This window comes from Nicotiana tabacum, chromosome 9, assembly GCF_000715075.1.
Source record: "Nicotiana tabacum cultivar K326 chromosome 9, ASM71507v2, whole genome shotgun sequence".
NCBI lineage: Eukaryota > Viridiplantae > Streptophyta > Magnoliopsida > Solanales > Solanaceae > Nicotiana > Nicotiana tabacum.
This window is the reverse complement of record NC_134088.1, coordinates 51,171,357-51,315,535: the sequence shown is the minus strand read 5'-3', so window position 1 is coordinate 51,315,535 and position 144,179 is coordinate 51,171,357. Positions and strand designations below refer to the sequence as shown.

The 144,179-nt window shown below is 38.4% G+C and overlaps 2 protein-coding genes across 2 annotated transcripts; one reads left to right on the top strand and one right to left on the bottom strand.

Moving 5' to 3' along the window:
• The first annotated feature begins 26,463 nt into the window (after nt 1–26,463).
• Nucleotides 26,464–111,241, top strand: LOC107786396 (protein fluG). Its single transcript, XM_075221677.1, has 18 exons — nt 26,464–26,642; nt 28,771–29,022; nt 55,688–55,752; nt 55,854–55,969; nt 56,043–56,148; nt 56,307–56,463; nt 56,628–56,723; nt 57,688–57,736; nt 60,921–61,195; nt 74,665–74,837; nt 85,065–85,185; nt 85,255–85,307; nt 85,428–85,557; nt 109,363–109,508; nt 109,738–109,962; nt 110,025–110,257; nt 110,559–110,713; nt 111,038–111,241. The coding sequence occupies exons 1-18, from the start codon at nt 26,487–26,489 to the stop codon at nt 111,101–111,103; spliced, it is 2,574 nt and encodes an 857-aa protein (XP_075077778.1). The 5' UTR covers nt 26,464–26,486; the 3' UTR covers nt 111,104–111,241.
• Nucleotides 111,242–134,560: 23,319 nt separating this feature from the next.
• Nucleotides 134,561–135,639, bottom strand: LOC142163895 (uncharacterized). Its single transcript, XM_075221048.1, has 2 exons — nt 134,962–135,639; nt 134,561–134,869 (listed from the first exon to the last, which is right to left on the bottom strand). The coding sequence occupies exons 1-2, from the start codon at nt 135,637–135,639 to the stop codon at nt 134,561–134,563; spliced, it is 987 nt and encodes a 328-aa protein (XP_075077149.1).
• Between the last annotated feature and the right edge of the window lie 8,540 nt (nt 135,640–144,179).

Here is a 144,179-nt window from a genome sequence, read left to right as displayed (position 1 = left end):
AAGAGGCCATCAGGTATCCTTGATGATGTACTAGTGTAGGTTGGAAAGTTTGTGTTTCAAGCAGATTTTGTCATTCTGGACTGCAGGGTTGACGAGGAGATTCCCATAATTTTGGGAAGACCATTCTTGGCCACTGGGAGAGCTCTAATTGATTGTGAAACTGGAGAGCTAAAAATGAGATAGAACGATGAAGAGATAACGTTCAATGTGCAGAAGTCTATGCGGCGACCAAGTGAATTTGCTAATTACTCTCTGATAGAAGCTGTGGATGTAATTTTGGAGGAGTAAGATGAGGCTCTGAACACTAAAGACCCCCTAGCAGCCTGTCTTATGAACTTAGAAGAAGTAAATGGAGAGTACTTTGCAGAGTGGGTGCTGGCTCTTGAAGGCCAAGGGTTCTGGAAAAGAGAGCTCGAATTTGAATCTTTGCACTTAGAAGAAAGAAAGACCCCTCCAGCTAAGCCATCGATCGAAGAGCCACCATAGTTGGAACTAAAACCGCTACCACCTCACCTCAGATATGCTTTCTTAGGACCTAACTCGACTTTACCTGTTATTATCTCATCTAGTTTGTTAGATGCGCAGGCAGAACAGCTTTTACAGGTATTAATAGAGTGCAAAACTACAATTAGGTGGACCATTGCAGACATTAAGGGTATCAGCCTGGCCTACTGTATGCATAAAATTTTACTGAAAGATGGTCACAAACCTTCCAGAGAACATCAAAGAAGGTTGAACCCCAACATGAAAGAAGTCGTGAAAAAGGAGGTGATAAAGTGGTTAGATGCAGGAATCATTTACCCCATCTCCGATAGCAACTGGGTTAGCCCAGTTCAATGTGTGCCAAAGAAAGGTGGAATGACTATTGTGCAAAACGAGAACAACGAGCTGATCTCAACAAGAACAGTCACGGGATAGCGAATTTGTATGGACTACAGAAGATTGAACAAGGCCACCCGAAAAGACCATTTTCCCTTGTCGTTCATTGATCAGATGTTAGATAGATTGGCTGGGAGGTCCCACTTCTGCTTTCTAGATGGATACTCGGGGTATAATCATATCTCTATTACCCTAGAAGATAGAGAGAAAACGTCATTCACCTGTCCATATGGCGTCAACACTATCCGAAAATTGTCATTCGGCCTATGCAATGCATCCGCCACATTTCAAAGGTGCATGATGTCCATCTTTACAAGTATGGTAGAAGACATAATGGAAGTCTTCATGGATGATTTTTCAGTGGTGGGAGACTCGTTCGATGATTGCCTTAAGAATCTGAAAAGAGTGCTGAAAAGATGTATGGAGATTAATCTGGTGCTCAACTGGGAAAAGTACCATTTCATGGTACAAGAAGGTATAGTCTTAGGGCACCTAGTGTCAAGTAAGGGCATTGATGTGGATCGTGCAAAGGTTTATGTGATAGAAAAGTTACCACCACCCACTTCCGTCAAAACAATAAGAAGTTTCCTTGGCCACGTCGGTTTCTACAGACAGTTTATAAAAGATTTCTCCAAAATTGCTAACCCCTTGTGTAAACTGCTTGAAGAAGATCACCATTTTGTATTTTCTGATGACTGCAAGGTAGCGTTTGAGGAGTTAAAGAAGAAACTTGTGACTGCACCAATCATAGTGGCCCCCGACTGGGGGCAACCTTTCGAGCTAATGTGCGATGCAAGCGACTATGTTGTGGGAGCAGTTCTTGGGCAACAAAAAAATAAAGATAAAGTCATGCATCTAATCTACTATGCAAGTAGAACCTTGAGCGGCGCCCAACTGAATTACACAATGATAGAGAAAGAGATGTTGGCTGTGGTGTTCGCATTTGATAAATTAAGGTCATGCCTGATAGGCTCAAAGGTAATTATTTACACTCACCATGCTGCCCTCGGGTACCTAATTAAGAAAAAGAAGTCAAAGCCGCGCCTAATTCGATGGGTGCTATTGCTACAAGAGTTCGACTTGGAAATCCGAGACCGAAAGGGAACAGAAAACCAAGTTGCTGATCATTTGTCCAGGCTTAAAGGAGCGAAAAAGAACATTGAGGTGGAGGAGATCATGGAGACATTCCTAGATGAACAACTCTTAGAAACGAGCCTTGAGGCTACACCATGGTATGCAGATATTGCAAATTACTTGGGAAGCAGTATTGTTCCCTATGACTTATCGTCTGTGCAAAAGAAAAAGTTTATTCGTGACTGTCGCATGTATTTCTGGGATGAACCATATTTGTTCAGGATTTGTCTTGATAACATGATCCGGAGATGCATTCTCGAGATAGATCAATCTTCTGTTTTGCAGGCATGTCATGTTTCACCGTATGGAGGACATTTTGGAGGTGTAAGGACAGCGGCTAAAGTGTTGGAGTCAGGTTTTTATTGGCCGACATTGTTTAAAGATGCACACTTCTGGGTGAAAAGTTGTAATAAGTGCCAACGGACGGGGAATATTTCTCGTCGTCATGAGATGCCCATGAACCCAATTCAAGATGTGGAAGTATTCGATGTATGGGGAATCGACTTTATGGGGCCATTTGTCAGCTCATATAATAATAAGTACATACTTGTAGCAGTGGACTATGTCTCGAAATGGGTAGAAGTCGTGGCACTTCCAACAAATGATGCAAAGGCAGTTATTGGTTTCTTGAGAAAGAACATCTTCACCCGATTTGGCACTCCAAGAGCTATCATCAGTGATGGGGGCACCCATTCTGCAACCGAGCCTTTGCAAAGTTGTTGGAGAAATATTGCGTTCGCCATAAAGTTGCTACTCCGTATCACCCACAAACAAGTGGGCAAGTCGATGTGTCAAACAGAGAAATCAAGAGTGTTTTGACCAAAACTGTAAGTGCTACTCGAACTGATTGGGCGAAAAAATTGGATGATGCGATGGGCTTACCGCACTGCATTCAAAACTCCGATTGGTATGTCGCCGTATAAACTGGTATTTGGAAAGGCATGTCACTTGCCGGTGGAGTTAGAGCATAAAGCCTTCTGGGCATTACGACAATTAAATATGGACTTGGAGGCCACTGGAACTAGTAGAGTCATAGAGCTGCATGAACTTGACGAGTTCCGTTACCATGCTTTTGAGAGTACAAGGCTATATAAGGAAAGAATGAAACTGGTGCACGACAAAAACATTCTTGAGCGAAATTTTAAGCCGGGAGACGTGGTATTATTATTCAATTCGAGATTGAGGTTGTTTCCGGGCAAATTGAAGTCAAGATGGTCAGGACCATTTTGTGTGCTATAGATTCATCCCACCGGAGCCGTAGAGATTGCTTCAGAAGATGGTTCTCGCAAGTGCAGAGTCAATGGTCACAGCTTGAAACATTATTTGGGCATGGATGAGACAAAAGTATTATCGGTGACTCATTTGCTAGAGCCAACAATGTTGAGTGAGCCTTAAGTCGATTGTCTGCGTCGTGCCACGACGTAAAATCAGGCGCTTCATGAGAGGCAACCCATTGTAATGTTGTATTCGTCATGTTGTGACATTAACTAAGGCGCTCATTGGGAGGCAATCCAATTCGTAGTTGATTTTTAGCGTAATTAAAAATTTTCTTTTCGTTGTAGGAACTAACATGTTTGCAGGCAATTTTAGCGGATCGTGCACTAAACCTCGCGTCGCAAGGTCCCCAGCGAGCTAGGTCAGGAGGAAAGCCTCCCGTCGCCAGCGTTATTTCTTGCATGGGAGCTCGCCTCGCATGGGTTACAGCGAGGTGAAACACACGTACTGTCTCACGTCGCGCGCCCCGCAGCTCGCGTTGGAGCTCGCTTCGCATGGGGTATAGCGCGCCATTAGCCTCGCATCGCCAGGTAAGTATTTTTTCCGGTTTTCTTTTAATCCTTTTGTTTTGTTCCTTTTAAAACCCCTCCCTTAAAACATAAACTAAATGCCTCAAACATCATTCAGAACAATCTCACACACTCACGCCTCAAGAACCCTCCCTTACAAACCCTTTGAAGACAAGCATTCCCTGCTCTCTCTTTCACCTGCAACATCAATTCAAGGGCAATCCTTCCTTTTAAACATCTAAGGTATGATTTCTACCTCCATTCTTTGTCAATTTCGAGTTGGGTGAATGCATGATATTGGATACAAATTTTGGGGTTGTTCTTCATTGTAACAATGTGTTTGTGTGCCCCAACCCCATGAACCCCATAGGAATGGTGTTGTTATTGTGTGAACAAGTGGTAGCACGGAACTCCCAAGCTGATTTGGGAGGGTGAGGCAATCCCTCATCCCTACAAGCACTCCCATGGCACGAGTGCATGCTAAGTGTTTGTCATAATGCCTCAAAGGCTTTCTTTGTCCCCATTAGAGCCCGAGTCTCCGAGATTGTGAGACTAGTGCTATGTAGCCATGCACCACTTTATAATTTTAAGTGTGGGGTGGCTAACTGGTAGCCCGATGCTTTGAAATTAGAGGAAGCACCCATTTGTCATTGCTTGATTCTCATACTAAGAAAAGATGAGGTGAAGTCTGAGTAACCTCAGAAATTATTGAAAATCATGTGTTGAACTCTTAAGTGTGGGGTCGCAAGTTGAACTCTTAAGTGTGGGGTCGCAAGACCATGTTTTGAATTTTGCAATGCATCCTAAACTGATTAATGCTCACTTGTGTAGATACAAACATGCCTCCAAGGAAGGACACTGGTAAAGGCAAGGCCAGATCCACTGCTCCGTCTAGGGCTAAGGCTCCCTCCGCACCTCTACCGAAGAAGAGAAAAGGGGGTGAAGCCACTTCAAGTCAAGTTGAAGGACTGCAAGCAGTGGCAGCTATAGCAGCCACTTGCCCACAATCTCAAGGACATAGGGAGTTTGGACTCAAGAGCATACCTCCACATGTTAAGGACTGGTAAAAATATTGTAGGCCGAGACATATACATCCGGAATCTGCTATTCATGAGCGTCGCCTACAAGCCAAGTACCAAGCAATCTGGAGAGGTATTAATGAGTTGGGGCTGCGTTATGTGTTCAAAAATACTGGGGATTTCAATGTCAATCTGGTTCGAGAATTTTATGCTGGTTTTGATCCAAAGGATCCTGAGCAGGAGGTGCCCATTCGGGGAAGGTTGATAGATTTTTCAGCCTCAGCAATATGCAATTTCTTAGGTGCTCCAGATGCTCCACTTGATCCGCTACCAGATGACTCAAGTGAGAACTAGCAAGAGAATTGATTGAATGCCCTTTGCAAACATGTTGACTCAGTACTTGAGACAGTAAGAGGTGGAGGAGGAGAAAGCTTTCGATCACATCATTGATCAACCCCTACGACTAATGGACATTACAAGTGTTTGGGTTAAGGAGGAGACTGCTATGCCATCAATGATAGGTGCCGAGCGCAATGCTCGCGATGATGGCTTTATGGCCCATTTATATTGGATGATGGACTTGCATCTTCGGATCGGGGGACGGACGGCCACAACAGAGGAGAGGGCCATATTAGGTGAGCGGTTCTCGCTCAATGCTCATGCTCAGCAACTAATTGGGCTTGGTGATGGATACAAACTCCTAGAGGATGAGGATGTCAACACACCTGAGCAGTCCGAGGCCGAGCCGGAGTAGTCAGATGATGATGAGGAGGAGGAGGAGGAAGAAGAAGTAGAAGATGAGGAATGGGCAGCCTTTGAGGATGAAGGCGATGACGAGGCTTGATCGGGGAGTTTTCATACACCCTACTCATTTTTTTCTTGTTTTCTCAGTTTGTGTATGCACTGAGGACATTGCATGAAAAATAAGTGTGGGGTGGTAACTTGTAAATATTAGTCTTGTTTTAGTAATTTGTTTTTTGTTAGTGTCGTCTTAGCCTTTTAAAAAAAAATTTAAAAAATTGGACTCTTCCCGACGACTGATCTCCTAGACAATTTTCTTGAGGGAATTAAGTCTAAAAAAAACCAAAAAGATTTTCTTATAGGTAGTGTAGTAATTCCCCCTTGGTTTTGCTTTGTGCCGCAGTTCTTTTCCAAGGGTTTTAGTTGAACCAGGTGTAGTTAGTTTTAATTTTTAGGAGAAACCATTGGGCTATGAATTGAATTGCAGTGATATCTCTTAACTTTGTTTTGCCTTGAGAATAGTGAGTACTCTGGTTCTGATGCTTAGGATCAATGTTTGACTCTAGTATAAATACCTTAAATCGTAGATTCTTAAATTTTCTTAACTGCTTTAACTAGAGTGTCATGATAAAACCAATCCTGAGTGAGTTATATGCCATGTCTGTGTGAGGTTTGCATGTATTCTGTGCATTGTAGTTGATGTCTAGAACTTGCCCCGTGTGTGCGCGAAGCGAAATAGTAGTCTTGTTCAGTTTGGAAAGTGATATAGGCATTTCTTTATTGAGCCAGATGTATATAGTTTACCCGCCTAAATATCATATGACGTAGTTAACCGCTTTGAGCATGTAATCCTATTTCTTTGGTAACCACATTACAAGCCTTACCCTTTGTTTGAATTGACCATATATTTGAACCTTGTCACCTTTCATGAGCACTTGAATTGTGATGAATTATGTAAAAGTTAAAGTATGGGGTGGTGGTATGGCTTTTGAGTGGAACAAATGGAATTAGGAGAAAGGTGCACCGTTTTGAAAAGAAAACAAATATATCAATAAAAGCCACTTGGATTGAAAGAAAAAGAAAACAATATACATATAGTTGTATTGTATGAAAAATAATTCTTGATGGTGGTGGCTAGTGATATAATTGTGCTTAAAGGAGTATGGGGTAATATACGTTGAAGTAAAGGTGAAGTTTTGATTTGACATAAGTATGGGCTTGAGTGTTAAAGTACATGTATTAAAGTTCTTAAGGGAGGTGTAGTCACTCATATCCAAATGTATCTACCCGACCCGCAACCTACATTACAACCAATTAAAGTCCTACTTGATCCTAGACTGAATGATCTCGATTAGTAGAGTATTACACTACGGGCAAGCCTATGGTGCATCATTTGTGGCATATGAATGTTATTTCTGAGAGCGAGTGAATTCTTCCTATCTTGAGTTCCTACGGTCTTAAAATTTATTGTGTGTGGAACTAATATCTTTTGTTGTGTGAGGGCACGTGATTCATGACGGAAAGGTAATGTCATTGACCTCCATGTTAGATTAAGTAAGTGAATTGTGAATAATGCATGGTATTTGTGAGTCAAATCTTGAGGTGAGGATGTTACACCTTTGTGCTTAGTATATTTTAAATATTCTTGGTGTGCCAAGTTAAGAGAATTGCTTAAAAAGGTCGTGCCTACAAGTGTATTTTTATTGCTCGAGGACGAGCAATGTTTAAGTGTGGGGTATTGATGTGTGGCTATAATTCCATATTTTAGTACATTATTTACCTTATATTTTATGTGCTTTAATGTTAAACTACACTTTATTTGCGTGTAATAGAGTCTATTTTATGTGTAGGTACATTGGAGATGAAAGTAGAGCAAAAGGAATATTTAAAGTCTAAAGCGTGCTCGAAAATAGTTGAAAAGAAGAAAGAAAGAAGTGAGCAGCAGAAACATGAGGAAGCTGGCGAAGCGAGCTATTGAGCTCGCGTTAGAGCTGGCAAGGCGAGCCTTTGAGCTCACGAAGGATGAGGAGAGGTTGAGCTTGCATGGAGGCAGGCGTCGCATGGTCTGGGGCGAGGTTTTACCTCGCGAGGCACGGTCTGAGGTGAGCCTGATCCGAATTTTGAAGGCTTATTTCGTCTCCCTGTTTGACTAGAACTAGGGCTATGTCGTCTAGGTCTTTTCCTACACGTATAAATAGACATTAAACACCATTTTTGAAGAAGTTTTGCAACCGAAGGAAAGAATAGCTCGTGAAACACCCATTGGGGTACATAATCATCGATTTCTACATTCCTTCATCTTTACTTTGTAATTTATTTATGCAAAATACTTGGGAAATTATTACTATGAGTATGAGTAGCTAAACTTCTAATCTAGGGTTTTGATAAAACCTATTGGAGGATGATTTTCCTATTACGTTAATATAGATTTGTCATAGTTTTTCTCTATTAATTCAACTACGTTTATATTGTGGTTGGTTGAAGAACTCTCAATCGACTGTGTCTATTTAGTGTGTATTACTCGAAAGAGAGTGCATATTTAGGTAGTTGTTGAACAACATCACTCCTAACGTATATGAGAGATCAATACAGAGGGTTCAAAGGTGGGATTAGGAAAAACGAAACATTGGTGCGATCTGAGTTAGTCGTAACTTAGTGCCAGCTAGCGTAATTCGGAAGAATATGTCTAGTAAATTGTGGTAGTTACTCGGGAGAGAATTACGACACTCTGAGAGCTCATGATCGGTAGAGAAAACTTAGGCAAATTTATAGGAAACGTAGCGGAAAGAATTCCGACAATAGGGGAAATCAGAACCGTAGACCATTCCAATTCTTGTCTACAACCTGTTCGTAGTTAGTTATTAATTACTGCATTTTCATTACGTGATATTTAGTTAGTAATCATCTAAATTATTATTTAAATATTTCTGAATATTGATTGCGTAAATTTGTGCGAGTCTAGTAGCTGTGCTTAATAGATTAATTCCCTGTGGGATTCGACTCCGGACTTGTTAACAGGAATATATTTGCAACGACTGCTTAATCCTTTTTATAAGGTATAGTTGGGCGTGATTAGCTGCCCACACGGGATCGTATGGTACTTCTACATATAAATACCCAAGTATAGTGGTTTGTCGACATAGTTGGATAAGTATATGACATGGTAACAGGGGCGGATGTAGCATTTCAGCTACGGGTGCAAATGAACCTATAACTTTCGATATCGAGTATGGATTTATATGTAAAAATCTACTAAAATTTTAATAAGTATTAGATTTGAACCCATAATTTTAACAGTACAATGAGTTCAATGCTAAAAATTATAAAAGATGAACTCATTAAATTCAAATCCTGGATCCACCTATACATGGAAAAGAAGCATAATTTGAAAATGCCTTTCGCAGAAGTTAGACTCTCCCGGCCTCGAACTAGTGCATCTTGTTTTAAGGTGTCTGTTTTTGCATTGTAAGCTTAGAACAAGCAGAAAAACAAGGCAACATGGATAAGCATTCTGCGAAAGCACTAATTTTATATAGGACCTTTTTTCAAGGATTCAACAAGAGAAGATAATAAGCTAGTGGTTAGACTCCATTTACGTGGATAGTAGTACTAATGGATTGGAAACTAAAGTTTCAATTCTTCTTAAAAACTTTGAAAAGTAGCATTACCATCGTCCAAAAGAGAAAGTGGACCACATCTTTCTGTTCAATCATAAACTAATAATCTACATAACATTGACTCTGAAGTCTGAAGTGGACCTACTAGTTATTGATAATCCACTTGAAGAGAGAAAGACTTCTGAATAGAGAAGCTCTCTGGCCTTTGTCACATTAATGGTTTTGGAATTCTAGTAGTCTTCCCTGATCTCGACTGCCTTTGACTTGCTTCATGTGTACTGTAGAGTGTGGATTTACTGCCAGAAAACTGCAATTGTAAATCAAAATTGCGTAGCTCATTAGTTTCACTTGGAAGTGCACCAAAACAAGTCAAAACGCATGTATATCAGGGAAAAGTCGTACAGTTTAAGAAGTCTGCAAGACATAAATGTTATTGAAGCTGAGAGTTTGTCTTTGACAATGATGTTTCTCTCTGCAACTGGCAGTTTCAAAGAACCAGAAAAGCAATACCCAATAGGTCCTTTTGGGCCCGGTCATATGTGTTTACCCGTAAAACGGTACAGTTAAATTTGTTACGTGGTTTATAAACAAGTAAATTTATTTGATTCAAAAAATGATAAAGAGACAAGATTAGTATTAACATTAGCAATTGAAATTGAAGAAGATGACAAGCTTGGCTAAAATAACGATAAAGTGCAAATAAAGTTGTTTAATTGAAAGCAAAAGTAATAAAATAAAGCTTTTGTATGCAGAAAGTTTCGTGTCCTTACAATGACTGCCTGCTATTTATAGCTTTGCCTAAGGAAAAAAGATCCTAGGATCAAGCTCTTCTTAAATGATAATAAAAGAGTTATTGATGAATGCGTAACGGCAGACTATGAATGCAAATATTCTTTGCAACGGTTGCTCATTTAATATTAGTAACTATTCCCTCATTGAATACTATCTGATGACAAACCCCTGATCTTCTCCCGTCGACTACGCACCCATCGAGATTTATCTGATATAGATTACATTCGTTGTATCCGGTATTGATTATTAACTGACTTACCCTTTGCCTATCTTCGGTTACATGTGTCATGTTACCATTCCACCATTCGTTATAAACCAATTTTACTCCAGACAGATAGTCCCCCTCCTTTCCGGTGACATATCTTAGTGTTACCGGGAAGTTGGTGAAAATTCCTTTCTTGGCGGGAAAGTTCCTGAACAGTCTCTGACGCTTGAAAGGACGCACGTCTTCTCACATTTAATACCCCAAACACATATTGCCCTACGATTCAGCAATTATTTTTCCGATTTTCGGGGTAATCATGACCACGATTTTCGCCGCTTATAACTTCTCTGCTATTCATCATTTTTACTTCTTCACTTTTACAAATTTCATAAGTCTTTCTTATTCTCTGAATTTTCTTAGAAACCTCTCATAATCTTCAAGTTTCTCAGCAAAAATTTTACTAACCTTTTTTTTCCATGGCTTCTTATACTTCTTTCTCCGGCAACACTAGTCTTTTCTTCGGGGGAGGCCCGAAGAAAAACAAGGACAAGGAGGTCGAAGTCGATTCTGGACCTCCCACTGTTAGCACCATCATACCACATCATCTCAGCACCGCAAATGACTTTATAGAGAAGGCTTCTTCTGGATCTTCACGAACTTCGCCGGTTAGTAGGTATCCCTCCTCCATTCGCCCTTCTAGTATCCTAACTGTGAAGGAGGATTGCAACTGCCCCAATCTTGAAATTCTTGCCACGGATATGATAGAGCAGGTTACTTTCTCCAAGAAGGGATTTATGTATGGCTATACGTATCCCTTTACCTAGGTCCATTCTCTTTGGGGTCGAGTGAAGGGCTCGACCCAATAATTTTGTAGTTTTGCCACCGATATCAGGTCTGCTTAGCACAAGTAGGACCATCTATATGGAGGACGGTGTCTACCTTCGCCAAATATGCACGGAGTTCGGGGAAACCCTAACCCTTGCACACATAATGAACATTTACTCTCCCCAAAAGTTTTCGTGGGGGAATAATAAACTTTAGCAAGAGTGGCCACCACGCTCTCCTCACTAGCGCAGACAATCGCAACGATCATGGATGGATGGAATGATTCATCGTCATTGTTACCAGGAATATCATCCAGGCCACAACTCCAACTTTTCCCGAGTCGTGGAATCGCTTTCGTAAGTTTTTGGTCATTTACTTCCTTGTGAAAAGATTGTTTTCCGCTGTTGCTTATTTTCATATTCTTTTGTTTCAGCTACCCGATGGAAACCACCACAAGTTCAAGACTAGGACTAGTGGGTTCAGAAATATTTTGGAAATCACGACTCCAGAATCCCGCCAGTGGAAGGAAATGTCCCCCAAATACGGGTGGAAGGCCAAGTACCATGGTAAGTCAAAACACCCTTTCTTTTACCCTTGATCGAACATAAAAAATCTTTATTAACAAACTACTAATTAGTTTTGGCCCAATACAGGACTTTTGAGGGGTTCTGTCATTTGCACCGAGGTCGATGCCTTAGTCAATCCCGAGGAGGCCAGAAGGGTATTGGCAGATGCCCTTACCCGGAGCAGAGCTCATGGATCTACCCGAGCCTCCGGTGAGGGAGCCTCCTCTCAGAGTCCCCAGCCCAAGATCAAGAAACCAAAGAGAAGACGCTCCTTCTCGGCTGGGACTCAATAGAAGAAAGCAAGGAAAACGTCATCTGAGACGACCACAGTGGTCCTCGTCGATGAAAGGGAAGCCACTGACGAAGAGGCTTCCTTTCTAAGGAAGAAAGGATCCTCTTTGGCTCAGCCAGATGCTCAGCTGGGGGAGCTTCAAAACCCTACCATAGAAGAAACCCAAGCACGTTAGGGTGAGATGGACCTAGTAGAGAATGATGATTCTCTCTTCCCGTCCCCCATTACTGTTTCCAATCCAAGGAGTTCAGACCCTGGGACTCTTCAGCCTCCGACCACTGGGCAAATAACCATCAACGTTTCTTCTGCCACCGCTGCTTCTTCACCTTCCACACCGATGGGTTCACGCCCATCGACACCAACTGCTCTTTTGCCACCAACAATAACTACATCTCTTCCACCGGTACTATCTGAATAATAAAGGGATACATCTCCTCATCGGTCTCCTGACCACAAAAACTTGGGGCATTATTATTCACCCATTTCCCTAGATCCTCGAGGGAGGAGAAGCGCCACTCTTTTGGTTTTGAAAGAGTGCCATCTTTTATCTAGGCCGGTAGAGCTTGCGAACTATCTGAAGTCGCTGGCTTCCAGGGAGTATCTAATGAACAATGCCATGCATAGCGTGGTGTAGGTACCGTACTAGTTTCCTCGTATCTTATTTTCTACTTACATGTTTCAATGGAAATCCTGACTTTAATGTTCTTTTTTGCATGCCAACTTTCTTTCTTCTGAAGGACTACAAAGGTTGATCCTTGATAAACAAGGACTTGATTCCGAGCGAAATCAACTTTTGGCAGAATGGAACCAGCTCGTCGCGTGCCTCTCAGTGCTGGAGCAAAAGCTACAGAAATGGGCGAGCTCGAGGCTCGGTTGTAGAAGAGCGGGCAAGATAAAATGGCCCGCAGCCAGGAAGCTTCTCAATTACACGAAAAACTTCAAAAGGCTAAGGCTAAGTGGGCTGAGCTTCATGACACTGTACTTGCCGTTGCCAAGCGTGAGTCTTCCTTCGAGGAGAAAATCAATAATTTGAAGGCAGAATTACACTCAAAAACCATATAAACTCAATACAATGAGTTCATCCTAGCCTTTCTCCACCTAGGGCATGGATGTCATTAGACCGATCAAACCCGCTGCTTCTAACGGACACAAATTCATCTTTATGGCCATAGATTACTTCACAAAATAGGTTGAAGCCGCTTCCTATAAAGTTGTGATTAAGAAGGTCATAACAGACTTTGTCAGGGATTGAATTATTTGCCGATTCGGAGTACCTGAATCAATAATTACCGACGATGTTGCCAATCTCAACAGTGATCAGTTAAAATCCATGTGTGAAACATTCAAAATCAAGCACCGGAACTCTACAGCATATAGGCCACAAATGAATGGAGCCGTGGAAGGCGCCAACAAGAATATCAAGAAGATATTAAGGAAGATGGTGGACAACTACAAGCAATGGCACGAGAATCCACCGTTTTCCCTGCTCGGGTACCGCACCACGATCTGCATGTCAACTGGGGCAATCCCTTATTTACTGGTCTATGGTATTAAAGCTGTCATACCCGCCGATGTGGAAATTCCTTTCCTGAGAATCATACAGGAGGCCAAGTTCAGCGATGCAAAATGGATATAGAGATGGTATGAGCAATTGGCTCTCATTAACGGTAAAAGGATGAACGTGGTGTGTCACATTCAACTCTACCAGAATAGAATGGCAAGGGCTTTAAACAAGAAGGTTAGACCAAGGCAATTCATGCCAGGGCAATTAGTGTTGAAGCATATCTTCCCGCATCAGGATGAAGAAAAGGGAAAATTCTCACCTAACTAGCAAGGACTTTACATGGTTCACCGAGTACTGACAGGAGGAGCACTCATACTTGTAGAGATGGACAGAGAAATATGGCCAAAACCTATCAATTCAGACGCCGTCAAGAGATATTATGTTCGAGATTATATTTGCACTTTCTTTTGATGTAACGTGAATTATGCTTGACCTGATTCCCATTTAAGAGGGGATACGTAGGCAGCCTTGTGGGTTCGGTCACATCACAATAAAATCTTCATTCCCCTCTATGGTCAAGAACTGGCACAAGATTTTGAGTTTTCGTGCATCTCATTATGTCAAGGGTTGCCAAAGCATACATTAAACCGGGGCAGAATTTTGAGGGGGTCCTCAAAATTTCGAGTCGCAATGTCTCAAAGCGTGTCACGACTGATGATTCGACCAAACCCTTTATTTTTGTACATTATTTGTTTTAAAGCAATTGCATTATTTACAAATGATTTACCGTAGATCCATATTTTTGAAAAAGCCACATTTCTGTAGTAGCCAGTGGTTACCCAGGGTGACTCGAACAAGGCTTCAAGACAGGAGCAAAGGCGAAATGAGGAATTGAGAGCACGAACCGGCCTCCCCCAAAAACATACATTTTTTCTTTGGATGCAGGCATAATGGACATGACATTAATGAGCTTGTCCACAAATATATAGAGCAACACCACTAGCTTCACACCGATGGAAGTTGCCAAGCCCAAATGTGTCAAGTTAAGAATCACTTTCCTTCCTTATACTTAATCATCGCCTTTCTCCGCATAGGGCTAAGCACTGCCCTCATTTATTTGCATAAGACTAAGCATTATCTCCATTACATTGTGTGAGGCTAAACACTGCCTCCATCATTTGCATAAGGCTAAACATTGCCTTTCTTTGCATGAGACTAAGCATTGTCTCCATTACATTGCATGAGGCTAAGCACTGCCTCCATTTTTGCATAAGGCTAAATGTTGTCTTTCCTTGCATAGGGCTAAGCATTGCTCTCATTACGTTGCATGAGGCTAAGCACTGCCTCCATTATTGCATAAGGCTAAATGCTGCCTTTCTTTGCATAGGGCTATGCATTGCCTCCATTGTTTCATAAGGCTAAGCGTTTCCTTTCTATGCATAGGGCTAAGCATTGTCCTCATTACATCGCATGAGACTAAGCATTGTCGTCATTACATTGCATGAGGCTAAGCACGGGCTCCGTTATTGTATAAGGCTAAATGATGCCCTTCTCTGCATAGGGCTAAGCACTGCCCTTATTAAATCGCATGAGACTAAGCATTGTCTCCATCACTTGCGTAAGGCTAAGCACTGCCTTATCTCGCTCTCGCATACGATTAAGAATCACTTGTTCCCTTTATCAAACGACCGATATCGTCGCATCTTTGCATTTCATGGGCTGAAACATCGCCACATTGTCAGAAGGTGCCATAGTTTGAAGGCATCATCCTCATAGCCCGAAGACATCATGCCATGGCTGGAGGATCTCTTGAAATTGCATATTATTATTCAAAGGCATCATAGTCCAGAGGCACCATCCTCATGGCATGAGGATACCATTTTATAGCATGTGAATCTCTTATCATACGCATCATGGCCCAGGCCGTCATGCTCTAAGGATATCATCCTCATCGTCTGAAACATAACTCTCATGGTCCGAAGGGAATTTACAACTAATTTTCAAACAGAGCAATTCTCGCTCTGGTTTCCGTTCACAATGATCACATCCCTTGATTGACTCAAAAGCAACCGATAATCGATAAAAACTCTTTAATCCATAACCACTCAAATATCTGCCTTGTACATCCATAACGTTCAAATTCGCATTCATAGTCCCACCTGAAATTATCCATTACTTATGACATTATCCTATCCAAGAGAAGATCCTTCTTCAAAATGTATGCCCCTTTTTTATAATAACTCCACCGGCTCAGTTCGTCGTTGGATCCAGAACTACACACTGCCTGATTTTCGTAACACTAGGGATATGTAGGCAACTCAGAAACCAGAGTTCGAGACCCCATTTTTTCCAAAATACCTCATCCTCGCTCATTCGAACAAAATTGGTCATCATTTTTCTTTACCCAACAACTCTTTCATCATTACTGGTAAAGAGGGGCAGCTGTTGATACCTAATTTTGTCCTCATATTTTAAAAGATATGCCATATACTTTTAAAATATCATTTTAAAAGTATTACCCAATTTACAGGGGTTATATAAGTATTTTCTATAAATTTTAAAGCTTTAAAATTGATTTTCTTGAATTTTAATCATTCAAATATTCATTAATTATCCCTTCAAATTATTCTGGGGTGATTTAATCGTCCATATTTCTTATTTGCACCCGCATGCATTTTATAATATTTTATTCTATTTTTACATAATTATATTTGCATCTTTCTACTATTTTTACAATATTTTGCAATAATAACCTATATTCTCATAATAATTATATTTTTATATTATTTATGTCAAATAGCATCTTCATATTTTTATAACTCTGAATTATTGTTTTTCAAATATTTAATGCCTTAAATAATATTTTATTTATTAAATAGCCATTTTTATAATTTATTTTAGGAATTTCGTGTATTTTAAATTATAGCCCAATGTAGGGCTAATATTTTGGACCAATTAAGGTCCAAAAGAACAGGCACATTCCCAATCGACCCCACCCCCCAGAAGCCCAAAACCAAACAACCCAATAGGTCTGCCCCAGTCCACCACCCGTTACACCAGACCTAGCTTATTTAAATCTCCACGTTGATCAAAAATAATCAACGGCTCACAACATTTTTCCCTTCCTCCTTGTATCTCCTCAACCCAAACCTTAGCCCATTCTCGCCCATCCGCTGCTCCCAAATCCTCTCGAACCTTCCCCTCTACTCTGAAGAACCCTAGCCGCTTCCCCCTTTAATTTCTCTCCTAATCCCGTTGATAATGAGATTCCTTTATTATTTAATTACCATATCTATGCTCCTCCGATATTGGCCACGCGTCGGTGGTGTTACTTAGTTCTTGCCATATTTTTGGCAAGAACTACCTTTCAAGAACAGACCTGTTTGACTTCGATTTTGTGAAGATCTGGGTGATATCTCGTCTATATATACTCTACAATGAATGATTCTTGTATCCTTGGTCTGATTTATGGCCGTTGGACCCAACTAGGGTTTGAAATTTCTTTCATCTCTTTTGTTGGATCTGTTATTGATTGCATGCGATCTTTTTCTTCCTTATTTATGTTTATTTGATTGTTTTTCATGTTTGTTCATCCTAATTTGTCACTTTATAAACCCCTCACCAATTCCCCTAAAACCGACCTTAATCACCGATGTTCTCCCTCTTTCCCTTATTCACTCACTCTGTTAAACTCGAATATCTTTTAAAATTATTGGGTTCTTGGCTGACTGGAAGCCAAGGCCATCAAGATTAATTCATTAACCTTCTCCAGTTCAAGCACTGCTCGGAGCACAATTTGAGGCTCTTGTGAATTCTAAAGCACTGTAGATTAGGGGTTTCATTGTTCTCCTTCAATTATTATTACTTCTGAGATTTTAAGTTTCTTGCTCTTTGCTCGTTTTGTTACTGGTTAGTGCTCTCTACCCTCGCAATTTTATTTTCTTTTGTTTGTGTTCATGTTCTGTGCATCTAAGCCATTTAGATTTCTGTGAGCCATTATGATTTTGACACTATGCTACTTATTCAATCTTGTTCGCCTTAATGTCATTCTGTAGTTTTAATGCCTCAACTCTGTTTAAGTCCTAATTATAGAATCATGAATAGTTAAATTAAGTTGATTCCTTCTCTCCCTATATTTGCCTGGTTCGAATGTTTACATTAAACCTGATTGATGTCTGGTATGATTGCTTTGGATTCTTGTGTTAAAACTTCCTAGCAATTAATGCTTGCCCAGAAATTGTTTGAATGTACTCTTCATTATTCATGCTAAGTCATTCATGCACAACTTTCTATTTGCTAATTCTTAAAATGATCATGTCTATGTGAATTCTGAACTTTTGAGACAAACATGTTTCTCTGTTACTTGTGAACCCCAATATTGTACTATCGTTGCATTCTTTACTACAATCTTGTTGCCACAATATTGTTCTACAGTCCCATGCCTACTAATTCTAGGTTTGCTCGAGTTTAATGCCTAGGGTAATCTTTGATGTATATAATTGAACTTTCTATATATGATCAACTTGCATTCTCAAAATTAGGTACTTGCTTGCTAATTAGTTGTTGTGCTGAGTTTGTGATATTGTTGACCCTAAATTTTCTTAATAATCTTTTCTTATTAACACTTCTGTTTGCCATGAACTAACCTACAATTCTTAGTTATGTTTTATGTTGCATTCTTATGTTGAGTTCTTCTTGTGAAGACTGTTGTTGGTATCTGCCCCAAGGGTGCCTCTCGAGCATGTCATTGCTACTTGTTAATCTTCTTAGAATTAATTCATGACCCTGCCTGCTTTGAACTCTCATGCTTAGTTCCTTTGCTTTATGGATTCTTGTTTGCCATATTCCTGCAATTAAATCATGTGTATCCTAAGAAGCTTGTTACTTTGAACTTGTTTGCTAATCTAAAAGCCCCTTGTATGTGCTCATTCTTTGTGATTATAAGGTCCTTGTGTATTGTGCTCTTCTACCTATTAGACATCACCCTTAGTACGATACTTAGAAAATCTTTCTACTAATGATTGTGAGGATAGGAATCCCTGTGTATGTGTCTTTGCCTGAACTCTAAGTCACCTAAATGACATGTTTGAATTTATGTTCCTATGTTCCTGCTGTTTGTTAATGGGTAAGCAAGATAATTATCCTCATATTTGGGCATGCTTGTTGGGTCATATGTGTTGTTGGGTCTGAGCACTAAACTCAGGCGTGCTTAAATCATTCTTGTAAACTTCTAAATTGGGCTTATTGGTCGTACGAGGATTAAGGCTGGTGAAGGCCCAAAAGCATCACTGGGTTATTTTGTATTTGTGTTAGACCAGCAGTTGTTCAATTTAAAGTCTGTAACTGTTCTATTTGGGCTTGTATCATTCCATTTGGACCTGTAATAATTTGTAATAATGAATAATGGGGGAGTTAATGAAAGTAGGGTGATGGGATATTTTAATTCTCGAATGAAAGGTAAGAAAACATGTCTATAGGATCTAAATGCTTCACATGCTCTATTTCTATATGTTGTTAGATAGCATGCCTATAGGATCTCATTTGAGTAATCAAGAACTATTTACATTGATACTAGGGTTGCTTATCGGGCGGATCGGGCAGCTATTTACTCTTAACGGTTCCGCTTATCAGTTATCGACTTTTAAATGTATTAATTCGGTAGACACCCGATAAGATATCGGACGGATTGGTATCGATTTAGCTATTATCGGGCGGTTTATTGGCCTAGTTTTCCTTCCAACCTGTTGTGTCTATATCAACAGCCTGCCCAAGAATCTCATTTTCAGAGGCATACTGGTTATGAGTCCAATCATCGAATATTCTACATTCACCTAAAAGTCTACATTCTTGATAATTTATCTCGTTTTTGTCCAGCAGTACCCAACTGTTGAGCAAATGCCGCCGGCTTATTTTCCATCTCCAGTAACTATCAGCAATTGACAAATTACAACTGAACATTTATAAGCTGAGACACTTGAGCGACAAGCTAGAGTTTGAAATGTATTAAGTGGTTGACAATGAATTAATTTCTGGTGAAGCAAGGCACAAATGCGCACAGAGTATACTAGTACATACACACAAATGCACATAGTATATATCAGTAAGCATTAAGAGACAAAAACGAGCTATCGCCATCATAATTCAATTGCCAGTAAGAGACGAGGTTTCCAAATCAATATTTCATTGATAGGAAAAGAACTGTGGAAGGGATTTTTATTATTTAATATACATATGGATAAAATATATAATCGATATATATATATATATATATATTCTTAACGGGTTAACGGTTTATCCGATAAGAAAATTAAATAATCCGCCCCCAAACCGATAAGCCGTTAATAATAAAATTTTAATTCGTTCACTATCTATTAAACCGATAACCCGATACCAATAAGCCATTAAGCCACTTTTACGGTTCGATTTTCGGTTTCGGTTCGGTTTTGAACAACCCTAATTGATACCTCTTGCAATTATGTGGCTCACCTAGAAAGCATGGCTATAGGACTACTGAAATAAACCTACCTTTAAAACAACTTCATTTCCCAAATCTGATCATCTAAGGAATCATGCATATAAGATTTCAAGGTGTTTAATTAAGATTGTTGCTACTGCTATCCTTATCATACTATTGCCTAAATGATATGCCTATAAGAATAAAATAAAACCAGTGCATGTTCACAATTACTTTGTTTTCCGGATGTTATTACCTAGATATCATGCCTATAGGATTTCGCTATTCATTTAGAAATCATGTATATAGGATCAAAGACGAATAACTATGCATTTTCGAAGATCTCATAGACCATGTCATAAGTCACCTAGAGATCATGCCTATAGGGTTTTAATAAGCCACTTATTAACATCAGCAATCCGTAGGATCTTATGTCAACTCTTGGGTCATCCAATCACATAGAAACCATGCATATAGGTCTTTAACAATTTTAATGTACCTTGACTCCAAATGTGCCTACCTACAGTCGTTCACTGCATAATCTAGATTACTGTTAGCATAAGCCTATAACTGTTTGCGTGCATTTGTGTCTATGTAAGGGGGCCAACTGTTAATTATATGCAGTTTTACTTGTTTTGATTGTGTGCCTAGTTTTTTCATTTATGAGCATCCTAAGTAAAGTCTAGAACCACCAAAGTAGTAGGACCAAAGCCTCCTAGACCATAGGCATGGGACAGGTAAAGCACGCATAGGACGCATTTAGAATTGAACTAGAATGCTTTAGGTAAATAACTTTAAGATAGTAATTGGGTAGAAGGAGATGATAGTCTGTGTCCGCTGAATAATATGAGCAACCCTTACCTTTTAAGGGAGTTGCTAAGTATTATTTATGTTGCACGGGGTGATCCTTTAGGCTAAAAAACTAGGTTGTACTTTGTAATCCTCAAAAGATTATACCAATCACTTATTGATGTATAATCCACTTCTTTCATATGTGCATTCTCTTTTAATGCTTGTTTTACATTGTAATTGGATATTTAGACTCTCAATATTTCTTAAACTTATATGATCACATAGGATGGTTATAAGTCAATAATCCCACATAACGTAAAATTCGATCGGGACCCACAGTTGTGGACCTTGAAGAGTGCCTAACCCATTCTCTTTGAGGTAAGTCGAGCCCTTACTCGATCTTTTGTGACACGGACTAGTTAAAATAGAGTTACTTGCAAATAGGTACCCTAACACACCTTAAAATTGTGAGGTGGCGACTTTTCCCTTTTGACACCCATTTAAAAGAGTTGTCACACGTCAAAACCCGCTTTCGCAAGAAAATGAGGCACGACACCCGTGCTTCCATAGAATGTTCCTCCACCACTACTTCAACTTGTGAGGTGCACCCATGACCATGTTAATATCGGGGACGTTACATTTGATTTCCCTCTAAGAGGTGAAAGGTTTGGTAAGTGTTTACTTTGGATCTTTAGTGTCTTATCTGGATTGGTTTGTCGTTCCACAAAAGGCATATCGTTGGGTGCATAACCTATTGACATCAAGTTGGCTTGCCTAATCGTGAGTCGATACCAAGGATTGACCCACCTAAGGTTTAGGTAGCATGACCTACGTTTGCTAAGAGTAGAGTGTTTCCTAAATTTGGAGTTGGACTGAATGACTGCAAGACGTTATGTCAATTGGCCTGACAAAGTCGTTCTCTGAAACTAGAGAGTTTTGAAAGAAGGTTTGAAGGGGTGTAAAAGAAAACCCTCGCGTGTAATTTTCAATGTGCGATTGTGTACCGCCTAGACTCGAGGGGTTCAAATATCTGATTTTATTCCATGATAACATGCATATAACCAATTACTTAACTATCAAATCACATACAATATTGTTAGCATAAGATTTAGATCAATTAATCATAAAGCTCAGTAGGGTCTAAGGGTAACATCAGTATAGCTACATGGATTACTGAGTGTGTAGAATAGACAGGATATCAGCAATAGACCTATTGACTAAAGTTATTAAAGTAGGTAGGGCAAACATAACATGAACTACTGGGAAATCCATTCATAAGATCAGCACAATGGCACAAGCAGGAAGGTCAAGTTACCCTAGAGGTCTGAAATCTTAACAAACACTAAGGAGAGTTTAAAGATATGGTTCAGTTAACTTAGTTGACATGATAGTGCTCATAGGATTATTGTTTAACTAGCAGGAGATAGTTGTGCAAAATATCAGCACAAAAGTTAACTTAGCTTAATCAAAGAGGCTTAGCAAGGTTAATCATAAGGATATCACTTAATATAGAGTCATTTTTACTAATCGAATCATGAAGGATAGTACTCAATAGCACAGATTTAATGACACTTTAATACGACATAACTTAATTAGAAAATCCCTAATTTATCAGTGCAAAATGACATGTAAAGACAAATACGGCTTTACATTATTATTATCTAACATGAACAATCGGAGAATCAACTAGAAAATCACTGAGAATAAAGAATTACACAATTAATCCAAAGTAAAGAGGGGGTCAGTATATACAGACCTTCTGTAGGGTAGCAAACCAAGTAGAAGTAGTTCAATAGCCGTTTAGGGATCCAAACTCAAGACCAATATAGCAGTTGAACTCAAACGGAGAATGAAAGAGACAGAAAAACAGGAAAATTAGAGAGTATCACTGGACTTAGTGAGAAAACCTTAAACTTTTAACTTTTTTCTCTCTATCTTTGGTGTTTATAATGGTATTCGGTGCGTGTTAGGTATGAACATTGAATGTGTCTTTTATAGTGGCATTCAAGACACTTAGTATTTCGATCAATTAAAAATTAGATAGTGGATGACGAGTAGTAAATGATGATAGCACACGATTAAAACCAGCAAGGAATAGAGGGAAAACAGCGAAGAAACTTACCTGGGCACGAGAATCGATCGTTGAATGAGAAAACCTATCAGACAAAGCTCTAATGTCTAGAGGTCGCTACATTTGACTTCTGGACACGAATAAAAATAATAAAATTTGGACATGCCTGCTCCGATTTGAAAGATGAGGGAAGAACATCACGGATTCCAGTTGCATTTTTTAGGTCTAGGGTTTGATTATTTTCAAATTATAGAGATGAAAAAGGGAAAAGAATCGGCTGGATTCGCGGATGAGAGACAGATTGGATGATTTTTGGGGTTGAATTTGTGACCTTGCACAAATTTGTGCAACATTTTGGTGATTGACGGGGCTGATGGGATGAGAGAAAAGAGAGAGGAAAGGGAAATGAGGGCGGTCGATAGTGTGAGTAAAATAATTAGGGTTTAGGAGTATTTGGTAGGTTTAAAGTGGGTGCATGAAGGGGAGTCGTTGCATCACTGTGATCAACGGCTCTGATATTTTGGAGATAAAAAGGTTTGTTAAGAAAAAAGGATGACCGTTTTATTTCTTTGATCCAACGTCAGAGATAAATCACTGATGAATATTGAAATAAAAGAAAATTTTGGTTTAAACATGGACCTTTGATTATTTGGATCAACGGTCTAGATGAGATGTGCTTCTTATATAAGTGTGGATGAGGGGTGGCGTGGCGTGATGCCATTGTCTTAGAGGAGATGGCATGGATTACCAACATGGGATAGAGAAGGTGGGTATGGACCGGGTCAGGGACGATTGGGCCTATGTATCGGGCTAGATTAGACTTTAAAACATGGCCGCATTGAATTTAATTAATCAATTGCAACCATAGCCTTTTGAGCTTTTAACCCCTTTTAAAATTAACTTAATTAGGCTTAATTAATCATAATTAAATGCAATAAAATATAGTCATCAAATATATTCTTAATTACTGTAGTTAATTAATTATTGATATAATATTTTATTTATTGAATTATGAAACTAATTTTGGTTAATTAAAGTAAATAAGACAATATAATTATAAATTAAAGACTAATTCATTAAATTAATTGTAAAACTTGTTTATTAAAATATAAAGGTTATTTTAATATTTCAAAATAGTAAGAGTAATATAATTTATAAATATTTAATGCCAAATTGCTATTAATTTTAACATTATTTATTATTATTACCTATTATATTTTAAGAAAATATGTATTATAGATTTAAAAATACTTTACCTTTTTTGTTTCTAGTTAATAAGCATAAATAATTTAATTTTAAAATGGAGGGTCAAAATTGATCGTCAACATGTGTTAATAGGAACTAGTCCTAGATTTTAGTTTTGACCATGTGGGCCCCGATTGACTTTTATTGACCTTTTTAGAAATGATTAAAGATTAAAGCTTTATTGTTTGGAATTAATTGTTATGACCTTATTTGACCTTATTAATTATTATTTAGCTAGATTTGAGCGAGTTGGAGGTGAATTCTAAGGAAAAGGCAGCATTAGCGTGTTGAGCTTTTTTCGGAAAGATGTATATAAGTATCTTTGTTAACCTTGACTTGAGGAAATTAGGTTAAAGATAATTTACTTGCTATTTGCTAATGTGTTGGAGGTGATGTATATACTAGGTGACGAGTGCATATGCGTTTGCTATGGTTATGGCATGCTCGGGTAGAAATTAGACTATTCATGCCTTGTCTTGCTTCATGTATTTTTCTCTTACGCTTTAATTGATCATGAGATTACATGATTATTCACCTTCTTGTTAAAGATCATGATAAGTCCTTAAAAATATGTTCGATGTGTTGATATTCAAAACATACTTATCACCCATGTACTATATCATACTTATTCATCTCTCATGCTCATAAATATATGTTCCACCATGCTTGTTGTTGATATTCATATGCTTGGTGAGGACGAGTAATAATTTGCATGATGGGTGTTTTCGTGTGGCGAGGATGAAAGATATTGTACAATGGGTATTTTCGTGCGGCGAGGATGAGCAATATATGCACGATGGGTGTTTTCGTGTGATTTGTCATGTTACTTTGTGCCTATCCATTTTATGCGGTTTGGAGACTTGGATCGTACTACTCATGTATATCATTCCTTCTATGTGGATTCGGCTCTTGGACTTACGCAGGAATTGTGGTAATTGGGAAACATGCTTATGTGTTCTCTTAATTGTTCATTTATGTATATTCATTGTTGTTCTCTTGTATTTCTTCATGTTTATTATTTGCACAGGTTTATAAAGTGAGTCTCTTGTCCTAGCTTCGTGACTAACCCGTCAAGGTTAGGCTTGATACTTACTGAGTACACTGTATCGGTTGTACACATACTATACAATTTTGCACTTCTTGTGCAGATTCAGGTATTGGTACTAGCGGAGTCCCAAGAGGTACTTAGCTATTGACATTGGAGACTTGAGGTAGTATTGTATACCCGTTCGCAAGCCCTTGAAGTCACCTTCCCACTTCCTTCATTACTGTTTATTAGACTCAAACAGTATTGTGTTTATTTCAAACTTTGTATTTAGCATTCTATAGAGCTCATGTACTCAGTAATATCGGCCTTGGGAAGTTGTTTAGATAGTTGCGATGGTTTTAGACTTATTATGTTAATTTTGGAGCTTTAACTCTCTAATTATGATATAATGTTGTTAGATGTTTAATTCTGCTTTTATTATTATTGTTAAGTGGTTGCTTGCCTAGCAAGTGGGGTTAGGCGCCATCATGACTCGTTGGTCGAGATTTTTGGGTCATGAGAAAAAAAATGGCATGCAATATATCATTTCGTTATACAGTACAAATTCGTCTTCTTTGCTAGTTCAACTCTTTCGAACCCAAAATTCAAAAAATTACTTCAAAATCTCTACCAAATTGATTCCAAATTAGGTATAGCCTCCTATTAATATTTTGGCGCACTCCAGCTAGAAGCGGACAAAATAACTACAACTCAACAAACTCAGTATATGCGTTTCAAGCTTCAAGTCCTTCAATGGTGGTCTGATTTTTCTTACAACAAATCTTCGAAAATCAGCATTAACATCACAAAATATACATCAAAGAACAACACCCAACGAAATCCAATAGCAAAATACTTTAATTACAAATGAAAATTCAGATCTAGAATTTTAAACTTATACCCCTATATATAACCTTCTAACGCTTCTTCCGAGTAAATATTACTAATTTTATGCTATTCAAGAATGAAGCTTTTGTTCCTAATTTGGTGCTACTTTAATCATTCCATCTATAAGTACAATATGTTTGTTGTTGGGTTGCACTCTTTTTGTTTGCCAAAAAAGTTTAGCTCATTCCAGAACCAGCAATTTTGGAAAAAGTAATGGGAATTATAAGAAAATTACTTTGTTTTTGGTTGATTAACCAAAAATAGCTTGGAACTATGAACATGGGTTTAGCTGTTTGGCTTTAGGAGTCTTCCATGACTTAAAGGGTTGGGGTTTAGGTAAACGGATAATAATTTTATTGGGGGAGTTATTTTGTGTAACTATTTTAAAAATGAATAAAGAAGGGTAATAAATATGGATTGCATAGGCAAAAATTCACCAGCCCCTGAGTTCAAGCTCCCAAGTTGACGTAGTCGTCACCACAAAAATATATTCATAAAAAAATTCAAAGATCCACAATTAGGGGGAAAGCATCGAAACCATATCCGGGTACTTCGCTAGTTCGTTGCTAACTTCCTCACGAGCACCAATGTCTTTTCAAGTATATAAAATAGTATTCCCATATGGCAAATTTTTCGAAGTGAAGACAGAAAATGGACGCATTCGAAGAGCTGAAAAGAGCAGTGGAGAGAGTAGAAATAGTGGACGCTCATGCCCACAACATTGTGGCGCTGGATTCCACTGTCCCTTTCCTCAGCTGCTTCTCTGGCGACATTTTGTCCGACTCACCTCACACCCTCGACTTCAAGGTACTCTACTTTATCCCATGCCTCCTATTCATTTCCTAACTAGCTTCTACTCTTTTATTCCTTTTCTCACTATCTTAACATGTCTTTAACCGTAATATACATACAAGTTTAGGAGTACTCTTAACGCTGAGAATATGAATAGATTCTAGTTTCATATGTTAATTTGATTTATATACTCCTCCATTATTTAAAATGTCTACTCAATTTAGAGACAATTCAATTAGGAAGTCAAAGAAGATGGAGCATTAGAATTTTAGTTGAAAAGTTGGATTGGTTTCTTAGAAATGGTAACAAATTGAACAGTTGTACGAATTTAATTTCTTGAAAGCTCTTAAAGTTGTATAGAGCAATAATACTTGTAAAATGGTGTCAAGCATTCTAAGATGTTTCGAAATAGAAATAATGCTACTTAAATTGAGTCAGATTGAGTATTATAATATGATGACAGTATATATATATATATATATATATATATATATATATATATAAATGATCAATGGCTACAAGCATGGATACACGGGGAATTATACTCAAGTAGCGATCCAATATATTTCAAGATTTTACAAATATGAGGGAATTTACGTTAATTAGCCTCGGATATTAATTCTATATTAGTTTTTTCCGAAGACTAACAATACTTTCTAATTGAATTATCCCTAAAACAATTAAGAGAAACAAGCTTGGGGGTAGTGTTTATTGCGCACACACTTGGGAATTAAAAATTTGAAGACTTTGGACGAGAAATTCTTAACTCTTTACTCATTTGTTCAATTCCTTGCTTTGTATTGACTATTTAAGTGTGTAGTATTCATTTCAATACTTGAATCTTGTTTATGAGAATATTCATGATTAAAGTTTGGATTAAATATCTTGTTGTGCTTATGTATTGAAAATTTTATTAATATTGAAGTGAGTTATTGTTTCTTTAACTATTCTTGTTCTTTAATGTTTCCAAAGGGATTAGCTAACACTAGGACTCGCCCATTAACTTTGAATTAATCTTAGAAAATGTAATTTGAGGTTGGAAAAGATTAATTAACAAGAACTTGAGGCGTTAACCCTCACTTTATAGATTCTACCTAGCGATAGGATTGAACTACTTGTAACCATATTCGGGTGTACCTAATCTCTTAATTGCTTTAAGAATAATTCAATTAGGAAGTCTTGTTAGTTTTCGGAAGAAGCTAATATAGAATTAGCATCCGAGGCTAATTAACATAAACTCGTTCATATTTGTAAAATCGTGAAATACATTGGTTCGTTACTTGAGTGTTTTACTTGAGTGTAATTCACCATGTATCCATACTTGTAGTCATTGATCAATTTAATTGCTTTCTAGGTTAGTTTACATTTTTGCATTTATTAGATATAACATTTTCTCAAAAACACCTCTTGTATCTATTGTTCTCTGTGGGATTCGACGCCGAAAGAATTACATTAAAGTAACAAGATGAATGTTTAATGAATTAGTGAATTAGTGAAAATTAAGAAATTTTTGTATAAAAGTAGCATAGTTTCTAAAATTTGGGGACGTCCAAAATATAAAGAGTGTCTTATAAATTGGGATGGATAAAATAATTATCTTTATGTGAAAGTGCTTATTTGAGCACGCACGTATATTTAAGGAATTAAATAAAACTTCCATCCTTGCATCCTTTTAGGAGTGTGGTGCTCTGAATTGTTATTTCCCAATGTCAGGTTTTGTCATTTGCTATTCACTTATTTATGTAAGCTTTGCTATATCTTGTCATCATGGATCTAGTTCTTAGACATAATTTTTGTTGGCTTCCTACATCGGTTGGGCATGAGGTTATTGAAATCTTTATTGTATTAGTAATCCACATCTCATAAGCTACCTTTTAGGGTTGAGGTAGGTTCAAGGTCACACGCCAAGCCCGATAACTAGAGCATGAACAACATAATATGATTGCCCAATATTGGGTAAACAAAAAATTGGAATGGGCTTGGATTTGATACAGTGATAAAAAAAAATTAATTTTTGGGCCTAACTCAATCCCAAAACTATCTCATGGGGTGAGGATTGCCCAAAAAACCATATAAAGAGTCCATTCCCAAACCAACAATTAGATTTTGTCATTCTTCTGACAGTATTGTCTGTTTCTTCCAGAGAAGCCTGAATGAAATCTGTGAACTATATGGCTCAAGCTTATCCTTGGATTCTGTTCAAGAATCTCGCGGACGCCTTGGGTTGGCGTCAAGTGCTGCTATTTGCTTCAAAGCTGCAAGAATTGCTGCCTTACTTATTGACGATGGAATTAAGTTGGACAAAACGCTTGACATCAAATGGCACGAAAGTCTTGTACCAACAGTTGGTAGAATACTACAAGTTGAGCATGTAGCTGAAAAGATTCTTGAGCAGGTATTTAAAGTACCGCAAATCAGCCCATGAGATATATATACAATGTGTACATTCTTGACACTGACTAGGCTACCTATTTATACATATTATAAACATACACTTAAATTGGTTATCATCCCCCTCAAGTGATGCACAACTGAAAAAACACGGAGCTTCTCACGTAAAAACAATAATCTTAGAGAAGGCTGAGACTTTGTTGATATATTTGCTAGTTTTCTTGGCAAGGGCTATGGTGAACTTGAAAAGCAAGCTCCTAAAGCTAACATTTTCATAATTTAATAATGTGCTCAGTTTGAGCATGCTAAAACGATTTTGAGCAAGTAACAAGATGCGAGCCTGATTCATTTTCATGAGTCAAGCATATGAATTCTTTTTTAATAACAAGTGGTAGTAAGGCTGCGACTAGTACATCTGCCTGCTTCGGTACCATATTAAAATGTGTGATCATCTAATCTAAAACTTAAGTCATTAGGGTAAGCATATTTTTATTGACTTAATTATATCTTCAACAATTTATAATGAACTAAACAATGTATCTAGATTAGTGTATACATGTATTTTCATTTATTTCTCAATGGGTAAGACCACTAGATTTTCCTCTTCCAGAGTACATGAATAAACTCACTAGATTAATTCTAGACTTCTCAACTAATACTTGCATCGCCTAAGCCAAATACATTTAATTAATAAAGTTGTATTTCACAAAAATTTTCTCCATGATATAAAATTGATCTAATATAGTGGGAACAATATATTTTATATTAGAGAGAGATGGGAGGAAGAGAAAGAGAATCTACCACTGATGCCGCGACAGGAGAATCTGTAGGACTAGAGGAGGAGATGCTGCTTAATAGAAAGGGAATAACAATGTGAGAATATGTATATTTGTATGCACGTACCAACGTACTATGACTAAGCTACGTTATCAGGTAACACTACTAGAAATTCGCTAAAAATCGACCAATATTGATCGGTTATGGCAAATTATCGACCAAAATGCGACCATTACGGTGTGGACAGTGTTTTGATGGTCGGAATGGCTTACCGACCAAAGTTGGTCGGAAATTACCGACCAACTTTGGTCGGTAGATTAAAACGACCATCTGACAAGTTTAATTACTTACCGACCAACTTTGGTCGGAAACATATTTTATTAATTTAATTTTACCGACCAAAGTTGGTTGGTTTAACTAAATTATATTTTTTTATTAATTATTAAAATTATAAAAAAAACCGACCAACTTTGGTCGGTAATTGAAAATATATATTTTTTAAAAATAATTAAAATTAAACATTACCGACCAACTATGGTCGGTAATCTCAACAGTGCAGGCAAAATACCGACCAAAGTTGGTCGGTAATGTTGAATTCTGGGAATTCAATGTTCATTAACCGACCAACTTTGGTCGGTATTTTGGAATAATTTATTTTTTTTATTAAAAACCGACCAACTTTGGTCGGTTTTTCTGGGTTTAATTTTGGCATAAAATGCCTCTTTCTTCTTCTTCACAATATGTGTCTCCTTGAATAGCTCATCATGACTCATTGGACGCCCATACTTCTTTTCCTAAAAATAAATTAATTTAGTTAATAAACAGAATAGATATACTTAGAAAAGTAAAATAATTTAAGCAATTACGTACCAATCTTCTTTTTATTGTCCCTAGGCTGATCGCACCTCCAGTGTGCAAGGAGCCTCCCTTCTCGGATGCGCGAGCTTTCTTTCCTTTTTCGCTCCTCTCTAAGAACTCTGCGGTAAGCCATTGCCTTTGCAAATCATTCTACAAATTCTCAAGTAACCAGCCAGGCCTCTTGTTCTTCTTTCTAGCATCCGAGAAAGCATCCGCCAATCTCTTGTGAGCTTTATGATGAAAATTTGTAGCCACTTCCGCGCTATAGCGGTCTTCCCATACACACTTGCTCTGTATTTCAAAAGTTAAATATTAGATGGAAACATCATAAATATAAATTATTAAACTGTTTAAAAGAACATTTATACCTTAAATTGATTGAAAATTTACTCCTTCAGTGAGAACGGGCAATCAGTCCAAGTCGCATAAGGGCCATCATAAAGCTTTCTGATGGCATTGGTGATTATCCTCGTAGTCTTATTACCCGGCCTGAACCTGCAATTTAATAATAAAAATATATGAATATCTTAGTAAAAATGTTACAAATCAATAGACGCAAAAATAATGAATAACACTTACCCATCACCCTCAGGGACTATGATGATCCTGCCATATCGATCATAATGCACTATCTCGTCATCACCATCCGAAGCATGTGTATCAGAGGCATGTGAAGACGGTGTAGGCGGGTCAGAGCTAATGCCTCGCAGGCGAAGGCCTGCAATAGATGGAGTCGATGATGAAGATGGTTGCGATCCCTGTGACTGCGACAGAGCTAAATGCGACCCAAGTGGATGTGATACCGATGGCTGTGACCCGAGTGGCTATGACCCGAGTGGCTGTGACCCGAGTGGCTGTGACATGGATGGATGCGATCCATGTGGCTGTGATATGTAGGGATGTGATCCATGTGGATGTGATGCAGATGGCTGTGAGGCAGCTGGACTGTATATCGGACGTATAGTCCTATGGCCCTGTGATGGAAGACTGGGTGTCTGAATGAAGGTGTACGGCTCGTGATGCTGTGGCAGCTCAGTATAGCCGTGTGGTGGAGGATAAGACATAGGCATCTCTGAAAAGGATGGACAAGAGGGAGTATTATTTTCTACCCTCCTCTTTCCCTTCCTACCCTTTTCTCGACCCCAAGAACTAGTAGGGTCATTGTTACCTTGACCCTTGCCTGCCATCTGCATAATATAATACACATTTAGATTGAAACATATAAGAAACTAGCTATAAAACGAGAGTGCTTTAAAAAACCAACTTTTTAATCCTCATCGGCGTATTGTTCCTCGTCCGAGAATTCTTCGTCCTCACTTGTTTGAGCTTCATCAGTTGATTCTTCGTCCTCATTTTCTATAATTGTTACTTCATTTATATCAACTTCTTCCAATATGCGTTCAGGATGTTCCAAATCATTTTCTAACTGATCGTCCACTATTTGGTGAATATTGGAAATATCGTTTTGATATGCAACATCTAACACATTCTCGACTTCCACCCTACCTACAGGCTTAGTTTTTATTACAACCCACCAATCTGACTTATTCTGCCGCAATGGATAAGAAGCATAATACACTTGCCTTACGTTATGTGCAATTATGAAAGGATCATAGCGATCATACTCCCTCGTATGATTAACCTCAATTATGTTGTATTGGTTGTGTACTCTTGTACCTCTTATTGGATTTGGGTCAAACCACTCGCATCTAAAGAGTATCAATTTCTTATATGGCCAACCTGTATATTCTAGTTGTAATATTTTTTTGACCACAACATAATAATCAATATCTCCAACTTGGTTGCCATCACCACCTTGAACCCACACCCTGCTGTTGTTGCTATTTTTATTTTTAGAGCAATCCTCTGTATGAAACTTATAACCATTCACTACGTACTTAGACATTGTTGTGACCTGAAGCCCAGGTCCCCAAGATATATCTTTTAAAAATTGATTTACACCATTATTTGGATTATTTACCTACATAGAGTTAAAAAAAATTCATAAGTTAGCACAACTTATGAATCAATTTTTATACATTCACTACATATATATATATATATATATATATATATATATATATATATATATATATATATATATATATATATATATATATATATATATATATACACACACACACACACTTACAAACTGTTTGAACCACGTATCAAATCTCGTATATACAGCATCATAGCCAAATTGACCCACGAAGTGACTGTGACATATCAAATATTTTTAGTAGTTGCATCAATATGTAGTCACAGTAAATTTTACATTTTGATAACTAATAAATCAATACTTACTTGAGAAATGGTACAACTTCGGGACAATTTAGCAACACATGAAGTGTAGCTGACTTGTACTCCATATCACTCAAACTTCTCTTTCTAACATCCTTAGAACATCGGCCTGGTTGATTGAATATGGACATTGGTGGATATAATGGATCATTCACACATTCAACCGTGTGCCTATTGGGCCTATTCCTAGAACATGGCACGTTACTCTCAAAATAATAAGAACAAAAATGTGCAGTTTCCTTTGCAAGATAGGCTTCGCATATAGATCCTTCAATCTTATTCCTCTGCTTAACAAATTATTTGCATTTGCCAATTGTCCTACATAATCTCATGTTAGCCAAGAACATTCAAATAAAATAGAATATTACATCAAACTTATAATATTACCTCTCAAAGGGATACATCCATCTGCATTGAACAGGCCCTCCAAGTCGTGCCTCGTGTACAAGGTATATTGGAAGGTGTTCCATCACATCAAAGAAACCACATGGGAATATTTTTTCCATCTTACTAGAAATTACACGGATGTTCTGGTCCATCCGAAGTAGGTTTTCTTCCCTTAATGTGGTAGAACACAAGTCTTTGAAAAACAAACTAATCTCTGTGATGGATTTCCAGATTCTTTCAGGCAAACCACAAAATGCAATAGGCACTAAGGTCTCCATGAAAACATGGCAGTCATGACTTTTCAAATGGCTCAACTTCCCTACCTCCATATCTACTTTATTTCCAAGATTCGACGCATAACCCGCAGGCATCTTTAATTTCGTAACCCAATCACAAATTTGTCGTCTTTCCTCCAAAGTTAATGTGTAACTTGTTTTGGGCTTGAACACCTTACCATTGTTTGCTGTCTGCAAGTATAATTCAGGCCGCCTGCAATATTCTTGTAAGTCCATTCTAGCCTTCGGGTTATCTTTTGTCTTACCTCTAACATCCATCACTATGTTGAATAAATTATCAAAATAATTCTTCTCAATAGACATGACATCAAGGTTGTGTGGGAGAAGATTATCCTTCCAATAAGGCAACTCCCAAAATATACTCTGTTTCGTCTAATTATGATTAACACCATATTCGGGGAATCTATAAGGTGGAGCCTCAGTAACTTTACTGAAGTTCTGGACCCTCTCCCAAATTTCCTCACCTGAAAGTATCGGAGGTGGAGAATCATATTCCACTTTATTCTTTTTGAATGCATTTTTCATCCTTCTAAACTCATGATCATCAGGCAAGAATTGACGGTGACAATCAAACCATGATTGCTTTCGGCCATGTTTCAAAGTGAACGCTTTACTATTTTCCATGCAGTAAGGACAAGCTAGCTTCCTAGCAGTCATCCACCCAGACAACATTCCATACGCAGGAAAATCATTAATAGTCCACATTAAATTAGCACACAAATTAAAATTCTGCTTGGTTGATATGTCATATGTTTCAACACCATCATACCATAATTGTTTTAGCTCATCAATCAAAGGTTGCAAATATACATCAATCAAACTTTTCGGATTACGTGGACCGAGGATAATACAATTTAAGAATATATATGGACTAGTCATACACAACTCAGGTGGTAGATTATAAGGTGTAAGAAAGACAGGCCAACATGAATATGGTGTCACAGATATAGAAAAAGGCGTGAAGCCATCCGCACACAGACCTAACCGAATGTTCCTTGGTTCACTAGCAAAATCTGGATATGTCCTATCAAAGTGCTTCCAAGCTTCTCCATCTGAAGGATGACACATAACACCAGGTGGTCTTCTATTTTCAAAGTGCCATCTCATATGAGGAGCAGAACTCATCGACGCATATAACCTCTTTAACCTAGGTATAAGAGGTAAATAATGCATCGCCTTGACAGCGACCATATTCCCGCAGGAAAGCCTCTTGAAACGAGGCTTTTCGCAAAATTTACAACTGTCTAAAGTTGCATCATCTTTATAATATAACATGCAACCATCTTCACAACAATCAATTCTCATTGACGAAAGTCCTAACTTAGAAACCAATCTCTTCGCCTTATAGAAATCACCAGGTAAGTTGATATTAGGGTCAACTAGTTCACTCATAAGGTCAATGAAAGAGTCCATGGCTGCTTGAGAAATATTCCAATTAGATTTGATACTTAGTAATCTAACTGCAACAGACAGCTCAGAGTGCGGACTTCCTTCACGTAGTGGACGACTAGCTTCCTCTAACTATTCATAAAAATGTTTTGCGTCATCATTAGGAGTTTGTTCAACATTTTCATTGGGCTCACCCCCAAAAGCATCCGCAACCATATCCTAAATTCTAGAATCAAGATTTGTATTCTCCACCGACCTACTACTTTCACCAACAACCATGTTATGAAATATCCCACGGCTACCATCGATCTCTCCATGATTAGTCCACACAAAGTAATTCTCTATAAACCCCTTCCTATAAAGATGAAGCTTAACTTCCTCCGATTTTTTAAACTTCATACAATCGCACCTGACACAAAGGGCACCTAATTACTCCTTCACTTTGATATGGTGGAAGTGACATTGCATGTCTAATAAAGTCATCAACCCCTTCTACAAAATCCTCCCGCAATCCCCGCCGATTAGGATAATTTCTATTGTACATCCAAGTACGATGTTCCATCTATACAAATAAAACAAGAATAAATTAATTTATTCTACAATTATAAATTAATTATATCTTTTTTAGTTAATTCAAGATAATTATTTTTTTCTAATTACACCAATGTATATCCTAAAAGTTCAATTCATATCCAAAAGGTCCAATTTATATCTTAAAAGTTCAATTCATATCCTAAAAGTTCAATTCACAAGAACAAATCCTAAAAACTAAAATTTCAATTCATATCCTACGAGTTTAAACATAAACTAACTAAACTAAAGAAATTCAACTCATACCCTAAAAGTTCGATTCACAAGAATAAATTAATTTATTCTATAATTATAAATTAATTATATCTTTTTTAGTTTATTCAAGATAATTATTTTTTCCTAATTATACCAATTTATATCCTAAAATTTCAATTCATATCCAAAAGGTCCAATTCATATCTTAAAAGTTCAATTCATATCCTAAAAGTTCAATTCACAAGAACAAATCCTAAAAACTAAAATTTCAATTCATATCCTACGAGTTTAAACATAAACTAACTAAACTAAAGAAATTCAACCCATACCCTAAAAGTTCGATTCACAAGAACAAATTAATTTATTCTACAATTATAAATTAATTATATCTTTTTTAGTTAATTCAAAATAATTATTTTTTCCTAATTACACCAATTTATATCCTAAAAGTTCAATTCATATCCAAAAGGTCCAATTCATATCTTAAAAGTTCAATTCATATCCTAAAAGTTCAATTCACAAGAACAAATCCTAAAAACTAAAATTTCAATTCATATCCTACGAGTTTAAACATAAACTAACTAAACTAAAGAAATTCAACCCATACCCTAAACTAAACTAATTCATAACTAATTGACTAATTAACAAAACTAATTAGTTAATAAAACTAATTAACAAAACTAATTAAAACAAGACCTAAACCCTAATCCTCAATAAAATGCAATGTTCAAATAATTGAAACACTAATCAATTGAAACTAATTCATAACTAATTAACAAAACCTAGAAATAATAAATAAATGGTTTGTAATTCAAACCTAGAATTTTTAAGAGATCGAGAAGGAGAGGGGCGGCAGTGGCAGTGGCAGCGGCGACGGCGACGGCGCAGCGACGGCGACGGCGAGGGCTGGGCAGTGGCAACGCGGGGTGGGGAATGAGATTTATGTGAGGGAAATAGAGAAGGAGAGGAGAAGATTTTGAGTGAAGAGAGGGAAAAATTTCAGAGAAATGGGGGTTTTCCCCGTTTTTCAATTCTCTGATTTCAGAATTATCGAACAAAGTTGGTCGATAATTTTGGTCGGTATATTAAGTGTTGACCGTTTGACCAAAAACCGACCAACTTTGGTCGTTTTTTTTTTAAAAAAAATTAAATTCTTTTTTTTGTGTGTTTTTTTTCCTTAAAATATTATAAACTATAAAAAAATATTATAAACTACAAGCATTTATTTTATTTAACTATGCAATTATTATAAATAATTATAAACTATAAGCATAATCTTTATAAATAATTATATTAACTATTTAATTTTAATAAATTATAATAGCATCTATCTAAGTAAATTTTCTAAGTTATAATTAAGTATGTGAGTAATTTCTCACACACACACATACACTATATTGTAATTGATGCTAATAACTTCTTTTTTCATTCGTTCATCACTAATAATGCATGACATAGATTAATCGATATATAGGTCGAGACGTTTTGATGAATCATCGATTAATATTCATCGATACATCTAAGTAAGTTATAAGTCGATGAATCAATTTACAAATAGATATATTTGATGATAAAGTATATATACTAATTAGTATCTTCCCAAGTCTATCCCTAAAAGAACCCGACCCTGTGGTCCTAGCGCTTCGTGTTCTTATATATATATATATATATATATACACACACACACAAACACACTTCACTGTAATACTTTAACTATATATATAGCTTGTTATAGTATATGTTAGTGTGTATATATATAGCTTGTTAAAGTTTGACCATGTTTGACCTATTAATTTAACTCGTTTACTTAATACTAATAGCTTCTTTCGTTTATTTAATTTGTGATCCATATATATATGTCAAAGATGTTTAGTATTAATTCTTTTATTTTTCATTCATTCATCACTAATAATGCATGGCATAGCTAGATTAATCGATATAAGTCGAGACGTTTTGTTTTTACTATTAGTCGATATAGGTCAAACGTTTTGTTTTTAATATTCATCGATGCATCTAAGTAAGTTATAAGTCGATGAATCAATTTACAAATAGCATGTTATATATAGTATATGTTAGTGTATTCATTATTTGTATTACAAAAGTGTTAACGAATTACATTTATATTATTTAGATAGTAAATATAAAAGTAATTCGAAAGTTTGATCAATGTTGACGTAATAACTGACCAACTTTGGTCGGTTATTTTGCAAAAAATAACAATTACCGACCAAAGTTGGTCGGTAAATGCTTCCCCTACATTAACCGACCAACGTTGGTCGGTAATTTTAAATATAAATTCTTAAATATTATAAAACATTTTAAATAATAAAATAATTATTAAAATTTAAAAAATTGGATCCAGATTACCGACCAACGTTGGTCGGTAATCCAAAATTTTCTTGTCTGACCAGCTGGGTCAATTCGTTGACCAATTTACCGACCAACGTTGGTCGGTATTTAGTTTAAAAAAAATGTATTTTTTTTCCCCAGTTTCCGTTCAACCTGGATGGTTTTTGGTCGCTTTTTTTGACCGACCAACGTTGGTCGAAAATAGTTGGTCGGTTTTTAGCAGATTTTTAGTAGTGTAATAGAAGTAAACTTTTACTTAGATTCATTCGATGTGCTTGTAGAATCCGGTGGTGTAGATGAAAGAGTGATGTACTTTCAAGATTTTGCACCTCTCAAGCATATAGAAAAGAGAAAAACAAAAGCACCCCGCTAAAGTTTTTTACAAAACTAGCAAAAGCGTTCTTCAAACTAAAGTGAGAAGAATGTAAGATGAAAAGAACCTTACCCACTCATTACTCAATCCTGCAAGATTGCACAAAGTGTTGAATAAAGGAAGAAGAACGAAATAGAAGATAAATCATATTTTTAAAACAAGAGCTTAGAAAAACTATTCACCAATATTTATTTTCAGCATATTGAGCCATTTAAATAAACCTAACAATGAGTAAAACTGATGAGGTTAAAAAAAACTAATCCTAATTAAACTAGAATAAGAATAAGATTAAGAAAAAACTATCCTAACTAAAAAAGAGTAGTCCGCTGCACAAAGCATCCCCCGTTCACGCAGGATCCGGGGAAGGAATATCAACTAACAATCCTAGTTAACTAGAACTATAAATATATTCCTACTAAAACAAGAATCAAATTACCAGAAATAACAAATCCTAACTTTTAAGTAAAAGAAATCCTAATCTTGAATGGATTCTTGGACTTCTTGAATTTGTTGGATTCTTGGCCTTTCTTGATCTTGTATCATTCTCCGCTGGTTGAAAAAGACTCGTTCTCGGGTCTAACAACTTTCCATAAATGGCGCAAGATTTGCTACATAATAAAGAATGGGACCCAGCGCTCACCAGGTTTCAAGTTATATTTTGCTAGCTTATCATAGAGCTTCTTCACGTTGTAAGAAAACTTAGCATGTGGTTGAACTAAATCCCACTTTCTCTGAGTTTTAACTTTGTACAAAGCCTTCTTTGTGTAATCTTTCTATGTTGACTCCCAAACTTCAACTTAAAATATGAAGTTATTGGTGTTAGAACTTAACCAATTCCATGTCTAGCTTTGAATTAAGCACGGAGTTCAACGCTCTTTTTGGGAATGCAATTGTAATGCTTATACATTGACAGTCACTCTGATGATAGCCATATATATTTATAACATGAAGACGTCTTGTTTTTCTAATATATCTAAAACTCTCTATTATCCACTCCTTTTTAGGTATAATTCGTCCTCTTGTTCATGCATATTTGTATGGACTTTAGATTTAACGGAATATGCTGCCTTGTTTTGAATGATAGAGTCAACAATCAAGTCAATATTGTGTTGACCATCTCTAAAAGGCGAAAAGTCAATGACACACATGGTTGGATACTCCAATGGATTACCATAAACTTTGGTGGTAAACCCTAAACTTGTAAATCCAATGCAAGTTCTTTGTCTCTCTACTAATGGTCTTTATCAGTTTTGTCTTCTTCTATTCCTTGATTATCTAAATGCTAATTATATTAGGCATAGTGTCTCGGTATTCGAATGCCTTGGTCAACTTCAACCTCTTCAGCATGCTCAATATATCTTGCTTTATGCAGTTGAATTGGTAGATATTAAAATGGTAACGTGATGGTAGAACTGACATACTATGTAGCGGTAGAGGAGGAGGTGGTGGAGGTTGTACGCATTGTGATAGATTTGGTGGCTGATTTTGATGCACCACGTGATCAACTAATTCTGTTAGATTCACCATTGACTCCTTCAGACCATTAGCTTCACTTTAAATTTTTTATTACCTCGTTCAAGGACTATACTTCTTAATTTTTGAATTTTAAATCTGAGATCAATTGAAGAGGATTCCAAATTTGCTACTTGCTTCTCCAGCAACATGATGAACAACAGGAAATCAAGAATCGAAACCTGGAACAAATATTCTTGTCACGACCCAAATCTCACCATAGGGATCGTGATGACACCTAATCTTTAAGACTATGTAAGCCAATCACTTAACACATTAAATCAACAAAACATTACATACTAAGACAGAATTTAATATAAAAGCGAAAATAGAGTTAGCACATGCCAAAATGGCAATACCCAAAACATCTTCCCAGAACTAGGTAGTACGAAGTCATGAGCTCTAACCGAATACATACGAAATATACAAAATACAACGCTATTCGAATATAAAATTAACAGTATCAACATAAAGGATGAGACTCATGTCACGCCCCGAACCTTGGCCTGGACGTAATACGGCACCCGGTCCCTGACTACATGTGACCAAGCGAACCAACTAGATTGCTGATTCAACATGTGATATCATAACATATTGAATGCAGAAGATAAACAAACACATGTGGATATACAGAAAGTATGAATGGTATAAATCAAGTGCGGAAATACTAATATAAGTCTGAAACATATTTGTAACCAACATTGCTTAACATGAAAAAACTGCGACTTTGTCTAACAGTTACTCTAGTCTATGAAGTCTCTAATGAAGTTCTGAAAACACTGACTGTCTGTAAATACTGAAAGACCGTAAAGTAATAATAATGCCTCGAAAGAATTGGGGATCACCAAATAGCTGGTACGAGAATCCTAGCACTCTGAATCGTAAACCTGTAAATCATTACCTACATCATGAGATGCAGGCCCCGGGCAAAAGGGATGTTAGTACATTTGAATTGTACTGGTATGTAAAGCAACTGAAAGAAAGAACTGTAAATGCTGAAAGTAAAACTAAACTGATAACTGATAACTGGTAACTGAACAGATAACTGGTAACTGAACTGAATAGAGGAAATAAGGATATGAATACTCCCTCTTTCGAATGATGAACCATTTGCTTATCAAGTATACGTATACATAATTGCGGCCTCAGGCCCAAAGATGCATAAAGCATAAATTACAGCCTAAGGCCCAAATATACATAAAGAATTAACTGCGGCCTTTGGCCCAATGATGCATAAAGCATAAACTGCGGCCTCTGGCCTAATGATGCATAAAGCATAAACTGCAGCCTCTGGCCCAATGATGCATAAAGCATAAACTGCGGCCTCAGGCCGAAATACAGGTATTCAACAATCAGGAACTGAGAATCATATTGCAATACATGATACTGAAATGATGAATCATACAAAGTTACATGATACTAGAATGCTGAATAGGACTAGACTGAGACATGTATTCATGAACTAATTATGAGAACTGAAGCTTCAACTGTTTATGACATGCTGAGTAATATAGACTAAGACTCATGTGCATCAATCATGATTATGCATTGAGATCACAACGTTCGGAATGAAAGTCATTAACGAATTACGAAGCTAGAGAATAGAAGTTCTGCAACTATTTAAGGAACTAAGTTTAATTATATTTCTGAGGCAATTAGTAACATTGTAGAAGAAACGTAGTGTAGGAAGAATCATTAACATTCCGAAACATAGAGAGTTAGCCTTACATACCTTGGATTTCCCCCTTTTAAGCGTATCACAATGTTTGTTACCTCTTTCAACGGTAATGTATGGCAACATATATCAAGAGGAATCAATATTAGCATTAATGCTCATATTTTAGTCACTTAGGCTTTTTATCAAACACTTGGTGAGCATAAAGCTTCATAATTCGCATTAATGGTGTTTCTACACACAACAACCCATTCTCTTAATCCTAGATAATTCTAAAATCTTGAATTGTTATAATCAATATCATTCTTCATCACCCATAAGGTAAACAACAATCAACAACCCAAACCTATAATCGTTCATTCTTTTCTATCAAACCCATCAACTTATATCTCCTGAACTTAGAGTCTATAATCATAAATCCAATGCTATAATCAATTAGAGGGTGAATATATTACCTTTTTGACATTCAATCTTCTTGAATTCGAGTTCTAGGGTTTTTTTTCTCAACAATGATGTCTCAATCGAATATCTAATGATTTGAAGGGTTTACCCATGTTAATAAGGTATTGAAGAATTGAAATTAACTTAGAATCATCATTAGAAATTACCTTGAATGATGGAGGGACCTTGGAGGAAGTTGGGTTTTTGAGAGCTTCTCTTTCTAGAGCAAATTGTCGTGTTTTGGGGTGTGGGGGACGAGGTAGGGCTTTTAAAATGACTTTCCGGGTGCCCCCTATGCATCTAAAGGCCCAACCGCGTACCTGAATGCGCTTCAAAGGCAGTGGCACTGCATAAGTGCGCTTTCGCGCACGGGACAGTTGGGTGCGCACCTGAGCACGCAGACTGTGCATTGTCCAGTAAAACATGCATAGCTATTTTCACAGAGATCCGATCGGGCTCCACAGTATATCATTGTTAAGGTATTTTAAAGGGCTACAACTTTCATGTCTTTAGTTTTATCAAATACCCAACAGATATTCACTGAATGAGGCTAGAATACAGACCTTCCATAAACTTAATCGATTTTATCGAATCTTATGCACATCACTCTCCGTCTTGATTCTAAAATAACTATTTCCACTCATACTTATATCGATAGGACTTCATATGTCTAAAATATCACATTAATACTCATTTAACACGTCCATACCTAATCCGAATTTATGCAATGTTACATTATTTCCCCATTGGGATCATTCGTCCTCGAATGATTATCTTGGTTGTAACTACGGCTAACTCTGGACCTTAAATGGGTCTGATGGAAATATGTGAATACTGAACTATCATGAGCACATGCATACTAAACTGAATGAATACATGACTACCGAAGTACTGAGATACTGAACTGAATGACTACTGCATTGACTGAATACTGAGCTGACTGAATACGAAAAGACATAGAGATTATAATATAAGGTCTAAATGAAAAGGTTAGTTACCTTCAACATTTCTATAAAATACTCGCAAGCTATCATAGCATAACACAAGCCTCACAGGGCATCATAATACGCGTAACATGAAACATATAGGTGAATACTAGTCTGCCATGGATATGTAAATACTAAACTAACATGGATATATGAATACTAAACTGGCATGAATATTTGAGTACTGAAATGACATCAAAATCTGAGTACTAAGCTGGCATGAATATCTGAGTATTGGATTGACATGAGTATCTGAGTACTGAACTGACATGAATATCTAAATACTGGAAACTTGAATGTTATAACCTGACACGTGAAATACTGGGTGTACAGCCGCCAATGCTGGTGGCAACTCTAACTCACAAACTACTTGCCCAATCCTTTGTAGGATCCTATACGACCTGATGTATCTGGGACTGAGCTTTCCTTTCTTCCCAAATATTATAACACCTTTCAAAGGCGAAACTTTCAAATTCTCTTGAATTAACTTGACTTTGTCTATAGCCTGATAGACCAAATTTGGTCCCAACAACTCTGCTTCACCAACTTCGAACAAACCAATTGGTGATCTACATCTTCATCCATACAAAGCTTCGTATGATGCCATCTTGATACTATAATGGTAGTTGTTATTATAAGCAAACTCAATGAGAGGTATGTGATTATCTCAATTACCTTTAAAATCAAGGACATATCCTCAAGTGTCTGAATAGTGCGCTCTGTATGGCCATCTGTCTAAGGATGAAAAACTATGCTGAGGTTTACTCTTGTGCCTAATCCTTTTTGAAAGGTCTTATAAAAGTTCATTGTAAACTGAGCACCATGATCTGAAATGATAGAAAATGGAGTCTCGTGCAATCAGATGATCTCCTGAATATACAACTTGGCATAATCTTATGCTGAATCTATGGTCTTTACTGGCAAGAAGTGCAGTGACTTGGTAAATCGATCTACAATCACCCAATCAAATCATACATTCAAAATGAGCGAGATAATCCTGTTATAAAGTCCATATTTACCATATCCACTCAAGAATATGTGTATTATGTGGTAAAATACTGCCATTTTTGCTGCTCGACTTTCACTTGCTGACAATTCGGACACTTGGCCACAAAGTCTGCGACGTTCTTCTTCATGTCGTTCCACTAATAAATCTCCTTGTCAAACTGAAAGAAAGAACTGTAAATGCTGAAAGTAAAACTAAACTGATAACTGATAACTGGTAACTGAACTGAATAAAGGAAATAAGGATATGAATACTCCCTCTTTCGAATGATGAACCATTTGCTTATCAAGTATACGTATACATAATTGCGGCCTCAGGCCCAAAGATGCATAAAGCATAAATTACGGCCTAAGGCCCAAATATACATAAAGAATTAACTGCGGCCTTTGGCCCAATGATGCATAAAGCATAAACTGCGGCCTCTGGCCCAATGATGCATAAAGCATAAACTGCAGCCTCTGGCCCAATGATGCATAAAGCATAAACTGCGGCCTCAGGCCGAAATACAGGTATTCAACAATCAGGAACTGAGAATCATATTGCAATACATGATACTGAAATGATGAATCATACAAAGTTACATGATACTAGAATGCTGAATAGGACTAGACTGAGACATGTATTCATGAACTAATTATGAGAACTGAAGCTTCAACTGTTTATGACATGCTGAGTAATATAGACTAAGACTCATGTGCATCAATCATGATTATGCATTGAGATCACAACGTTCGGAATGAAAGTCATTAACGAATTACGAAGCTAGAGAATAGAAGTTCTGCAACTATTTAAGGAACTAAGTTTAATTATATTTCTGAGGCAATTAGTAACATTGTAGAAGAAACGTAGTGTAGGAAGAATCATTAACATTCCGAAACATAGAGAGTTAGCCTTACATACCTTGGATTTCCCCCTTTTAAGCGTATCACAATGTTTGTTACCTCTTTCAACGGTAATGTATGGCAACATATATCAAGAGGAATCAATATTAGCATTAATGCTCATATTTTAGTCACTTAGGCTTTTTATCAAACACTTGGTGAGCATAAAGCTTCATAATTCGCATTAATGGTGTTTCTACACACAACAACCCATTCTCTTAATCCTAGATAATTCTAAAATCTTGAATTGTTATAATTAATATCATTCTTCATCACCCATAAGGTAAACAACAATAAACAACCCAAACCTATAATCGTTCATTCTTTTCTATCAAACCCATCAACTTATATCTCCTGAACTTAGAGTCTATAATCATAAATCCAATGCTATAATCAATTAGAGGGTGAATATATTACCTTTTTGACATTCAATCTTCTTGAATTCGAGTTCTAGGGTTTTTTTTCTCAACAATGATGTCTCAATCGAATATCTAATGATTTGAAGGGTTTACCCATGTTAATAAGGTATTGAAGAATTGAAATTAACTTAGAATCATCATTAGAAATTACCTTGAATGATGGAGGGACCTTGGAGGAAGTTGGGTTTTTGAGAGCTTCTCTTTCTAGAGCAAATTGTCGTGTTTTGGGGTGTGGGGGACGAGGTAGGGCTTTTAAAATGACTTTCCGGGTGCCCCCTATGCATCTAAAGGCCCAACCGCGTACCTGAATACGCTTCAAAGGCAGTGGCACTGCATAAGTGCGCTTCCGCGCACGGGACAGTTGGGCGCGCACCTGAGCACGCAGACTGTGCATTGTCCAGTAAAACATGCATAGCTGTTTTCACAGAGATCCGATCGGGCTCCACAATATATCATTGGAAAGGTATTTTAAAGGGCTACAACTTTCATGTCTTTAGTTTTATCAAATACCCAACAGATATTCACTGAATGAGGCTAGAATACAGACCTTCCATAAACTTAATCGATTTTATCGAATCTTATGCACATCACTCTCCGTCTTGATTCTAAAACAACTATTTCCACTCTACTTATATCGATAGGACTTCATATGTCTAAAATATCACATTAATACTCATTTAACACGTCCATACCTAATCCGAATTTATGCAATGTTACATTATTTCCCCATTGGGATCATTCGTCCTCGAATGATTATCTTGGTTGTAACTACGGCTAACTCTGGACCTTAAATGGGTCTGATGGAAATATGTGAATACTGAACTATCATGAGCACATGCATACTAAACTGAATGAATACATGACTACCGAAGTACTGAGATACTGAACTGAATGACTACTGCATTGACTGAATACTGAGCTGACTGAATACGAAAAGACATAGAGATTATAATATAAGGTCTAAATGAAAAGGTTAGTTACCTTCAACATTTCTATAAAATACTCGCAAGCTATCATAGCATAACACAAGCCTCACAGGGCATCATAATGCGCGTAACATGAAACATATAGGTGAATACTAGTCTGCCATGGATATGTAAATACTAAACTAACATGGATATATGAATACTAAACTGGCATGAATATTTGAGTACTGAAATGACATCAAAATCTGAGTACTAAGCTGGCATGAATATCTGAGTATTGGATTGACATGAGTATCTGAGTACTGAACTGACATGAATATCTAAATACTGGAAACTTGAATGTTATAACCTGACACGTGAAATACTGGGTGTACAGCCGCCAATGCTGGTGGCAACTCTAACTCACAAACTACTTGCCCAATCCTTTGTAGGATCCTATACGACCTGATGTATCTGGGACTGAGCTTTCCTTTCTTCCCAAATATTATAACACCTTTCAAAGGCGAAACTTTCAAATTCTCTTGAATTAACTTGACTTTGTCTATAGCCTGATAGACCAAATTTGGTCCCAACAACTCTGCTTCACCAACTTCGAACAAACCAATTGGTGATCTACATCTTCACCCATACAAAGCTTCGTATGATGCCATCTTGATACTATAATGGTAGTTGTTATTATAAGCAAACTCAATGAGAGGTATGTGATTATCTCAATTACCTTTAAAATCAAGGACATATCCTCAAGTGTCTGAATAGTGCGCTCTGTATGGCCATCTGTCTAAGGATGAAAAACTATGCTGAGGTTTACTCTTGTGCCTAATCCTTTTTGAAAGGTCTTATAAAAGTTCATTGTAAACTGAGCACCATGATCTGAAATGATAGAAAATGGAGTCTCGTGCAATCAGATGATCTCCTGAATATACAACTTGGCATAATCTTATGCTGAATCTATGGTCTTTACTGGCAAGAAGTGCAGTGACTTGGTAAATCGATCTACAATCACCCAATCAAATCATACATTCAAAATGAGCGAGATAATCCTGTTATAAAGTCCATATTTACCATATCCACTCAAGAATATGTGTATTATGTGGTAAAATACTGCCATTTTTGCTGCTCGACTTTCACTTGCTGACAATTCGGACACTTGGCCACAAAGTCTGCGACGTTCTTCTTCATGTCGTTCCACTAATAAATCCCTACTTGGCCACTAACAAGTAGGGATCATCAAACTGTTTCTCCTTCACTTCGGCTACTAAGGAGGAGTAAATCCTGTTCTGGACAACAACTCCACCACCTTCAGAGTCTGAACGCCGAACTCTTAGCTTGGATAAGTGGTGAACTTCTTTCATCATAGTTCTCTTGTCTGCCTCAATCATGAATATACTTCCCATACTTGATTATCTTTTTACGGTACTTCCTGAAAACACTTATTTTATTGTTGTGAGCTAAGTCTTTGACCAGTACTTCAAAGATTAGAGTCTCATTCAATGACACTACCCTCGTGATACATAACTGGGCATGCTTTTATAGTTTTTATATCCCATGCTAACTATGCAGGTTTAAATCTCCAATTGAACTTACTTACAATTTTCACATCTCCCCCTTAGACCAAAGATTAAGGTCTTGTACTTGCGAATCCTTCACTTTTGTTGGGATCTGAATAACTTTCCTTATCTTCTGCAATTCTTTGCACTTTACGTTAATGCCGACTCATATTCCGACTTACTTCTGAGCAATCTTTCATACAAGGAAAAACTAAATTACTTACATAAATAGAAAGATAATGTATTCGCAATTATCATATACAATCTTAATGATTTAACTCTGCTCATACTGTCAATCTTGGGGAAACCCCTTTCCGATAACTCTTAAAGGATATTCTTCTGTAGATTGCTCTCTTACTGTCTAGCTGATTTCTTTTTCTTCCACTGTCATTGTACTTCGGGTTTAACTTAAACTCTTTAGGCTCTAACACGTGTTTGGTATTTCAAATTGTTACCCACTAACTAGTATTAACCTTGCTAAGTAAATCTAATCGCACCTATACTATCTCTGCTGAAATTTCTAATTCATTGTATCTATTCAAAACTTACTTACTATTCTTTTACTAACCATTTGCTAGCGTCATGTTTCCTTATTCTGCTTTGAATAATTAAAGTGAATCATAAGGTTGTTCCTAATTTCCCTCACCATCCGACCCTATCTTTTGTTTTGAACTATGTACATGGATCGCACTTAGGGAACATTTCATCTGTCTTAAACGAAATTGGAATATCTAACTCCAAACTTTTTATACACTTCAAAATCATATCAGACTATAAACCTCCAGGGTAAACACTTAGTCACATAACCTAAGGTGGAACTGTCATATCTTTTATCCCACAATAATAGTTGTTTCTTATAGTAACTTACTAACGTGTTACTTTGTAGTTCTGATTTGAATAAATCTGAATAACGTAAAATCATTCCCTAATATTCAATATCGCCTGCTCTCAGTTCTCATTTCGTATATCATATCTTCTTCGTCATATGCATGAGTCGTACGAAAAACACATATTTGGTAATAACAAACGTTTCTAACTCCTAGGTATTTTGACCTTTGTCTTTTTTCTGTCCAAAACTACAGTGATCAATTCTACACCCGCTACGGTTAAATTCTTAACCTGTTACACCGTGGGGGTTTGACATCTAAACAACCATCATCCCATCTGTGGTTCCATTTTCAAGAATTAAAATGAAAATGTTTTGTGAGGTAAAACACATACAGATACACTACCATATACAAACTTGTCCTTCAGAGTATACCATCATCTGATAAATCACTTCCTGCACCATCCGACGAGTCTTGGGTCTTAATCTGGACCTAAAGCATGCGAAGACTTCGCTATAATCACTGTTACTTATTTTGTATTTAGCACCAATATGCATCATTGTATACTCACAAGTCACCAGAATTTGGATACACTGAAAATTGGAGATCTAGTAACTAAATAACTTAATACTGGCTTACTGAATAACTATAAATATGCTAACTAAAAGACTGTATAACTGGTAACTGAGGTAGACTTATAACCAGAAAACATGATAACTGCTTTTGTACTTTCAAATATGGTTATGCTCTAATCTGTACTACTATCCATTACATCCTTTCAAGTCTATTAGTTACCAAACTGTACTCCATAATTATACTCCAATAGGCAATCATCCTCTTTAGAACCTTGGATTTTTTCCTTCCCGTTGCTTAGGCATTTGATACGTCTGGAATTCGATAAGAAGAGAAGGTTACCTATCGCTTTAAGCTTCATGGCACGATCTAGAGTAGAAAGAAATGAAATAATCCTGAATGTCTTGATAGTTAACTGTTTATATGTATGGCCGGCACACACATATAAAGGAAACTCCACTGGACACGACTTCATAAACTCCCTAGGACACTTAAACCTGGCTCTGATACCAAGCTTTATCATACCCCGAACCTGGGCCTGGACGTAACACGGCACCCGATGACTTACTACATGTGACCAAGCGAATCAACTTGCTGGCTAATTCAATATGTGATATCATAACATACTGAATGCGGAAGATAAACTAACACATGTGAATATAGTAAAAGTCTGAATGATATAAATCAAGTGCGGAAATACTAATATAAGTCTGAAATATATATGTAGCCAACATTGCTTAACATGAAAAGTTTGCGACTCTGTCTAACATTTACTCTAGTCTATGAAGCCTCTAATGAAGTTCTGAAAATACTGAAAGATTGTAAAGTAATAATAATTCTCCGAAAGAATTGGGGATCACCAAATAGCTGGTACGAGAATCCTAGCACTCTGAATCGTCAATTTGTAAATCATTACCTACATCGTGAGATGCAGGCCCCGGACAAAAGGGACATCAGTACATTTGAATTATACTAGTATGTAAAGCAAATGAAAGAAAGAACTGTAAATGCTAAAACTAAAACTAAACTGATAACTGAGATCTGATAACTGAACTGAACAAAGGAAGTAAAGATATGAATACTCCCTCTTCTGAATGAAGAACCACCTGTTTATTTTAATAAATTAACTACGGCCTCGGGCCCAATATTTATGTGCACAAGCTGCGGCCTCGGGCCCCAAGTATACATATACATAACTGCGGCCTCAGGGCCAAATATGCATAAAGCATAAACTGCGGCCTCTGGCACAATGATGCATTAAGCATAAACTGTGGCCTCTGGCCCAATGATGCATAAAGCATAAACTGCTGCCTCTGGCCCAATGACGCACAAAGCATAAACTGCGGCCTCGGGCCCAAATATAGGTGTTCAAAATTCAGGAATTTAAAATCAGGAACTGAGAATCATACTGCAATACATGACACTGAAATGATGAATCATACTGAGTTACATGATACTGAAATGCTGGATAGGACTAGATTGAGACATGTATTCATGAACTGATTATGAGAACTGAAGCGTCAATTGTTTATGACATGCTGAGTAATCTAGACTGAGACTCATGGCATCAACATAAGTCTATAATGATTATGCACTGAGCTCACAACTTTCGGAATGAAAGTCATGAACGAATTACGAAGCTAGAGAATAGAAATTCTGTAACTATTTAAGAAACTAAGCTTAATTATATTTCTGAGGCAATTAGTAACGTAGTAGAAGAAACATAGTGTGGGAAAAATCATTAACATTCCCAAACATAGAGAGTTAGCCTCACATACTTTGGCTTTGCCCCTTATAAGCGTATCACAATGTTCGTCCCCTCTTTCAACGGTAATCTATGGCAACATATATCAAGAGGAACCAATATTAGCACTAATGCTCATGTTTTAGTCACTTAGGTATTTTATCAAACACTTGGTGAGTATAAAGCTTCATAGTCCTTATTAATGGTGTTTCTACACCCAACCACCCATTCTCTTGCTCTTAGAAAATTCTAAAATCTCGAATTGTTATAATCAGTATCATTCTTCATCACCCATAAGGTAAACAACACCCTTAATCAATAATCAACAATTAACAATCCAAACTTATAATCGTTCATTCTTTTCTATCAAACCCATCAACTCATATCTCATGAACTTAAAGTCTATAATCATTAATCCAATAATATAATCAATTAGAGGGTGAAGATATTACCTTTTTGACATTCAATTCTCTTGAATTCGAGTTCTAGGGTTTCTTTTCTCAACAATAATGTCTTAATAAAATATCTAATAATTTGAAGGGTTTACCCATATTAATAAGGTGTTGAGGAATTGAAATTAATTTAGAATCATCATTAGAACTTACCTTGGATGATGGAGGGATCTTGGAGGAAGTTGGGTTATTGAGAGCTTCCCTTTCTAGAGAAAATTTGCATGTTTTGGGTTGTGGGAGACGAGGTAGGGCTTTTAAAATGACTTCCCGGGTGCGCCCCACACAGATGAAGGCCCAACCACACACCTGAACGTGCATCAAAGGTAGAGGCACTACCATAAGTGCGATGCCGCGCACGGGACAACTGGGCGTGCACCTAAGCGTGCAGATTGCGCATTGTCCAGTAAATTACGCATAACATTTTACACAGAGATCCGATCGGGCTCCACAATATATCATTGGAAAGGTTTTTAATGGACTACAACTTTCGTGTTTTAAGTTTTCTCAAATTCCTAACAGATATTCACGAAATCAGGCTGGAAGATAGGCATTCCATAAACTTAGTAGATTTTATCGAATCTTATGCACCTCACTCTCCATCTTGATTTTAAAACAACTATTTCCACCCATACCCATCCCGATCGGACTTCACATGTCTAAAATATCATATTAATACTTATTTAACATGTCTATACCTAATCCAGATTTACAAAGTGTTACAACTCCAAGGGTTTGCGATAACATGCAACTCTACCTTGAATCATCACGACCGATGCAAGCTCTTACTTTCAAGATTCATTGCCTCCAACACCTGGATCTGCACAAAAATATACAGAAGTGTAGTATGAGTACATCATATTCTGTACCCAATAAGTATCAAAATTAATCTCGGTGGAGTAATGACGAGGTTCGACTCATATGATACTTACTAATCATGGAAAACGTGAACAATATATCAATTACTGACAACAGAATATGCAACGAAAAGCAATATCATCAATCTTGTTAGAACATGTGATAATAACTCAATGTAGAAGAATCTAACTTCGACAACAAATCATCAAATAGAGGTAGAGGCTAATTGCATGTCAAATTAAACCAGCAACTCATAAAAATACAAGACGGTATTTAAGGAAGCATGTATAAGATCAAAATACCAATCCTGTTTTATCACATGCACATCATCAAAAGAAACACCCCCAAATCATCACATAACATCATCAACAATGCCACTCTTATTTCATCGCATGTGCAATAACAACAAATGTCACCCTTATTTTATCACATGCGCATATCAACACCTTATTCGCCACATGGGAAACCCGAACAAATGTCACCCTTATTTCGCCCCTGCGCATCACAATAATCAAAATCGCACAGCAAAGAGCTTGTGCCAACACCCAAATAATCCGCTTAATATGTCCACATGTACCACAATTATCACAAAGAGATATGCCAAATTTTCGTCAAAGATCTCATAACTTATCAACATAGTGCATAAGAACATGGAAATAACATAAAAATACGGATGGGTGTTCAACATAATAAGCATGACAACGGTTAACTCAATTGTAGCAATCATATTCATGTAGTCACAAAGTGATTAAGCACGTTTTATATAAAATACATCCTCAAATTAAGGCATATTAATAGCCTAAGGTCTAATTCGGTTATAAGCCACACATAGTACCCTGTGCATACGCTCGTCACCTCATGTACACGTTATTATTTTACATAACACGAATAACAATTAAGGCCAAATTCTAAGGAGTGTTTCCCCTACACAATGTTAGGCAAGATACTTACATCAAACAAGCCAATTCAATACTCCAAAAATGCCTTTCCTTTAAAAAACCACCTCCTCCTGGATCATATCTAGCCAAAAATGACTCGATAACATCAAACAAAGCTAAAGGAATCAATTCCAAATAATAAAATCTCAATATTTACACAATTTTTGAAAAGTCAACAAAATTCAATCACGGGCCTACACAGTCAAAATACGAGTATAAGGGAATATCCTGACTACCCATAATCCCACGAGTCTAAATATGTGATTAGTTTTCAAAATCGAGTCCAAATCGACTCTCAAATCCTAAATTTTTATTTTTCAAACTATAGTAAAAAGTTCCTTTCAAATTCCATGATTTTGGTGTAAAAGTCCATAAGAAATCAAGATAAAATATCAAAATCGAGTGAAAATCGTTTATCCAATGGTGTTGTATGAAAATTCTCTTCAAAAATCGCCCCTCACCCAGTCTAGAGTTAAAAAATATGATAAAATGGTCTAAGTCCCAAAATACCAGTTATTAACTAACTGCAGATGTCGCATTTGCGCCCAGAGGTTCGCAAATGCGACCTCCGCAAATGCGACATTGGGATCGCAAATGCGATCCTATACTTCACAATTGTGAAATCCCCATGTTGCCTACCAACGTTGTAAATACGACTATCTACCTCGCAAATGCGAGGTTACCTTTGGTAGTCATTGTAATTGGGTGTCCGCAATTACAACCCATCGCAAATACGAGCATACCTTCACAAATGTGAGGTTGCAGCACCAACAATCTAAAGCTCCACCAAACTACTCCGAAATGAATTTAAAACACACCGGAGCTCCTTGGGACCAATACTAAACATTCACACAAGTACATAAATCTCACACGAACTCGCTCGCAAGCTCAGAACATCAAAATAACATACAAAACCACGAATCTAACACCAAAATGCATCATGCAAGCTTTGAAGCTCAAGAACTTCAATATTCACAATCAAGCGTCTGATTCCTACCAAACCAACTCATGTGACCAAACTTTGCACACAAGTTTTAAATGACAAAATAGACCTATTCTAAGTCCCAGAACAACAGTCCGACCCGATAGCCACAAATTCAACCCATGGTCAAACTTATGAAATTTTTGAACCTTCAAATTGTCAACTTTTGGCAAAAAGAGCCAAATCATCCTAAGAACCTCCAAATCCAAATTTTGACGTATGCCTAAGTCCAAAATTACCATACAAACCTATTGAAGCTTCAAAATACCATTCCGGGGCCGTTTATACAAAAGTTAAATCTCGGTCAACTCTTATAACTTAAGCTTCCAACTTGAAACTGAGTGTTTCAATTCACTCCAAAACTCCCGAACCCAAACCAACTATCCCCACAAGTCACTAAACAACAAATACACATACATGGAGCATCAGATGAGGAAATAGGGGCTTAAATACACCAAAAGATCGGTAGAGTCTTTACAGTCCTGATACCAAATTGATGCACTTTCAAGGTTTCGTATCTCTCAAATACAAAGAAGGGAGCAAAACAAAAGCACCCCATTAGCGAAACTAGCGAAAGCGTTCTTCAAACTCACATGAGGAGAATGTAAGATGAAAATAACCTTCAGCATATTGAGCCCTTTAAATATACCTTACAATGAATAAAATTTATGAGGTTAAGGAAAACTAATCCTAATTACTAGAATAAGAACAAGGTTAAGAAAAACCTATCCTAACTAAAATAGGAAAAAAAATTCTAATAGGAATAGGATACCAACTAATAATCCTAATTGACTAGAACTACAAATATAAATATATAATCCTACTAAAACAAGAATCAAATTACTATGAAATAATAAATAAGAAATCTTAATGTTTAAGGAAAAGAAATCATAATCTTGATGGATTCTAAGATTTCTTAGATTCTTGGCCTTCTTGATCTTGCATCAAATAGGCACTCAAAAAGATGAAAAGTGGAAGCACACTATTCTTTGGAGATGAAAACAACTTTTGCTTCTCCTCTACACTTCTTTTTCTCAGTATCCGTTCCGCACGCGCTTCGCGAATTTGTAGGCCGCATGCATAAAGAGCTAGGATATGATATCATATCCATGTAAAACAGTTGCTGCTACCACAATTCATCGTCCTATTGTTTTACAAAGACAAATAATGAAGGCTCTTTTACGTCTAATGCTTTTTTTGGGGGGGGGGGGGTTGGAGTAATTGGATCATTCAACAGTGGTTTTTCTAACTATTGATTTCATGCATTAGGGGGTGAAATTAAGCTCATTCTTTTGGCATGAATATCTCCAAAATATTCTTCCTTTGTTATCTCCTTCTCCTTTGTTAGATTTGTTAATATCTTTCTCTTCTCCTTTTCTATTGCAGGGTTCAAAGGGAACATCGTGGACACTGGGATCATTCATGGAGATTTTCACTAAGGAGTTGAAGTCATATCCTTTAGAATATTAGTCAATAATATAAAACATAGAATATGTTTCTTTTTATGCATGAAGAATTAAGTTTCCAAAAGGTTTTCCTGATTGTTGCATACAGAAGCTAAAAATATTGTTGCCTTTAAAAGTATTGTCGCATATCGTAGTGGCCTTGCTATTAATATAGAAGTCACTGTTAAGGAGGCAGAGGAGGGCCTGAATGACATTTTATGTGGTGAGCCTTGCAATATTTGAGGTTGTAATCCACCATGATTGAGATGTAATTCTGATAGTTTCTGCATTTCCAGCTGGGAAGCCTGTTCGAGTCTCAAATAAGAGCTTCGTTGATTATATCTTCATGAATGCTTTGGAGGTGGCTCAAAATTATGACTTGCCAATGCAGATTGACACAGGGTAAAAAAAAAAAAATTGTTTTGGAGTAGATAGTTTGACCTAATTTTCTTTCTAGCTTCCTCTATTTGAGAAAGTGAATACTCTTTGAGGTTCCTGTTACTACATGTTATTTTTCTTATTCAAGATAGTGAATGATAAAATAGTTTTTCCAATTACAGTTTTGGGGACAAGGACTTGGATCTGAGGCCAGCCAATCCCCTGAATCTTCGCAATCTTCTTGAGGATAAGAGATTCACTAAGAATCGATTAGTGCTTTTGCACGCATCATTCCCTTTCTTAAAGGAAGCTTCATATCTGTCTTCAGTGTACCCTCAAGTAAGATCTTCTCTATCTAAACTTATTACGTAACGTGCATGTAGCGGACACAACCTTAATTTACTTGGGTATAATCTGGTGTTACCTGCATGCCTCATTGGAGAGTTCGAAGATTATCGTATATTTTTTAGTGTCCCTAACATGGTAAATATCTGGTTTTACAGGTCTATCTTGATTTTGGGTTGACTATTCCTAAATTTAGCTTCCATGGGATGGTATCCTCGGTTAAAGAAATTCTAGAGCTTGCTCCTATGAATAAGGTCATTTGTCTACTTAATGATACATGAAAATATGGCTGAATTAATATGTTGACATACGCTTAACTTTGTCAAAAAAAATTCCTTTAGACATCTTTTCCAAGAGTCTGACCTATTGAACACACGACTAACATTGAACAAGACTTCTCTGTTGTTTTGTAAAAATGATCAAGAGGAGCAAATGAGTATTTTGCTTGTCTAAAGTGGCTTCTAGATCTGTTGTGTTGTAAAAATCGCTTTGAAGAACAAAACCAAGAAAATCATGCGCAAAAGAAGCAGAAAAGAGTTCCTCATACTTATAATTCGAACCACTGTACTTAGCTATAAAGGAAGAATTAAATATAAGAAGAAACAGAAGCAAATGGGTTTCTGGATGTTAAAGGATAAGAACAGATTGATGGGAAAGTGGCAGTAAATATAGTCAGAGTTTGATCAGAAGTCTCAATTGTAGAATTTCTGTGGTACACAGATAGGCTTCTCTGGTGATAAGTTCCTTTTCCCAAATCAATACCCATTTTGGCCTAGCTCCCAACACCATCAGCAACACCAATATATAGTTTGATCTGAAAAGAGAAAAATAAAAAGTTCAATTGGTGAATGGAGAATGAAGAAAACGAAGCCAACATGAAGTTTTTTCTTCTTTTACTTCGTTGATGTATCAAGTTTTAATTTGCTCATTGCTACATAACTCAGAATTTGAACCTCATGCATTTGGGATTTTGCAGTATTGGTGAAGGTCACTTAGATAAGTTGTCTAAATAAAATTTTTTAACAATTTAAGTGACTATCTATATATTCGGCAAAAATATCACATGGTCTTGGTCAAATTATCTAAGGATGTCCTTAATAACCCATCCTTTCACTTCAACCTGTGCATTTCCATATTCTTAGATTGACTACTCTTTCATAGCCTTGTTACACCATTTAAATAATGAACATCTCCCGTGTAATGTTTAAATATCAACAGGTAATGATCAGCACTGGTGGCATCGCATTTGCTGAAAGCTTTTATTTAGGTATGGCCTGAAATTGAAACTATTCTTGGTACATATTGCTTTTCCAAAGATAATAACTAAAAATTGCTGCTTCACATAATCTTAAATAGTACCTTTTCATATGGCTAGCTAAGAAATACAAACACTTATCATGTCCTTGTCACACAACATGTTCAACAAAGTCTAGTTGGAGTACTGTATTCGTATCTTTATCTAGTGTTGATTACCCAATATTTCTTTCCTTTGCTTATTCTGTCTACATGTGCTTCTCTATCCTACCCAATTTGATTGTTTTATGCCTTTGAACTCTGAATTTGTATTATTATTTCGGAGAAGGGCTAAATCAGCCTCTGATCTATTGGATTAGACACAAAAAGTCCTACGTTAAACTATTTGACCAAAAATGTACCCACGTTTTCTTTTAGCCCAAAAAATTCCAATAAGACAAAAAACGACCAAAACTGCTTCTAATTTATTGGATTTGGTTTTAAAATGCTTTCCATTAACCCAATATCAAATTAAATGATTCACTCATCTCTAAATATCTAACACACCTATAAAATTCAGCCCGAATTTAATAGCGAAACTTCACTAGTTTCATCTTCTTCTTATATCTTCTTTTTATGAAAATTAGGGTTATAATGTCCAATGAACTTCAAAATCACTGAAATTGACTAAACTGACTCACCCGGGATAATCGAAATAGCTAACAATTTTAATCCAAAATTAGAGAACTCAATTTCAACTGTACTCCAGAAATCAAATCTTGATGCTAAGAACTAAAAATTTACCTAAGTTTAAGGATTAGAATTTTCAAACTGCACCACAAGTGCGTAGATAATCAACGGTAAAAGCTAATATGTACTTTGCATAGAAAAAAACACAACCAAAAAGTACGACACGTTTAACATTTGTTGTATCCAGTTTAAAATCTGTATAAAATACAAAAAAATGGAGTAATTATATAACTACAGGAAACTCACACAATGCACACCCCCACCTATCTACGAAGAATAAAAAAAATACTAAAAATAATAAATAAGTTAAAAAAAAGAAGCAAATGATAAAATTCCACAAGACAAAATATATTTTTTAAGCAAAAAAGATCGATATCTAAAAAAATTCTTTTTGGCAATTCAAGAATTAAAGAAGAAGAATTCCAACCATCAGGTGTCAAATATTAAATGAGAAAGGGCAAAACTTCCCCTGATCTATTAGATTTAGTACAAGCCGTCCATTAACCTATTTGATAAAATCGAAAAGAACCAAAACTACCTCTAATCTATAAGATTTGATTAAAAATTCCCTCTGCTAACTCCATATCAAATTAAATAATCCATCAATTCCAGTGGTGAACACTCCACTTCCAACCAAGAGGTTATGAGTTCGAGTCACCCCAAGAGCAAGGTGAAGAATTTTTGGAGGGAGGGAGCCGAATGTCTATCGGAAACAGCCTCTCTACCCCCAGGGTAGGGGTAAGTTCTGCGTATACACTACCCTCCCCAGACCCCACTAGTAGGATTATACTGAGTTATTGTTGTTACATCAATCTCTAAAGATCCGCACCCCCATAAAATCTAAACTCGAATTTAATAATAAATTTCCGCACCTGATCTCTTTCTTTCTTTTTTTTTTCAATGAGTTTTATATCTTCTTCTTGTATTATGTTTTGTTCAAATTAGGGTTATAATGTGCGATAGATGCTGAAATTTACGACTGACTCACCTGGATTCTAAATCGCAAACTTAACATACAATTTTAATCCAAAACAAAGAGAATTCAAATTCAATTGTGTACCCCAAAAGCCAAATCATAATGTTAAGAATTGAGAAATTCATGAAAGTCTAAGGCTGAAAATTTCCAAACTATACCACAAGTGCATAAATAATCAATGTGAAAGTTAATATGTATTCTGCACGAAAAAAACACAACCAATCAGTACAATATTCCTAGATTGTTTGTATTACCCAGTTAAAATCAGTACATAATATAAAAATAAAGTAATAACAATAACTACAAAAATTCACACAATACACGCCCCAGTCATCTATAGAAAATAAGAGCAACACTACAAATAATATATAATATTTTCTTTTTAAAAAAAGTAAATAAAGAAACCTCACAAGTTATAAATAATACCACTCTTTCTTTTTATAAAGATTGGTATATTGATTCTTTTTCTTTTACAATTAAAGAATGGAAGAAGAGAAATTCTCAACTAACAAGTGTCAAATATTAAAAAACCAAGAAACTAACTTTTTTGAACTTATGATTGTTCAATGTAAAGATAAAATTCATTGGAAAAGAAAAAAGAGATCAGGTGTAACATTTTATTATTAAATTTGTGTTTAGGTCTATGGGTGGGTTGGATCTTTAGAGATAGATAGAGCCATTTTATTTGACATGTGGTTAATGGTAGGCATTTTAAAACCAAATGCGATAGATCAGGGATAATTTTTTGGTCTTTTTCCGTTTTGTTTCAAAAGATCCATTAGTTTTAAGGCATTTTTAGCCCAAAAAATAGTGGGGACAGTTTTGGTCGAATAGGTAACAAAGGGCATTTTGGTACCAAATCCAGTAGACCGACGGCAGTTTTGGCCCTATCCGAATATTAAATAGCCAAAAGAAACATAACTTTTTTGAATTTTTAATTTTCCAAGAAGAAGATAGAACTCATTGGAAAAGAAAAAAGAGATCGGATGTGTGTTTTTGTTATTTAATTCGAATTTGGGTCTTATTGGTGGATTAGATCTTTAGAAATGGGTGAGTCATTTAATTTCATACGAGGTTAATAGAGGAATTTTAAACCAAATCCAATAGATTAGGGAGGGCCCTTTTCCGTTTTGTTTTAAATGGTCCATTTATTTTTAAGGCATTTTTTGGGCAAAGAGGAGAAAACGGCGGGTGCATTTTCGGTGCAGAGCATTTTTGTACGTACCAAATTCAATAAGTCATAGGTCTTTTTGGGCCTTTTCGGTTATTATTTTTTCAGTCAATTTATTGAATAATTAAACAAAATGAGAATCTTGCTTCAAAGGGTGAAAATAGTGGCGATTTTCCCCGATAATCAAGCTAGTGGTTTCACTAGATGAAAAGGAAACTACTGCCAAACAATAAATATCCATCTTGAATGACACGTTAGCTAACTGAGTTATTCCATTTTACCTTCGGAGTATTATCTGGAGTTGATTAATTGTGTGTGTAGGTGCAAAGAAGGCACGTGAAGTGGTATTCGATGTTGTATGGGATGTGTGGGTGGACAGTGATGTTTCAATTGCAGAAGCTGTTGCAGCTGTTAAAGATATTTTTGCAGAAAATGCAAAGCAATTCTACAAGCTTGATGTTTCTAAAAGATATTCTGATGTCAAACCTCAGCCATTATCGCCTTCCTTCCAAAAGGAAGAGTTAAATGGCCCATTGACAGATGTTAGCCTTGTTCGCATTATTTGGCTAGATTTCTCCGCACAACATAGATGTCGTGTAAGCTTTACCTTCTGTTTTTCCGAATTGTTTAATGAATATAGCTTTGCATCTTACAAGGAATCTACAAGTGATTATATTCTGCATCATCTATATATATAGTTCTCAGAATTAAAAAGACAAAAAATAACTCATCTTAATTCTTTGTGTGGAACTATTTTGGTCCTCAAAACATCTATTATTCCTTTCCGTCCACCAAATACATGTTGGTGTTTACCCGAAAAACGGATAGAGTTTGAATTTATTCGTAGTTCTAAGGATATTAGATATAGTTCAATACAAACTATAAGGATAAAAGGAAATATCAAATATGGATCGCAGAGAAGACAAAATAAACACAGTTGTAACGAAAGCGATTTTTTGGGATTAAGCAAGATGAATCAGTTTATGAGGCTTAAAAGAATAACTCTCGAATATAAGAGAATATGGTGCTTCAATTACAATGTGAACTCCAAAAACTCTGCTGCCAGAAATGATAAAAACTCCTCTTTATAGTAGAGGGATCTTACTTTAAATATAATTAAAAAATACTCAGTGGGAGATCCATGATAAACCAACTTTTCCACAATTCCTGCCAAGATTCTCTCATCTTAGTAGGATTGCAACGGCTTTTGTCTGTGAGTCCGATCTGACTCGGGCTCTTGATCTCGGCTTGAGTCCGATTCTAACTCGAGCTCTCGATCTTTGACTTAAGCTCGATTCTGACTCGGACCCTTGAATTGATTCGGGGTCAATGTTGGTTGGTCTCTGGATCATGAGCTTGATAGCTTTACTCTGCGTCATAGTTCGATTTGGATTCGAGCTCGATAACAATATCGAACTCGACATTGATCGACTCCTTGGGTTCGAAGCTTGCTTGTTCCATCTTCGGAATCCATCTCGAAGTCGCACTTCGATCGATTCTCATTCGAACTCGATCGGACGTGCGAAGGCCGAAATCTATTTCGACCGTATACAGATAGTCCCTTCGTTTCTCAGGAAGAATGCGGTGAGAAACGATATGATTTTTCAACGGCTCGATCGGATTATAACCTGACGTTTCCATCGGGCTCGATCATGACGCATGTGATAGCTGTTCCGTCGGTTTAGTCTTTCGAGGCATTTAATACATGTCAAACGGTGGTCGGCCACCGCTGAAACTGAACCGCCATCGCTTAAACCTATAAATAACCCTTCCTTTTATCATTTACCACTTTTACATCTTCAATCTTCCAAATTTCCCAAGTCCCTTTTCGTATTCTCTGACTTATCCGCAAATCTATGATTTCTCTTTGCAGAAGCCCCTCTTCAATTCTACCAAATCTTCGTCACTTTCTTCTATCCCTCACCTTTGAATTTGAAAATGGCAAAAACATCACAAATCATTCCTCAGAAAGAGAAAGCTTCATCTTCACAGTGTGCCGCCGATGAAACACCGGCAAAACCACGGCATGAGGAGTGCGTTCCCGGGGCGTGTGTTCTTACTTCTGGTTTTAAGGTCGATAAAGGTTCATCGGTCCCTGGCCGATGTGAGCCAGTATCGAGGTACATATGTTCGATAACCGAGAAGCACCTCAAACAGCTAAAGAAAGATTGCAATTGGGATAAAAAAGAAATAATAATTCCTACTTCTGACGAAGACATCACTTCTTACATGAAAGGGTTTTTGAATGTGTATACTTACCCTTTCACGTTAGGTCCCCTCGATTCCGTTATTATTGACTTCTGTCATCAATACCAAATAACCCTAGGCCAGGTCCATCCTTCTTTTTGGCGGATCGTTATCCTGATCCGATACTTTGTGAGCAAAATCGAGGGGATGTCGTTCACCCTCGACCATTTTATCTGATTGTACCGTCATCGACTTTTTCGAGGAGGGTTAATTAAACTTCAGCGTCGGGCTACCAGGGCTCTGTTCTCGAGCATTGACGAGGACAGGGATCGGGGCTGGATGGGCAGGTTCGTTCGAGTGAGAACTTCGGACCTGATTCCGACCGAAAAGATGCCCTTTCCCGAGGAGTGGAATATGAAACGTAAGTGCGATCCTGCTGTTACTTCTATTTTGTTCTTTCATTCCCTTTCTCATCGACACTCTTCTTTTTGTGATGTAGCGGTTCCCTGGATGCCCGGAGCAGTTCCCGATCTCAAGAACTGGGTACGAGCTCTTGTTTTGACCTCCACATACACCGAGCGCTCATGGCGCGATTTGTCAAAGGGTCGGTGGGAGGCCAAAAATCATGGTAAGCCCCTTTCTCGTACTCTTTGATAATTCGAACGGGGTGGTTTCCAAATATTTTAATAAAATTTTCCAAATGCAGGTTTGGGCAAAGATACGGTTTTGAGGCCCTTGTCCAACGAGGAAGAAACTTTGGCCTCTGTCCCAAAGCCGATGGAGGGAAATAAAAGGAAAAGAGCCTCTGTTCCCGAAGATCCAAAATCGAAGAAGAGGACGGCTCGTAAGCCGGTCAAAAATGCCATTTCTTTGACCGTGGAATCAGTTCTGCATCTAAGATGAAGAAGATGAAGAATAAGAAGAAAACGATGGGTCCACGCTGGCGGCCCGAACGAAGAGAACCACCGATGCCCCATCGGCAGCTGGATCGATGATGCTTCATGAGGCTCCGCCTCGAACTGAGGATATACCGGAGAAAGATTCGGGTGGAATCCCTAAATTATCGGAGATTGAAGACGCATCTCATCGGAGCCAACGGATAGGGGATATGTCTGAAAGGGCCCTTAAATCCCTTCGAACCGAAGAAAATGCTCCAAGTGATTCATTTGGGGCAGCAGCAATCGAAGATTCGCCCACCTTTCCCGCTTTTTCCGCAGGGGTGATTCGGGAAGCCCAAGCTCTGGGGCCCCTCGATCTAGACAGGCCTCATGATGAAGAGGATCCCTTTCGTGACCTGTTTACCGGTATCGAGGACGTTGCCGGTACTGGTGACGAATCAGATCTTTTTCACGGGGTGTGGCAGGCTTTGAATCAGGTAAGCCTTAAAATTATTTTGTCGGTACTACCTTTATGTTTACCTTTTCGTTAACTTCGTTTCTTGTTTCTTTGTAGGCAGCGACAGTTCATCGAGAAGCATGTTCTCGGTCCCAAAACGAGCTGCGTCGGTACGAGGCCGACCTACAATGGGTTACTGATGAGAATAACTCCCTAACACTTCTCTTAGGGCAGAGAGAAGAGGAAATAAAAGACCTCCGAGCTGAGTTGGCCAAGGCTTATCGAGATCAGACCGATTTGTCTGAGCGGGTAATGATACTTTTACAAGCCTATGGGCTTGATACCGGAACGATGGCTAATTTTTTGGTCTCACAGTTGCAGCAAAAAATTAAGATGATCGGGAAGCTTCGTGAGGAAGTCGACGTGATAAAAGCGGAGTCTTTGCAGTGGAAAGAAGGTATGGACCGCTTTGCTGCAGAGAAAGAAACTGCTCGAGCCCAGTTATTATCGGCCGAAACCCAACTTCAGAGAATGAAGGAAAAAGGCCTGGTTCAAGCAAGAAGAATAGAGGAGCTCGAGGCTCGGTTGGCCTCTGTACTTGCCAAGGCCGAATCCGATGCCGAAAAGGCGAAGGCCGATGCAGATGCACTCTTGGCCGTCTATCAGGTCGATGCTGAAGCCGCCCAGGTCCAAGCAAGAGAGGCAGCCGAGACCGCCGATACTCGAGCACATTGTGTCGCTGAACTTGCTAGGTGCCGATCTCGGAGGGAAACCCTCGAGTAGATCCATGCTCGTGGTTTCGATCTCGCTGAAGAGATAAAAAGGGCCAAAGAACTCGAAGCCGATGCTGAAGCTCTGGTTTTCGATGACGATGATGATGACAATGATGATGATGTTGGGAGTAAGAGCGGATCCGAGAACGGGGGGGAGCCCGATAGAGAAGAGACCACTCCTGAGGATGACCAGGAAGTTTAGCCCTTAATTTTTACGTTGTAATCAATCATGCAGACAATTTTTGTATATAGACAATTTTGCTGACTTGCTTATGTTTTGTGAAGACTTTATTCACGCCTTATGAATGTTTTCACAAGGATTTAAACAACTTAATCAAATTTGGACTTCGTAGCCTCTATAATCGAGCGAGTGCTTATTCAAATTTGAAGTGATGTAGCCCTTAGGCTTATTAGTTGAGTCAATGATTTGAGCTCGAAGAAATATAGCCCGTAGGCGTAATGTTCGAGTGAATGATTCGAACTCGAAGTAATGTAGCCTGTAGGCATAATGGTCTGAGAGAGCGCTTACTCAAACTTGAAGTGATGTAGCCCTTAGGCTTATTAGTTGAGTCAATGATTCGAGCTCCAAGAAATATAGCCCATAGGTGTAATGGTCGAGTGAGTGCTTGCTCGAACTCGAAATAAAAGTAGCCCGTAGGCTTAGTAGTCGAGTGAATGATTCGAACTCGAAGTAATGTAGCCCGTAGGCGTAATGGTCGAGTGAGTGCTTGCTCGAATTCGAAATAAAAGTAGCCCGTAGGCTTAGTAGTCGAGTGAATGATTCGAACTCGAAATAAAAGTAGCCCGTAGGCTTAGTAGTCGAGTGAATGATTCAAACTCGAAATAATGTGGCCCGTAGGCGTAATAGTCAAAGTAGCCTGTAGGTTTAATAGTCGAGTGAGTGGCTTAGTAGTCGAGTGAATGATTTGAACTCGAAGCAATGTAGCTCGTAGGCATAATGGTCGAGTGAGTGCTTGCTCGAACTCGAAATAAAAGTAGCCCGTAGGCTTAGTAGTCGAGTGAATGATTCGAACTCGAGGTAATGTAGCCCGTAGGCGTAATGGTTGAGTGAGCGCTTGCTCGAACTCGAAATAAAAGTAGCCCGTAGGCTTAGTGGTCGAGTTTATCTTAATTCTGTTCGCATAATAAATCTCCAAATAGAGAAATTTTTCTTGGATATAAGATGTTGGCAAAGAGGAGAACTTTCTTTGCAAGTCACTATACATGTGTTTATGTTTCGCGTCTGGGTTCGGGCCAACTACATGAGCATGGTTCGTTTTGACCATTTGGTTCTTACAACTTTTCCTATTGAAAACCCGTTGTTGCGAAATAACTTTCTTGCATCAGAACTTGATATATTTGAGGGCTAATGCCCCCTAGTATTCGAGGTCGATTGTAAAGAGGCCTCAGATACTGTTGTAAGCGCAGCACGATCATTGGTTGCCTCATTAAAAACCTTGTCGAAAAAACCCATTTGGGATAAAACCGGTCTAAGGGAAAAAGAGTGCAACGCGTGCTTTCAGATCTTAAGGCTTCGTATTGAAAGATTCATTTAGCTCCTGATCGGACTTCTGCAGGGGTCAGTTTATAATGCCGAGCTTGTATGATCCCTTTCCGACGTTCTCGAGAACCTGATATGGTCCTTCCCAGTTTGGTCCTAGTTTTCCTTCGTTAGGATTTCGGGTATTGAGGGTGACTTTCCTTAGCATTAAGTCCCCGGGCTTGAAATGGCGGAGCTTGGTTCTTCGATTATAATATCTTTCGATTCGTTGCTTTTGGGCGGCCAATTGGACGAGAGCAGCTTCTCGTTTTTGTCCGATAATTCGAGGCTAGTGTTCATAGCCTCGTTATTTGATTCTTCTGTCGTGTATCGAAATCTGGTACTGGGTTCGCTGACTTCGACTGGTATCAATACTTTGGACCCGTATACTAAGGAGAATGGGGTTGCCCCCGTACTGGATTTTGACGTCGTTCGATATGCCCAAAGGACTTCGGGTAGGATTTCTCTCCACTTTCCTTTAGCGTCGTTCAGCCTCTTCTTTAGGTTTTGAATGATAGTTTTGTTCGTTGATTCGGCCTGTCCGTTCCCACTAGGGTGATACGGTGTTGATAATATCCTTCTTATTTTGTGATCTTCGAAGAATTTCGTCACTTTGCTGCCCACAAATTGTTTCCCATTGTCACATACTATTTCGGCGGGTATCCCGAATCAACATACGATATGATCCCAGATAAAGTCTATAACTTCTCTCTCTCTTACTTTCTCGAACGCCTGTGCTTCAACCCATTTAGAGAAATAGTCAGTCATAAATAAAATGAATTTAGCTTTACCTGGGGTCGATGGCAGAGGCCGACGATATCCATTCCCCATTTCATGAATGGCCATGGGGATAGGACTGAGTGAAGTTGCTCTCCGGGTTGATGGATCATTGGTGCAAACCTTTGACATTTGTCACATTTTCGAACAAATTCCTTCGTATCTTTGCCCATATCGATCCAATAATACCCTGCCCTGATTATTTTTCGGACTAATGGACCGACACCGGAGTGATTCCCACAAGTGCCCTTGTGCACCTCACGTAAGATGTAATCGGTATCTCCCGGACCCAAGCATACTGCCAATGGTCCATCGAATGTCCTTCGGTATAGCGTTCCATCTGAAACCAACGTGAATCGAGCAGCTTTAGTCCGTAGGGCCCTTGAATCTTTAGGGTCCGATGGAAGCTTTCCGTTCTTTAAGTATTCAATATACTTATTTCTCCAATCCAAGGTTAAGCTCGTAGAATTTATCTCGGCGTGACCTTCTTCGATCACGGATCTCGAGAGTTGAACGACAGTCCCCGAGCTCAAGTCACCTTCCTCGACCGATGATCCCAAATTCGCAAGTGCATCAGCCTCACTGTTTTGCTCTCGTGGAACATGCTGTAAAGTCCATTGTTTGAAATGGTGCAAAGTGACATGTAGTTTGTCCAAATACCTTTGCATTCTATCTTCTCGAACTTCGAAAGTTTTGTTTTCTTGACTTACCACCAACAAAGAGTCACATTTGGCTTCTATGACTTCTGCTCCCAAGTTTTTAGCTAGCTCGAGACCTGCAATCATGGCCTCATACTCGGCCTCGTTATTAGTCAACCTGGTAGTTTTAATAGATTGCCTAATAGTGTTACCCGTGGGTGGCTTTAAAACTATGCCTAGCACGGACCCCTTCACGTTCGAAGCCCCGTCCGTAAAAAGGGTCCATACCCTCGATGACGTACCCGATTTCAACATGAGTTCTTTTTCGACTTCGGGTACGAGGGTTGGCGTGAAATCGGCCACGAAGTCTGCTAAAATTTGAGACTTGATGGCTGTGCGGGGTTGATATTCGATATCGTACCCACTGAGTTCGACGATCCATTTGGCCAACCGGCCTGATAGTTCAGGCTTGTGCAAAATATTACGAAGTGGGTAAGTCGTTAATATGCATATGGGGTGACATTGAAAGTACGGTCGTAACTTTCTAGAGGCGCTTATCAGTGCAAGCGCCAATTTTTCTAGGTGCGGATATCTAGTTTCTGCTTCCCCTAAGGTTCGACTTATATAATAAATGAAAAATTGCGTACCTTGCTCTTCCCGAACTAGGACACCGCTTACTGCGATTTCCGATACTGCCAAGTATAAGCAAAGTTTTTCGTCTGTTTTTGGAGTGTGAAGTAGTGGTGGGCTCGACAGATATTGTTTTAGTTCCTCTAATGCCTGTTGGCATTCCGGGGTCCAAGCGAAATCGTTCTTCTTTTTGAATAGGGAGAAAAATTTGTGACTTCGATCTGATGATCTCGAAATGAATCGGCCTAAGGCCGCAATCCGTCCTGTTAACCTTTGTACAGCTTTCACGCTGTCTACGATGGTGATGTCTTCGATGGCCTTGATTTTATCGGGGTTAATCTCGATTCCCCGATTTGACACCATGAAGCCTAGTAACTTGCCCGATCCGACCCCGAAGGCACATTTTTTGGGGTTGAGCTTCATGTTGTATTTCCTCAAAATCTCGAACGTTTCCTGCAAATGGGTCAGATGGTCCTCTGCGCACAGGGACTTAACTAGCATGTCATCAATATAAACTTCCATTGATTTACCTATTTGTTCTTCGAACATTTTATTTACTAAGCGTTGGTAAGTAGCCCCTGCATGTTTTAGCCCGAAGGGCATCACATTATAACAATATGTTCCATATTTGGTGACAAATGAAGTCTTTTCCTGGTCCTCCGGGTTCATCTGGATTTGATTATACCCGGAATAGGCATCGAGAAAAGTAAGGATCTCGTGACCCGGCCGTGGCATCGATCATGCGATCGATGTTGGGCAGCGGAAAAGAATCTTTGGGGCACGCTTTGTTCAAATCCTTATAGTCCACACACATTCTGAGTTTGTTTTCTTTTTTAAGCACTACAACTATATTGGCTAACCATTCGGGATATTTTACCTCCCGAATGGACCCTATCTTGAGAGGTTTGGTTACCTCGTCTTTTATGAATGCATGTTTTACCTCGGACTGGGGTCTTCTCTTTTGCTTCACTGGTCTGAACTTGGGGTCCAAGCTTAGCCGATGCGTCGTTATGTCCGGTGGGATCCCTGTTATATCTAAATGGGACCAGGCAAAGCAATCAATGTTATCGATAAGAAATTGAATAAGTTTCTTCCTGAGTTCGGGGCTCAACCCCGTTCCCAGGTATACCTTTCGTTCGGGCCAGTGCTCGATTAGTGTGACTTGCTCCAGTTCCTCAATTGTTGATTTGGTGGCGTTGGAGTCATCGGGAATCACGAATGATCGAAGGATCCTCTGATCATCATCTTCTTCGATCTTCTGGTTATCTGGTTGGGTCGAAGCCGATATCTGTGATTGCTATTTGGTATCTCGTTTCCCTTCTGAGCCCGATCCCTTTATTGGCGAAGGCGAGGATATTGGTTTCGCTTCCTCGACGGCGAACATTTCTTTTACGGCTGGTTGTTCTCCGTACACTGTTTTGACTCCTCTCGATGTTGGGAATTTGAGGACCTGGTGTAGGGTCGAAGGTACAACTCTCATGTTGTGGATCCATGGCCTTCCGAAAAAGGCGTTGTATCTCATGTCGCCTTCGATCACGTGAAACTTCGTTTCCTGGATGGTTCCGGCCACGTTTATTGGTAGAATTATCTCGTCCTTGGTGGTTTCACATGCCATATTGAATCCGTTTAGAACCAGGGTTGCAGGTACGATCTGGTCCTGCAGGCCGAGCTGTTCTACGACCTTCGATCTGATGATGTTGGCCGAGCTACCTGGATCAATCATCACACGCTTAACTTTAGTTTTATTCATGAGTACGGATATTACCAGTGCATCGTTATAAGGTTGTATGACTCCTTCTGCATCTTCATCATTGAAGGACAAAGTTCCTATGGGTGTGTAATCTTGAGTTCGAGATCGCTTTTCTCTCACAATCGATGTTTTAGTACGTTTAAGCACTGGTCCCTGAGGGGTATCGGCGCCACCGATGATCTTGTGAATGACGTGCTGTGGTTCTTCTTGTTCGTTTTGCTTGCCGAAATCCCTGTTTTTAAAATGGTTCTTCGCCCTGTCGCTCAAAAATTCCCGAAGGTGCCCTTTGTTAAATAACCGGGCTACTTCCTCTCTTAGTTGCCTGCAATCTTCCGTTCTGTGGCCATGGGTGCCATGATATTCGCACATTTGATTGGGATTCCTCTGGGCAGGATCGGTCTGCATGGGTCGAGGCCATTTAGTGTCTTTGATGCGTCCGATAGCCGATACGATGGTGGATGCATCAACGCTGGAGTTATATTCCGATAACCGAGGTGCTTCCTTAGATCCGGCAGGCCTATCGAAACTACTTCTGTTTATCAGCCCCCGGGACCCTTGACCTCGATCACTTCTTTTGTTATTTTGCCTGAGGTTATGTCTCGATTCACTGACTCTGTGGCTTCCGTTGTACGGTTGGTATCGATCCCCAATCCGAATAGCGGGTTCAGACCCCAATTGATCATCTTCAACCCTAATTTTCGATTGGTACCGATTGTGCACATCGGCCCATGTGATGGCTGGGTATTCGATCAGGTTATGCTTTAATCGCCGTGAAGCCGTCGAACTTCGCTCGTTCAAACCTTGAGTGAAAGCCTGAACAACCCAATCGCCTGTGACTGATGGCAAGTCCATTCGTTCCATTTGAAAACGAGATACGAACTCCCTCAGCATCTCGTTATCCTTTTGTCTTACCTTTAAGAGGTCCGATTTCCTTGTTGCAACTTTAATGGCGCCGACATGTGCTTGTACAAAAGAATCTGCTAACATGGCGAACGAGTCGATGGAATTTGGCGGTAGGTTATGATACCAAATCATTGCCCCCTTCGAGAGGGTCTCTCTTTATTTTTTTAGCAACACAGATTCGATTTCATCGTCTTCTAGATTATTGCCCTTGATGGCACATGTGTAAGAAGTGACGTGCTCGTTGGGATCGGTCGTTCCGTTATATTTGGGAATTTCGGGCATACAGAATATTTTGGGGATTGGTTTCGGGGCTGCGCTCGAGGGAAAAGGTTTTTGCACGAATTTTTTCGAATCCAACCCTTTTATCATTGGTGGAGCTCCCGGGATCTGATCGATCCTAGAGTTATAAGTTTCTACTTTTTATCGTTGGCTTCGACTCGCTTTGTGAGTTCCTCGAGCAATTTAGCAATTTCGGGAGTAGTCCCCGATTCTTACTCATTTGACTTTACTATGGCTGGTTCCGTTCTGTGGGTGATTTCTCGGGGTGGATTGGGCTCCGGCCTGCTTTGTAGCTGGGTTTGGCTCTGCAACTGAGCTATTGCTGCCTGTTGGGCTTGCAACATTTCGAAAATCAAACGCAAGCTAACGCCGTTTTCCTCGACGTTATGAGTATCTCGAGCTGCAGACCGAGTGCCACCATGGATGCTATTCTCGGGTTCAGCATGTAGGTTCGCCTCGATGGCTACATGCGAATTGATATCAATTGGCGCTCCGATTCGAGCTCCAACGGTGTTCACAAGTGGTCTTTCAGTACTGGGTGTCAGGTTGTTGTTTTCGTCTTGAAGACCGGCCCCGCTATCGATTGGTGAAGCTATTTGATTGATGGTTAGTCGTAGCTAATCCGAAATTCAAGATATTTTCGGAAACAAGCGCAAAGCACAATGGCGTGTTTTTTCAGATTCGCATCAAATAACCACTGTTATCCTTAGCCCCACGGTGGGCGCCAAATTATTTACCCGAAAAACGGATATCGTTGAATTTATTCGTAGTTCTAAGGATATGTGATATAGTTCAATACAAACTGTAAGGATAAAAGGAAAAGACAAAATAAACACAGTTGTAACGAAAGCGATTTTTTGGGATTAAGCAAGATGGATCAGTTTATGAGGCTTAAAAGAATAACTCTCGAATATAAGAGAATATGGTGCTTCAATTACAATGTGAGCTCCAAAAACTCTGCTGCCAGAAATGATAAAAACTCCTCTTTATAGTAGAGGGATCTTACTTTAAATATAATTAAAAAATACTCAATGGGAGATCCATGATAACCCAACATTTCCACAATTCCTGCCAAGATTCTGTCATCTTAGTGGGATTGCAACGGCTTTTGTCTGTAAGTCCGATCTGACTCGGGCTCTTGATCTCGGCTTGAGTCCGATTCTAACTCGAGCTCTCGATCTTTGGCTTAAGCTCGATTCTGACTCGGACCCTTGAATTGATTCGGGGTCAATGTTGGTTGGTCTCTGGATCATGAGCTTGATAGCTTTACTCTGCGTCATAGTTCGATTTGGATTCGAGCTCGATAACAATATCGAACTCGACATTGATCGACCCCTTGGGTTCGAAGCTTGCTTGTTCCATCTTCGGAACCCATCTCGAAGTCGCACTTCGATCGATTATCATTCGAACTCGATCGGACATGCGAAGGCCGAAATCTATTTCGACCGTATACAGTTGGGACCATTCTCCACTGTAGCTTCTGTCTATTCCTTATTTTATTAATGTCAACCACAAAAGGTCCTTGGTATTCTTTGCCATTACCCATTGTACTCCTGCTAGGGAACAGAATAACTGCCACAATATATCAGTTACCTTGCAATGCAAGAAGAGATGGCTATTACTTTCTGATACAAAAAACATCTGGAGCTCAGAGGAATCCCCCTCTTCTCCGCAAAACTTCATGAGTCAGACAAGCTTTCCTGCCAACTAACCAAGAGAAGCATGTGACCTTAAATGGGGCTTTTATCTTCCATATATATTTTCATGGCCAAACTGATACTGAAAGCAAAAAGTATGCAGAGCTGACTGAAAACATTTTGGTGTTTCCTCCATTCCAAATAACTGCATCCTCAGCATTTCTGGTACCATGAAAAATCTCTAAAACCTTCAGCATTTCCTATGAACATTAATTATTTCTCTAGCTCTTGGGTGTTAGTTTTAGCATCCTGTTATGGTTGATTGAACTTACAAGCTGGATCATGGGATGGCTTATCAGGTTTAAGAAAAACAACAGGAGTAAGTATGTGCCAGCCTCATGACCTGTGTTCCACCTGTTCAATTCAGAGCGCATGTGGAGGGTAGGGATTTAACACCAGGTTACTATTGCCTAATCACAAGTGACGGGTAATAGACTGCAATTTCATCCCACCAGCCTAGTTAGCCTCTGATTGATGTATACATCGTCAATCGTTGCTTCATTCTTTTGTAGGTTTGCATTAATTTACAACAAAAATGATGTTAATTAGGAGTTATTAAGGGAGTTATTCCCATTAGTTTACAGTTTATGTTCTCTAATGATTGTGTATAAACGGCGTTCTCTAGTTTTTCCTTCTTTTCCTCTCAAAAGCTTATTGATTGGCATAGATCCATATGCTAGCCCAGGCCAGGAAGAAATATGAGGTTCAAAGATTTGTATGGCTGGGTTTTAATTACTAGGTTCATATGTTGGATGGTTAAACAAATAACAACCAGAATGGAGATTAATCTACTAGAGCTCCATATTCTTTTGTCTGATTAAAGCTCTCACACTAATTAGAGAATTTCGATTGGAGTATCAAGAAACTAGTGAAAGATTGCTTTACTATAACAATATGAAAGCAAATGACTACACAAAGTTGCTATTTCATGTTACCTCAAGTAGGAAGTTGTCTCAGAAAATAAAGACGATATATCTTGTGGTGACATGTGAGAAATTGATTTCATGAAGGATTAATGGTCATATATCATATATTGCGATTGAACAAGCTTTACTATATTCCCTGTTCTTAAAAAAAGATGGCGTAGTCCTGCAATTACACAAATCCAGCCATGCTGGTGTTACTATTTTTTTGAAATAAAAATGCTCTGGTGTTTACTTATCATTATCAATTGATTTAGTGAGTTATTTTCAATAACAGTTGATATATTCTGTTTCCTAGCTATGTCACTTTGTAGTGTTATTATTAATTACATTATTTGAATTTTCCTCCTCGGCTAAGATTGGCCAAACTGATTATTTGAACATTTTGTTATTGGAATTTGAAAGTTGACACACCAATTAATCCTTTTGCAAATTATTTTCCACTAGCATAGATCTGCTATTATATAATATGATGTTTAATCAAGGTCTAGTACAACAAGTTCATTCGTTGGTTAAGTTTTCAGGACTTTGTGATTACCGCTACAACATGATTCGTGTTGAATGTTAATCGGTATTTCCCTGCTTTAGTCAAAAGTTGATAAAATTTATTAATTTCTTGTGCATCACTTACAGGCTGTTCCACAACAACGCTTCTATAGTTCTGTGAAAATGCATGGTCTTGGCTTAACTGTTGAATGTATGCGACTCAGTTCAATAACAGATAATCTCTGCGAGGAAAATTCACTCTCCCCCTCGGGTGAGGTCAGAATTGTTCCTGATGTATCAACCAAATGCAGACTCCCCTGGTACTACTTGCAAATCTATGTATTATTGCTTGATATATATATTCAACTTTTTCATTTATCTTCTTGGTTTTAAGCTAAAATATGCATGTTGTCCTTATATTTCCTTCGACAAGTCATAATGATAAGATTAGGGAAGACACCCGTTCATGCTTTCCGTGGTTAGCGCTGGGATAGTGTCAACTCTATCCTTATTGCCTCTCTAGAATCAGCATAGAACATTTTCAGTTTTGTGAAATGTCCCGCTAACCCATATCTAGGGTGGGCAGAACTCCATGTGTCAATCGGTGTTGAAGAGAATTCAATGCTTGCAGTTTCAATTATGCTATTGCTAGTTAAAGATCAGCTTCTGCCTTACAAGCTTTGCATCTCAGTTTCTATTTACTAAGTCATTATAGCCCTTATCAACTTTCTATTTCTCTCATTGTGCACTTATCTCTATCAACTCTCATTATTACTCTTTCATTCCCAACCGAAATGGTCATCCTTACATATAAGATGCAATGGTAGCATATGGTGAGATGGTCATCCCTATCAAGAAGATGCAATGGTAGCATATGCACCCAAGGGTGTGGCCTAGTGGTTACTAAAGTGGGTTGAGAACCAGAGTTCTCAGGTTCAAATTTCAGTGGAGACAAAAAACACTAGGTGATTTCTTCTTATTTGTCCAAGCCGTGGTGGATAGAGTTACCTAGTACCTGTTGCTGGTGGGAGGTAATAGGTATCCCGTAAAATTAGTCGAGGTGCGTGCAAGCTGGCCCTGACACCACGGTTATTCAAAAAAAAAAAAAAGATGCAATGGTAGCATATATGGTGAGGGATAATTGCATGAAATCTTGTTACATTCATTTGCTTTTCAAGTACTCACTTTTAGAGTCCGTTTACTGTTCTTACCACACTGTTCTCCTTTTTGTACCAGGGGTTCTCACTGTAAATCTTGGACATTAAGTTGTTGCTAATTTTAATACTTCCCATTAGGATCTACTTCAGTTGTCCTTCAGATCATTCCAAGCAATTCCTGAAATTGTGCAAACATCATGATGTCTAAACTCTTTTCTTAATATGTTTGCTACTTGCTCTTCTATCTTAATTGGTTCATTTCAATTTTACTCCAAACAGCTTTATCTCGAAAAAAGTGAAATTGTACATTCTAGTGCCACTAGGTCTCTCATTAGTTTATCTAAATAGCTCATGAGCAGCACTAACCATGTAATTTTTGTATTGCCTTTTCTCTACTTGGTTTCCTACTTGGTTATCGAAAGTGAGAATGTTATCTGTCTTTTACTACACCACGAGTTGTGGTTGACCCGACAGTGAACCCAGTTCTGCAAGTGATCCTTGAGTGTAAGGGTCACCAACAAATTCATGTCAAAATATCCCATAACTTTGCAAGAGACTTCTTATGAAGAAGCTTGTAGGCAGTTGTTCCTTTCATCTACCTAAATATTCTGTAGTTAAATACTCTGATTACAAAGTTGATACCTGTCCCAATCAATGACCCAACTCCAGGCCATGACCGACGCCTAGGTATTGGCTCCCAAGCTAGTCTATGCCCAAGTATTTCCCTTGAATAAGAGAATCTCCCCTATTTGTGGGGCTGCCCATAGATCCTGTGACAGCTACTAATCCTAATACGAATATAACATGAAACTTAGCACACATGTAGAAGTAGTAACTTAAATGCGATCACAATTTAAATTCCAACAAGTCATTGAGAACCCAATTCAAATGTATACAAATATCTTCTTACTAAAGTCCTAAGGTTTGGACTTTAAGTACAAGAGAAGCTATAGAACAAGTGTCTTTATAAAGCAGTCAAAGCAACAAGTCAATAAATATTGGAGTCTCCCTCTGGTGATGGCCAGTCCCCAGCAGCGCAGCCTCGTCAATGTCTGTGCCAAAATGTCAATACAGTAGTGTTTACAGACTCAGTGAATGGTTGGCCAATCAAGGCGGACTGGGAACATAAAGTTTGAAAACATGCATAGCACATATTCCATATACAAGCTAATACGACTACAAGTATGATACTTCTAATTGGCACTAGCTAATACAAATAGAAGTACCATACTTTCAATACTAGTTATTCGTAATATAGCAATAAGGTTTATGAAATGTCTTTTGACCAGGTGACTGCTCTCCAAATCCTCGAGAAACTAGGGACCCTGGTATGCCGTCAACCCTCGTCTAGGTGGGTTGGTTATAAATAAGCTTCACCATAGGAGTAAGCACATTATATATGTCTTGTGTATTAGTTTGATTATAAGTAAGCTCCACGACATGGGTGAGTATATTATGTTTGTTTGTATAGTAGTTCAAGTATGTACCTTCATATCTTAACAAATACAGACCCTCATAGCATTATTACAATGCTCAATGCTTCTAGTAAGTTATCTAAGCAGTCGGATAAGTTATCTCAAGTATATGCTTATATTCCATCACATATAAAATAAATCACTTATATGCAAGTACAACATGATTCACAATATAAAATAACAATTCTTTAATACATTCATCGCATGTATGTTACATATATAGCCTATAGTTCCATTAAAACTAGCCAAGTACACATATAAGCATGTCCCGAGTCCTGACACCACAAGTAAGAATCACGTTGTTTTAAAGTACAAGCCTTGAAATCAAGCCAAGGAGAGGGTCCCCACTCACTTGCAACCTCTAATATGACGCCAAGCTTCAACTAAGGTCACCCACATAGTAGCTTGCTGAATCTATTATCAACCACCAGTATTCCAATTTTCTCATATTTCAAATCCTAGGGTTTTAGTTTTCTAGGTTCTCCCATGATTCTATCAACTAAACTATTAGTTGCTTTATCCAACCTCTAAATATGAAAGCCCATACAAATTAGCTGTGAAAAATAACTCAATCTCCAAAATCTATGTTGGGTTCACTTGTGTGAATTTCTAGCCTATTAAACTCTTAAAACAACATTTACACGTGATATTTTGACATGAAGAGAGTTCAAATGACCTCTAAGACCTATATGGAGGCTTTGGGTGTTACATTTAAACCCATTAAACATGTCTCAATCGATTTCCAACAAAAGGGAATCAGTTCCTGATCATTTCAAACACTCAAAGTATATATGAAATTGAGCCTTCACCCATATCAACAGAGCAAATAGAAGTCAACTAAGCTTGGGTTATTACATCAATACATTGTCCGATCCTAAGTCTTTTCCTTCTTCATAATACAGCTTCGAATATCCTTCACTGTAAAGGTCGATTTGCTAGCTAACGTTCTATCTTTTTCTGATAGGTCCTTTGAATATTTTGTTTCTCAAGAAATAATCCATCTTTGGCTTTCTAACTTCATGTTTAAGGATATACTTTAGTTTCAGCAATTATTTCTGAGAAAGAGGAGGAGAAGAAAGACGGGGAATAGAGTGCTTAATTATTCCCTCAAGCTGCTGGGGTTTAAATAAACTTTGACAAAAATACAAATAAGGAAAAACTACAATTACAAGCCTACAAAATCTCCTAATCACTTTATTACAGGGATTTGTGTAATTAGTTAATTACAATTTTGTGTATCTTTCTGTCTTTACATAGTATCAATTCTTACCATATTTAATACTTCCCCTCAAGCTGGAGCGTACATGTCGTATGCTCCTAGCTTACTACAGATATTGCCAATTCTGAACGCTCAAGAGTGATTTTGTGAGGGCATATGCAATGTCTTTTGAGTTGACAAAACTCATAACATGCACCTGGACTCAATCTTTTGTCGAATGAAGTGACAATCTACTTCAATATGCTTCATTGTTTCATGAAATTCTGGATTCGAAGCGATATGTAATGCGGCTTGATTTTCACAAATCAATTTCGTCAGCTCGTCCCCTCCAACCTTATCTCCTGTAAAAGTTGCCTTAGCCATATAAGCTCGTAAGTAGCCAATGCCATACCCCAATATTCTGCCTTGTGCTTGACCGAGCCACCACATCTTGCTTTTCGCTTTTCCTGGATATTAGATTGCATCTAATTAAAATGCAATAACCTGAAGTGGACCGTCTATTAGAGGAAGAACTTGCTCAATTTGCATAGAATACACAACAATGTGTGTATGTCCCTTGTTTTCACTCAATAAACCTTATCCCGGAGAACTTTTGACATATCTTAGGATGCGAATTATTGCATTCCAAAGACTATCACAAGGTGACCGTAGAAACTGGCTAACCACACTTACAACAAATGAGATGTCAGGTGTTGTGAATCGTAACATAGTTGAGTTTGCCACCAAGTCTCTGATATCTAGCTGGATCTTTTAGAGGCTCCCCCTATCCTGAAACAAGTTTAGTATTTGGATCCATGGAGTCTCCGTAGGTTTGCAGTTCAACATGCCAATGTCTTCCAAAATATCTAAGGCATACTTCCTTTGTGAGATGACAATGTCGTTGCCAGATTGTGCCACCTCAACGCCTAGAAAATATTTTAGTATGCCCAAATCCTTAGTTTGAAATTGACTTGAAAGATGCTGCTTAAGTTGGGCAATACCTTCATGATCATCACCTGTGATAACAATATCATCAACATAAACATTTAGAAAAATACATTTGCCATTAGATAAATGCCTATAGAATACAGAATGATCAGCATTTGTTCGGGTCATTCCAAATTGTTGGACAACGTTCGAAAACGACCAAACCATGCCTTGGGAGACTGCTTGAGACTATAAGGAGATTGACGAAGTCGACAGACTAATCTAGACTCCCCTTGAGCAACTGTAGATTTTTGAGAAGAAGAAAAGGCTTCTTGTATTTCTGTGTATGTTTACATCCCATGAGCAAGTGAATTTATACAAAGTCTCTAACGCTAATTAAGGAAATAAAATAAATCTATACAATCAATCCAGCTATCAAATCAAATCAAATAAAATCAGAATAAAATCAGATCTCCAAAATATAATCAAATCTCCTGAAATCATGCTAATCAACACTCAAACTAGGGACGTGACTGGTACTAGGTGATTTAGACTCGCCTAGTAAACCTGCTTAAGTTGTAGGAATATCTACAGAATCTCCCATCTTCAAATCTGTATCAGTGTACCAAACTCCATTCAAATAATTCGTAAATGCATCAATAACGTTCATAACCACAAGGTTTTCAGATAGCTAAAAGCAATAAAATCAGTCTCAAAATTCTACTATACTGGCTTAAACTTCAATTAGAAAATCCCAACATAATTGAAGACACTTCAATGAGTTCATGGAGCAAACACTAGGATTATCCTTTAGAACTCAGCAGAAAATTGTAATAGAAACAATATGTTGGAATAAATTAAGGCTCCAACAGACAATGTGGTACTCATCAGAATACTCTGACTGTAACTGCTCAATATCTCAGCTCACTACTGAGGTGCGGGATCCATACCTGTATTTGTAATACATGTAAACACAAAGAGTGAGTCACAAGACTGAACAAGTGATAACATAATAAAAAACCACATGAGAAGAGCTAATTTATACAACATGCTTTAAAAGAAAACCGTTATGCTGTTTCAACACCATATATATACATATTTAAAATTGATTTTGGTTCTTTCCTTGTACTGCCTCTTAGCTTGTTTTTATTCTTAGATTATTCTCCGTCTGTTAGCTTAAGCTTGTTGGAATAATTTGACACCACCCTTGTCAACTAGTAGGCATGATAGACTCGGTATTATGAGCATTTGAATTGTAATCCACACAACTCCTGTCAGTTGGTTAACTATAATCTGACAATGCCTTTATTAGCTGGGACATTATTTTGCTTATTAGCACTTAGATTGTTCATTAGCACTTACACTTTGTCCCTATCTTATTCTGTTCTTAAGCAAGTGTCATATGCACGACATTAGTAAATATATCTTCACTTGAAAATACAATTCATATAGTAATACTCAAATACTAGTTCCTACTTGACTCAGAACACATTCATAGGTAGCATGCTTGTGAACATCATAAAGCATCTAAAACTTGAGTATAAAACTCGTATCCAAGATTCAAAATAACTTAGACATGCAGATATGAAACTGTAATTGCTTTTCTGTGACTTGTCCCACCATGCAAAATTGCGAAAGAAAAAGAAACTTGGCTATGGAGACATTTATCATGAACAACAACAACACCAACCCAGTGGGATCCCACAAGTGGAGTCTGGGGAGGGTAATGTGTATGCAGACCTTACCCCTACCCTGGAGGGCAGAGAGACTAATTCCGAAAGACCCTCGGCTCGAGAGGAAGAATAGGAACAAGTAAATAACAACAACAAGGCCAGGAAAATGATATCAACAATGTAAGGACCGGAGAAAGAATAAATGGAAGAAAGCAGTAGCAATAGCAATAGCAATAGCAATAGCAAAAGTAATAACCACAAGCAGAAACATGATAGGGTACTAGAAAATCGAAGCGGAAGATAGTACCAAAACAACCCTAATACTGACATTCTAAGAATCGAAGATAATGTACTAGTCAGCTAGCCCTAATAAACCCGAAACAAATCAGAAAAACACACGACGACCTATTACCCTTCTACCCTAATCTTCGACCTCCATACCCTCCTGTCAAGGGCGCCATGTCCTCGGTAAGCTAAAGTCACGCTATGTTCTGCCTGATCATCTCTCCCCAGTACTTCTTAGGCCGCTCTCTACCTCTTCTCCTACCTGCCAGCGCCAGCCGTTCACACCTCCTTACTGGGGCATCTAGGCTCCTTCTCAGATGCCCGAACCATCTAAGCCTCGCTTCACGCATCTTATTTTCCATAGAGGCCACACCCACTTTCTCCCGAATATCTTCATTCCTAATCTTGTCCAACCTAGTGTACCCTCACATCCATCACAACATCTTCATTTCGGCTACGTTCATCTTCTGGATATGAGAGTTCTTGACTGGCCAGCATTCTGCCCCATACAACATAGCCGGTCTAACCGCCGCCTTGTAGAATTGACCCTTAAGTTTTGGTGGCACATTCTTGTCACACAGGACGCCAGATGCTAGCCCCTATTTCATCCACCCCGCTCCTATACGGTGTGTGACATCCTCGTCAATCTCCCCGTCCCCTTAGATAACTAACCCGAGATACTTGGAACTTCCTCTGTTGGGGATGACTTGTGAATCAAGCCTCACGTCTATATCTGCTCCCCCTGACACTACGGTGAACTTGCACTCTAGTTACTCCGTCTTCGTCCTGCTCCACTTGAAGCCCTTAGACTATAAGGTCTGTCTCCAAACGTCTAACTTTTCGTTGACACCGCCTCGCGTCTCATTAATCAGCACTATGTCGTCAACGAAGAACATACACCATGGAACCCCCCATTGAATATGACGCATCAAGTATCCATCGCCAAAGTAAATAAGAACGGGCTGAGCGCAGATCCTTAGTGTAACCCCATCCCAACTGGAAAATGTTCTGAGTCTCCTCCCACTGTCCCCACCAGAGTCTTAGCTCCATCATACATTCCTTAATCACTCTAATGTACGCTACACGAACACCTCTAACCTCCAAGCATCTCTAAAGGACCTCCCTATGGACCTTGTCGTACGCTTTCTCTAGGTCAATAAACATCATATGCAAATCTTTCTTCCTATCCCTGTACTATTCCACCATCCCCCTAACAAGATGGATGGCTTCCGTAGTCGAACGTCCCGACATGAAACCGAATTGCTTCTCGAAAATAGACACCGTCTTTCTAACCCTCGCTTCGACCACCCTTTCCCACACTTTCATAGTGTGACTAAGCAACTTGATACCCCTATAGTTATTGCAATTTTGGATATCACCATTGTTCTTGTACAACGAGATCATCGTACTCCACCTCCAATCCTCGGGCATCTTCTTCGTCCTAAAAATAATGTTAAATAACCCAGTTAGCCACTCCAATCCAGCCATACCCGCATACTTGCAGAATTCAACTGGGATCACATCTGGCCTGGTCGCTCTGCCCCTGCTCAACTTATGCACCGCCCCTGCGACCTCCTCGAAACTAAAGCGCCTACCCTACCTAAAATCACAATGGCTCTCAGAGTGCTCCAAATCGCCCATCACAATGCTCATATCCCCCTCTTCATTCAGGAGTTCATGGAAGTATGTCTGCCACATTCGCTTGATCTATGCCTCATCCATTAAAACTCTGTCGTCCTCGTCTTTGATGTACCTTACTTGGTTCAGATCCCTCGCCTTCCTCTCCCTCGCCTTAGCCAGCCGAAACAACTTTATGCCCATGCCTTTGTCCCTCAGTTCTTCATACAAACGAGCAAACACTACAGTCTTAGCCTCCGTGACCGCCAACTTCGCCTCCTTCTTAGCCTTCTTATACCCTTCTCCTCCTCGTCGGTGCTCTCTACTAACTTCAAATATGCTGCTTTCTTGGCTTTTACTTTCCTTTGGATCTTCTCATTCCACCACCAGTCTCCTTTGTGGCCTCCAGCGTAACCTTTAGAGACCCCTAGCACCTCTCTCGCAGCCTCCCTAATGCAGTCCGCCGTCCTCGTTAACATACTACTCGCGTCCCCACTACTCCCCTAAGCCCCTACAACCAACAACTTCTCTTGCAACTCCTGAGCCTTGTCCTTAGTCAGAGCTCCTTACCTGATCTTCGGTCGACCACACCCAACCCTCTTCTTCCTCTTTAGCAAGATGTCTAAGTCCATCACCAAAAGCCTATGCTGGGTCGTGAGGTTCTCACTCGGAATAACCTTACAATCAGTACACAGACTTTTATCACACCCCCGGAGAAGGAGATAGTCGATTTGGGTCTTGGCCGCCGTGCTCTTGAAGGTAACCAAGTGCTCTTCCCTCTTCTGAAAACTCGAGTTTGCTATCACCAAATCAAATGCCTTAGCGAAATCCAACAGCGACATACCTCCTCCGTTTCTGACCCCAAAGCCAAAGCCGCCATGCACCTCATCATAGCCCCCAGCAGACCTCCCAATATGCCCATTAAAATCCCCTCCTATGAATATCCTTTCAGTGGGCGGAATACCACGCACAACCTCATCTAAATCTTCCCAAAATTGCCTTTTAACCTCCTCATCCAGGCCCACTTGGGGCGCGTAAGCGCTAATAACATTCAAAGTACGCCCTCCGACCACTAATTTAATAGCCATCAGCCTATCATTCACCCGCCCAACCTCTACCACTAGATCCCTGACATCCTTGTCCACCAAGATGCCCACTCCGTTCCTACGCCTCTTACCTGTTGAGTGCCACAGTTTAAACCCGTCCGCCTCCCGCGCCTTAGACCCTACCCACCTAGTCTCCTAGACACAAGCTATATTAATTTTTCTCTTCTGGAGAATCTTAGCTAATTCTATAGACTTCCCTGTCAAAGTCCCTATGTTCCAAGATCCAATTCTCAACCTAATAGCTCCCTTATGCCCCTTACCACCCTTTCCCCTAACCCACCTCCTTCCCTCTGCCCCACTCCCTTACCTACCCGAGGACATGTCCTTAATTCACCATCCTCCCCCACAACCACAGTAACCTACGATATACTAAAGGCAAATAAGTAATAAGATAAGTTGCAACTACCCGACCTTAATCACGCAAACACAATAAGCTCACTGATAAGTCTAAACGAACACGAAAACAACTTAAGAGACATTTATCATGCAAGTTCTAAAATCTAGAAGCAACTTGTGCATAATTTGCTCTAAACATCTAATGTTAGGAAAACAGGTTGCGGATTAAGCCATCCCTTACCTTTCGAGCCAACAACTATAAACTTATTTCCAAATGACCAATCCACTCAATTCACTGACGTATTTATAAATCAATACGAAATCAAGGTTGACAACCTATCAATTCATAAATAATATAAATGTGATCTCTTTTTAGGTATTTTTGGTTTTTTGTGTGTGTGTGAAAGAGAGAGAGAGAGAGAGAGAGAGAGAGAGAGAGAGCGCTCTATTGATGAAGGTTTTTAAATTCTCATTATACTATGTGATATACAGCTACTTTGACAACTTGTAGGAAATGGGCAGAATATAGCATCAAACTAGGAAATGGGCAGAATATAGCATCAAACTAAATAATTTTTAGTTGAATAGTTTGAAGTTGTGGACAAACTCATGTCTAATTATTTCATTGTTTTGTCTTGTCAGCGAGAAAGATATGGACCTTGGCTTGGCAACTGTTCAATTAACTTATCAAGTTTCTCTATAACTTGGACTGATACTATTCAAGAGTTTACACATTTGCAATCATGCATGTTTATGTGCACCTTTTGATACAGGGTAAGAAACCAAGAAATGGTTTTGGTTGACATGTTAACTGAACCTGGTAAAGCATGGCAGTACTGTCCGAAGGATGTGCTTCGTAGATTTTCAACAATTTTAGAAGATGAATTTGGCTTGGTATGTTTTAAGATCTTTTGTACAGGAGCTGAAAGATATTATTGATCTAATGCATATCTATATTTTCAGGTCATGAATGTAGGGATTGAAGTTGAATTTTACCTTTTGAAGAGTGTAATAAAGTATGTCAGGGAAGTTCCCTCTTATATTTTGTTTTTTGGAGTTTCTCTTCTATGATATATGATGTGTTTGGAGTTTCTTATTATAACTTTTAACACTAAACGTGAAAAGAAATACTACAGGGATGGAAAAGAAACATGGGCCGCAATTGACAGGTCCTCTTACTGCTCTACAGCAGCAATAGATGTTGCATCATCAGTTCTTGAAGAGGTTTTCGTTTCATTGCAGTCCTTGAATATTATTGTCGAGCAGGTTAGTTTGCATTTCCTTGATTCTTAGTTTGCGAAATTGATTTTATATAGAGAACTGCAAACTATTAGGAACTTTTAGAGTACTACAACTATTACGAAATTTTACAGTACATTTCTTTATAGTTCCATGGAAAAATGACTGCATACTAAAAGAGTATAGCTAAATAAGGACTTCATGCAACGGACCAACAGAACAAACTACTAGTACATGTTTTCCTTTTACTCAAAGTAAAGCTTTGCAGTAGGTATGAGGGACCTTACGAGATTATTCTTTGTTTTCAGTAATATTTGTTATTTGTGGCTTGAATTATTTCCTTGTATTTTTCAGAAAACCCATAATCCCTATTGGTTTGGGAAAACCCATTGTCCTAATAGATTTTGGAAAGGAAAAACTATTGTCCTTGTCAAATTAGGAAACCTTTCTCTTATAAGTTTGAGACTATTTGGGATCTATATATAGGGGTTGTAGTTGGGGATTCTATAGATTGTATTGTGCTTTTCTTCTCATTCATAGTGGAAAACTCTCTTTGCTTCTGCCTCGAGGATTAGGCTTAGCCGAACCTCGTTAAATCCTTGTGTTGTTTTTCTTCTCTATTTGCTTTGTGTGTGATTGTGCGCTAGTTAACCCACGATCTTCCGTAACAATTGGTATCAGAGCAAGGTTCGAGTTTCTACGTATAATCTAGGGTTAAGATGTATCGTCTTCAACGAAATACGAAGTAGAGAAATTTGACGGGGTTCTAGTTTCAGTCTGAAGGCAATTGATGAGGATTTTCCTGAAGAGATGAAAGAGACAGAGAAGACAGACTTGAAGGAGAAGGATTTGAGTGTGATCTTCATGAGCATTACAAATAACGTTCTTCGGGAAATCGCTGAAGAAGCTTCTGGAGCAACAACATAGAAGAAGTTGGAAGATCTGTATTCTAGGAAATCGCTGACAAACCGCCTCTACCTGAAAAAAAAAAGGTTATACAATCTTCGTATGAATGAAGGTACACCTGTTAAAACTCACCTTGATGAGTTTGATTCAATTATAATGGATCTGAAGAACGTGGATATCAAAATTGAGAGTGATGATCAAGCCTTGATTGTATTATGTTTTTTACCACCGTCTTATGATACTTTTGCTGATACGCTGCTATATGGGAAAGACAACATTTCACTGGAAAATGTTAGTAATGCGCTAAAATCTAAAGAGTTGAAAAAGAGCTTTCCAGACAGCAGAATTGAGGGCGAGAATCTTGTGAGTAGAGGAAGAACACAACAAAAAGACTTTAACAGGAAAATGTCCACCGCCAGATCGAAGTCTAGAGCAAGGAAGCAGAATTGTTATGAGTGGTTGGAGTAAGGTCATTACAAGAGAGATTGTCCCAAGCTAAAAGAGAAAAGAGGGAAGCAGAAAATAGATAATTCGGCAAATGTTGTTGACACTGGCAATACTTCTGATGATAGTGACTATGTAGGGGAAGTCTGTGATGTGAGTTCTAGTCATGGGCAAAATTCTTGGGTTCTTGATTCTTGTGCTACTTTCCACATGTGTCCACACAAGAATTGGTTTGCAACTTACAAGCAAATGAGTGAGACTGTCTACATGGGAGATGATAATCCATTACCAGTAGAGCGGATTGGTAACATCAGTTTGAGAATGTTCGATGGAATTGTCAGAAACATTGAGTGTTGGCATGTTCCTCGGATAAAGAGAAATTTGATTTCTCTTTCGACATTGGAATATCAAGGGTGTAAGTTTCACTCCGAGAATAGAATACTTAAAGTGTGTAAAGGCTCTATGGTACTCATGAAGGGTAAGCTGCATTCCAAATTGTATCATCTTCAGGCCAGTGTAGTTGAAGAGGAAAGTACTGTAGCTTCTGGGAAAAGTGATATGAATCAGTCTCAGTTGTGGCACTTGCGACTTGGTCATATAAGTGATAAGGGATTGTCTTTGTTGAGTAAGCAGAATTTGCTGAATGGGTATAAAAATCAAGTTTTGAATTTTTGTGAGCATTGTGTGTTTGATAAATAGACAACGGTAAAGTTCAGCAAGAAGGCCGAGCACATGACCAGAGACAAGTTAGATTATATACATTTAGACTTGTGGGGTCCAAACAGAGTTCTCCAAGAGTGGTGCCATGTATTTTATGACTTTGATTGATGATGACTCAAGGATGGTGTGGGTGTATTTTCTGAAAACAAAAGATGAGGCATTTCCGACATTTGTTAAATGGAAGACGATGGTTGAGAAGCAAACGAAAAGAAAAGTGAAGTGTTTTCGAACTGACAATTGGTTGGAATTTTGCAATTCTGAGTTCGCTAATTTATGTAGCAGAGAGGGCATAGTGAGACGCCTCACTTGTGTTGGAATACCACAACAGAATGGTGTTGCAGAACGTATGAACATAATGCTTTGTGATAGGGCACGGAGCATGCTTTCACACTCATGTGTTAGCAAGGATTTTTGGGCTGAAACAATCAATACAACTTGTTATTTGGTCAACAGATCTCCATCCACAACTATTGAGTTCAAAACTCCTTTTGCGGTATAGTCCGGTTCGCCTGCTGATTATTCAAATTTAAGGATATTTGGTTGTCCTGCTTATGCTCGTTTGAGGGATGGAAAATTTGAGCCGAGGGCAACGAAATGCATATTTCTATGGTATGCAACTGGAGTGAAAGATTATAGATTGTGGTGCACAGATCAAAAGGCTCTAGAGCTAATTATCAGTAGAGATGTAACATTCAATGAATCTGCCTCATTGGACAGTCAGAGGGAGAAGGCAATAGCAGAAACAAATCGTGGTGTTAGTGACCACATAGAGCTTAAATTGAATCTCCACTAGCCCAGCCCAGTAATTCTAAAGTAAAGGAAGTGGAGGAGGTGCAAAATATTGATCAAGATGATAATATTAATGCACCTGTGCAACATCAACCATATAACATTGCAACAAGCAGAGAGAAGAGAGTGATCAATCGACCGCAAATGTTTGCAAACGTGGTTGATGGGAATCTTCTTGGATATACGAATCCTGTGGGATTCATTTTGGCAGTTGCAGAGACCGTTGATGAGTTTGAGTGTTATAGCTATCCAGAAACTATTCCGAGTATAGAACCAACTCGACAGATTAGTGCTATGGCTGAGGAGATTGAGTCTCTTAACAAGTTTAGGTGTTGCCTAGACTTGGTTGATGTGTGTGACAATGGGTAGAGCCCTTGCGAGGGCTAAGGGCAAGGCAGAGAAACGTTGTGCTTGTTGATGAAGAGAATTCAAGCCAAGGGGAAAATTTGTTATTGGTGGCTTGAATTATTTCCTTGTATTTTTTAGGAAACTCATAATCCCTATAGGTTTGGGAAAACCCATTGTCCTAATAGATTTGGGAAAGGAAAATCTATTGTCCTTGTCAAATTGGGAAACCTTTCTCTTGTAGGTTTGAGACTATTTGGGATCTATATATAGGGGTTGTAGTTTGAGATTCTATAGATTGTATTGTGCTTTTCTCCTGATTCATAGTGGAAAACTCTTTCTACTTCTGTCTTGAGAATTAGGCTTAGCTGAACCTCGTTAAATCCTTGTGTTGTTTTTTCTTCTCTATTTGCTTCGTGTGTGATTGTGTGCTAGTTAACCTACGATCTTACGCAACAAACAACGTACATTACCAGATTATTCTTGCGTTTGGAGGACATTTATGACGAAGCAATGTTATAAATACCAGAAAAAAAGTTCGAAAAATCTATTTTTCATCGCTAGTTGAATTTTGCAATTTTTATTTACGAAATGACGAGAAATCTTGTTTTGTATGTCACATAACTAATATCACTTGTCTGAGGATATTTTATTACTTGACAAATGGACTCATAGGTCCCACTTGCATGCTTTGAAACATACAACAACAACTACTACTATTATGCCCCAGTTCCAAACAAATTGGGGTCGACGATACGAATTCTCATTTCTTCTTTAAGCTCAACTCATATTATCATCATTACGAAATAAAATAATGTGAAAGTAAAAAAACAATATAAGTATATTTATATAAATATTAGTATTAATAATGACACGTGAAGATTTAAATATCATTTATATGAAGGAACAATAAAATTTAATCAATGAGAGAAATTTTATGTTTAATAATATAACAATCATCTAAATGCCGAAAGATATTATTACATTAGCATAATACATGAATTTAAAATAAAAGAACATCATCAAAACTTACACAAATGATCAATTTTGTCATGTTAGTTAGATAATTATGTATTATAGTTTAAAAGTATTTAATATGATGGTATCTTAACGAACAATTCTTTGTGGACAATATTTTTTTGTGTATGTTTTCTCCTAATGCTTTGGTTGCTCTGCCTTAACCAGAATTCTTGTTGTCGATCTTGATATCCCCCTTGAAGGTGCAACATACAGTTGTTCGTGCAAGAAAACATATTGCGGTAAATATAGTCCAATATTTAGGATGTTTGTCCTTTTGCTTTATTTATTATATTTGCAAAACATAAACATACTGAAAATTATTTTCACACAAATTTAAAAGGATATTTCTTAGTTTCGGAAGACGAAAGTTGAATTTAGGGATAAGAATATACTTAGAAGCACATTGACCAGTATCATAATTTTTGCATGTATGAGGTTATTGTTAAAACTTCTATATACCATCTGTGTGCTATTACATAAGCTATTCGGCGTATCTAAGTTTTTCAGTAGCATGATGGGCATATTTTTCTTCAAAATTAACCTATATACAATGGAATATCAATTTTAACTTAGTCTATTATATATATGGTGAGTGGTGACACTAACATACGTAAGAAATAATAAACTTGACAACAAATATGTATAGTAGAAGGCCATTTGGTATTAAAGTATTTAAGTTTTCTTCTTGGTAGTAATTATTGGTATCATTTTCTGCTGAGTTAAAAGCTGAAAAACATTTTATTTTTACTATAAAATTTTTCAATCAACCTTTTAGTTAGTTGATCAATATATTCATTTCTGCTAGTTAAGATATCTTTTTAATTCTATCGTGCGATTTGCACGAAATGCGTTTTAATCTAATGATAGAAATATTTCTCTTATTAAATGCACTACCATTACTCTTGGGATTGATAACCAAGTGTCCAGGAAGAACCAAATCATCTTTTATTGGATGCTCTTCTTTGTTTCTGACACGAAGCAAGAAGACAATGAATACTGGATCTGTTCTTACTTTATATTTCTTGTCAGTTGAATCTTTTTCATTTGAGGCTAGAAGTATAACTTTGGCAAGATAGCTTTTACAGTCTCTGCTTTTGTCGATTTTGGAACTATTGGTAGTACTTGACAGAAATCACCTCTCAAACTATTAATTCCACCAAAAGGTTCATTAATATCCAATATATCTCTAGAACTCCGGGCAATTATTTCAATCGTTTGACACTTAGCCATAAGTGCTTCATCCCATATTATCAATTTTGCTTTCCTTATAAATTTAGCACCATTGCTCTACTTTGATATATTTGTGATGGTTATTTAAGTTGTTTGAAGAGGTATATCAAATCTAAAGTGGGTGACCTCACAATAAAATTGTTGTTGGTACACCACTTGCTATTATCGCTAATAATGTCATGTCTCTTAATATGATATTTGCAAGTAATGCATGACATAGAAATATTATTTCAATTCCGCCGGAGGCATCTACAAAGAATAATCTCGTTATACCAAAGTCGACTCTTTATAATGTAGTCTTGAAAGCTTGTTCTTGATTAAGATTTAGCTTTGATTGTGCTTCCTTAGACACTTGTATAGCATTTTGATTCTTTATAATATACTATCCTTTTTACTTTTTGTTCTAATGCTCTTTTTATGGAATAAATTTATGTACCCTAAGTTGTTTTTAAACTTGAATAAGAATTACTCATATGATGAATTTAAAAAATAATTGAACTGGATTCTCTTGCTAAATAATTAATTAAAAGATTTAATTATCTGGTTTTAACATAAAAAATAATTTATTTTATGTTGATTCAGATCTTAATATTAGTTCATCTCTTGTTTTGAATATTTAATCTTAATTATAATTTTATCCACCATAAATTTTATTTTCAAAGAGTAAAAGATTGATATGACATTTCACTTTTAGATCGTTATGTTTGTAAAATCATTAGTGGTATTGACTCTTACCAACCATTTTTTTTCTTTCTCACACATTTATATTCTTAAATATTTTGTTAGTTGTTGTTTAATAATTGTTTTTTTTCAAAATCACACGAAAAATTGACAAAAAAATATTATTTGAGTAGGAAAATAGCTTAAATATAAAATAAAAATATATTAAAGTGGGGGTATCTTTTTCTCAATTTCAACTCTTTATGCAGTCCATTTAATATTACTTTTGTTTTTTCTTGGTATTGGACATTATGGAGTGGTAATGTATTGCCAATACAGAGGATTCTTATGAAATTAATTTTATTAAACCTTCCTACATATTTTTAATAAGAATTTAATAGACAAAATTTTAAATATAAAAAATTAGCATAGAAGGTATTGTAGTCCAAAAAATAAGTTATTACAGTTATGTCATTTCCCTATGTGTTCTTCCGCTTAATATTTGAGGGCTATTTTGGTATATTAATATTGTATTTATGCTTTTATAATAATATAGGCTCTCCTTTTCTAAATGAGTTTAGACAATATAATATATTCTCAAATTAAATTAGTAACAGGACGGATATTATATTACGTTTTCAAATTAAATTAGTAATATGAATTTTTAAGAAGAATATCCTAAAAGTAATAGGATTTCATAGTTTTAGTATTATGTCCTAAAACTAATAGGATTATAAGGCTAATATCTAGAATTTCGGTTATGTCCTTTTATTATGAGTTATTATGCTTAATATTATAAGGTTATTTTTGCAAACCGACATTGTATTCATGCTTTTATAATAATATAGATTAATATTAATATGTAATAATATTAAAAGTTCGCTACCAAGTCTAAAACGTATTCCCTATTATCTCCCACATGGATTTTCCTCTTCCATTGTACCTTAAATCTTCCAACCTCCACTTCCAACCAAGAGGTTGTGAGTTCGAGTCACCCCAAGATCAAGGTGGGGAGTTCTTGGAGGGAGGGAGCCGAGAGTCTATCGGAAACAACCTCTCTACCCCAAGGTAGGGGTAAGGTCTGCGTACACACTACCCTCCTCAGACCCCACTAGTGGGATTATACTGGGTTGTTGTTGTTGTTGTTGTTGTATTGTGCCTTAAATCTCCTTGATTCTAAGGATTTGTTGTCTTTCGAGACAACTTCCTTCCATGTGATTTTAGGTCTACCCCATCCCTTTTTAACACCTTCCCCACCATAGTTTCATACCTACTGGTCGGTGCATCTATAGGTTAACACAGGACATGATCAAACCATCTCAAGGGGCCTTCTCTCATTTTATCCTCAATGCGTGCTACGTGCACCTTCTGGCGAATGTGATTATTTTTAATCTTATCTAATCTTTATGACCGCACATCCATCTTAGTATTTGTATTTTCACAACACTCATCTTGTGGATATGTTAGACTTTAGCAGCTCAACATTCACTACCATATAACATAGCCGGTCTTATAGTTATTCTATAGAACTTACTTTTCACTTTGGTAGGTATCCTTCTATCACATAATACCCTGGTAACACTTTTCCATTTCAACCATTCAGTTTTAATCCTATGAGTAACATCTTCGTGAATCATTCCATTCTCTTGAAACAACGAGCCTATATATCTAAATTGTTTGCATGTTGGCATCGCGGTCCCATCCTGTCTCACTTCAATTTCGTTATTTTCATGCTGATTATACTTATAGTGCTTGTACTCATTCTTACTTCTACTTATCCTAAAACCCTTACTCTCTAAGGTGCTTTTCTATAGCTCAAGCTTGGGCTGACACCCTCTCTAGTTTCGTCAGCATGCACATCAACAAATAGCATACACCATGGGACCTCATCGTGTATTGTGATGGTTAACTCATATATAACTAGGGTTAATAAGTAAGGGCTCAATGCAGAATCCTAGTGTAAACCCACTATTATGGAGAATTCCTCTATATCCCTACTACTGTTTTCACGCTAGTGACAACTCCTTCATACATGACCTTTATGATATTTATATATAAATATATGAAATTATTTTCTTCTCCATTGGTACTCTATCATATGCTTTCTCTATGTCAATGAACACCATGTGTAAATTTTGTTTCCTTTCGTGATAAATTTTTATCAATCGTCTTAGCAAAACTTATAGTCTTTGTTGTATACCTACAAGGCATAAATTCAAACTAGTTCTCTATCACTCTTGTTGTATTCCTAAGTCTACACTCTATTCCCAAGAGGTTGTGAGTTCGAGTCACCCCAAGAGCAAGGTGGAGAGTTCTTGGAGGGAGGGAGCCGAAGGTCTATCGGAAACAGTCTCTCTACCCCAAGGTAGGGGTAAGGTCTGCGTACACACTACCCTCCCCAGACCCCACTAGTGAGATTATACTGGGTTGTTGTTGTTGTTGATAATTCGCATAACTTGAAATTTCTCCTTTGTTCTTATAGATTGGAAACATGGTACTCTTCCTCCACTCTTCGGACATTCTACCACTTCTTAGTATGACATAAAATAGCTTGGTGAGCCATACTACTCCAACCTCCCCAAGACACTTTTAAACCTCTATAGGGATACTATCTGAACTACGAGCTTTTCTGATCTTCATATTTTTCATGGCATCTTTTACCTATGTCGGCCTAATTGTATGGGTATAACTAAAGTTTCTATCATGCACATACATATGGAGGTCTAAAATGCTATCCTCTTGGTTCGTGTTGAATAGTTAGTCAAAATATCCTCTCTATTTCTTATTGATCTTGTTATCTCCTATCAACGCTTGTTGAGAATTGTCTTTAATACTTCACCTGGTTGAAAATCCTTATCTCTATTCTCTCTCAATTGTGCTAGTTCAAACAATTCTTTCTTCCTTTCTGTTGTCCCTAGCTTTTGGTAGAAGCCATCTAGAGCTTCCACTCGGGCTTTACTAATAGCCTTCTTAGCTTCCTTCTTAGCTCTTTTGTATTCTTCAAAGGTTTCTCTGCCTGGCAACTTCCTATAACAATCTCTTTTAGCTTTAATAACTCTGTGTACCTCCTCGTTCCACCACCCGAATTTCTTGGTCGAGTTCCTAGACCTATAGGCACGTCTAGCACTTCTAGCACTTCTGTTGCAACTTCTTTAATGGAACTTGACATAACACCAAAAAACATAATTTTAAAGTCCTCATTTCCCTAATTAAGATACTTAACTAAATCACCCAAAAAAAGAAGCAAGAAACGAATGAAAATATAGTACAAATTATATTAGATAAGAACAAAAGTTCTTGTCTTAATTTTTTCTATCATTATTTTTTTTAAAGCCAAAAAAATGTAAATAGTTATTCTCTCATTAATATTTGTTGAAGATCGGCAATGTCCATCCTATGAGAAAGAAGATTGGACTTGGGATATTAAAGTAATGGCCTGAAAAAAAGTTTTGGTCATGATTTTGTTCCAGCAACAAGCAGTTAACAATTTGTAGAATTTGAGAAACAAAAAAAGCTTCTTTATATTTCGATATGTCAATTTACATCTCAAAAACATGCTACTTATGCAAGGTTCCTATGACCTATTCAAATTAAATAAGATCTAGTATATGACTTATTAAATGAATAAGTCAAAAATATTACATAGAAAATAAGTATGTCACACATGCCCAACTTGTAAACTAGTGAAGGATTTTTTGTTGACCTCTTTTGTAAACACATCAGCTAGCTGTTTCTCTGATGACACATGAAGCAAAGTCAAGACACTACTTGTAATCTTTTCTTTAATGAAGTGTCGATCAATTTTAACATGTGTTTGGTGATGTTGACTAGGATTATGAGCTATACTAATTCCAGCCTTTTTATCACAATATAAGTAAAGTTTCCCTTTGTGAGACAATCTCAATTCCTCTAGTAGCTTTTGTATTCACAAACACCCTAGGCCATATCTATATTCTACCTCTGCACTTGATCTAGCAACTACACTTTGCTTCTTGCTTCTCTAAGAATTTGAGTCCTCCTATGAGCGTACATTAATCAGGAGGTGGCCATGTTTGGACAAAAAGAGACCTTTGCCCGGAGAAGACTTCAGATACCGTAAAATGTGAAAAACAGCTTGCATATAATAGCCTGTTTGGCCAAGCTTCTACAATCAGCTTATTTTGAGAAGTGTTTTTCTCAAAAGTACTTTTCCAAAAAGTGCTTTTGGTGAGAAGCAGTTTGTGTTTGGCTAATTAATTTGAAAAACACTTTTGAGTAGTAATTAATGTTTGGCCAAGCTTTTGAAAACTGCTTCTAAATGTATTTTTCTCAAAAGTGCTTCTCAGAAAAGTGCTTTTGGAGAGAAGCTACTTTTTTCTGCTTCTCAAAAACTGCTTCTGCTTCTCCTCAAAAGCATTTTTTTTCCACCTAAAAGCTTGGCCAAACACCTCAATTTTTGGCCAAAAGCACTTTTGGCCCAAAAAAGCACTTGTGGCCCCAAAAAAAGCTTGGCCAAACAGGCTATAAGAATCTTGGGGACAGTGTTGTGACGAGCGTGAAGCGAGGAAAAGCGACAACCCCCTTTTCGCTTAAAGCGAGAAGCGAGAAGCGAAGCGCTCGCTTTTTTTAAGTGAAGCGGATAACTAAAAAAACAATTACATAACACATAAGAAAAGCAATAAGAACTAAGAATAAAGGATATAAAAATAAGAGGAAGGGCAATATACCATTCCAGTAAAAATTGGGCAATATTTCAAACGAAAAAATAGTGCAAGAAAATGAAGAACAAAGAAGAGGAGAAGAATGAGAAAGAAGAACTGAAGGGAAAAAAAAAATTCGCCAGCATTTCGCTGCTATTTAGACGCTGAAACAGTGAAAGAAAAAGAAGAAGAAGAAGAAGAAGAAGAAGAAGGAAGAAGAAATCACATACCTGGACCAAACTTGATGATCTTGAAGTTGAACAGTGTAGAAAACTTGAACCCTAGTCGCCTCTTTCTTTCTCTGTTGCTGCTGGTCGATATGTTTTAAAAAAAGAACATCATTTTTAATTAAATAGGATGGCAGCCCTTTAAAACAGAGAAGCGCACTCTTCTTACGCATCGCTTCGCATTGTCGCTTCTCGCTTTTTAGTGGGAAGCGAGCGCCAGAAGCGATCGATGGGTCGCCTTGCTTCGCTTCTCGCTTTAAGCGAGGGAGCGCCCGCTTTTCACAACACTGCTTGGGGATCATGCATGAACTGACTTACTAAGCTGATTGAATATACTATATCTAGTCTAGTGTGGGAGAGATAAATGAGCCTTCCAATCAGCCTCTGATATCTCTCCGTATCAACTAACCCTCCAGTTTTGCTTTGTAACTTGTGATTGCTTTCGATGAGCGATTCTGCCGGTTTGCAGCCTGTCATACCAGTTTCTTTTAAGAGATCCAGAATATACTTCCTTTGAGAAATAAAGATTCCGGTTTTTGACCTAACAACCTCAATTCCCAAAAGATACTGCAATTTTTCAAGATCCTTTGATTTCAAATTCTTGTGCCAACAACTTCTTCATTTGGGTCATCTCCTCTTTGTCATCTCCTGTCATTACTATGTCATCAACATAAACTATGAGAAGCGTAAGTTTACCCTTTTAATGTCTTATGAGGAGGGTGTGATCAACATTGTTTTGCTTGTAGCCGAAGAAGATCATTGTTTTGCAGAATCTGTCAAACCAAGCTCTAAGGGATTGATTATAGTGGTTTGAGTTATCATTGCTTATCATTATCCCATTATGCTTTTGTGTCATCTTTGTCCTCTATTTCTATCCCTAAGTCCACAAGTGAAGCGCTATCTCATCCTGGATGGCGACATCCGATGATCAAAGAGATGTCTACTTTACATGCTTGTGGTACATAGGAGATTGTTTCTCTACCTCCAGGTAAATCTACTGTTAGTTGTTGGTGGGAGTGTGCAGTCAAAGTTGGCCTAGATGGTCAAATTAATTGCCTTAAAGACTACCTTGTTGCCAAAGGTTATTATGAGAAAGCACGGGAGAAAAATATATATTATTAATGTATTAACTATGTTAGAATGAGCCCTAGTTATAAGTATACATAAAACATAACCTACTCATATTACATACGAGACTAGGACTAATTATATATATTATACATAACTATCTAACACTCCTCCTCAAGCTGGTGCATACAAATCATATATATCGAGCTTGTTACATATGTAACTAATACGAGGACCAGTGAGGGACTTGGTGAAAATATCTGCAAGCTGATCATTGGATTTCACAATCTTTGTAGCAATATATCCTGAGAGTATCTTGTCTCTGACAAAGTGACGGTCAATCTCAATGTGTTTAGTTCTCTCATGGAATACTGGATTTGATGCAATATGAAGAGCAACTTGATTATAACACATAAGTTCCATTTGGTTGATCACACCAAATTTCAACTCCTTGAGCAACTGTTTGATCCAAATTAGCTCATATGTTGCCATAGCTATTGCTCGATATTCTGCTTCTGGACTAGACCGAGCAACCACATTCTGTTTCTTGATCTTTCAAGATACGAAATTACCTTCTACTAAGACACAATAGCCCGAGGTAGAACATTTATCAGAAGGTGATCTTGCCCAATCAACATTTGAGTATCCAATGATTTGCTCATGACCTCGATCCTTAAAAAATAATCTTTGTCTGGAGCTGATTTGATTTTATAGACTGAAGAATGCGGACAACTGCATCCGAATGACTACCACAGGAAGAATCCATAAACTAACTCACAACACTCACAGGAAAGGAAATGTCAGGTCTAGTCACCATGAGATAATTTAATTTACCAACCAGCCGCCTATATCTTGTGGGATCGCTGAGAAGCTCATCCTGTCCTAGCAGAAGTTTAGAATTAGATCCATTGGAGTGTCAACAGGTCTACAACCGGTCATTCCTGTCTCCTCAAGAATGTCTAAGGCATACTTCCGTTGTGAGATCACAATACCTGAGCTAGATTGAACGACCTCAATACCCAGAAAATGCTTTAATCTACCCAGATCCCTTAGTCTGAAAGTGTTAAAAGAGATGTTGTTTCAATTTAATAATACCATCCTGATCATTGCCGGTAATAACAATATCGTCAACATAAATGACCAGATAAATACAGAGATTTGAAGCAGAATGCCGATAAAGCACATAGTGATTAGCTTCACTATGAGTCATGCCAAACTCCTAGATGACTGTGTTAAACTTATCAAACCAGGCTCTAGGAGACTGCTTTAGACCATAAAGTGACCGGGTCAAGCGACATACAAGGCCACTAGGCTTCCCTGAGCAACAAAACCAGGTGGTTGCTCCATATAAACTTCATCCTCAAGGTCAACGTGAAGAAAAACATTCTTAATGGCCAACTAATAGAGGCCAATGGCAAACAACAACTATGGATAGGAAAAGGCGGACTAATGCTATTTTAGCCACGGGATAGAAAGTACACTGTAATCGAGGCCAAATATCTGAGTATATCTTTTGGCAATAAGACGAGCCTTAAATCTATCAACTTGGCCATCCAGACCAACTTTGACTGCATAAACCCAATGACAACCAACAGTAGATTTACTTGAAAAAAGAGGAACAAGCTCCCAAGTACCACTCGTATGTAAATCATACATCTCGTCAACCATAGCCTGTCGCCATTTTGGATGAGATAGTGCTTCACTGTAGACTTTGAGATGGAAACAAAGGATAAAGAAGATACAAAAGCATAATGGTGTGATGACAGATGATGATAACTTAAACCGATATAATGAGGATTAGGATTAAGTGTGGTCCGTATATCTTTTCGAAGTGCAATCGACGGACTAGGAGGAGACAAGTGGTCATGTGCAAGATGTGAATTAGCTGGGCCTGATGTTGGGAGCGGACGACGACGATAAGTCAATAGTGATGTTCCTATGGTTGGGGATCTAGGAGAAGCAACAATATATTCCTCAAACGGTTAGTATGGGTAATACTTATGTGGTTGAGGATGTAGGAGGAGCTATAAGTGTTGGGGCTGGAGCTAGAGTTGGGGTTGTAGATGATGGATCCGTTGAGGAAGGTGAAGGGGACATAGTGACTGAATCTTCAAAAGATGGAACTAGTAGCACCTCAGAAATGTCTAAGTGACAACCTAGGCATGCGATGTATGTGTGAGTTTCAAAGAAGGTAACATCAGCAGACATAAGGCACTGCTGGAGGTCAGGTGAGTAGCATCGATACCATTTTTGCGTTCCCGAGTAACCTAGAAATACACATTTAAGAGCACAGGGAGCTAACTTATCTTTTCCTGGAGTAAGGTTATGAACAAAATATGTGCTCTTAAATACACGAGGTGGAAGAGGGAATAAGGGTGAGTGAGGAAATAACACAGAGAATGAAACTTAATTCTGGATAGATGAGGATGGCATACGATTAACAAGATGTGAGAACTGCATCCCCACCCAAAAAATGCAACAGAACATGAGATTGTATGAGTAGGGTATGAGCATTCTCAATGAGATGCCTATTCTTCCTTTTCGCTACCCAATTTTGTTGAGATGTGTATAGACGAGATGTTTGATGGATGATCCCATGAGAGTTCATAAACTGCTGAAGTGGAGAAGACAAATGCTCTAGGGCATTATCACTACGAAATATGCGGATAGAAACCCCAAATTGATTTTGGATTTCAGCGTGGAAGGTCTGAAAAATAGAAACAACTCATATCGATTTTTCATCAAGAATATCCAAGTGCACCTGGAATAATCATCAATGAAACTAACAAAGTAGCAGAATCTCAAGGTAGAACTGACCCGACTTGGACCCCAAACATCTGAATGGACTAAAGTGAAAGGTGACTCTACTCGATTATCAGGATGCCGAGGGAAATAAGAGCGAGTATGCTTACCGAGCTGACATGACTCATACTCTAGAATGGACAAGTCAGACAAACTAGGTACCATTTTTTGAAGTATTGATAAATTGGGATGTCCCGTTTATGTAATAAATTTGGTGAATCAGTAACATAACAAGTTGTTGATGTGGGTTCATGTGATTTAGCAAGGATAAGGTAATAAAGTCCATTTGACTCATGTCTGGTACCAATGATCCGCCCCGTACTGCGTTCTTGTATAAAAACAAGGTCATCAAGAAATAAAACAAAACATTGAAGTGATTTAGCTAAGCGACTAACGACTATGAGATTAAAAGGACTACCGGGAATATAAAGAACTGATTTCAAAGGTAAAAAAGAAGGTGGACTTGCTTGACTTATTCCACTTATCAGGGTTTGAGACCCCTTGTCCATTGTGACCGTTGGTAAAGATTGACAATAGGAAATAATATTGAAAGCAGATTTATTACCAAAAATATGTTCAGACGCCATGAATCAATAACCCAATTCCTGGGAGAAGAAGATTGAGAGACACAAGTAACGCTATTACCTATTTGAACAACGGTAGCAATCTCAGAAGATGGCTGTTTACATGCTTTGTACTGAAGGAACTCTATATATTCCGATAAAGAAACCATCTGGATTGGATTCAATGCATTGAATCCAACGAATTGTGAGTCAAAGGATACGAATGACATTATAATGATTAAAGGCACATCTCAGAGACCAACTCAAGAATTTTCTCCAAAAGTGTTGCTGAAGAAATTTGAAAATAGTGAGACTAGATGTAAAAGCTTCAGCCAAGTTCCACACAAGAAAATAGGTTCTAAAACACCCCCAGAAAACAGAAGCATTTCTAGAAATTATTGTTCACGCTGGAAAATCACTGTTCACGCCGAAAAATCATTGTTCACGTCGGAAAAATATAAAAGTGATTGGAATTTGGTTTAAATTTGATGGGTAGGCTCGGAATAGCAAGGGGAACAAACTGTACTGAAGAGTCGTTACCAAAAAATGGCCAAAAGCAGCCTCACGTGTCGGCGCATGATGCCCGAGTCTCGCCGAAAAATGTTCTGCCGGCGGCGCGTGAAGGCGCGTTGGAGGGGGTCTGCCGGAGAAACTTTTACAGGTTGGTCGCCGGAAGCTTATCTACCTCGTGGTGGTGTTGGTTTTTGCATAACTCCGACAAATATGAACTTTCTTGCTGACAGCCCTGATTTGTCAGAAAAAAAAGACTGGTTGACTTATTTTTTTCTTCCTGGAGTCGCTGGAATTTATGCACACCGATAAATATCTCACGATTGCTCTGATAGCATGTGAGAAAGCACGGGATAAAAATATATATTATTGATATATTAACTATGTTACAATGAGTCCTATTTATAAGTATACATAATATATAACCTACTCCTATTACATACGGGACTATGACTAATTACATTATTCACATAACTATCTAACAGGTATACTCAGATATTTGGGTTTGATTACAATGATACTTTCTTTCCCGTGGATAAAATAACATTCGCCTTTTTTATTCATGGTTGTTATTCGCCATTGGCGTGTCTATTAGTTGTATGTCAGTTGCGCCGGTCACACTATAGTTTGAAACAGTCTTCTCAAGCATGATTTGGTAAGTTTAGCACAGTTATTCAGGAGTTTGGCATGACTCATAGTAAAGCTGATCATTTTGTATTTTATCGTCACTCTGCTCAAAGTTTGTGTATGTATTTAGTAATTTATATTGACGATATAGTTATTACGGGGAATGATCAGGATGTATCACTAGTTTGAAGCAACATCTCTTTCAACACTTCCAAACCAAGGATCTTGGCAGATTAAAGTATTTTCTAGGTTGATGTCGCTCAGTCTAGTTCAGGTATTGTTATTCACAGTGAAAGTATGCGTTGGATATTCTTGAAGAGACAGAATGACGGGCTGTAGACCCATTTATGCTCCTATGGATCCAAATGCTAAACTTCTTCCGAGACAGGAGGAGCCTCACAACGATCCTACAAGATATAGGCGGCTCGTTGGTAAGTTGAATTATCTCACAATGACTAGACCAAATATTTTCTTTTCTGTATGACTATTATTCGAGGATCGAGGTCATAAATAGATCGTGGGATACACATATGCTAATTGGGTAGGACACCTTTTGATAGACGTTCTACGTCTGGATATTGTGGTTTAGTCGGAGGTAATTATGTGTCCGGAAAGAGCAAGAAAGAAAATATGGTTACTCAGTCAGTGCAAAAGCAGAATATCAAGCAATTGATATGGAAACATGTGGGTAGTTTGCATAAAACAGTTGCTCAATGCTTAGTCCAACATTGCAACAGGAGTAATATGTATTTGTGGAGTGTAGATATAAATAGACTTATTGTATTATTGTAAATGAAGACTCAATAATATATTTTTTCCGTGCTATTTCTCACACATCCAAGTAATCCTTGTGCAACAATCAATAAAAGTAACAAACAATACCAAACAAAGAAACTATTTGAGTAGGACCCAATACATCAGAATGGATAGTTGAAAAAAGAATTGTACTTTTATATCGCTTAAGAGTTCTTAATATGCTTGGCATATTTACAAGCATCACAAGACGAAGGTTCAAACTCAGTTATGGAAAACAAACTAGGATATAACTTCTTTAGAACAAAAAAATGATGGCTGCCTCAACCGTCTATGCCATTGTATTATTTCGTGTTTGATATCCTTATTTCCTCCAAAAAAAGACTTGGCCAGAGTCTCGAGTTCTATCAATCCAATATAAGTCTTCGTGCAATCTACCACTTTCAATCCTCTTCCTTGTATGAAGATCCTGAAAAACATAATAATCGGAAAAAATCTCGACATTACAGTTTAGTTTTTTTGGTGATGGCACTAACAGACAACAAGTTAGCAGAAAACTCAGGTACATGGAGAATAGATGATAATGTAATATCAAGTGAGAGAAGAGTTAGGGAGACATTTGCTATTCTGACATAATCTTCTTTGGAACTAGGATAGTAGTTTTGAAAGCCTTTTAGAGGAACTTTTTTTTAGTGTTGTTGTGGGGGCGACCAAACCCCAATTAACAGCTTCTAAAAAGACTGCCCCATGTGCTGCCAACCGTCATTGCTCTGGTGACGCATCATCTTCACACGCCGGCGATTACAACCTTTTCCGGCGATTTTTTATAAGGTTTGCAAGTCTATTCCGACACCCCATATAATTTCAATTTTTTTCTGTCACCGGAGTAAGGGTTCAGGCGAGGCAGATTGTATTTTTCCGGCGAAAGATCTCCAGGTTTTTCTTCTTTTATGAGAGACATCAACTTTGCCCTTGAGACTCCGAAAAATCCCTTGAATTATTATTTATTCAGAATATGGGGACACAAAAGCGGTAGATAATTCTCTTTCACAAATTAGTGTGGTTAATTCGCTTTCACAAATCAGTGCAATTAAATTGAATGGGGCTAGTATGTATTGTTAAAGAAATAGATGGTGACGGGGATGGGTGGTCTTTTTATATAGCTTGAAAAATCTTCGCCTCTTTAGCTATCTTTTGGTGTGGAGTTAGGCCCAATCCTATAATCAACATAGTTGGTAGCAATACTTCATTGTCTATTTGTGGATATAGTAAAACCAAATAGTAATGGGTTATCAGTCTTATCCAAGTAAACAAAGCCCGGACTTTGACAAAGTTTCATATGATACTCCTATTTCTATATAGACGATTAACAAAAATCTAAATTTTAATCCATCTGTCTTTCTATTTTGCAAGAAGACACTTACATCACGTTATTAAAGAAAGTTGCTTCGTGACTTTCATTAAGAAGTTTGAGAAGGGATTTTTTTTTTTAGTAAAAGCAGTCTGGCTTAACCATGAAGCAACTAAAGCTGTTGCTTTAGGCCCCCAAATTTGGGGGGCCCATTTTCTAAAAATAATAAGCTTACATTGTCTCCTTGAAAAATATTGAGTACTATTCAAAAGAAAATTAAAATTTTCATATAAAAGGAAAGCCAGCATTTTAGCTAAAGTGAATAAGTGACCATTTGACTTAAAAAATAGGAAAATACGAATATCTCTATAAATCACTTACATACAAATGATGAATGGATTTGATAAGAGAAATTATGATTCCACTTTTTACTTATTTTCTTAGGAAACGTGTTAAAACTTTACACTATCTTTCTTGGTTAATGCAAGAGCCACAATATTTCATTTCACCTTTTCCATCAATTTACATACAACAACAACAACTCAGTGTAATCCCACAATTGGGGTTTGGGGAGGGTAGTGAGTACGCATACCTTACCCCTACCCCTACCCCGAGGGAGTAGAGAGACTGTTTTTGAAAGACTCTTGGCTCAAGAAGACGAACAGAGACAATAAATCAGTACCATCAACAGAAATCACAGAAATAATAATAGCAACATAAAGACCAGAAAATAGATGAAAAGCAATAACACTAACAAGTAGATAAGGCCCGGTACTATGAAAAACGGAATAATAGTATGAACACAATATTAACCACTAGCAGTATAAGACAAAACCCTATCAGACTAATCTCTCACCTGAAACGATGTAGAAAAATGCTTAACTGCCTCCTAGCCTACAACCCTAATGCTCGACCTCCACACCTTCCTATCAAGGGCCATGTCCTCGGAAATCTGAAGCCACGCCATGCCCTGCCTAATTACCTCTCCCCAATACTTCTTAGGCCGCCCTCTACCTCTTCTCGTACCGGCCAAAGCCAACCGCTCACACCTACTTACCGGGGCTTCTCCTCCGCACCTGCCCGGACCATCAGAGTCTCGCTTCCCGCATCTTGTCATCCATAGGAGCCACGCCCACCTTCTCCTGAATATCTTCATTCCTAATCTTATCCATCCTAGTGTGCCCGCGCATCCACCTCAACATTCTAATTTCTGCTACTTTCATCTTCTGGATATGTGATTTCTTAACTGGCCAACACTCTGCCCCATACAACATGGCTGGTCTAACCACCGCTCTATAAAACTTACCTTTTAGCATCAGTGACACTCTCTTGTCACACATGACTCCAGATGCTAACCTCCATTTCATCCGCCCCACCCCTATACGGTGTGCGACATCCTCGTCGATCTCCCTATCCCCCTAGATAACCGACTTAAGGTACTTGAAACTGCCTCTCTTGGGGATGATCTGTGACCTAAGCCTCACGTACATGCCCGTTTCACTTGACGCGGCGTGGAACTTACACTTCAGGTATTCTGTCGTCGTCCTGCTCAACTTGAAACCCTTAGACTCAAGGGTCCGTCTCCAGACCTCCAGCCTCCCGTTAACGCCGCCTCGCGTCTCATCAATCAGAACTATATCATCAGCGAATAACATACACCATGGCACCTCCTCTTGAATATGGTGTGTCAGTGCATCTATCACCATAGCAAATAAGAACGTGCTGAGCGCAGATCCTTGGTGCAACCCCATAACAACCGGAAAATGCTCAGTCGCCTCCAATAGTCCTAACTCGAGTCTTATCTCCATCATACATGTCCTTAATCGCCCTGATGTAAGCGACCAACACACCTTTTGCCTCCGGGCATCTCCAAAGGACTTCCCTAGGCACCTTGTCATACGCTTTCTCCAGGTCAATAAACACCATGTGTAGATGTTTCTTCCTATCCCTGTACTGTTCCACCAACCTCCTAATAAGGTGGATAGCTTCCTTAGTCGAACGACCCGGCATGAACCCGAACTAGTTATCGGATATAGACACCTTCCTTCTCACCCTCACTTCCACCACCCTCTCCCAATCTTTCATGGTATTACTTAGTAACTTGATACCCCTATAGTTATTGCAACTTTGGATATCACCTTTGTTCTTATACAACGGTACCACCGTACTCCATCTCCACTCATCCGGCATCCTCTTCGTCCTGAAAATAACATTAAACAGCCTCCAAGCCTGCTCTACCCACACACTTCCAAAATTCTACCGAAATTTTGTCTGGCCCGGTTGCTCTGCCCCTGCTCATCTTACGCATAGCCCCCACGACCTCCTCAACCTTGATGTGTCTACAGTTACCCAAAATCTCGGAGACTCTCCGAATGCCCTTATTCACCTAGCACAATATCCATGTCCCCTCCTTCATTCAGAAGTTTATGAAAGTAAGTTTGCCGTCTCCGCTTTATCTGTGCATCTTCCATCATTACTCTACCGTCCTCGTCTCTGATGCACCTCACTTGATCCAGATCCCGAGCCTTCCTCGCCTTGGCTAGCTGGAATAACTTCTTATCCCCGCCTTTGTCCCCCAATTCCTCGTACAGACGACCAAACGCTGCAGTCTTAGCCTCTGTGACTGCCAACTTCGCCTCGTTCCTAGCTACTTTATACCCTTCTCTGTTCGCTCTCCTCTCCTCCTCGCTTGTGGTCCCTACTAACTTCAATTACGCACCCTTCTTCGCTTCCACTTTACCTTGGACCACTTCATTTCACCATCAGTTACCTTTGTGCCCGCTAGATTAACTCGTCAAGACCCCTAATACCTCTCTCGCTGCCTCCCTTATACAGTTCGCCATCGTCGTCCACATAGCGGTCGCGTCCCCACTACTCCTCCAGGCTCCCATAGCCGATAACCTCCCCTCCAACCTGAGCTTTATCCTTTGTCAAGGCTCCCCACCTGATCCTCGGTCGTCCTCGAACATACCTCTTCTTCCTCTTTATTATGATACCAACATCCATCACCAAGAGCCTATGCTGCATCACGAGGATCTCCCCCGGGATCACCTTGCAATCATTACATAACCCTCTATCACACTTCATAAGGAGGAGGTAGTCAATCTGAGTGTTTGCCACCGTACTTTGGAACGTAACCAAATGCTTCTCCTTCTTCGGAAAGCTAGAGTTCGCAATCACCAGCTCAAAAGCTTTAGCGAAATCCAAAAGCGAAGTTCCTCCTCCGTTCCTATCCCCAAAGCCGAAGCCGCCATGCACCTCGCCATAACCACCAGCAGTTGACCCAATATGACCATTGAAATCCCCTCCTATAAATAGCCTCTGCAGGTGGAATACTACGCACTATCTCATCCAACCCTTCCCAGAAGCGCGTTTTAACCTTCTCATCCAAGCCCGCTTGCGGCGCATAAGCACTAATGACATTTAGGGTGCACTCTCCCACCACTAGCTTAATAGTCATTAATCTATCATTCACCCACCTAACCTCTACCACAGACTCTCTAACCTAACCTCTACCACAGACTCTCTAAGGTCCCTATCCACCAAAATACCCACTCCATTCTTACCCTTCGTGGCTCCAGAGTACCACAACTTATACCCGTCAGCATCCCCCGCCTTTGATCCTACCCACCTGTCTCGTGGACACAGGCTATATTGACCTTCCTCTTCTGGAGAATTTTCGCCAACTCTATAGACTTACCCGTCAATGTTCCTATGTTCCATGACCCAATTCTCAACCTACAGGCTTCCTTGTTCCCCTTACCCCCTTGCCTCCCGCCCCACCCCCTGTGCCCTGCCCACCCTTCTATTAAAACATAGTTAAAATTTACTTTTGTTATAATATATTGTGTCTCATTTTCCGTTCTTTCTCACGTTTAAAGCTTGCTGGAAATATTTGAAGCAACAATACTAAATTTGGAATTAAGTCTTCAAACTTCTTGAACCGGGTTATTTCATTCTAACTTTCTAGTATCTTTTTATCTTATATCTGTTATTTTTTTTCTTCATAGGCATATTTTTTTAAATATTTATTAGAATTCAAATATGACAATTAGAAAATACAAAATCTTGTTATCCGAAACAAAAAGAGGGTTGAAATATACAATCTCAAAAAGGAGCTCTTGATAATATTTTCACAAACAATAGAAAACTAAATGAGAAACTATAGGGGAGTGTTTTTTAGATGAATAAGTCACTAACCTAGTTGAGCTAGATGATAATAAAATCCAATAAGAAAAAAAGATTAAATGGATTATATATATATATATATATATATATATATATTATATATATATATATATATATATATATATATATATATATTAGATGAAAAAGAATTATTAGATGAAATCGATTACAGAAAAATAATTAACAACTTTGCATTTTAAAAAGTTAAAAATTACTGTAGATTCTCCAATTAAATAAAAATATCTATTAAAATTATTATTTAAGGGCTTCCAATTAAACTTTGGCTTTAGGCCTCAAGTATTGTTGAGCTTCCTCTGGTTATAAAGACAAGAATTTTTTTTCTTAGCTCATATTTTGTCACCATATTTTCACCCTCTTGCATTTTTTAGTTTTTTAATTAGTACGCCTTCTGTTTCAATTTATGTGACACACTTTCCTTATTCATCTGTTTGAAAAAGAATGACACATTTATATATCTGGAAACAATTTAACTTTTAAACTTTCTATTTTACCCTTAATGAAAATATTTTACTGTCACACAAATATTTTACCCTTTATGCTTTAAAGACTATGAGTTTCAAAAGTCTTTTGTTTTGTCTGTGCCGAGTCAAAATGTGTCTTAATTTGGAATAGACGAGAAAGTAATTTTCGGTCGAAGAATATGACTTGTAACTATCTGTGTTATGTAATCCTGGTTGAACCTTGCAAAGAAGAACTAGAGAAAGTCTGATCTATTTATACTAATTTACTGTTGACCATGGATAGTCTTTACCTAAAAGAATAATTCGTCTATTGCTGTTATGGTTTACGTGGATCATTTCTTTATGAACATCATCAACAATCTCTACACAATTTTCTCTTTTACCTAGAATGAGAACAAGATAGCTCATATATTTTACAGTGTCGCCTGCTGTACTGCCCCATTTGATGTTTCTCCTTTTAGTATGCAGCTACATTCAGAAGCTGGGAAAGGCCAGTTCGAAATTGTCCTGGGATACACAGATTGTCGTAGAGCAGCTAATAACTTAATAATTACACATGAAATCATCAAAGGAATTGCAAGGAAACATGGGCTGCTAGCAAGTTTTATGCCAAGGTTGGTAGCAGATTTTACCACAGCATTTTCATGTGCATTTTTCTTTTTACTTGTTTATCTGGATATGTTTTTCGTCTTTATTAGATTGAACCCTTCTGCTCAGAATCATTAACATATTCTGCGTACACTTGTACAATTTCTTCCGTTGTTTCTTATCAATGTCATTAACATTGATAAGATGAAAGGTCAATTCAAGTTATAATTGATGTTTCTTTACTTTACTGTCTAGGTATTATTACGATAATGTCTATCCCTGGTATGATGAATATTCAAAAGACGATGTTGGCTCTGGATCACATTTGCACATCAGTTTATCTAAGAATGGAGAAAACGTTTTTATGGCATCTATTGAACCAAATCGGTATGGGATGACCAAGATTGGAGAATCGTTCATGGCTGGGGTGTTAGATCATCTTCGTTCCATATGTGTATTTACAATGCCTATTGAAAACAGGTAAACATATTCTCTGTTACTCTTAATGTACTGCTTCCTCTAAATATGTTAATTATGTACAGTTATGAGCGCTTAATGCCTAAGTCGTGGAATTCATCATACCTTTGCTGGGGGTTGGAATGCAAAGAGTTAACTATAAGAGCTTGTTGCCCTCCTGGAGCTCCAGATGGTGTAGTAACCAATTTTGAAATTAAAACATTTGATGGATCTGCAAACCCACACCTTGGTCTTGCCTGTATAATTATTGCTGGGATCGACGGCTTGCGGAGAAATTTACCAATTCCAGATCCAGTAGGTAAGCTAGATGATCTTCCAGTAAGTATTGCTCTACCATTATTGCTGTCTTTCGGTACTCAGGATGTATTTTTGTACATGCCTTCTAATTTAAAGCAGATGAGATTTGAAAGCGGAAACCATGTGAATTTATACCTTAGTGTCATTGTATCAATTCTATGTGATCACCAAAACAAGTCTAATTAAATATTTAGCTATCTGAAGCAGGTTATATAAAAGTAGATACTCATTTTCTCTGTCCATAGGTGAGACATTCGTGCACTTTTTATCTGATATTCAACTTCTGTTTTCGTTTGTAACAGAGCCAGAAGCTGATGTCTTCGATCACAATGATGACAACGATGATATAAGAGTACCAGCTTCTCTTAGATGCTCTATAATCCATATATTCTCTGATGAATGGTTTAAAGAAATGTTGGGTGAGAACTTTTTGATCACCAGACGAGGAATTTGCAGCGTACGTCTCAAAGTTTGCTTTCTTCAAGTGTTTGATATAATTTCCATTTTCACTTAATAACTGGTTATTCTCACAGATTATCAAGCATATATGTACACAAAATTACTAATGTAGCTAACAGCTTAATCTGTACCTTCACAAACTTCATGCCAATATAATACTACTTATTAGCAAAGTAGATTATATTATTAGTTATTACCATGACAATCTGCCGAAACTGCAGGCATTAAGTTTTCTTTTTCTATCCTTCTAAGTACTTGGATTACCACCAATTTTGGCCAAAGGGTATTTTATGATTAAGACGTAGCATTTCCTGTTTTGCAGGAAGAAATCGGACACTACATGATGGGTAGAGACGAAAAATACGTGCACTGTGTATTCAATTATTAGGTTTATCACATGCATCAGAGAGATCAGGATGGTTCATATTGTTAATTATTATATTTGAACATCTTTGCTGTGCTCTTTTTATCTTGTGCTCATATTATGCACTTGATCGTAATAATTTGGTTTCTCACTTCTGTTTTACTTTGTATCGTTCTTGTTAGATTAAACCGAGGGGCGAGAACAATAAGTTGTATACCTTTTTATATACAGCGGAAGAATCGTTGAACTCACCACCAAAACGTTGCCCCAAGTCGAACTTCAATTCACTAGGAAAGGAAGTTTATATCCACGAACAAGATGTCTTTCCTCTCTTGTGTGTTTTTGTTGGAAAAATCAGAGAGTATTTGTTCTCTGTTGAAGAAAAAAAGGAAGAAGGCGGTTGAAAGAGAAGTTACCAAGTTGTGGAATCTAATTCCCAATTTAAGCATACTACTTCTATGTGGTAGTTTTTTGGTATTGTAACTCCCATCTAACTTCTATTACTTTTTCTTTTTAACCGGGTCGTATCAACCCACATGGAGCGACTCAAATCCAATATTCCAACATTTCCCACTTCGCTCATGGTGGGCTAGCTAGACCCAAGCAAGTATCATACTGACAACACACATATTCATAGAGACAAATAGTTCGTGCGATATGCGAGTCTCAAGCGCTATAATAATCCAAACCCATTAAGGTCGTACAAAAGTTCTATGTAGAAATCCAATCACATGCGAAAAGGATTCAGTACTAACATGAGGATCTTGTTGCTCGCAATATCCCAGACTATCATTTGCTACTCCAATAACTAGTTATCTAATCCTTCATCCTTGAAAGAGTTGAAATCAAGTTCTTATATATAACATTTTACCCATAATTACGCTTGATACCCTCATGGTAACTATAATGGTCGACATGTGGATACAAGTTAAATACTTATTTTAGTTGTCTTCCCTTTTTACTCGAATCTATCAATTCCAAATCAACTGCTTTCCTAGACATGCACTGCATTGCCGAATCCCTCGTGGCTATTATTGACATGCTAAATTAGCAACACTGATAGGTACTTCAAGAGACAGTAAAAGGGTCAAAGAGTACTCCAATTAAAAGTTAATATAACCTTTTCGGGATCTCACAAAATGATGAAACAGGGATTCATTCTTCCCTTATCCCAATGGTCGATGGCACACGTGGTATGAAACACGTGCTACGATGTTCTCACTTGATATTAGTGTGTCTCATTCTTTTACTCATTCAACACTGTACAGATCTTGGTCTAAACACCTCTAAATGTCTAACCCAAGTTTCTTACTTCAGCAATCCTCAACTCCAATTTCTTAGAGAAACTCGTATCTGGCTTATAAAACAAGTCGTTAAGGATTATGAAATCCATACGTCTGAATTCTAGTCAAGATCGACCATTTTATTCAAAAATATATATGACGTTGCACTAATCAAGGTTCTAATGGTCTTATCTCTGCACGTTCCTCGACGTCACAGGTAATTGCCCGTGTGAGAGAGTTGATCTCGTAACTTGTTCGACACACTTATATCCTTCACATGGATATTATCACATGCATTCAGAATATGAACACAATTTCAATAACAATTCATTGATGAGTATATTATTATAACCAAAATATTTTACAATACATAAACATTATCATATCATTGGCAAATCTAGAGCCACAAAATATTTCTCAAACATGTCTTAAATATTAATTTTGTAAGAGGATCAACTATCATTTTTGCGTAGGTATGTATTGTAATATTATTTATTTACTTGCCATGATGTCTCTCACATCTGTATACTCTATCAAGAGAAAATTATTTCCACTATAACATAATGAATAATCTACAATTCCCTTTAGGTATCGGAAGATCCTCATCATTTCTTACCAATGATCTCTTCTAGGATTTGATTGATACCTTCTAATAAATCTATGGCATAATAAATATTTGGGTACACATCATAGCGTACATTAAGTGCCCGAAATCACTTGAATATGAAACTCGAGATATGTCTTCCTTTTCATTTTCAGTATTTGCACACATTTCAAACCTTAAAGTTTCACCTCTCGCTATAGGAGTATCCATGAGTTTGCAATTATTCATTCGGAAGCGTTCCAAAATTTTCTTTTTTCAAGTTTTTTGAGAGAGACTCAATAACTTTTTGGAACGGTCTCTTTGGATCTTAACTCCAAGGATATAGTCTGTCTCACCCATATTTTTCATGTCAAATGACTTTGAAAGTCATGACTTGATAGTTTTCAAATACTCCAAATTATTTTCAGCCAAAAATATCGTCCATGTAAAGAGAAAGAATTAAAAACATCCCAATGGAATTCTTCACATAAATGCAATGGTCTTCATTGATCATGGTGAAATCATACGAGATCACCTCATTGTGAAATCTCAAATACCATTGCCTTGAAGATTGCTTTAGGCTATAAATAGATCTTTTCAATTTACAGACCTTCTTTTCTTGGCCTTTAACGATGAAACCTATAGGTTGTTCCATGTAGATTTTCTCGTTTAGTTCTCCATTTATAAAAGTTGTCTTCATATCCATTTGGTGTAATTCCAAATCCAAACGTGCAACAATAGCCAAAAGTAAGCGAATTAAGATAAATTTCACAACTGGTGAATATGTTTCTTCATAATCTATTCCAACTCCTTGATTAAAGCTTTTTGCCACCAATTGTGCCTTATATCTTTCTATTGACCCATACGCTTTGCGTTTAACTTTGAGAACCCATTTGTTCCCAATTGCTCTATGCTCAGGCGGAAGTCAACTAGATCCAAACTTTGTTGGTTTTCATAGACTCTAATTTTTCTTTCATTGTTTTCATCCACTCATCTTTTTAGGGCTCGATAAAGATTCAGTCACATACTTTGGCTCATCCATTTATGTAGGAGATACCCAAAAAAAAAAAGTAATCTTCAATCTCATAAGTATGTTTGGGTATATCTTTCCTGGTACTTCTTCGTAGTTGAAATTCAGAGTCGTCAGAAGCATTTTGGGATTGAGAATAAGATCTTGATTAATTTAATTATCAACCGTGTCAAAAGACACTTGCTGATTATATGAGTTCAATATTTCATAAAGTGGCTCTCCATTCTTTACCCCGCCCTTCTTTGAAAAATTATTTTTCAGAAATGTGAAATCTCGTGATTCAATCTCAATAACACTTTCATCCTCTAATTCACCAATGAACATATACCCTTTGGAGTGTTCTGAATATCTTACAAAGATACATTTTTTGCCTTTTGGACCTAATTTACCAAATTTGCTAGAAGAATCTTTTACATATGCAGCACAACCCTAAGGTCGTAAATCATTTAAGTTTGGTTTCTGACCAGTCAAAGCTCATAAGGAGTGGAAGAAACTGATTTAGAAGGCACTTTGTTCAATATGTAGGCTGCAGTTAATAACTCATCTCCCCAAAAGGAAATAGGTAAATTTGCATGCGCTGTCATGGACCTTATCATGTCCAATAGTGTTCTATTTATCCTTTCTACTACACTATTTTGTTGAGATATGTAAGGAATAGTTAACTGTCTGGTGATGCCCTTTTGATTTCAAATGCTCTTATTGTTGATAACCTATGATGATGTTTGAAAGTGAAGGAAGTGAATATGAAATATAAAATATGACCATCGTGATAAGAATGAGAATTTCACTTGTGGCCAATAGTGCCAATAAAATAAAGAGTATGTGTGTTAGACCATGAATTGAACTGTAAATTCTTTGTATAATAAATGTTTTCAGAGCATCATTAGTCACCAAGGAAGTGTAGGTTGAAACAACCTAACTCTGAAACTACACATGCCGGTGTAGGAGTGATTGGGGTGTAAATCTCCATACTGATGTGTTAAGATTATTCCCCTTAATTGGGATGAGATTGACGTGTTGATATTATTCCCCTTAATTGCGATGAGATGATAGCTAGCAGAATGGGATGTCGACCCACACGACATTGTGGTGAGACGGATTAGCCGATCGGGCCGAGATCGGACGCCATGCCACGCACATGGTGGTGTTGTGATTGGATGTCTTGGGTGAGACTGCTTAGCCGATGGGGCGAGATTGGACTCCGTGCAAAATGTAGGGTGGTATATCGGTATTAAAGATATCCCAACTTAAAAATATAGATATTTACTTGAAAACCTATCTTTCTCTTAACTTGACACTTTAATATTGTTTGAGGCTCTTATTGATTCCATATTTCTTTCTCCTTGTACTGTTACTTGATTAATTGAGAGGGTGTTTAGTCTTACATACTAGTACTATTCTATATGTACTAACGTGCCTTTTGTAGGGGCGCTGCATATTTAATGGATGCATGTGGTTCCACAGCAGGCGACATCGATCAGTGATAGTGGTACACCCTCTTCCCAGCTGACTTGGTGGGCCCCACTTCCTATCAGGGTCTTCTATCTTTTATTCCTTATGTATAATATTTTGAGGTATAGCTGAAGCCTTGTTTCCGGCACCATCATATTACTCATTTGTATCCACGAGAGGCTCCGTAGACATAGTGTGGGTTCTATTTTGATTTGGGTAAGTGAAAGTTGAAATGTTATACTTGTAACACATGTTTCCACTTCTAAAACTATGTATGTGTAATGTATTTTGGTAATTGTAAATGAAGTAACTAACGGTAATGAAATTGGTGTTATTTGTGAAATCATCTCATTGTCTAACGAATGGTATGTATTTTCACTTTATTCATGGGTAAGGTTGGGTAGAAGGTATCAAGTAGGCTTGCTTGACTGGGAGCGGCGGTCGCGCTCCCCAAGGTCAGGGCGTGACATCAAATCTAGCCAAATATAGTTCAAATAATTCAGAATAGGCTTTAGAAACTACACACGAGTGAAAAAGATGCAATCTTTAGTAATTTTGGAAAAAGTCAACAAAAGTCAACTCCGGGCCCACTTGGTCAAAATCTAAAATTCAGACTAAAACCCAATTACCCATTCACCCCCGAGCCCGGTTATGTAATTAGTTTCGAAATCTGATCTCAAATTGAGGTCTAAATCTCGATTTCTCAAAATCCCCAATTTCTACCTAAATCCCTAATTTCTACTATGAAGAATCATAGATTAAAGGTTACAATCAATGCGTGTTTACGGAAATATAATGAAATAAGTTAATATCTAATAACCAATGAAGTTGGGATGAAAAACCTTTTCAAAATCGCTTCAAGGCCGAGCTCAAACTTGAAAATGGTGAAAAGTGAAGAAAATCCCGACTTTGGAATGTATAAAGCACTGGGCGCCAGGTGTTCTTCGCATTCCAAATCACCTAACGCAATCGCGATGCACATCAGCCAAAAGGCATTCGCGTTCGTGAGCTACCATTTGCATACGCATAGGCTTGCTCTCCCCTGCCTTCGCATTCCCGTGCCAAGGACCGCGTTCGCGAAGAGTAACTCCTGGCTCCCCTTCCTAGATCCCACAACCCATCGCGTTCGCGTGAGGAAGGTCGCGTTCGCGAAGGATAAACCCCCTACTACTTCGCGTTCACCACCAACTCCTTGCGTTAGCGAAGAACAATTCCGCCCAGCCCAAGTTTCCCCTTTGCAATCATGAGAGTAGCTTCGTGATCGCGAAGCACATCATACCAGACACCAGAAACAGTTGCAACCCAACAACTTGCTAAGTCCAAAATGGTCTGTAGCCTATCCGAAATTAACCCAAGCCCCTCGAGCTTCAAACAAAACATACATACAAGTGTAATAACATCATACAAACTCGCTCGCATGATCAAAACATCAAAATAACACCTAGAAATAAGAATCGGACATCAAAATGCATGAAATTTTCAAAGAAACTCAAAAACTTCAAAAATCACAACCGAGCATCCGAATCCTATCAAACCAACTCTGTTTTGCACCAAATTTTGCAGACACGTTTCAAATAGCAAATGGACCTCTACAAAGTCCCGGAACAAAATTCGAACCCCATAACCACAAAGTCAACCTACGGTCAAACCTAGGAAATTCCCAAACCTTTAAATTGCTAGCTTTCGGCAAATCAAGTTAAATCAAGTTAGGGACTTCCGAATTCAATTCTGAGCACACACCCAAGTTCAAAATCACGATACGGACCCACCCATATCGTCAAAAAACCTATATGGGGTCGTTTACACAAAATGTTGACCGTAGTCAACTCAAGTTGTTTTAAAGATAAAAATTATATTTTCTTCAAATTTTCACAGTAAATCTTTTCAGAAAAAGACACGAACTACACAAGCAAGTCGAGAAACATTAAATGGAGCTAATGGAGGTCTCGAACACATAAATAAGGGCTAGTACTCAAAACGAGCTATCGGATCATCACATTCTCCACCTCTAAAAAAACGTCCATCCTCGAACGGACTTAGAAATATACGTGGACTAGTGATAAGGTGTAGGTATCTACTCCACATATCGGACTCAGACTCCCGCATAGCTGCCTCGATCGTCTGACCTTTCCACTGCACTTTAACGGAGGGATAACTCTTAGACCTCAACTTCCGGACATGCCGGTCTAAAATAGCCATCAACTCTTCCTCATAAGTCAAATCCTTGTCCAACTGGACTGAGCTAAAATCTAATACATGGGACGGATCGCCGTGATACTTCCAGAGCATGGAAATATGGAACACCGGGTGAATTGCTGATAAGCTGGGTGGTAATGCAAGTCTGTAGGCCACCTCAACAACTCTCTCAAGGATCTCAAAGGGACCGATAAACCTAGGACTCAACTTGTCCTTCTTCTTGAACCTCATTACACCCTTCATGGGTCAAACCCGAAGCAAAACCCTCTCTCCCACCATGAATGCTACATTACGAGCCCTCCGATCAGCGTAACTCCTTTGCCTACACTGGACTGTACGGAGCCAATTTTGAATCATCTTCAATTACTCCAAGGCATCCCGAAGCAAATCAATACCCAACAACCTTGCCTCTCCTATCTCAAACCAACCAACTAGAGAAACCGCCTACCATATAAGGCCTCACAAGGAGCCATTTGAATACTCGATTGGTAGTTGTTGTTGTAGGAAAACTCCGCAAGTGATACTGATCCCAAGAACCCTCAAAATCCATGACACAACCGCGCAGCATGTCCTACAAAATTTGAATGGTGCTCTCGGACTACCCATCCGTATGGGGGTGAAATGATGTACTCAACCCAACTCGCGTATCTAACTCCCGCTGCACAACTCTCCAGAAATGGCAGGTGAAATATATGCCTTGATCAGAGATAATAGACACTGGCACGCCGTGGAGACGAACAATTCCCCGGATATAGATATGAGCCAGCTACTCTGAAGAATAAGTAGCCTCCACCGGAATGAAATGTGCCTACTTGGTCAACCTATTCACAATGACCTATAATGTGTCTAATGTCTTCAAAGTCTGTGGGATCCCAACAACGAAATCCATGGTAATACGCCCCCACTTCAAGTCAGGAATCTCAAGTATCTGAAGTAAACCGCCAAACCTCTGATGCTCGTACTTCACCTACTGGCAGTTCAAACACCGAGCCACATACCCCACAATATATTTCTTCATTCTTCTCCACCAATAATGCTGCCTCAAATCCCGATACATCTTGGCGGTGTGTGGCTCAGGTGTATATCTTAAATTAGTATCTGGACATGAAGTAATCACACTCAGCTTAAAAATTATCACTTTTGACTATAACAAAAATGATTAGGTCTTACTTTTATGGAATATCACTTAATAATAACTGAATGTAAGCTTCATAAAGTCAACAGTGGCATAAAACATATTAAAGACAAGAAAGTGATATACTAGACAGGTTTTGACTTAAACAGGTAACTTAAGGCTTTATGACAGTTTTGTCAAGCTTGAAGACAATCATAACTATGTTTGTTCCATGAAAGACAACTTGATAACAACAGAATATAGGCAAAAGGGTCACTGATGTTCATTAGAATTCATCCTAACAACATTGTTTCATATAGTTATAACCATTAGTTAGACATGAACGCAAGATTGTCACAATGACATCTCAGAAGCTATTCCCATAATTAACAGGAATTGATAAAGAGGGAGACCATTTAAAAATCACTTAGACCTTTTATACTTTAGTCAAGTAGTGAGAGATTAAATTTTGAACTTTTTGGAACGGTCTCTTTGGATCTTAACTCCAAGGATATAGTCTGCCTCACCCATATTTTTCATGTCAAATGACTTTGAAAGTCATGACTTGATAGTTTTCAAATACTCCAAATTATTTCCAGCCAAAACTATCATCCATGTAAAGAGAAAGAATTACAAACATCCCAATGGAATTCTTCACATAAATGCAATGGTCTTCATTGATCATGGTGAAATCATACGAGATCACCTCATTGTGAAATCTCAAATACCATTGCCTTGAAGATTGCTTCAGGCTATAAATAGATCTTTTCAATTTACAGACCTTCATTTCTTGGCCTTTAATGATGAAACCTACAGGTTATTCCATGTAGATTTTCTCGTTTAGTTCTCCATTTATAAAAGTTGTCTTCACATCCATTTGGTGTAATTCCAAATCCAAATGTGCAACAATAGCCAAAAGTAAGCGAATTAAGATAAATTTCACATCTGGTGAATAGGTTTATTCATAATCTATTCCAAATCCTTGATTAAAGCTTTTTGCCACCAATTGTGCCTTATATCTTTGTATTGACCCATACGCTTTGCGTTTAACTTTGAGAACCTATTTGTTCCCAATTGCTCTACGCCCAGGCGGAAGTAAACTAGATCCAGACTTTGTTAGTTTTCATAGACTCTAATTTTTCTTTAACTGTTTTCATCCACTCATCTTTTCAGGGCTCGATAAAGATTCAGTCACACACTTTGGCTCATCCATTTATGTAGGAGATACCAAAAAAAGTAATCTTCAATCTCATAAGTACGTTTGGGTATATATTTCCTGGTACTTCTTCGTAGTTAAAATTCAGAGTCGTCAGAAGCATTTTGGGATTGAGAATTCCCACTCTCACTCGGATCAAGAACAACATCTTGATTAATTAAATTATCAACCATGTCAAAAGACACTTGCTGACTATATGAGTTTAATATTTCATAAAGTGGCTCTCCATTCTTTACCCCGCCCTTCTTTGAAAAATTATTTTCCACAAATGTGACATCTCGTGATTCAATCTCAATAACACTTTCATCCTCTAATTCACCAATGAACACATACCCTTTGGAGTGTTCTGAATATCTTACAAAGATACATTTTTTGCCTTTTGGACCTAATTTACCAAATTTGCTTGAAGAATCTTTTACATATGCAGCACAACCCTAAGGTCGTAAATCATTTAAGTTTGGTTTCTGACCAGTCAAAGCTCATAAGGAGTGGAAGAAACTGATTTAGAAGGCACTTTGTTCAATATGTAGGCTGCAGACAATAACTCATCTCCCCAAAAGGAAATAGGTAAATTTGCATGCGCTGTCATGGACCTTATCATGTCCAATAGTGTTCTATTCATCCTTTCTACTACACTATAGTGTTGAGATGTGTAAGGAATAGTTAATTATCTGGTGATGCCCTTTTGATTTCAAATGCTCTTATTGTTGATAACCTATGATGATGTTTGAAAGTGAAGGAACTGAATATGAAATATAAAATGTGGCCATCGTGATAAGAATGAGAATTTCACTTGTGGCCAAAAGTGCCAATGAAATAAAGAGTACGTGTGTTAGACCATGAATTGAACTGTAAATTCTTTGTATAATAAATGTTTTGGGAGCATCATTAGTTACCGAGAAAGGGTAGGTTGAAACAACCTAACCCCGAAACTACACGTGCCGGTGTAGGAGTGATTGAGGGGTAAATCCCCATACTGATGTGTTACGATTATTCCCCTTAATTGGGATGAGATTGACGTGTTGATATTATTCTCCTTAATTGGGATGAGATGATAGCTAGCAGAATGTGATGTCGACCCACATGACATTGTGGTGAGACGGATTAGCTGATCGGGATGAGATCGGACGCCATGCCACACACATGGTGGTGTTGCGATTCGATGTCTTGGGGTGAGACTGCTTAGCCGATGGGGCGAGGTCGGACTCCGTGCTAAAAGAAGGGTGGTATATCGGTATTAAAGATCTCCCAACTTAAAAATATAGATATTTACTTGAAAACCTATCTTTCTCTTAACTTGACACTTTATTATTGTTTGAGGCTCTCATTGATTCTATGTTTTTCTCCTTGTACTGTTGCTTGATTAATTGAGAGGGTGTTTATTCTTACATACTAGTACTATTCCATATGTACGAATGTGCCTTTTGTCGGGGGCGCTGCATATTTAATGGATGCAGGTGGTTCCACAGCAGGCGACATCGATCAATGATAGTGGTACACCCTCTTCCCAGCTGACTTGGTGAGCCGCACTTCCTATCGGGGTCTTCTATCTTTTGTTCCTTATGTATAATGTTTTGAGGTATAGCTGGAGCCTTGTTTACTCTTTTGTATCCATTAGAGGCTCCGTAGACATAGTATGGGTTCTATTTTGATTTGGGTAAGTGAAAGTTGAAATGTTATACTTGTAACACACGTTTCCACTTCTAAAACTATGCATGGATAAGGTCGGGTAGAAGGCATCAAGTAGGCTTGCTTGACTGAGAGCGGAGGTCGCGCTCCCCAAGGTCGGGGCGTGACATCAAATCTAGCCAAATATAGTTCAAATAATTCAGAATGGGCTTTAGAAACTACACACGAGTGAAAAAGATGCAATCTTTAGTAATTTTGGAAAAAGTCAACAAAAGCCAACCCCAGACCCACTTGGTCAAAATCTGAAATTCCGACCAAAACCCAATTACCCATTCACGCCCGAGCCCGGTTATGTAATTAGTTTTGAAATCTAACCTCAAATTGAGGTCTAAATCTCGATTTCTCAAAATCCCCAATTTCTACCTAAATCCCTAATTTCTACTATGAAGAATCATAGATTAAAGGTTACAATCAATGCGTGTTTACGAAAATGTAATGAAATAAGTTAATATCTAATAACCAATGAAGTTGGGATGAAAAACCTCTTCAAAATCGCTCAAGGCCGAGCTCAAACTTGAAAATGGTGAAAAGTGAAGAAACTCCTGACTTTGGAATGTATAAATCACTAGGCGTCAGGTGTTCTTTGCGTTCGCAAATCACCTGACACAATCGCGAAGCACATCAGCCAAAAGGCCTTCGTGTTCATGAGCTACCATTTGCATACGGGTAGGCTTGCTCTCCCCTACCTTCGCATTCCCGTGCCAAGGACCGCGTTCGCGAAGAGTAACTCCTGGCTCCCCTCCCTAGATCCCACAACCCATCGCGTTCGCGTGAGGAAGGTCGCGTTCACGAAGGATAAACCCCCCACTACTTCGCGTTCGCCACCAACTCCTTGCATTAACGAAGAACAATTCCGCCCAGCCCAAGTTTCCCCTTTGCAATCGCAAGAGTAGCTTTGTGATCGCGGAGCACATCACACCAGACACTAGAAACAGTTGAAACCCAGCAACTTTCTAAGTCCAAAATGGTCCGTAGCCTATCCGAAACTCACCCAAACCCCTCGAGCTTCAAACAAAACATGCATACAAGTGTAATAACATCATACGAACTCGCTCGCTTGATCAAAACACCAAAATAACACCTAGAAATAAGAATCGGACATCAAAATGCACGAAATTTTCAAAGAAACTCAAAAACTTCAAAAATCACAACCGAGCATCCGAATCCTATCAAACCAACTCTGTTTTGCACCAAATTTTGCAGACAAGTTTCAAATAGAAAATGGACCTGTACAAAGTCCCGAAACAAAATTAGAACTCCATAACCACAAAGTCAACCTATGGTCAAACCTAAGAAATTCCCAAACCTTTAAATTACTAGCTTTCGGCAAATCAGGTCAAATCATGTTAGGGACTTTCGAATTCAATTCTGAGCATACACCCAAGTCCAAAATCACAATACGGACCCACCCGTATCGTCAAAATACCGATCTTGGGTCATTTACATAAAATATTGACCGTAGTCAACTCAAGTTGTTTTAAAGCCAAAAATCATATTTGCTTCAAATTTTCACAGTAAATCTTTTCGGAAAAAGACATGGACTACACACGCAAGTCGAGAAATGTTAAATGGAGCTAATAGAGGTCCCGGAACACATAAATAAGGGCTAGTACTCAAAATGAGCTATCGGATCATCACATTCTCCACCTCTAAAAGAAACGTCCAACCTCGAACAGAATTAGAAAAATACGTTATCCGGTAAAAAGGTATAGGTATCTACTCCGCATATCGGACTCAGACTCCTACATAGTTGCCTCGATCGTCTGACCTCTCCACTGCACTTTAACGGAGGGATAACCCTTAGACCTCAACTTCCGAACCTGCCGGTCTAGAACAACCATCAACTCTTCCTCATAAGTCAAATCCTTGTCCAATTGGACTGAGATAAAATCTAATACATGGGACGGATCGCCGTGATACTTCCAGAGCATGGAAATATGGAACACCGGGTGAACTGCTGATAAGGTGGGTGGAAATGCAAGTCTATAGGCCACCTCAACAATTCTCTTAAGGATCTCAAAGGGACCGATAAACCTAGGGCTCAACTTTCTCTTCTTCCTAAACCTCATCACACCCTTCATGGGTCAAACCCGAAGCAAAACCCTCTCTCCCACCATGAATGCTACATTACGAGCCCTCCGATCAGCGTAACTCTTCTACCTACACTGCGCTGTACGAAGCCGATCTTGAATCAACTTGACTTTATCCAAGACATCCCGAAGCAAATCAATACCCAACAACCTTGCCTCTCCCATCTCAAACCAACCAACTAGAGAAACCGTCTCCCATATAAGGCCTCATAAGGAGCCATTTGAATATTTGATTGGTAGTTGTTGTTGTAGGAAAACTCCGCAAGTGATAAGAACGATCCCAAGAACCCTCGAAATCCATAACACAACCGTGTAGTATGCCCTCCAAAATTTGAATGGTGCGCTCGGACTACCCGTCCGTATGGGGGTGAAATGATGTACTCAACCCAACTCGCGTACCTAACTCCCGCTGCACAACTCTCCAGAAATGTCAGGTGAAATATGTGCCTTGATCGGAGATAATAGACACTGGCATGCCGTGAAGACGAACAATCCCCCGGATATAGATATGAGCCACCTACTCTGAAGAATAAGTAGCCTCAACCGGAATGAAATGTGCCGACTTGGTCAACCTATCCACAATGACCAATAATGTGTCTAATGTCTTCAAAGTCTGTGGGAGCCCAACAACGAAATCCATGGTAATACGCCCCCACTTCAAGTCAGGAATCTCAAATCTCTGAAGTAAACCACCAAGCCTCTGATGCTAGTACTTTACCTGCTGGCAGTTCAAACACCGAGCCACTTTCACTTTTGACTATAACAAAAATGATTAGGTCCTACTTTTATGGAATATAACTTAATAATAACTGAATGTTAGCTTCATAAAGTCAACAATGGCATAAAACATATTAAGGACAAGAAAGTGATATACTAGACAGGTTTTGACTTAAACAGGTAACTTAAGGCTTTATGACAGTTTTGTCAAGCTTGAAGACAATCATAACTATGTTTGTTCCATGAAAGACAATTTGATAACAACAGAATATAGGCAAAAGGGTCACTGATGTTCATTAGAATTCATCCTAACAACATTGTTTCATATAGTTATAACCATCAGTTAGACATGAACACAAGATATCACAATGACAACTCAGAAGCTATTCCCAGAATTAACAAGAATTGATAAAGAGGGAGACCATTTAAAAACACTTAGACCTTTTATACTTTAGTCAAGTAGTGAGAGATTAAATTTTGAACTTTTTAGAACGGTCTCTTTGGATCTTAACTCCAAGAATATAGTCTGCCTCACCCATATTTTTCATGTCAAATGACTTTGAAAGTCATAACTTGATAGTTTTCAAATACTCCAAATTATTTCCAGCCAAAACTATCATCCATGTAAAGAGAAAGAATTACAAACATCCCAATGGAATTCTTCACATAAATGCAATGGTCTTCATTGATCATGGTGAAATCATACGAGATCACCTCATTGTGAAATCTCAAATACCATTGCCTTGAAGATTGCTTCAGGCTATAAATAGATCTTTTCAATTTACAGACCTTCTTTTCTTGGCCTTTAACGATGAAACCTACAGGTTGTTCCATGTAGATTTTCTCGTTTAGTTCTCTATTTATAAAAGTTGTCTTCACATCCATTTGGTGTAATTCCAAATCCAAACGTGCAACAATAGCCAAAAGTAAGCGAATTAAGATAAATTTCACAACTGGTGAATATGTTTCTTCATAATGTATTCCAACTCCTTGATTAAAGCTTTTTTCCACCAATTGTGCCTTATATCTTTCTATTGACCCATACGCTTTGCGTTTAACTTTGAGAACCCATTTGTTCCCAATTGCTCTACGCCCAGGCGGAAGTCAACTAGATCCAGACTTTGTTGGTTTTCATAGACTCTAATTTTTCTTTAACTGTTTTCATCCACTCATCTTTTCAGGGCTCGATAAAGATTCAATCACACACTCAGATCAAGAACAAGATCTTGATTAATTTAATTATCAACCTTGTCAAAAGACACTTGCTGACTATATGAGTTCAATATTTCATAAAGTGGCTCTCCATTCTTTACCCCGCCCTTCTTTGAAAAATTATTTTCCAGAAATGTGACATCTCGTGATTCAATCTCAATAACACTTTCATCCTCTAATTCAACACTTTCATCCTCTAATTCACCAATGGACACATACCCTTTGGAGTGTTCAGAATATATTACAAAGATATATTTTTTGCCTTTTGGACCTAATTTACCAAATTTGCTAGAAGAATCTTTTACATATACAGCACAACCCCAAGGTTGTAAATCATTTAAGTTTGGTTTCTGACCAGTCAAAGCTCATAAGGAGTGGAAGAAACTAATTTAGAAGGCACTTTGTTCAATATGTAGGCTGCAGTCAATAACTCATCTCCCCAAAAGGAAATAGGTAAATTTGCATGCGCTGTCATGGACCTTATCATGTCCAATAGTGTTCTATTCATTCTTTCTACTACACTATTTTGTTGAGATGTGTAAGGAATAGTTAACTGTCTGGTGATGTCCTTTTGATTTCAAATGCTCTTACTGTTGATAACCTATGATGTTGCTTGAAAGTGAAGGAAGTGAATATGAAATATAAAATGTGGCCATCGTGATAAGAATGAGAATTTCACTTGTGGCCAATAGTGCCAATGAAATAAAGAGGACGTGTGTTAGACCATGAATTGAACTGTAAATTCTTTGTGTAATAAATGTTTTGGGAGCATCATTAGTCACCGAGGAAGGGTAGGTTGAAACAACCTAACTCCGAAACTACACGTGCCGGTGTAGGAGTGATTGAGGTGTAAATCCCCATACTGATGTGTTAAGATTATTCCCCTTAATTGGGAAGAGATTGACGTGTTGATATTATTCCCCTTAATTGGGATGAGATGATAGCTAGTAGAATGTGATGTCGACCCACACGACATTGTGGTGAGACGGATTAGCCGATCGGGCCGAGATCGGACGCTATGCCACGCACATGGTAGTGTTGTGATTGGATGTCTTGGGTGAGACGGCTTAGACGATGGGGCGAGATCGGACTCCGTGCTAAAAGCACGGTAGTATATCGGTATTAAAGATCTCCCAACTTAAAAATATAGATATTTACTTGAAAATCTATCTTTCTCTTAACTTGACACTTTAATATTGTTTGAGGCTCTCATTGATTCCATGTTTCTTTGTCCTTGTACTGTTACTTGATTAATTGAGAGGGTGTTTAGTCTTACATACTAGTACTATTCCATATGTACTAACTAGCCTTTTGTCTGGGGCGCTGCATATTTAATAGATGCATGTAGTTCTACAATAGGCAACAGTGATAGTGGTACACCCTCTTCCCAGCTAACTTGGTAGGCCCCACTTCCTATCGGGGTCTTCTATCTTTTGTTCCTTATGTGTAATGTTTTGAGGTATAGCTGGAGCCTTGTTTCCGGCACCATCATATTACTCTTTTGTATCCATTAGAGGCTCCGTAGACATAGTGTGGGTTATATTTTGATTTGGGTAAGTGAAAGTTGAAATGTTATACTTGTAACACATGTTTCCACTTCTAAAACTATGTATGTTTAATGTATTTTGGTAATTGTAAATGAAGTAACTAATGGTAATAAAATTGGTGTTGTTTGTGAAATCCTCTCATTGTCTAACGAATGGTATGCATTTTCACTTTATTCATGGGTAAGGTCGGGTAGAAGGCATCTAGTAGGCTTGCTTGACTGGGAGCGGCGGTCGCGCTCCCCAAGGTCGGGCCGTGACATCAAATCTAGCCAAATATAGTTCAAATAATTCATAATAGGCTTTAGAAACTACACACGAGTGAAAAAGATGCAATCTTTAGTAATTTTGGAAAACGTCAACAAAAGTCAACCCCGGGCCCACTTGGTCAAAATCTGAAAATTCGGACAAAAATCCAATTACTCATTCACTCCCGAGCCCGGTTATGTAATTAGTTTCGAAATCTGACCTCAAATTGAGGTCTAAATCTCGATTTCTCAAAATCCCCAATTTCTACCTAAATCTCTAATTTCTACTATGAAGAATCATAGATTAAAGGTTACAATCAATGCGTGTTTACGGAAATATATTGAAATAAGTTAATATCTAATGACCAATGAAGTTGGGATGAAAAACCTCTTCAAAATCACCTCAAGACCGAGCTCAATAAAATGGTGAAAAGTGAAGAAAATCCCGACTTTGGAATGTATAAATCACCGGGATCCAGGTGTTCTTCGCGTTCGCGAATCACCTGACGTAATCGCAAAGCACATCAGCCAAAAGGCCTTCGCGTTCGTGAGCTACCATTTGCATACGCGTAGGCTTGCTCTCCCCTGCTTTCGCATTCCCGTGCCAAGGACCGCATTCACGAAGAGTAACTCATGGCTCCCCTCCCTAGATCCCACAACCCATCGCGTTCGCGCAAGGAAGGTCGCGCTCGCGAAGGATAAACCCCCCACTACTTCGCGTTCGCCACCAACTCCTTGCGTTAGCGAAGAACAATTCTGCCCAGCCCAAGTTTCCCCTTTGCAATCGGGAGAGTAGCTTTGTGATCGCGAAGCACATCATACCAGACACCAGAAACAGTTGAAATCAGCAACTTTCTAAGTCCAAAATTGTCCGTAGCCTATCCGAAACTCACCAAAGCCCCTCGGGCTTCAAACAAAACATGCATACAAGTGTAATAAAATAATACGAACTCGCTCGCATGATCAAAACAGCAAAATAACACCTAGAAGTAAGAATCAGACATCAAAATGCATAACATTTTCAAAGAAACTCAAGAACTTCAAAAATCACAACCGAGCATCCGAATCTTATCAAACCAACTCTGTTTTGCACCAAATTTTGCAGACAAGTTTCAAATAGCAAATGGACCTATACAAAGTCCCGGAACAAAATTCGAACCCCATAACCACAAAGTTAACCTACGGTCAAACCTAGGAAATTCCCAAACTTTTAAATTACTAGCTTTCGGCAAATCAAGTCAAATCAAGTTAGGGACTTCCGAATTCAATTCTGAGCATACACCCAAGTCCAAAATCACGATACAGACCCACCCGTATCGTCAAAATACCGATTTGGGGTCATTTACACAAAATTTTGACCGTAGTCAACTCAAGTTGTTTTAAAGCCAAAAATCATATTTTCTTCAAATTTTCACAGTAAATCTTTTCGGAAAAAGACACGGACTACACATGCAAGTCGAGAAACGTTAAATGGAGCTAATAGAGGTCTCGGAACACATAAATAAGAGCTAGTACTCAAAATGAGCTACCGGATCGTCACATTCTCCACCTCTAAAAGAAACGTCCGTCCTCGAACGGAGTTAGAAATATACGTGGACTGGTGAAAAGGTAAAGGTATCTACTCTGCATATTGGACTCGGACTCCCGCATAGCTGCCTCGATCGTCTGACCTCTCCACTGCACTTTAACGGAGGGATAACTCTTAAACCTCAACTTTCGGACCTAACGGTCTAGAATAGCCATCAACTCTTCCTCATAAGTCAAATCCTTGTCCGATTGGATAGAGCTAAAATCTAATACATGGGACGGATTGCCGTGATACTTCCAGAGCATGGAAACATAGAACACCGGGTGAACTGCTGATAAGCTGGGTGGCAATGCAAGTTTGTAGGCCACCTCAACAACACTCTCAAGGATCTCAAAGGGACAGATAAACCTAGGGCTCAACTTGCCCTTCTTCAGGAACCTCATCACACCCTTCATGGGTCAAACCCGAAGCAAAACCCTCTCTCCCACCATGAATGCTACATTACGAGCCCTCCGATCAGCGTAACTCTTCTACCTACACTGGGCTGTACGAAGCCGATCTTGAATCAACTTGACTTTATCCAAGACATCCCGAACCAAATCAATACCCTATAACCTTGCCTCTCCCATCTCAAACCAACCAACTAGAGAAATCGCCTCCCATATAAGGCCTCATAAGGAGCCATTTGAATACTCGATTGGTAGTTGTTGTTGCAGGAAAATTCCGCAAGTGATGAGAACTGATCCCAAGAACCCTCGAAATCCATAACACAGCCGTGTAGCATGCCCTCCAAAATTTGAATGGTGCGCTCGGACTACCGTGCGTCTGGGGGTGAAATGATATACTCAACCCAACTCGCGTACGTAACTCCCGCTGCACAACTCTCTAGAAATGCCAGGTGAAATATGTGCCTTGATCGGTGATAATAAACACTGGCATGCCGTGAAGACTAACAATCCCCCGGATATAGATATGAGCCAGCTACTCTGAAGAATAAGTAGCCTCCATCGGAATAAAATGTGCCGACTTGGTCAACCTATCCACAATGACCAATAATGTGTCTAATGTCTTCAAAGTGTGTGGGAACCCAACAACGAAATCCATGGTAATACGCCCCCACTTCAAGTCAGGAATCTCAAGTCTCTGAAGTAAACCGCCAAACCTCTGATGCTAGTACTTCACCTGCTGGCAGTTCAAACACCGAGCCACATACCCCACTATATATTTCCTCATTCCTCTCCACCAATAATGCTGCCTCAAATGCGATACATCTTGGCGGTATGTGGCTCAGGTGTATATCTTAAATTAGTATCTGGACATGAAGTAATCACACTCAGCTTAAAAATTATCACTTTTGACTATAACAAAAATGATTAGGTCTTACTTTTATGGAATATCACTTAATAATAACTGAATGTAAGCTTCATAAAGTCAACAGTGGCATAAAACATATTAAAGACAAGAAAGTGATATACTAGACAGGTTTTGACTTAAACAGGTAACTTAAGGCTTTATGACAGTTTTGTCAAGCTTGAAGACAATCATAACTATGTTTGTTCCATGAAAGACAACTTGATAACAACAGAATATAGGCAAAAGGATCACTGAAGTTCATAAGAATTCATCCTAACAACATTGTTTCATATAGGTATAACCATCAGTTAGACATGAACACAAGATTGTCACAATGATAACTCAGAAGCTATTCCCAGAATTAACGGGAATTGATAGAGAGGGAGACCATTTAAAAAACACTTAGACCTTTTATACTTCAGTCAAGTAGTGAGAGATTAAACTGTAAACTTTCAAGTTTTTTCCTAATTAGGATTATCAAACAATAATCTCAACCACAAGAATGCTGGAAAGCGGTGTATAGAGATAAGGATCACAATAAAGTTCACAATAGGACTATTGAAAGAAAACTCTGAAGTTTAGACAAGCATGAAAGTCATTAAGGCATATTAAAGGAACGTAATCATACAGACTACTAGGATTCAGAAATGAGAGTTGTTATAATTGTATAACAGGCTAACCGATATTAATTTGAGGATATTCATAAGCATGACAAAAGAACACAAACCAATAGCACCTTATCATGAACATGGAGATAACATTTTGTATATTAATGATATCATCTCAAACGATTACAATTAACAGAAGAAAATGAGCATATTCATAATAGTCTAATAAGATGATCAAAAGAGAAGAGTTAGAGGTAATATGACCTTTTCGAGGGCAGTAGACCAAACAAGAGCTTGTTTTGCCATTTAGGATCCAAGAATTCAGAAGACTTCGACCAAATGAGTACCTCAAAACAAAATCAGAGTTCGAGTAAGAACTTAGCCTTAGGCGAAGGAGTTCTAATCACTACTATACTGATTTTTGCTTTTTGATAATTGTTCTTGGTGTATTCTTTTCAATGTTAGGAGGTTGTGTAGATATTGTTAGGTGAGAGCATTAAAGGCCCTTTTTATAGTGCCTTAAGTCTCTAGGTTTTCAATCAAATTCAAAATTTTGAGTGGAAAGTGATGAAGATTGATGATGATAACAAAATCGAGCAAAAAATCTGATAGACAGAGGGGAAAAATGGTGAATAGGTTACCTGAGTGAAGAAAGCTAACCGTTGATAGAAAAACACTGGTCAAAGCTCCAATGTCCAGAGGTTATTGCATTTGACCTCTGGACTTTGAATAATCATGATAAGGCTCTGAAACGTGCCCATGCATGCTTCGATTTAACAGAACAAGAAGGAAATTTGGAGATTTGAAGTTTCACATTTTGGTCTGTGATTTCATAATTGGGGCTTTTGAAATTTCATCGGTGAAACAGAAAGAAAACAACATGCTTCATAGCCCAGAGACAAGATGAGTGTTCTGTATGTTTGATTTGAAAGAACAAGGAATAAATCAGATTAATGGTGTTTTGAGCTTAGGGTTTCAGAACTGGGCATTTCAATTCCAGTGATTGAAAGAGGAAAATAGCAGCGGGATTCACGAATAGGGAGGCAGATTGAGCATTTGGGGTTTGATTTGTGTGACCTTGCACAAATTATGCACGCATTTGGGATTGATGGGCTAGAGACGGATGAGAGAAAAGAGAGAGTTTAGGGAAATGAGGGCGGCTGAGTAAGGTGAGAAATGATTAGGGTTTGGGTAATTGGGGGAGTCCGTCTCTAGGGTTAAAGCTGAGGGATAGAATCTAGGCCGTGGATTTTTGAGATCAACGGTCCTGATAAGTTGGTCATTAAAGATTTTGGGGCAGATTTTCAATGTCTGTTAGATTAGGAGATTGTGGACGGTGGGGATGTGATCTCTGGGGGCGAGTGTTTAAAATCAAAAGAAAATTGAAGATTAAATGTGAGTCGTTGATCAGATGGACCAACGACTCAGATGTAAGTGTGTTTGTTTTGTGTGTGGTGAGAGAGGGTAACGTTGCACGCAGTGATTGGTGCAAAGGAGATGGAAAGGATTGCCATAGTGGTGAGGCGGGTGTTTGGACTGGGTATATTTCGGACTGAGCTTGCATGTTTGGGCCAAAAATAATTTAAAAAATGGCCATTTTACGTTTAATTCAGAATTACAATTGTAGCCCTTTTGTCTTTTAATCCCCTTTTCTAATAAAATATGGTATTATAATTATTATATATACTTCTATTTATTTTAGTTAATTATTTATAAGAATATCCTATTTTCTAAATTGTAATACTAATTTCGAATTTTTAACATAGTAGCCTAATTAACTAGAAATTAAAGAGTAATTCATTAAATTAATTATAGAACCTATGCAATGTATATAAAAGTTATTTTAATATTTATTACTAGAAAATACTTTTAAAATATTTATTGTAAATTATTAAGTATAAATAATTTAATTTTAAAAAGAGGGTCAAAATTGGCCATCAACAACTGCTCCTCTTTGACCAGAGACGATGTAATAGTTTTCGGGCAAAGAAATTGAACCAAAGCCAATTTTGTCTCGACTTTAGGCATGTATTGCAGGAGTGGCATGAAAGATTATCAATTACAGGATTGTGTTAAGGAAGAATTTGGGAAGAATTTTGGAGATATTGGGGTCGAATTCTGGCTTTGAATTCCTTACATACCTCGGCTTAACGAGGAACATGCCTCATGTAATTCAGGAGTGAAGATTTTCAGGAAGCAGCACCGGCAGGAACTGCCCCAGTATCGTATTATGACGATATGGCGAGACGGATGATTGGGCACTTATGATAGCTTGAATTTTGCTGCTTGGCTTGAATGATTTGAAAATTTTGAGGAAATCAAGTCGGCGTAGTTCCTGAACAACATACAAAAGTGATATTTGGTTTTTCTATTAAAAAAGAAGGGGAGAGAAACCGAACCCTATGTAGGTTTCCTTCATATCCCTCCCTGGGAAGTCAGGTTTAACATAGTTCTGTTACAGCAAAAACCTAACTCTATTTGTCTTCAGACATAGTATCTCTTGATTGCGTCTGGGTTGATAGGATTTGTGTTGATTCTTCCATCCATTTCTGCCAAGATTAGAGCTCCACCTGACATTGCTCGGTGAACCACGTAAGGACCTTTTCAGTTTGGTGCGAACTTTCCTTTAGCTTCCTCTTGGTGGGGAAAGATTTTCTTCAAGACCAACTGCCCCATTGCGAACTAGCAAGTCTTCACTCTCTTGTTAAATGCACTGGCCATCCTGTTCTGATATAGTTGACCATGACATACTACATCCATTCTTTTCACGTCAACGAGCATGAGTTTCTCTTATCTGACCCATATCCACTTAGCATCGTCCAATTTTGCTTCTTTAATGACTCTTAAAGATGGTATTTCGACCTTCGCAAGTATCACAGCTTCAGTGCCGTATAATAACATATACGTCATTGCCCCAATGGATGTTCTCATGGTGGTCCAATAAACCAGTAAAGCGAAAGGTAGTTTCTCGTGCCATTTTCGGTAATTGTCCACTATCTTCCGCATAATTCTCTTGATATTCTTGTTGGCTGCCTCATCTGCCCCATTCATTTGTGGTCTGTAGGCTGTGAAATTGCGGTGGATGATTCTGAACTTCTCGTAGATTTATCTTATGAGGTCACTGTTGAGATTAGCGGCATTGTCAGTGATGATAGACTTTGGTATCCCAAATCTACAGACGATGTTGTTTCAAATGAAATCTGCCACTACCTTCTTTGTGAAGGCCTCGTAAGTAGATGCCTCGACCTATTTGGTGAAATAGTCGATAGCTACTAAGATGAAACGGTGTCCATTTGGTGCTGCGCGCTCTATAGGTCCAATCACATCCATGCCCCAAACGGCGAACAACCAAGGTGAACCCATTACGTTTAACTCATTTGGCAGAACCCAGATGAAATCCCCGTGAATTTGGCATTGGTGACACTTATGCACGTAGCAGATACTGTCGCTTTCCATAGTCATCCAAAAGTATCCAGCTCTTAAGATCTTCTTGGCTAATGTGAACCCATTTATATGGGGTCCGCATGTTTCTGCATGTATTTTCTCCAATAATATGGTTTCCTCGATAGTGTCTACACATCTCAACAAACCTAAGTCCGGGGTCCTCCTGTACAGGGCTTACCCATTGAGGAAAAGGTGGTTTGCCAACCTCCTGAGGGCTCGGTTTTGACCATTAATAGCATTCTCCAGGTATTCTCTAGTTGTAAGGAATTTCTTGATGTCGTGATACCATGGTTTACCGTCTAGTTCTTCATCTACATGGAAGAAGTAGGCATGTTGATCCCTGATCTCTACCTCGATAGGGTCAATGTAGTTCTTGTCTGGATGCTGTATCATAGATGATAGGGTTGCAAGGGCGTCAACAAACTCATTCTGAATCCTGGGGATGTGCTTGAACTCAATCTTTCTGAACTTCTTGCATAGCTCCTTCACGCAGTGCAAGTATAGAAGTATCTTGACATTCTTGGTGGACCATTCCACTTGGACTTGGTGTATCAATAGATCGGAATCCCTATGACCAAAAGTTCTTTGACATTCATGTCGACTGCCATTCTGATCCCAAGGATGCGTGCTTCGTATTCAATCATATTATTGGTGCAAAGGAATCTTATCTTTGTTGATGCCGGATAATGTTGTCCGGATTCTAAAATCAGGACTTCCCCAATTCCGACTACTTTGAAGTTTGTTGCTCCATCGAAAAATATTCTCCATCCAGGGTATGATTCTGCAATATCTTCTCCAGCAAATAACACTTCTTCATCAGGAAAATACGTAGTAAGTGGCTCGTAATCCCCGTCCACCAGATTCTCTTCGAGGTGGTCAGCTAAAGCTTGTCCTTTGATAGCCATTTGAGTTATGTACACACTATCAAATTGAGTGAGGAAAATTTTCATTTTAGCTAGCTTTCCGATAGGCATTGGCTTCTCAAATATGTACTTGAGCGGGTTGAGCCGAGATATCAGATGTGTAGTGTATACTGACATATAATGCCTTAGTTTCTGGGCAATCCAAGTCAGAGCACAACAGCGTTCTATCAAAGTATACTTGGCCTTGCACGACATGAACTTCTTTCTTAAGTAGTAGATGGCCTGCTCTTTTCTCCCAGTTTCGTCATGCTGCCCTAACACACAACCGAAGGCGTTGTCCAAGACTAACAAATATAGTAATAATGGCTTCCCTTGTTCGGGGGGAACCATCACTGGTGGATTTGATAGATACTCATTGATTCTGTTGAAGACTTTTTGGCACTCTTCTGTCCATTTTGTGGTTGCATTGTTCTTTAGCAACTTGAAAATGGGTTCGTAGATTACCGTGGACTGGGCTATGAAGCGGCTGATGTAATTCAATCTGCCCAGGAAACTCATGACATCTTTCTTGCTCTTCGGTGGTGGTAATTCCTGAATGACCTTGATTTTTTATGGGTTCAGTTCTATTCCATTCCTGCTTACAATGAAGCCCAACAGCTTTCTAGTGGGGACTCCTAATGCACACTTTGCCGGGTTCAACTTCAAACTATACCTTCATAGGCGTTCGAAAATTTCCTCAAATCATCCAAGTGCCCTGAAATCTTCCGAGACTTTATGATGACATCATCCACATACACTTCAATCTCCTTATGAATCATGTCATGAAAAAGGGTCATCATGGCCCTCATGTAGGTGGCACCAACGTTCATGAAACCGAATGGCATGACTCTATAACAGTAAACTCCCCAAGGTGTGGTGAAGTCTATCTTCTCTGCATTTTCCTCGTGCATCAAGATTTGGTGATATCGAGCGAAACAATCCACAAATGACTGCAATTCATGCTTCGCACAGTTGTCGATGAGGATATGGATATTTGGCAGAGGGAAATCATTGGGATGGATTTGTTGAGATCTCGATAGTCCACACATTTTATGATCTTCCCGTCTTTCTTGGGTATTGGGACGATATTTGCCAACCAGCTTGGATAGTTGGTGACCCTTACTACATTTGCTTCTATCTGTTTGGTCACTTCTTCCTTTATCCTCAGACTTAAATCGGGTATGAATTTTCTGGGTTTCTTCTTGACTGGTGGTCTAGTAGGATTGGTGGGCAGTCTATGCGAGACAATGTCAGTACTTAATCCTGGCATGTCATCATACGACCATACGAACACATTGATGTACTATCGGAGGAGCTATACTAGCTTTTCCTTCTGCTAGCCTTCTAGGTGAATGCTAATTCTGGTTTCCTTTAAATCTTCTTCGCTTCCAAGATTGACCACTTCTGTCTCTTGGAGGTTAGGATTTTTCTGACTTTCCAACTTCTCAAACTCCTACGGGAGATTATTTGGCATCATGCTCTCATTATACTCTTCGTAATCCGGGTAATTGGGCTCAACGGTATTGTAACATGTCATAATCATGGAATGCTGGTTTTTAGCATTTTGATTACTGAAAAGAAAAACTAAGTATAATTAAAGAGGTAAATAAGGTTGCAATATTTGAAAATTATTCTTTTATTTCATCAAAAGAGGAACGCCTTAAGCGTTCAAAAGAGGCAAATAACAAAAAGGTACAGACATGGTACATACCTCAATTGACCGTGTGCTTTTCAAAAGAAAACTTTTACAGTTCCATACAACCAAGCCTCCCGGCGAACCAAAGATGGACTAGCGGTCCAATGCCGCAGCACTTCCCCTGGTTCGGCATCCCTGATAGTCAGTGTCTTGATGTCAGTCCCTTCATGAAATTCTTCAATCATATTCATGAACATCTTTGCCATTCCTTCGATGATGTCATCTTTTGGTACTGAACTTTGACTCGGACTTGAAACATGATCTGGCACAAAAACCTTTTTCTCGGAGCTAACGATAGGAGTTTTCCCTTCTAGAGGCTGATATCCTATGCCGACCATTCCTTTATGCCCATTCTGTTCAATTGGCTTTATGATTCCGTTCGACCTGGATCCCAGCCCTATTACTGGCATGTATCCATATTTCATCATTTCTCTCATAGCCATCTTGGATCTATACGACGATTGCATTCCCAAGTTTTGTTCAGTCTTTTCCATTTCGGCGGTCTGCATGATTTCCACCGCATGAAAAGCAACTTCGTCTAGCCCTTCAATGAACGGAACAATATACTCCAAATAAGCGGAGTGACCCCATTCTCCATGAACAACGATATCCTGACATCCCCACTCAAATTTCATGCATTGGTGTAAAGTGTATGGGACGACCCTTGCCATATGTATCCAGGGCCTTCCCGGTAGCAAGTTGTAGGAAGAGGAGATGTCCATTACTTGAAACAATATGGCAAAATTGATCGGCCCGATCTGCAAGGCCAAATAAATTTCTCCAATAACATCCTTATACAAAAACTCAAAGGCCCTCACCCTCACATGGCTTTCCTTGACTTCCCTCAAATGAATTCCTAACTCCATCGACCAACACTCGGGACACCACTTTGTCCCCATATTTGACAGTGATATGAAGAGCCTTGTTATGACTTGCGCCTTCGACAAGAAGTTCATCTCTTCTGAAAGTGATCATGTTTGCTTCGCGCATTTTCCCAATTGTTGCGGCCAGCGCCTCACTAATGGTGTTACTTGGTACATTTACCCCACTTAATACTTTCAATAGGGCATCTTTATGACTGTCGGAACTCATTAAGAGATCCATGATTGATATATGTGCTGGAGTTTTCTTCAGCTTCTCCTCCACAGAATACTCTTTCATTGATATTTTGTTCCAAAACTCGGCGGCTTCTGGGTTCATTATGTTCCTTATTTGAATTTTCTCTCCCCCCGGGTTTCCTCGATTGACATCTTCAGGAGTGTAGAATCTCCCATACCTAGTCATACCATGGGTTGTGGCAGAGTCTGTCATTTTGGCCTTTCTCTTTTGTTGGTACGTCTATGGGACGGTTTTGTATTCCTGACTTTCTTCGTCTCTTGTAGCAACCGCAGGTTGTTGCAGATAAGTCTGAACCGTCACTGTAGGCCTCAAGTGTACTGTAATCATTGGAGCCATTTGAGAAGGGATCCTGGTGGCTTCTACATTTCCTATAGTGATGATTGTGTCCTTTAGGTCATACTCTTCATCCAATATGATCATGTTAGCTCCCTGGTTCAGTGATTTGGCAGCAGATTGCTATTCACATTGGGCGGTGCTAGAGTGCACTGAATGGCTACGCTCTTGATCAGGGTTTCAATCTCATTTTTTAGCTTAAAACAATCTTCAGTATCATGCCCAGGTACATTTGAATGGTACACACATCTTTTAGTTGCGTGAAAATACTTGGAGGGATGTTCAGGAACCCTTGCTTCTACTAGGTGTATCAATCCTGCTCTTTTCAATCTCCAGAACAATTGGGCCAGAGGCTCAGCAATCAGGGTATAATTTCTAGGACCCTTCTCTTCAAAGTTTGGACAAGGGCATGGTGATAAGCAGGTCGGTTTTGGTGAGTAGTGGTTTGATCAAGATCAGATGGTCGTTGCGGATTTTGGTTGTTGTTGGCTCTAGGAGGGTTGTATTATGGTTGAGGGTGGTAATATGGCTGGGTGTTATAGGCTGGAGCGTAAGTGGGTGGTGGTGAATGGTTGTTTGGGGAGTAGGAAGTGTTTCCGTGATGTGGGTTGGATTGATAGTAAGGGACGACTGCTGAGACATCCTCTTTCTTCTTCTTTCCACTACCGATTGACCCTGATTGGATGGCTTTGCCGGCCACTTGCAGTGCTGCCATGGATTGTACTTTACTAGATTTTATACCCTCTTCTAAGAAATCTCCCATCTTGACCAGCTCGGGGAATTTCTGTCCCATTATTCCCGTTATATTTTCAAAGTATATCCCTTCCTAGGCTCTGATGAAATACTTGGTTAATTCATTGTCGTCCAATAGAGATTGCGCTGTGGCGGCCTCTGACCTCCACCGATGTGCATATTCTTGGAATGACTCTAATGGGTTTTTCTGTAGGTTCACCAGTGCGAACCGATCGAGAGTGATCTCTGTATTGAATCGAAAACGATTCATGAAGTCCTCCGCCATATCTTGCCAAGTTCTCTAATTTTGCGGATCCTGTCGCGTATACCAGGTGAGTGCTTCTCCCGTCAAACTTCTTATAAATAACTTCATCCTTAGTTTCTCATTCTTCCCCACTACGACTAACTTGTTACAATATGCCCTCAAATGTGCTTGAGGATCACCCATCTCATTGAAGATATAAAACTTTGGGGGTTTATACACTGCTGGCATATCCACATCCGGATTAATACACAGATCCTCGTAGTCCAAACTTTCTCTTCCTCGGGCAACTTGAAGGCTTTTCATTTGCTTTCTCAAAATTTGCAACTGCTCAGATACTGACTCTTCTTCCTTACGCCTGACTTCTCTTTCCATCTCGGCATATTGGTCAATCTCATAAGGAACCCTAACCGTGACAGATGCTGTAAAGGTAGGTTCAGAAATGGAATATACAGGGGGAACGTACCGCTCATGGGCGGCGGCATGTGCCTCATGTATGTGCTGGTTAATGGTAAAAGTGACTCCGTCGCGAGGAGGGGTATGAGTTGCATTGATAGTAATAGGCAGATTTTGTGGTGTCTGAACGTACAGTGGTACGTAGGGAGTGTGGATAGGGGGATTTAGTGGGTTTGCGGGGGTTAATGAAGGGATGACTTGAGTGGTAGGAGCTGAAGTTGGGGTATTGTTCTTTTGGCGTGATGTGGAAGGAAAGTGATCAGGGAGTGAATCCAAAGAAGGGAATCGAGGTGGTTGAGGAAGTGTTGCCACGGCCAGGTGCGCGAGTTCCCTGATATGATGTACCTCCTCCCTTAGAGATTCTATTTCCTGGGCCATCCTGGCCACATGTTCATCATTTCTGGTGTCGTCTTTTTCCCCTGATCGTCCCGGTCTGTCGGCTATGACCAGAGCATGTTCAGTTAGATTTTCTGCGGCTGACATCTTTCCCTTTTGTCACGCCTCAAAACCGAGGAGCGTGACCAGCGCTCAACCGAGTGAACCCGACTAAGCAAGCTTGTTAGATTTCATTCTACCCAAACTCATCCATGAATAAAGATAATACTTAACTTCATTAATTAGACACAAACATGATCATGTCTATAATACCAATTCATTACCAATAGTTACTTCATTTTTTTAAAGTCTCCGTTCCACAAATTTTTCATAATCTGAAATGGAAATAGTAATTCAAATACAACATAACGAGTTTGTCTTTCCCAGCACCAATACACAACCCACACTATGTCAACGGAGTCTCTATAGATAAGAAAGAGTACAATGATAATGCCGGCAATAAGGCCCCGGCTATACCTCAAACATAATACACAACGTACAAAATATTTATGACCCCAGTATGAAGTGGGGCCTACCAAATCAGCTGGGAAGAAGGTGTACTTCTATCACTGATCAATATCTCCTGCTGTGTAACCACCTGCATCCATTTAAAGATGCAGCGCCCCCGGCAAAAGGGATGTTAGTACCGTTGAATAGCATTAGTATGTATAACTAAACACCCTCTCAATAGAATGACAAATAATACAAACAAGATTATCATAATATCAATGAAAGATCTTAATCAACATCAAACCTTAATTTAGGATCAAGACAATGTTCAAATAAATTTCCATATCTCGCATTGTGAAATTTTTAGTATCAATATACCAATGTCCATAATACCATTATTCATAATACCAGTACCACCGTAATCTCAGTACGGAGTCCGATCACGACCCGATCGGCTAGGTTATCTCATTAGAGACATCAACCACAATTACTCTCAATATCAATACCACCGTCTTTAACACGGAGTCCGATCACCACCCCATCGGCTAGGCTATCCATTAGGGACATTGACCACAATCACAATTTAAATTACAATTTCCAGCACAATCACCACCATGTATGCGGCATGGTGTCCGATCACGACCCGACCGGCTAGGCTGTCTTATTCGATACATCAACCTTTTTATATCAATCATCACATTTCATATTACTTTCACATCTTTTCATTTCATTGGCACTAATGGCCATTATTATAAGATCATTCTTGGCACGTTGGCCATATTTAGTATTTCATGCTCACCTTTTCACTTTCTAACATCAACATCATCAACAACAACAACAACAATTCAAATCAAGGCATGTAGTACACATGTGAGCAATTAAGAGTCTAAGGCACATAGAGATATTTCACAAAATTTGGCATAATAGCCTTTGTTTGAATTTAACTTGAAGTCGAACATTTATAATGCCCAGCCCATATTTTTGACACATCCTCAAATGATAACACAACATAAATAAAGCATTTGAAATACTTGTTGAACATATATATTTCAACCCAATCTTACTTGGAACAACCAATTTTATAATGATCCACTCGGGACTTACATAATTCACATAAATATCATGGGATCCAATTCTAAGAGAAGAGTTTAGACAACATACGTCTCTTGAGCTTCTTTACACTCTAAATGTTTCAGAATTCTTAGTAACTTCAATCTATTGTAGAAATATAATAAATTGAATCAAAATTAGGAAGATGATCATAGTTCTAGCTCATTTGAGCATTTTATCAAACACTAGGTGTGCATAAGGTTTCAAGGTCCTTTTATGGAGAATTCCATCATCCCACAACCCAATATTTATCATGCTTAGTTCAACAATCTTCCTACACGCCTTGATATCATATGCATGTAAAATAAACAACTCTCATGCCCAACAATTTTCTTGCTAATTACCCATTTTCAGATAATTTTAAAATTAGGGGTTAGGGTGTAGAATCTTACCTCTAGGATGAAGATCTAGTGAGTTTCCCTTCTTAATCTTCCAAAACTTGGGCAAGAATTGAAGAACACCTTCTCAACTCTAGGGCACTCTCTCTCACTCTAAAATGTCAGATTATAGCTCAAAAATGGCCCAAAGAGTGTACTTAACGAAATAGGGTCGAGTTTTAAAAACCCAAAAATGGAGCTCCGGAACAAGGTCTGTGATCGCATATGCAATCGGATAACCGATATGCGGACCGCATATCGGTCGCATAATTGGTTACAAAACAGCCAAAAGAACTACCTGTGTATGCGGTCACTATGCGGTCCGCATAACTGTTCTGTTGTCGCATAATGCACCGCAGAACAGTTATGCGATCGCATAGTCGACCGCATAATTGCTTCCAAACTTACCCTCCCCTTCTCACTTCTGCATCCATTATATGGCCCGCAGAGTGATTATGCGGTTGCATAATGGACCGCATAAATGCGCTTTTCCACCAAAAGTCTTCCTTTACTTTCCTGTGCATTGTTCAACCCAAAAAGTACGAGCCACATAATGACACGGAAATACACAACACGTAAAATCAATTTGACACCACGAAACAATATTTTCTTTTTGTAAAATTTTATGGGGCCTTACACCTTTGATCTTAGATTGTATGGTGGTTCCGCTAGTTTTGGTCGACACAAACCAACTTTCTTTTTGTTTTGTGGGATAATAATAGAGCAAAAGAAGAATCGGAAGAAAGAAAAGAAAAAGGAATAAGAGTCAGGTTTTTCACTTATATAAGCAGGAAATCACACAGAGCAATTAATTCGTGCATTATAGCTAGTGTGTTTCATAGAATTTGCAGGGAACTCTCATTGCCGGAGGTAGGCCTAAATCGCAGATGTTTGACAGACATTTAGACTTGACACATTTAGATCCGAAGAAATTTGTTTTCATTGATAATTTGGACTGATACAAGTGGGAACAAGGATTACATCACTGTTTCATAGAACTGCATCAGCTTGGATAACTTGCCCTTTTGGAAAGCAAAGAGAGAAATGGGGATAAAGGTACAGAGTGGGAAAGAAAGGGAACTCAACCAACTCTAATAACCATCCCCTGAGTTGTTTCCCATATCCTCTTCTTCTTCTGGCTCCTCTTCTAGATCCTCCTCTAAGTCTTCCTCAAAATCCTACTCGTCATCGTTGAACTCTGACTCCTCCTCCGAATCTTCTTTTGGCTTTTTTCTATACTCTATTTGGATGCACTCAACTACCCGGTCATCATCTTCAGCAGGTGACAACATGTGGTCAATGGATCCTGGGACCACTTGACGGTGCATTGAAGTGGTCACAAGGTAATGTGGCAGGATCTCACTGTAAATCTGCAAAGCAACCACTAAGTCCTCTAACCAGGCAATACCCTCTCTGCTTGGCCGGGCTAGCTCTTCTTCCTCGTTGATCCAGACGTAATACTCAGGAGTACACCACGAGTTTTGACCCATAGGCATTGAGACCAGGTCGTTCCACTCTTCTTGGAGCCTTCTTATCCTGGGGATTGGAATCTGCCCATTGTACTCATCCTCGTATAATGTTGTCCTTGTCCACAGAGGCACATCTTGAATCATTCCGAACTGTCTGAGGACCCGCAGGGGAGAATATTGCTGAATTCCTTCAAGTCCGTCCAGCTCAATGAAGTATTTCTAGAGTCCTCAAGATTGCTCTTCCACCTAACTAGGATAGCTTCCAGTTGATCCATTCTCCACTCAGATTGGTTAGCGTTTCCCTTCTCTTGCCCATTTGGGGAGATCCAATGTCTCATTCTTTCGTTGTGGTTGTGGATCATGTTGTTGACGACTATAAAGTAGTCGATGGTGGCTTCTCACTGGAAGAAATGTTCAGTAGCCTTGATCTGGAGTAGCAAGTTACTTCCTTTAAAGAAATTATACCCGCGTTCACATGCGGACAAATCCCTCAGCATCTCAGCTAACATCAT

What these genes read in the sequence shown, in the direction of transcription:
- LOC107786396 (XM_075221677.1), top strand. Translation starts at nt 26,487, where the DNA reads ATGGACGCATTCGAAGAGCTGAAAAGAGCAGTGGAGAGAGTAGAAATA. An exon ending in TGCTGAAAGCTTTTATTTAG is followed by an intron (nt 57,737 to 60,920) that starts GTATGGCCTGAA and finishes TTGTGTGTGTAG; the next exon opens with GTGCAAAGAAGGCACGTGAA. An exon ending in CTAGCAAGTTTTATGCCAAG is followed by an intron (nt 109,509 to 109,737) that starts GTTGGTAGCAGA and finishes TTTACTGTCTAG; the next exon opens with GTATTATTACGATAATGTCT.
- LOC142163895 (XM_075221048.1), bottom strand. Translation starts at nt 135,639, where the DNA reads ATGGTTCCCCCCGAACAAGGGAAGCCATTATTACTATATTTGTTAGTC. An exon ending in TGAATGTCAAAGAACTTTTG is followed by an intron (nt 134,870 to 134,961) that starts GTCATAGGGATT and finishes CACTGCGTGAAG; the next exon opens with GAGCTATGCAAGAAGTTCAG.